This window comes from Pan troglodytes, chromosome 22 (genome assembly GCF_028858775.2).
Source record: "Pan troglodytes isolate AG18354 chromosome 22, NHGRI_mPanTro3-v2.0_pri, whole genome shotgun sequence".
In the NCBI taxonomy this organism is placed as follows: Eukaryota; Metazoa; Chordata; class Mammalia; order Primates; family Hominidae; genus Pan; species Pan troglodytes.
The window spans coordinates 2842383-2986561 of record NC_072420.2 but is presented as its reverse complement, the minus strand read 5'-3'; the positions used below and the strand labels follow the sequence as shown (position 1 = coordinate 2986561).

The 144179-nt window shown below is 38.9% G+C and overlaps 1 protein-coding gene and 1 long non-coding RNA gene across 9 annotated transcripts; one reads left to right on the top strand and one right to left on the bottom strand.

Annotated features, from left to right (window-relative positions):
* The first annotated feature begins 36712 nt into the window (after positions 1-36712).
* On the top strand, positions 36713-39430 carry LOC134809222 (uncharacterized). The gene is made up of 2 exons (XR_010154398.1): positions 36713-36848; positions 37665-39430. It is a non-coding gene; the product is annotated as an uncharacterized LOC134809222 (long non-coding RNA).
* A 907-nt stretch (positions 39431-40337) lies between these two features.
* On the bottom strand, positions 40338-93040 carry LOC104004643 (protein FRG1B-like). 8 transcript variants are annotated; one of them, XR_010154397.1, is made up of 8 exons: positions 92508-93040; positions 91556-91655; positions 90300-90361; positions 79518-79643; positions 78681-78738; positions 74406-74507; positions 71002-71093; positions 68617-70016 (listed from the first exon to the last, which is right to left on the bottom strand). XR_010154397.1 is itself a non-coding variant. In XM_063803429.1 (7 exons), the coding sequence occupies exons 3-6, from the start codon at positions 79581-79583 to the stop codon at positions 69950-69952; spliced, it is 327 nt and encodes a 108-aa protein (XP_063659499.1). In that variant the 5' UTR covers positions 79584-79643; positions 90300-90361; positions 92508-92646; the 3' UTR covers positions 40338-41614; positions 69906-69949. The 8 variants fall into 8 exon arrangements, 7 of the variants coding, with proteins under 7 accessions (XP_063659499.1, XP_063659496.1, XP_063659495.1 ...); XM_063803429.1 differs by lacking the exons at positions 78681-78738; positions 91556-91655 and adding an exon at positions 40338-41614 and having other exon boundaries at positions 69906-70016; positions 92508-92646; XM_063803426.1 differs by lacking the exons at positions 78681-78738; positions 91556-91655 and adding an exon at positions 52457-67945 and having other exon boundaries at positions 69906-70016; positions 92508-92646.
* Between the last annotated feature and the right edge of the window lie 51139 nt (positions 93041-144179).

Genomic DNA, 144179 nt, shown 5'->3' with positions numbered 1-144179 from the left:
CAGACAATAAAGGGTCTTTGAATGGTAGATGAATGTGTTTGGACTTTTCACTCAGGGCTGTTGAAGTTTTTGAAGGGCAGTGGTCTTAGAGTTTTGCTGTACATTCATCTCAAAGGGTTAAACTTTTCTTTTGATTCAGCAGTTTTGAAACTCTCTTTTTGTAGAATCTGCAGGTGGACATTTGGAGTGCATTGTGGCCTATGGTAGAAAAGGATATATCTACACAAAAAATCTAGACAGAAGCAATCTGAGAAACTTCTTTGTGATGTGTGCATTCATCTCACAGAGTTAACACTTTGTTTTGATTGAACAGTTTTGAAACTCTCTTTTTGTGGAACCTGCAAGTGTACATTTGGAGCATTTTGAGGTCTATGGTGGAAAAGGAAATATAATCACATATAAACTAGATAGAAGCAATCTGAGAAACTTCTTTGTGAGGTGTGCATGCATCTCACAGAGTTGAACCTTTCTTTTGATGGACCACTTTTGAAATACACTTTTTGTAGAGTCTGTAAGTGGACATTTCTAGCGCCTTCAGGCCTTTGGTGGAAAATGAAATATCTTCATTTAAAAACTAGACAGAAGAATTCTGGGAAACTTCTTTGTGATGTGTACCTTCATCTCATAGAGTTGAATCCTTCTTTTGATTCAGCAGTTTGGAAAAACTCTTTTTGTAGAATCTGCAAGTGGACATTTGGTGTGCTGTGCGGCCTATCGTAGAAAAGGAAATATCTCCACATAAAATATAGACAGAAGCAATCTGAGAAACTACTTTGTGATGTGTGCATTCATCTCACAGAGTTAAACCTTTCTTTTGATTGAGCAGTTTTGAAACTCTCTTTTTGTAGAATCTGCAAGTGGACATTTGGAGCGCTTTGAGGCCTATGGTGGAAGAGGAAATATCTTGACATAAAAACTAGACAGAAGAATTCTGAGAAACTTCTTTGTGATGTGTGCGTTCATCTCACAGGTTTGAAACTTTCTTTCAATTGAGCAGTTTGGAAACCTTCTTTTTGTAGAATCTGCAAGTGGACATTTGGAGTGCTTTGCGGCCTACTGTAGAAAAGGAAATATCCTCACAGAAAATCTAGACACAAGCAATCTGAGAAACTTCTTTGTGATGTGTGCATTCATCTCACAGAGTTAAAACTTTCTTTTGATTGAGCAGACTTGAAACTCTCTTTTTGTAGAATCTGTGGGAGGTCATTTGGAGCGCTTTGAGGCCTATGGTGGAAAAGGAAATATATTTACGTAAAAACTAGACAGAAGAATTTTGAGAGACTTCTTTGAGATGTGTGCATTCATCACACAGAGTGGAACCTTTCTTTCGATTGACCAGTTTGGAAACACTCTTTTTATAGAATCTGAAAGTGGACATTTGGAGGGATTTGTGGCCTATGGTAGAAAAGGAAATATCTTCATAGAAAATATAGACACAAGCAATCTGAGAAACTTATTTGTGATGTGTGCATTCATCTCACAGAGTTAACCCTTTCTTCTGATTGAGCAGTTTTGAAACTCTCTTTTTGTAGAATCTGCAAGTGGACATTTGGAGCACTTGTGGTATATGGTGGAAAAGGAAATATAATCACATAAAAACTAGATAGAAGCATTCTGAGAAACTCCTTTGTGATGTGAGCATTCATTTCCCAGAGTTGAACTGTTCTTCGGAAAGACCAGTTTTGAAATATGCTTTTTGTAGAATCTGCAAGTGGACATTTCTAGAGCCTTGAGGCCTGTGGTGGAAAAGGAAATATATTCACATAAAATCTAGACAGAAACCATCTGAGAAACTTCTTTGTGATGTATGCATTCATCTCATCGACATAAAAATCGCTTTTGATAGAGCAGTTTTGAAACTCTCTTTTTGTAGAATCTGCAAGTGGACATTTGGAGCACTTTGAGGCCTATGGTGGAAAAGGAAATATCTTCACATAAATACTAGACAGAAGAATTCTGAGAAACTTCTTTGTGATGTGTGCGTTCATGTCACAGTGTTGAAACTTTCTTTTGATTGAGCAGTTTGGTAATACTCTTTCTGCAAAATCTGCAAGGTGAAACTTGCAGAGCTTTGTGGCCTATGTTAGAAAAGGAAATATTTTCACCTAAAATCTAGACAGAAGCCATCTGAGAAACTTCTTTACGATGTGTGCATTCATCTCACAGAGTTAAACCTTTCTTTTGATTGAGCAGTTTGGAAACTCTCTTTTTGTAGAATCTGCAAGTGGATATTTGTAGCACTTTGAGGCTGATGGTGGAAAAGGAAATATTTTCATATAAAAACCAGACAGAAGAATTCTGAGAAACTACTTTGGGATGTTTCCGATCATCTCACAGAGTTGAACATCTCCTTTGATTGAGCAGTTTTGGAAACACTTTTTTTGTAGAATCTGCGAGTGGACATTTGGAGCGCTTTGTGGCTTGTGTAAGAAAAGGAAATATCTTCATGTAATATCTAGACAGAAGGAATCTAAGAAATTTCTTTCTGATGTGGGCATTCATCTCCGAGTTGAATCTCTCTTTTGATGGGCCAGTATTGACGTACACTTTTTGTAGAATCTGAAAGTGGACATATCGAGCGCCTTGAGGCCTATGGTGGAAAATAATATATCTTCACATAAAATCTAAAAGAAGCAATCTGAGAAACTTCTTTGTGATGTGTGCATTCATCTCACAGAGTTAAACCTTTCTTTTCATTGAGCAGTTCTGAAACTCTCTTTTTGAAAAATCTGCAAGTGGACATTTGTAGCGCTTTGCAGCCTTTGGTAGAAAAGGAAATATCTTCTCATAAACTCTAGACAGAAGCAATCTGAGAAACTTCTTTGTGGTGTGTGCATTCATCTCACAGAGTTAAAACTTTCTTATGATAGGGCAGTTTTGAAACTCTCTTTTTGTGGAATCAGCAAGTGGAGATTTGGAGCGCTTTGAGGCATAGGGTGGAAAAGGATATATCTTCACTTGAAAACTAGGCAGAAGAATTCTGAGAAACTTCTTTGTGATGTGTGCGTTCATCTCATAAAGTTGAACCTTTCTTATGATTGAGCAGTTTGGAAACACGCTTTTTGTGGAATCTGCAAGTGGACATTTGGAGCGCTTTGTGGCCTATGGTAGAAAAGGAAATATCTTCACATAAAATCTAGACAGTACCAATCTGATAAACTTCTTTGTGATGTGTGTATTCATCTCACAGACTTAACACTTTCTTTTCATTGAGTAGTGTTGAAACTCTCTTTTTGTAAAATCTGCAAGTGGACAATTGGAGCCCTTTGCGGCCTGTGGTAGAAAAGGGAACATATTCATATAAAACCTAGACTGAAGCAATCTGAGAAACTTCTTTGTGATGTGTGCTTTCATCTCACAGAGATAAAATTTTCTTTTGATTGAGTAGTTTTGAAACTCTCTTTTTGTAGAATCAGCAAGTGGATATTTGGAGCGCTTTGAGGCCTATGGTGGAAAAGGAAATATCTTCACATGAAAACTAGACAGAAGAATTCTGAGAAACCTCTTTTTGATGAGTGCACTCATCTCACAGAGTTGAACCTTTCTTTTGATTGAGCAGTTTTGAAACTCTCTTTTTGTAGAATCTGCAAGTGGACATTTGGAGTGCTTTGATACCTATGGTGGAAAAGAACATATCTTCACGTAAAAACTAGATAGAAGCATTCTGAGAAACTTCTTTATGATGTGTGCATTCATATCCCAGAGTTGAACCTTTCTTTTGAAGGACCAGTTTCAAAATACGCTTTTTGTGCAACCTGCAAGTGGACATTTTGAGAGCTTTGTGGCCTATAGTAGAAAAGGAAATGTCTTCACAAAAAATCTAGACAGAAGCAATCTGAGAAACTTCTTTGTGATGTGTGCATTCATCTCACTGATTTAAAACTTTCTTTTGATTGAGCAGTTTTCAAACTCTCTTTTTGTAGAATCTGCAAGTGGATATTTGGAGCACTTTGAGGCCTTTGGTGGAAAAGGAAATATCTTCACATAAATACTAGAAAGAAGAATTCTGAGAAACTTCTTTGTGACGTGTGCTTTCACATCACAGAGTTGAACCTTTCTTTTGATTGAGCAGTTTGGAAACACTCTTTTCTAGAATCTGCAAGTGAACATTTGGAGCACTTTGCAGCCCATGGTAGAAAAGGAAAAGTCTTCACATAAAATCTAGACAGAAGCAATCTGAGAAACTTCTTTGTGATGCTTGCATTCATCTCACAGAATTAAAACTTTCTTTGGATGGAGCAGTTTTGAAACTCTCTTTTTGTAGAATCTGCAAGTGGACATTTGGAGCGCATTGAGGCCTATGGTGGAAAAGGTAATATCTTCACGTAAAAACTAGACAGAAGAATTCTGAGAAACTGCTTTGTGATGTGTGCGTTCATCTCACAGAGTTGAACTTTTCTTTTGATTGAGCAGTTTAGAAACACTCTTTTGGTAGAATCTGCAAATTTACATTTTGGGAGCCTTGGGGTGTATGGTGGAAAATGAAATATCTTCACATAAAAACTAGACAGAAGAATTCTGAGAAACTTCTTTCCGATGCGTGCATTCATCTCACAGAGTTGAACTTTTCTTTTGATGAGCAGTTTGGAAACCTTCTTTTGTAGAATCTGCAACAATGTATTTGGAGCAGTTTGTGGCCAATGGTAGAAAAGGAAGAATCTTCACATAAAATCTAGACAGAAGCAATCTGAGGAACTTCTTTGTGATGTGTGCATTCATCTCACAGAGTTAAACCTTTCTTTTGATTGAGCTGTTTTGAAACTGTCTTTTTATAGAATCTGCAGGTGGACGTTTGGATCCCTTTTAGGCCTTTAGTGGAAAACAAAATATCTTCACATAAAAACTAGACAGAAGTATTCTGGGAAACTTCTTTGTGATGTGTGCATTTATCTCACAGAGTTGAACCTTTCTTTTGATTGAGCAGTTTTGAATCTCTCTTTTTGTAGAATCAGTAGATGGATATTTAGAGGACTTGGAGGCCAATGGTGTAAAAGGAAATATCTTCACATAAAAACTACACAGAAGCATTCTGAGGAACTTCTTTGTGATGTGTGCATTCAACTCACAGAGTTGAACCTATCTGTTGATAGAGCAGTTTTTAAACTCTCTTTTTGTAGAATCTACAAGTGGTAATTTAGAGCCCCTTGTGGCTGATGGTGGAAAAGGAAATATCTTCATATAAAAACTACACAGAAGCTTTCTGATAAACTTCTTTCTGATGTGTGCATTCATCTCACAGAGTTGAACATCCCATTTTATTGAGCAGTTTGGAAACACTCTTTTTGTAAAATGTGCAAGTGGATATTTGGAGCGCTTTGTGGCCTAATGTGGAGAAGGAAATATCTTCACAAAAAAACTACACAGAAGCATTCCGAGAAACTTCTTTGTGATGTGTGCATTCATCTCACAGAGTTGAACCTATCTTTTGGTAGAGCAGCTTTGAAAATCTCTTTTTGTAGAATCTGCAATGGATATTAGAGCCCTTTGCAGCCTAAGGTGGAAAAGTAACTATCTTCACATGAAAACTACATAGAAGCATTCTGATAAACTTCTTTGTGATGTGTGCATTCATCTTAAAAAGTTGAACCTTTCTTTTCATTGAGCAGTTTTGAAACACTCTTTTCGTAGAATCTGCAAGTGGATATTTGCAGGGCATTATGGCCAATGGTGGTAAAGGAAATATCTTCACATAAAAACTACATAGAAGTATTCTGATAAACTTCCTTTTGATGAGTGTATTCAATTCACAGAGTTAAACCTATCTTTTGTTAGAGGAGTTTTGAAACTATCTTTTTTTTTTTTGTAAACCTCAAATGGATATTTGGAGCCCTTTGCTGCCTATGGTGGAAAAGGAAATATCTTCTCATAAAAACTACACAGAAGCATTCTGAGAAGCTTCTTTGTCATATGCGCACTCATCTCAGAGAGTTGAACATTTCATTTGATTGAGGAGTTTTGAAACACTCTTTTTGTAGAATCTGCAAGTGGATAATTGCAGGGCTTTGAGGCCTACTGTAGAAAAGGAAATATCTTCCCATAAAAATTAACAGAAGTATTCTCAGAAACTTCTTTTTGATGTGTGAATTCACTTCACAGAGTTGAAGCTTATTTTGATTGAGCAGTTTCAAAACACTCTTTTTGTAGAATCTGCAAGAGGATATTTCAAGTGCTTTGAGGCCTATGGTGGAAAAGGTAATATCTTCACATAAAAACTACACAGAAGCATTCTGAGTAACTTTTTGTATTGTGTGCATTCATCTCACAGAGTTGAACCTATCTTTTGTTAGAGCAGCTTTCAAACTATCTTTTTGTGGAATCTGCAAGTGGATATTTGGAGCCCTTTGCAGCCTATGGTGGAAAATTCAATATCTTCACACAAAAACCACAAAGATGCATTCTGAGAAACTTTGTTGTGATGTGTGCATTCATCTCACAGAGATGAACCCTTCTTTTTATTGAGTAGTTTTGAAACACTCTTTTCATAGAATCTGCAAGTGAATACTTGGAGCGCTTTGAAGTCCATGGAGGAAAAGGAAATATCTTAACATAAAAACTACAGAGAAGCATTCTGAGCAACTTCTTTGTGATATGTGCATTCAAATCACAGAGTTCAACATGTCTTTTGATAGAGCAGTTTTGAAACTCTCTTTTTGTAAAATGTGCAAGTGGATATTTGGAGCCCTTTGCATCCTATGGTGGAAAAGGAAGTAACTTCACATAAAAACTACACAGTAGCATTCTGAGAAACTTCTTTGTGATGTGTGCATTCATATCATAGAGTTGAGCCATTCATTTGATTGAGTAGTTTGGAAACACTCTTTTTTAGTATTTATAAGGTGATAATTGGAGAGCTTTGGGGCCTAAGGTGGAAAAGGAAATATCTTCATATAAAAACTACACAGAAGCATTCTGAGAAACTCCTTTGTGATGTGTGCATTCATCTCACGAAGTTGAACCTTTCTTTTCATTGAGCATTTTTGAAACACACATTTTGTAGTATCAGCAAGTAGATATTTGGAGCGCTTTGTGGCCTGTGGTGGAAAAGGAAATATCCTCACATAAAAACTACACAGAAGCATTCTGAGAAACTTCTGTCTGAAGTTTGCATTCAACTCATGGAGTTGAACCTACCTTTTGATAGAGCAGTTTTGAAACTCTTTTTGTAGAATCTGCAAGTGGTTATTTTGAACCCATTGTGGCTGAGGGTGGAAAAGGAAATACTTTCCCATAAAAACTACATAGAAGCATTCTGAGAAACTTCTTTGTGATGTGTGCAATCATCTCAGAGAGTTGAACATTTTATTTGATTGAGCAGTTTTGAAACACTCTTTTTGTAGAATCCGCAAGTGGATATTTGCAGTGCTTTGAGGTCTACTGTGGAAAACGAAATGTCTTCCCGTAAAAACTACAGAGAAGTATTCTCAGAAACTTTTTGTGATGTGCCCATTCATCTCACAGAGTTGAACATTACTTTTGTTTGAGCAGTTTGGAAACACTCTTTTATTAGAATCTGCAAGTGGATATTTTGAGCCCTTGGAAGCCTATTGTGGAAAAGGAAATATCTTCACATAAATACTACACAGAAGCATTCTGAGAAACTTCTTTGTGATGTGTGCATTCATCTCACAGAGTTGAACCGTTCATTTGATTGAACAGTTTGGAAACACTCTTTTTGTAGAAACTGCAAGTGGATATTAGGAGCCCTTTGAGGCCAATGGTGGAAATGGAAATATCTTCACATAAAAACTACACAGGAGCATTCTGAGAAACTTCTTTGTGATGTGTGCATTCATCTCACAGAGCTGAACCTTTCTTTTGAGTGAGTAGTTTTGAAACACGCTTTTTGTAGAATCTGCAAGTGAATATTTGGAGCACTTTGAGGCCTATGGTGGAAATGGAAATATCTAAACATGAAAACTACACAGAAGCATTCTGAGAATCTTCTTTGTGATGTGTGCATTCACCTCACAGAGTTGAACTTTTCTTTTGATTGAGTAGTTTTGAAACACACTTTTTGTAGAATCTGCAAGTAGATATTTGGAGCGCTTCGAGGTCTAGTGAGGAAAAGGAAATATCTTCACATGAAAAGCAAACAGAAGCATTTTGAATGACTTCATTGTGATGTGTGCATTTATGTCACAGAGTTCAACATATCTTTTGATAGAGCAGTTTAGAAACTTTCTTTTTGTAGAATCTGCAATTCGATATTTGGAACCCTTTGAGGCCTACTGTGGAAAAGAGAATATCTTCACATAAAAACTACACAGAAGCATTCTGAGAAACTTCTTTGTGATGTGTGCATTTAACTCACAGAGTTGAACCTATCTTTTGAGAGAGCAGTATCGAAACTCTCTTTTTGTAGAATCTGCCCATGGATATTTCGAGTCGTTTGTGGTCTATGGTGGAAAAGGAAATATCTTCACATAAAAACTGTACAGAAGCATTCTGAGAAACTTCTTTGTAAAGTGTGCATTCATCTCACAGAGTTTAAACTTTCTTTTGATTGAGGAGTTTTCAAAGACTCTTTTCATAGAATCTGCAAGTGGATAGTTGGAGCGCTTAGAGGCTTATGTGGAAAAGGAAATATCTTCATATAAAAACTACACAGAAGCATTCTGAGAAACTTCTTTGTGATGTGTGCATTCATCAAACAGAGCTGAACCTTTATTTCGATTGGGCAGTTTTGAAACTCTCTTCTTGTAGAATCTGCATGTGGTTATTTGGAGCCCATTGTGGCCGATGGCGGAAAAGGAAATATCTTCACATAAAAACTACACAGAAGGATTCTGGGAAACTTCTCTGTGATTTGTGCATTCACCTCACAGAGTTGAACCTTTATTTTGATTGAGCAGTTTTGATATACTCTTTTTGTAGAATCTAAAATTGGATATTTGGAGCTACTTGTGGCCAATGGTGGAAAAGGGAATATCTTCACATGAAAATTACACAGAAGCAAACTGAGAAACTTCTTTGTGATGTGTGCTTTCATCTCATAATGTTGAACCTTTCTTTTGATTGAGCAGTTTGGAAACACTTTTTTTGTAGAATCTGCAAGTGGATATTTGGAGTGATTTGAGGCCTATGGTGGAAAAGGAAATAACTTCACATAAAAACTACACTGAAAAATTCAGTGAAACGTCTTTGTGATGTGTGCATACATCATACAGAGTTGAACCTCTCTTTAAATATAACAGTTTTGAAACTCTCTTTTTGTGGAATCTGCAAGTGGGTATTGGGAGACTTTGTGACCTATGGTGGAAAAGGAAATATCTTCACATAAAAACTACACAGAAGCATTCTGAGAAACTTCTTTGTGATGTGTGCATTCATCTCACGGAGTTGACTTTCATTTGATAGAGCTGTTTTGAAACACTCTTTTTGTACAATCTGCAAGTGAATATTTGGAGCACTTTGAGGCCTACGGTGGAAAACGAAATATCTTCACATAAAAACTACACAGAAGCATTCTGAGAAACTTTATTGTGATGTGTGCATTCATCTCACAGGGTTGAATCTATCTTTTGGTTGAGCAGTTTTGAAACTCTGTTTTTGTAGTATCTGCAAGTGGATATTTGGAGCCCTTTGCAGCCTACTGTGGAAAAGGAAGTATCTTCTCTTAAAAACTACACAGAAGGATTCCGACAAACTTCTTTGTGATGTGTGAATTCATCCCACAGAGTTGAAACTTTCTTTTGATTGAGCAGTATTGAAACACTCTTTTCGTAGAATCTGCATGTGGATATTTGCAGCCCTTTGAGGCCTATGGTGGAAAAGGAAATTCCTTCACATAAAAAATACACAGAAGCATTCTGAGAAACTTCTTTGCGATTTGTGCTTTCAACTCACAGAGTTGAACCTGACTTTTGATAGAGCAGTTTTTAAACTCAGTTTTTGTAGAATCTGTAAGTGGATATTTGGAGCCCTTTGCCGCCTATTGTGGAAAAGGAAACATCTTCACATAAAAACTACACAGAAGCATTCTGAGAAACTTCTTTTTGATGTGTGCATTCAACTCACAGAGTTGAACCTATCTTTTTATATAGCAGTTTTGAAACTCTCTTTTTGTAGAATATGCAAGTGAATACTTGGAACGCTTTGAGGCCTATGGTGTAAAAGGAAATATCTTCACATAAAAACTACACAGAAGCATTACGAGAAATTTCTTTGTGATGTGTACATTCTTCTCACAGATTTGAACCTCTCTATTGATTGAGCAGTTTGAAAACATTCTTTTTGTAGAATCTCCTAGTGGATATATTGAGTGGCTTGAGGCCTATTGTGGAAAAGGAAATATCTTCACATTAAATCTACAAAGAAGCATTCTGAGAAACTTCTTTTTTGATGTGTACATTCAACTCACAGAGTTGAACCTATCTTTTTATAGAGCAGTATTGAAACTCTCTTTTTGTAGAATCAGCAAGGGGATATTTGTGGCCATTTGCAACCTATGGAGGAAAAGGAAATATCTTCACATAAAAACTACACAGAGTGTTCTGAGAAACTTCTTTGTTGTGTTTGCATTCATCTCACAGAGTTGAAACTTTCTTTTTTTGAGCAGTTTTGAAACAACCTTTTTGGAGAATCTGCATGTGTTTTTTGGAACCCTTTGTTGCCGATGGTGGAAAAGGAAATATCTTCTCGTAAAAACTACACAGAAGCATTCTGAGAAACTTCTTTGTGATGTGTGCATTCAACTCACAGAGGTGAACCTATCTTTTGATTGAGAAGTTTTGAATCTCTATTTTTGTAGAATCTGCATGTGGATATTTGGAGCCCTATGTGGCCTATGGTGGAAAAGGAAATATCTTCAAATAAAAACTACACAGAAGCATTCTGAGAAACTGCTTTGTGATGTGTGCATTCATCCCACAGGGTTGAACATATCTTATGATTGAGCAGTTTTGAAACTCTCTTTTTGTAGAATGTGCATGTGGATATTTGGAGTGCTTTGAGGCCTACTGTGGAAAAGCATATATCTTAATATAAAAACTACACAGAAGCATTTTGAGAAACTTCTTTGTGATGTGGGCATTCATCTCACAGGGTTGAACCTTTCATTTGATTGTGCAGTTTTGAAACACTCTTTCTGTAAATTCTGCAAGTGGATATTTGGAGCTTCTGAGGCTTATTGTGGAAAAGCAGATATCTTCACATAAAAAATACACATAAGAATTCTCAGAAACTTTTTTTGTGATGCGTGCATTCATCTCACAGAGTTGAAAATTTCTTTCCATTGAGCAGTTTTGAAACACTCTTTTTGTAGAGTCTGCAAGTGGATATTTGGAGTGCTTTGAGGCCAAGTGTGGAAAAGCAAATATCTGCACATAAAAACTACACAAAAGCATTCTGAGAAACTACTTTGTAATGTGTGCGTTCACCTCACAGACTTGAAACTTTCTTCTGATTGTGCAGTTTTGAAACACTCTTTTTATAGAATCTGCAAGTGGATATTTGGAGCGATTGTGGAAAAGGAAATAAATGCCCATAAAAAATACACAGAAGCATTCCTAGAAATTTCTTTGTGATGTGTGCCTTCAACTCACAGAGATGAACTTATCTTTTGATTGAGCAGTTTTTAAACTCTCTTTTTGTAGGATCTGCAAGTGGATATTTGGAGAGCTTTGAGGCCAATTGTGGAAAAGAAAATATCTTCACATAAAAACGGCACAGAAACATTCTGGGAAACTTCTTTGTGATGTGGGCATTCAACTCACAGAGTTGAATCTATCTTTTGATTGGACAGATTTGAATCTCTCTTTTTGTAGAATCTGCACGTGGATATTTGGAACCCTTTGCAGCCTTTGGTGGAAAAGGAGATATCTTGAAGTAAAAACTACACAGAAGCATTCTGAGAAACTTCTTTGTGATGTGTTCATTCATCTCACAGAGTTAAGCCTATCTTATGATTGAGCAGTTTTGAAACACTCTTTTTGTAGAATCTTCAAGTGGATATTTGGAGCGACTTGAGGCCTATTGTGGAAAAGGAAATATCTTCACATAAAAACTACACAGAATCATTTTGTGAAACTTCTCTGTGATGTGTACATTCATCTCATAGGATTGAAACCATCTTTTGATTGAGCAGTTTAGAAACTCACTTTTTTCAGAATCTGCAAGTGGATATTTGGAGAGTTTTGAGGCCTATTGTGGAAAAGGAAATAAATGCACATAAAAACTACACAGAAGCATTCTGAGAAACTTCTTTGTGATGTGTGCATTCCACTCAGATAGTTGAACCTATCTTTTGATTGAACTGTTTCTGAATGTCTCTTTTTGTAGAATCTGCAAGTGGATGTTTGGAGGCCTTTGTGACCTATGGTGGAAAAGAAAATATCTCCAAATAAAAACTACACAGAAGCATTCTGGGAAACTTCTTTGTGATGTGTGTATTCATCTCACAGGGTTGAACCAATCTTATGATTGAACAGTTTTGAAACAATCTTTTTGTAGAATCTGCAGGTGCATATTTGGAGTGCTTTGAGGCCTACCATGGAAAAGCAAATATCTTCACATAAAAACTACACAGAAGCATTTTGAGAAACTTCTTTGTGATGTGTGCATTCACATCACAGAGTTGAACCTTTCTTTTGATTGAGCAGTTTTGAAACACTCTTTCTGTAGGATCTGCAAGTGGATATTTGGAGCTTTTGAGGCCAAATATTGAAAAGGAAATATCTTCACATAAAAACTACACAGAAGCATTCTCAGAAACTTCTTTGTCATGCGTGCATTCATCTCACAGAGTTGAATCTTTCTTTTGATTGAGCAGTTTTGAAATGCTCTTTTTGTAGAATCTGCAAGTGGATATTTGGAGCGCTTTGAGGCCTACTGTGGAAAACCAAATATCTTCACATTAAAACTACACAGAACCATTCTGAGAAACTACTCTGTGAGGTGTGCATTCATTTTACAGAGTCTAACCTATCTTTTGATTAAGCAGATTTGAATCTGTTTTTGCAGAATCTGCATGAGGATATTTGGAGGGATTTGAAGCCCTCTGTGGAAAAGAGTATATCTTCACATAAAAACTACACAGAAGCAGTCTAAGAAACTTCTCTGTGAGGTGTGCATTCAACTCATGGAGTCGAACCTATGTTTTGATTGAGCAGTTTTGAATCTCTCTTTTTTCAGAATCTGCAAGTGGATATTTGGAGCGCTTTGGGCCTACTGTGGAAAATCAAATCTCTTCACATAAAAAATACACAGAAACATTCTGAGAAACTTCTTTGTGAGGTGTGCATTCAACTCACAGAGTCCAACCTATATTTTGATTGAGCAGTTTTGAATCTCTGTTTTTGCAAAATCTACAGTTGGGTATTTGGAGAGCTTGGACGCCTGTTGTGGAAAAGGGTATATCTTCACATAAAAATTACACAAAAGCATTCTGAGAAACATCTTTGTGATGCGTGCATTCAAATCACAGAATTGAACCTATCTTTTGATTGAGCAGTTTTCCATATCTCCTTTTGTAGTATCTGTATGTGTATATTTGGAGCCCTTTGCACCCTGTGGTGGAAAAGGAAATATCTTCAAATAAAAACTACAGAGAAGCATTCAGAGAAACTTCTTTGCGATGAGTCCATTCATCACACAGAGTTGAAACTTTCTTTTGATTGAGCAGTTTTGAAAAACTCTTTTTGTAGAAACTGGAAGTGGAAACTTGGAGGGCTTTGAGGCCTATTGTGGAAAACGAAATTTCTTCAAATAAAAACTAGACAGAAGCATTCTGAGAAACTGCTTTGTGATGTGTGCATTCATCTCACAGGGTTGAACATATCTTATGATTGAGCAGTTTTGAAACTCTTTTTGTAGAATGTGCATGTGAATATTTGGAGTGCTTTGAGGCCTACTGTGGAAAAGCATATATCTTAATATAAAAACTACACAGAAGCATTTTAAGAAACTTCTTTGCGATGTAGGCATTCATCTCACAAGGTTGAACCTTTCGTTTGATTGAGCAGTTTTGAAACACTCTTTCTGTAATTTCTGCAAGTGGATATTTGGAGCTTCTGAGGCTTATTGTGGAAAAGGAGGTATCTTCACATTAAAACTACACATAAGAATTCTCAGAAACTTTTTTGTGATGCGTGCATTCATCTCACAGAGTTGAAAATATCTTTCCATTGAGCAGTTTTGAAACACTCTTTTTGTAGAATCTGCAAGTGGATATTTGGAGTGCTTTGAGGCCAAGTGTGGAAAAGCAAATATCTGCACATAAAAACTACACAAAAGCATTCTGAGAAACTACTTTGTGATGTGTGCGTTCACCTCACGAACTTGAACCTTTCTTCTGATTGTGCAGTTTTGAAACACTCTTTTTATAGAATCTGCAAGTGGATATCTGGAGTGATTTTAGGCCTATTGTTGAAAAGGAAATAAATGCACATAAAAACGGCACAGAAGCATTCTGAGAAACTTCTTTGTGATGTGTGCATTCCACTCAGATAGTTGAACCTATCTTTTGATTGAGCTGTTTTTGAATGTCTCTTTTTGTAGAATCTGCAAGTGGATGTTTGGAGCCCTTTGCGGCCTATGGTCGAAAAGGAAATATCTTCTAATAAAAACTACACAGAAGCATTCTGAGAAACTTCTATGTGATGTGTGCATTCATCTCACAGGGTTGAAACTATCTTATGATTGAGAAGTTTTGAAACACTCTTTTTGTAGAATCTGCAAGTGGATATTTGGAGTGCTTTGGGGCCTATGGTTGAAAAGGAAATATCTTCATATAAAACCCACACAGAAGCATCTGAGAAACTTCTTTGTTATGTGTGCATTCAACTCACAGAGTTGAATCTGTCTTTTGATTGAGCAGTTTTGAATATCTCTTTTTGCAAAATCTGCAGCTGTATATTTGGAGCGCTTTGAGGGCTACTGTGGAAAAGCAAATATCTTCACATAAAAACAACACAGAAGCATTCTTAGAAACTTCTTTGTGAGGTATGCATTCAACTCACAGAGTCGAACCTATGTTTTGATTGAGCATTTTCAATCTCTCTTTTTGCAGAATCTGCAACTGGATATTTGGGTACTTTTGAGGCCTATTGTGGAAAAGAAAATATCTTCACATATAATCTACACAGAAGCATTCTGAGAGACTTATTTGTGATGTGTGCATTCAACTCAGAGTGTTGAACCTATCTTTTCATTGAGCAGTTTTGAATCTCTCTTTTCGTAGAATCTGCAAATGGATATATGGAACCCTTAGCAGCGAAGGGTGGAAAAGGACATATCTTCAAATAAAAACTACACAGAACATTCTGAGAAACTTCTTTCTGATGTGTGCATTCATCTCACAGGGTTGAACCCATCTTACAATTGAGCAGTTTTGAAACACTCTTTTTTAGAATCTGCAAGTGGATATTTGGAGCACTTTTAGGCCTATTGTGGAAAAGGAAATATCTTTACAGAAAAAAACTACATAGAACCATTCTGAGAAACTACTTTGTGATGTGTGCCGTCAACTCACTGAGTCGAACCTATCTTTTGATTGAGCAGTTTTTAAACTCTCTTTTTGTAGAATCTGCAAGTGGATATTTGGAGCCCTTTGTGCTCTATGGTGTAAAAGGAAATATCTTCAAATAAAAACTACACAGAAGCATTCAGAGAAACTTCTTTGTGATGAGTGCATTTATCAGAGAGAGTTGAAAACTTCCTTTGATTGAGCAGTTTTGAAACACCCTTTATGCAGAATCTGCAATTTGATATTGGGAGAGTTTTGGGGCCCATTGTGGAAAAGGAAATATCTTCACATGAAAACTACACAAAAGCATTCTGGGAAACTTCTTTGTTATGTGTGCATTCAACTCACAAATTTAAACTTATCTTTTGATTGAGCAGTTACGTATCTCTCTTTTGGAGAATCTGCAAGTGGATATTTGGAGTGCTTTGAAGCCTACTGTGGAAAAGCAAATATCTTCAAATAAAAACTACAGAGAAGCATTCTGAGAAACTTCTTTGTGAGGTATGCATTCAAATCGCAGAGTAGAAGCTATTTTTTGATTGAGCAGTTTTGAATCTCTCTTTTGGCAGACTCTACAAGTGGATATTCATAGAGCTTTGAGACAAATTGTGGAAAAGGAAATATCTTCACATAAAAACTATACAAAAGCGTTCTGGGAGACTTCTTTGTGATGTGTGCATTCAACTCACAGAGTTGAACCGATATTCTGATTGAGCAGTTTTGAATCTCTCTTTTTGTATAATCTGCAAGTGAATATTTGGAGCCCTTTGCAGTCTATGGTGGAAAAGGAAATATCTTCAAATAAAAACTACAGTGAAGCATTCTGAGAAACTTCTTTGTGATGTGTGCATTCATCTTGCTGGGTTATACCTATCTTATGATTGAGCAGTTTTGAAACACTCTTTTTGTAGAATCTGCAAGTCGATATTTGGAGCGCCTTGAGGCCTATTGTGGAAAAGGAAATATCTTCACATAAAAACTAGACAGAAGCATTCTGAGAAACTTCTTTGTGATGTGTGCATTCATCTCACAGAGTTGAAACTTTCTTTTGATTGAGCAGTTTTGAAACACTCTGTTGGTAGAATCTTCATGTGGATATTTGGAGCGATTTGAGGCCTACTGTGGAAAAGGAAGTATCTTCACTTAAAAACTACACAGAAGCATTCTGAGAAACTCCTTCATGATTTGTGCATTCAAATCACAGAATGTAACCTATCTAATGATTGAGCAGTTTTGAATCTCTCTTTTTGCAGAATATGTAACTGGATATTTTGAGAGCTTTGTGGCCAATTGAGGAAAAGGAAATATCTTCACATAAAAACTACACAGAAGCATTCTGAGAGACTTCTTTGTGATGTGTGCTTTAAACTCATAGTGTTGAACCTATCTTTTCATTGAGCAGTATTGAATCTCTCTTTTTGTAGAATCTGCAAGTGGATATATGGAGCCCTTTGTCGCCTATGGTGGAAAAGGAAATATCTTCAAATAAAAAGTACACAGAAGCATTCTGAGAAACTTCTTTGTGATGTGTGCATTCATCTCACAGGGTTGAACCTATATTATGATTGAGCAGTTTTGAAACACTCTTTTTGTAGAATCTGCAAGTGGATATTTGGAGAGCTTTGAGGCCTGTTGTGGAAAAGGGAATATCTTCACATAAGTATTACACAGAAGCATTCTGTGAAATTTCTTGTTATGTGTGCATTCAACTCACAGAGTTGAACCTGTCTTTTGATTCAGCAGTTTTGACTCTCTCTTTCTGTAGAATCTGCAAGTGGATATTTGGATCCTTTTGCACCCTATGGTGGAAAAGGAAATATCTTCAAAAAAAAAAAAAAAAAACTACACAGAACCATTCTGGGGAAATTCTTTGTGATGAGTGCATTCATCACAAAGAGTTGAAACTTTCTATTGACTGAGTAGTTTTGAAACACTACTGTGTAGAATCTGGAAGTGTATATTTCAAGGGCTTTGCGGTCAATTTTGGAAAAGGAAATATCTTCAGATAAAACTACACAGAAGTATTCCGGTAAACTTCGTTGTTATACGTGCATTCAACTCACAGATTTGAACCTATCTTTTGATAGAGCGGTTTTGAAACTCTCTTTTTGTAGCATTGGAGAGCTTTGTGGCCTGTGGTAGAAAATGAAATATGCTCACATAAAATCTAGAAAGATGCAATCTGAGAAACCTCTGAGTGATGTGTGCATTCATCTCACAGAGTTAACCTTTCTTTTGATTCAGCAGTTTTGAAACTCTCTTTTTGTAGAATCTGCAAGTGGACATTTAGAGTGCTTTGGGGCCTATGGTAGAAAAGGAAACATCTTCACATAAATTGTAGACAGAAGCAATCTGAGAAACTAGTTTGTGAAGTGTGCATTCCTCTCACAGAGTTAAAACTTTCTTTTGAGTGAGCCGTTTTGAAACTGTCTTTTTGTAGAATCTGCAAGTGGATATTTGGAACGTTTTAAGGCCTATGGTGGAAAAGGAAATATCTTCACATAAAAAGAAGACAGAAGCAATCTGAGAAACTTCTTTGTGATGTGTGCATTCGTCTCACAGAAATAAACTTTTCTTTTGATTGAGGAGTTTTGAAACTCTGTTTTTGTAGAATCCGCAAGTGGATATTTGGAGCGCTTTGAGGCGTATGGTGGAAAAGGAAATATCTTAACATAAAAACTAGACAGAAGAATTCTGAGAAACAACTTTGTGATGTGTGCATTCATTTCACATAGTTGAACCTTTCTTTCAATTGAGCAGTTTGGAAACACTCTTTTTGTAGAATCTGCCGGTGGACATTTGGAGAGTTTTGCGGACTATGGTAGAAAAGGAAATATCTTCACATAAAATCTAGACAGAAGCAATCTGAGAAACTTCTTTGAGATATGTGTATTCATCTCATGGAGTTAAACTTTTCTTTTGATATAGCAGTTTTGAAACTCTCTTTTGTAGCATCTACAAGTGGACATTTGGACCACTTTGAGTCCTATGTTGGAAAAGGAAATATCTTCACATAATGTCTAGACAGAAGCAATCTGAGAAACTCCTTTGTGATGTGTGCATTCATCTCACAGAGCTGAAGTTTTCTTTTGATGGAGCAGATTGGAATCTCTCTTTTTGTAGAATTTGCAAGTGGACATTTGGAGCACTTTGAGGCTTGCTGTGGAAAAGGAAATATCCTCACATAAAATGTAGACAGAAGAATTCTGAGAAACTTCTTTGTGATGCGGACCTTCTCACAGAGTTGAACATTACTTTTGATTGAGCAATTTGGAGACACTCTTTTTGTAGAATCTGCAAATGGACATTTGGAGCGCTTTGGGGCCTATGGTAGAAAAGGAAACATCTTCACATAAATTATAGACAGAAGCAATCTGAGAAACTACTTTGTGATGTGTGCATTCATCTTACAGAGTTAAAATTTTCTTTTGAGTGAGCAGTTTTGAAACTGTCTTTTTGTAGAATCTGCAAGAGGATATTTGGAGTGGTTTGAGGCCTGCAGTGGAAAAGGAAATATCTTCACATAAAAACTAGACAGAAGAATTCTGAGAAACTTCTTTGTGATGTGTGCGTTCATCACAGAGAGTTGATCCTTTCTTTAATTTGAGCAGTTTTAAAACTCTCTCTTTGTGATATGAAGATATTTCCTTTTCTATCATAGGCCGCAAAGCATTCCAAATGTCCACCTGCAGATTTTACAACAAGAGTGTTTCCAAACTGCTCAATCAAAAGAAAGCTTCAACTCTGTGAGATGAATGTACACATCGCAAATAAGTTTCTCAGATTGTTTCTTTCTCGATTTTATGTGAAGATATTTCCTTTTCTACCATAGGCCACAAAGCGCTCCAAATATCCACTTGCAGATTCTACAAAAAGAGTTTTTCCAAACTGCTCAATCAATATAAAGGTTCAACTCTGGGAGATGAATGTACACATCACAAAAAAGTTTGTCAGAATTCTTCTGTCTAGTTTTTATGTGAAGATATTTCCTTTTCCAACATAGCCCTCAAAGCCCTCCAAATGTCCATTTGCAGATTCTACAAAAAGAGAGTTTCGAAACTACTCAATGACAACAAAGGTTTAACACTGTGAGATAAATGCACACGTCACAAAGAAGTTTCTCAGATTGCTTCTGTCTAGATTTTATGTGAAGATATTTCCTTTCCTACCATAGGCTGCTAAGTGCTCCAAATCTCCACTTGCAGATTCTACAAAAAGAGTGTTTCCTAACTGCTCAATCAAAAGAAATGTTCAACTCTGTGAGATGAGTGGACACATCACAAAGAAGTTTCTCAGATTGCTTCTTTCTAGATTTTAAGTGACGATATTTCCTTTTCTACCTTAGGCAGCAAAACGCTGCAAATGTCCACTTGTAGACACTGAAAAAATAGTGCTTCCAAACTGCTAAATCAAAAGAAAGTTTCAACTTTGTGAGATGCATGCAAACATCACAAAGAAGTTTCCCAAAATTCTTCTGTCTAGTTTTTATGTGAAGATATTTCCTTTTCCACTATACATCTCAAGGAGTTGCAAATGTCCACTTGCAGATTCTACAAAAACAGAGTTTTGAAACTGCTCTATCAAAAGAAACGTTTAACTCTGTGAGATGAATGCACACATCACAAAGAAGTTTCCCAGATTTCTTCTGTCTAGATTTTATATGAAGATATTTCCTTTTCTACCATAAACCGCGAAGCACTCCAAATGTCCAGTTGCAGATTTTACAAAAAGAGTGTTTCCAAACTGTTCAATCAAAAGAAACGTTGAACTCTGTGGGATGAATGCACACATCACAGAGAAGTTTCTAAGAATTCTTCTGTCTAGTTTTTATGAGAAGATATTTCTTTTTCCACCATTGGCCTGAAAGTGCTCCAAATGTCCAATTGCAGATTCTATAAAAACAGAGTTTCAAAACTGTTCCCTCAAAAGAAAGGTTTAACTCTGTGAGATGAATGCACATATCACAAAGAAATTTCTCAGATTACTTATGTCTAGATTTTATGTGAAGATATTTCCTTTTCTACATTAGGGGGCAAAGAAATCCAAATGCCACTTGCAGAATCTACAAAAACAATCTTTCCAATCTGGTTAATCAAAAGAAAGTTTCAACTTTGAGAGATGAATGCATTCATAACAAAGAAGTTTCTCAGAATTCTTCTGTCAAGTTTTTATGTGAAGATATTTCCATTTCCACCATAGGCCTCAAAGTGTTCCAGATGGCCATTTGCAGATACTACAAAAAGAGAGTTTCAGAACTGCTCAATCAAAAGAAAGTTTTAACTGCGTGAGGTGAATGCACACATAACAAAGAAGTTTCTCAGTTTGCTTCTATCTAGATTTTATCTGAAGATATCTCCTTTTCTACCAAAAACCACAAAGCGCTCCAAATGTCCACTTGCAGATTCTACAAAAAGAGAGTTTCAAAACTGCTCAATCAAAATTAAGGTTTAACTCTGTGAGATGAATGCACACATCACAAAGCTGTTTCTACGATTGCTTCTGTCTAGATTTTCTGTGAAGATATTTCCTTTTCTACCTTAGGCCACAAAGTACTCCAAATGTCCACTTGCAGATTCTACAAAAAGAGGGTTTCCAAACTGCTCAATAAAAAGAAAGATTCAGCTCTGTGTGATGAACGCACACATCACAAAGAAATTTCTCAGAATTCTTCTCTCTAGTTTTTATGTGAAGATATTTACTTTCCCACTATAGGCCTCAAAACGCTCAAAATATACACTTGCAGATTCTACAAAAAGAGAGTTTCCAAACTCCTCAATCAAAAGAAAGATTTAACTCTGTGAGGTGAATGCACATTTCACAAATAAGTTTCTCAGATTACTTCTGTCTAGATTTTATGTGAAGATATTTCCTTTTCTACTATAGGCCCCAAAGCGCTCTGAATATCCACTTGCAGGTTCTACAAAAAGAGTGTTTCCAAACTGCTCAATGAAAAGAAAGATTCAACTCTGTGAGATGAACACACCTATCACAAAGAAGTTTCTCAGAATTCTTCTGTCTAGTTTTTACATGAAGATATTTCCTTTTCCACCACAGGCATTTAAGCACTCCAAATGTCCACGTGAAGATACTACAAAAAGAGAGTTTCAAAACACCTCAATCAAAAGAAAGGTTTAACTCTGTGAGATGAATTCAGACCTCACAAAGAAGTTTCTCAGATTGCTTCTGTCTAGATTTTATGTGAAGTTATTTCCTTTTCTAACATAGGCCGCAAAGTGCTCCAAATGTCCACTTGAAGATAATGCTACAAAAAGAGGGTTTCAAAACTCTTCAATCAAAGGAAAGGTTTAACACTGTGAGATGAATGGACACATCACAAAGAAGTTTCTCAGATTGCTTCTGTCTAGATTTTATGGGAAGATATTTCCTTTTATACCATAGGCCACAAAGTGCTCCAAATGTTCACTTGCAGATGCTACAAAAAGAGTATTTCCAAACTACTCAATCAAAAGAAATTTTCAACTTTGTGAGAAGAATGGACACGTCACAAAGAGGTTCCTCAGAATTCTTCCGTGTAGTTTTCTTGGAAGCTATTTCCTTTTCCACCATAAGACACAAAGCGTTCAAAATGTCAATTTGCAGACTCTACAAAAAGAGAGTTTCAAAAGTGCTCAATCAAAGAAATGTTTAATTCTGTGAGATGAATGCACACATCACAAAGAAGTTCCTCAGATTGCTTCTTTCTAGATTTTAAGTGAAGTTATTTCCTTTTGTACCATCGGCAGCAAATCGCTGCAAATGTCCACTTGTAGACACTGAAAAAATAGTGCTTTCAAACTGCTAAATCAAAAGAAAGTTTCAACTTTGTGAGATGAATGCACACATCACAGAGAAGTTTCCCAGAATTCTTCTGTCTAGTTTTTATGTGAAGATATTTCCTTTTCCACTATACGCCTCAAGGAGTTGCAAATGTCCACTTGCAGATTCTACAAAAACAGAGTTTTGAAACTGCTCTATCAAAAGAAACGTTTAACTCGGTGAGGTGAATGCACACATCACAAAGAAGTTTCCCAGATTTCTTCTGTCTAAATTGTATATGAAGATATTTCCTTTTCTACCATAAACTGTGAAGCACTCCAAATGTCCAGTTGCAGATTTTACAAAAAGAATGTTTCCATACTGCTCAATCAATAGAAAGGTTCCACTCTGTGAGATGAATGCACACATCACAAAGAAGTTTCTAAGAATTCTTCTGTCTAGTTTTTATGTGAAGCTATTTCATTTTCCACCATAGGCCTCAAAGCACTCCAAATGCCCACTAGGAGATTCTACAAAAAGAGAGTTTCAAAACTTCTCATTCAAAAGAAAGTTTTAACTCTGTGAGATGAATGCACACATCACAAAGAAGTTTCTCAGATTGCTTCTGTCTAGATTTTATGTGAAGATATTTCCTTTTCAACAATAGGCCGCAAAGCGCTCCAAATGTCCATTTGCAGATATGACAAAAAGAGTGTTTCCAAACTGCTCCATAAAAAGAAATGTTCAACTCTGTGAGATGAATGCACACATCACAAAGAAGTTTCTCAGAATACTTCTACCTAGTTTTTATGTGAAGATATTTCCCTTTCCACTATAGGCATCAAAGTGCTCCAAATGTCCACTAGCAGATTCTACAAAAGGAGACTTTTGAAACTCCTCAATCAAAAGTTTTAACTCTTTGAGATGAATGTGCACATCACAAAAAAGTTTCTCAGATTATTTCTGTCTGGATTTTATGTGAAGATATTTCCTTTTCTGCCATAGGAAAAAAAGCCCTCCAAATGTCCACTTGCAGATTCTGCAAAAAGAGTGTTTCCACACTGCTCAATAGAAAGAAAGGTTCAACTCTGTGAGATGAACGCACACATCACAAAGAAGTTTCTCAGAATTATTCTTTCTAGTTTTTATGTGAAGATATTTCCTTTTCCACCATAGGCCTCAGAGCACTCCAAATGTCAACTTGCAGATTCTACAAAAAGAGAGTTTCAAAACTGCTCAATCAAAAGAAAGTTTTAACTCTGTGAGATGAATGCACACATCACAAAGAAGTTTCTCAGTTTGCTTCTGTCTTGATTTTATTTGAAGATATTTCTTTTTCTATCATAGGCCGCAAAGCGCTCCAAATGTCCACTTGCAGATTCTACAAAAAGAGTGTTTACAAACTGCTCAATAAAAAGAAATTTTCAACTCTGTGAGATGAATGGACACATCACAAACCAGTTTCTCAGAATTCTTCTGTCCAGTTTTAATGTGAAGATAATTCCTTTCCCACTATAGGCCTAAAAACCCTCAAAATGTCCACTGGCAGATTCTACAAAAAGAGAGTTTCAAAACTCCTCAATCAAAAGAAAGTTTTAACTCTGTGGGATGAATGCACACGTCACAAAGAAGTTCCTCAGATTGCTTCTCTCTAGATTTTATTTGAAGATATTTCCTTTTGTAACTTTGGCTGCAAAGCGCTCCAAATGTCCACTTGCAGATTCTGCAAAAGATTGTTGCCAAAATGCTCAATCAAAAGAAAGTTTCAACTCGGTGAGATGAACTCAGCCATCACAAACAAGTTTCTCATAATTCTTCTGTCTAGTTTTTATGTGAAGATATTTCCTTTCCCACCATAGGCCTCAAAGCACTCCAAATGTTCACTTGCAGATTCTACAAAAAGAGATTTCATAGACTGTGTAATCAAAAGAATGGTTTAACTCTGTGAGGTGAATGCACACATCACAAAGTAGTTTCTGAGATTGCTTCTGTCTAAATTTTATTTGAAGATATTTCCTTTTCTAACATAGGCCGCACAGCCCTCCAGTGTTCTACTTGCAGATTCTACAATAAGAGTATTTCCAAACTGCTCAATAAAAAGAAATGTTCAACTCTGTGAGATGAACTAACGAATCACAAAGAAAGGTGAAAACTAAGGACAATATTTTAAACAACAAAAAATATCAAGTATGCATTGTGATGGAGAGGGAAAGTCCTGGGTCCCAAGAGTATAACAGGCACTGAGCCTAGCATGGGGTCCAGGCGTCTCTGGCATCGTGCCTTCCTAGGTCGTGGTTGTCCCTCCTTGTTGCTCCTGCTGTCTTCTTCAGTTACATCTGCTTCTCTGCATTTCCTCATTTTACAGTGTGTGGGATGCAGTCATCTCTGAACAGGAATAGGCAACTGTGCACCTGTTACACCGTGCTTGATGCTCTGCATTGATGTACACTGGGCCCAGGTTTCCCTGGTGGACTGCTTGGGCCGTTCTTGTCATCTGGCTCTGAAGTCTTTGTTCGCAGAGGTGCACTTGCCAGGTGGGGAATCCAGAGTTCTGGGGTCCCCTGATGAGGCCACTCTCACCCTGCTTATCTTCCCTGACATACCTAACAGATGAAGTTCAGGTGCGCGATGCACCTCAGGCCACAGTGTGGACTGTTGTAACCAAGCGAGTTATAGAGGAACGCCACCCTTTGAGACAAATTAAGGAGTCCTTTATTAGCCAGCGACCGTGAGGCAGCTAACACTCAAAATTCTCTTGGCCCCGAGGAAGGGGCTGTTTTTTATTTTTTATTCCGTGGTCTAAACAGGGGAGGGGGGAGTTTATTGAAACAATTTTTACAGAGGCAGAGCTGGCAAATAGTTAAAAAATTAATTGGTTACAAAAGCAGTTACAAAACAAATAAACAGTTCCAGGTGCAGGGCTTAAACTATCACAAAGAGAGAAATGCAGGGGTTTTGTGTGATATTCACTGAGTGTGTCCCCAGGAGCTGCTTGTGTGGCTTGCCTAAATATCTTATCAGTAAGTGCATTCCTGGACGTGCTTTGAGTCAATTTACACTAGTTATGGCCTTAAGGGAGGGAGGTAAAGGGGGCTGCACTTGAAGAAACTGAAATAGAGTCTGTCCGGCTCTCTCTCCGCTAGGAGAGAGTCACTCAGGTTAAAACAGGTAGGGTATCACAGGACCATGTACAATTCTTCAAACTCCAGCTTCAACTCTCTTTCTTATTGCTCTCTTAAGACAGTATATTTAGATCGGAGTAAATGAAAGTAAAGTTATTAGGGGATAAGATTAAAATCGATCCCATTTGTAAAAAGGGAAATAGATTATTTGTGAACTGTAATACTTTTTTTTTAGTGAAGAATCACCTTAAAACTTGGAACCTGGATACAAGATAATTCCTTCATTCTGCAAACGTTTAGTAGCAAACTATATGCCAGGACTGTGCTAGGTACTAGGGATACTCTGTGTATCCCTAGTATATAGTATATATACTAGGTTGAATATATAGTATAAGATGCCTTGGAGTGTCAGATAGTTTCATATAAATGGCTCATGCAGTATATAGACAGTGTGGTAAAAAGAGACTACTGAGATACACAAAGGACAGACAATAAAGCGTCCTTGAATGGTAGATAAACGTGTTTGGACTTTTCACTCAGGGCTGTTGAAGTTTTTGAAGCTCAGTTGTCTCAGAGTTTCGGTGTTTTCAAGCCCTGCTAAGCACTTTTTTCTAGCTGACGATTGGCCACCATTACTGATCATCTATTGGCTCTGTCTGATTCAGCAATCCCACCACTGAGTATTTATGCAAAGGAAAAGAAATCAATTTATCAGAAAGATAACTGTACTCGTGTATTTGTTGCAACACTATTCCCAGTAGCACAGACATAAAATCAAACTGAATGTCCATCAACAAATGATTGGAGAAAGAAAATGTAGAAAATATACACAATGAAATACTATTCAGGCATAAAAAACAGTAGAATCATAACTTTTGAAGACACATGGATGGAACTGGAGGCCATTGTTGTAAGTGAAGCAAGCCAGACACAGAGTAAACATCGTATTTTATCACTCATAAGCGGGTGCTAAAAGATGTGAGGGTATTGATGTAGAGAGTGGAATGATAATGGAGACTCTGCAGGGTGAGGGGATGGAAGGGGTGAATAGTGAGAAATTACTTAATGGGTACAATGTGCATTATTCTGGTGATGGATACCTAAAAGCCCTGACTTCACCACTATGCCATCCATGCTTACAGCAAAATTGCACTTGGAACCCATAAATTTATACAAAAAAAGTCTTAGATCTCTCTCTCTTCTCTCATAAGCCTCAGAGCTCAATGATCCCCTTGGATCTCCTCAGCCTGCTGAGCTGTGATTTTCCTACCAAAGGTGATTTTTGGCAGAGACAAGGGAGTGTTTCAGGAAGATGTTCTCAGGTGCACGCTTCTAAAGAAACATTGGAGACTCTTCTACTGGCCTTTAGTCACTGCTTTAAGCAAGGAATAAAACATCTGTTGCTAAAGTTTGTAAAACTGTGTTTCCCACCCACCCTTCAGACCTGACAGAAGAGTTTTTAGGATTTTAAGGGAACAGCTTTTTCCTGACCCAAAAGGGCACAGTAGTGCAAAGGCCAATGTCACGTACGTACCTTTTCCCCATCTGTAAAATAACTTTCAGATACGATTCCCACACCTGGAATCAGTACAATGTTTTGACTGAGGTATTAGAAAAGCTTATGGGTTCATTATCATTTGAACATATGAGTAATGTAAAATTTAGGCAGAATTTTATTTGAAAGGATTATTTATGCAATTTCTGATTAAATGATTTATATTGCAGTTATTTCAAACAATAAAAATCAGGTCATTGTGTTTTAAGCTAGAAATATTTACAGTAACACATGGTCTTGATTATCTCACATGATGAATTGAAGATTAAAGCAAAATAATTTATCTTAGGGAATTCTGTGACAGTTTCTCTTTCTCTTTGCTTTAATAATGACTTCAAACTCTTGTACATGTATAGAGAACTCCTGACTAAAGATATTTTTTTGTCTATTGTGCTATGTTTCTGTAACTTTTTAAGATCTAGAGGAACATACAATTAGTCTCAGTTGGCCAACTAAATGTTATGGAGTCAGCTTCTGTGTTATGTGGTGAGCATTGAAGGAACGGTGGAGACAAGGCTGCTACCCTCGCTGAGTCTGCTGAGAAAACCTGATGGAGTGTGGCAGGGAACATTCTGGGAGCATCCCAGGATGCCAAAAGCGCACACGGATGGAACACCTGCCTTAGAACAGGGCAGGGTCAGACAAGGAGAGGTGTCAGGAAAAACAAGGAAAGTTTAAAATGCCGGAATAGAAACACACTTGAGAAATCCATGGGGAATGAAAAGAGAATGGCTGAGCAGCAGCAGATTGTCAAAAAGGAAATCAAGAAGGAGCAGCCAAAGAGGTTGATGGAGAACCAGGAGAAAGAAGATGACACTGAAGCCAAGGGAAGGAAAGTGTTTCAACATTTCTGGGAAAAAATGACATGCTCTGTCTTAACCTTGCTGTTTTATGAGTCATATATCCACATTCCAGGTTCTGAGAAGTCCAGAACTAAGATGTTTCTTTTAATTTGCTTAACCCAACATTTGCCAGAATAATCTGGGCTCAGTGTGAGTGTGTGTGCATGTGTATGCCTGTGTGTTCTACTAATGTCTCACTGAGGCTAGTGCTGTACACAACATAATTTTTAAAACACTGGTTTTATCCATCTTTTTGTTCAGCTGCAGCAACATTTACAAAGGTCAACTTTGATCATGTGTCTTCATTACTAAAGGAAACAAAACAAACTAATGAATAAAGCCCACCTGGCAGTGGGCTGTACAACGGAGCCCACCTGGCTTGGCCTGGATGCCCTGTGCTGACCTGGCCGTGCTGTCTTCTGCCTGCTGCTTTGCCTCCCCTTTCCTCCTGGAGAAGGTAGAGATGCTCTGAGCTTTGGCCCGTCTGAAACATGTGTCCTTCCCCTCATGTGGCCCATGTTTTCCTGAGTCCACTTTAATCTCGTTTAAGGGTATAGAACTTTCCTTAAAGCTTTTGGTCAGGTCTCACTCTCTACGCTGTCTTCCTGCCCCTTCTACAATGTACATACTTTACTGATACATTAATTATGCTATACCAGCCCAGGTTTTTATTTCTATATCATTTTATATCATCGTCATTTTTCTTAGAGCTTAGTTCATTTATTTATTCAGTCTTTCCACAATATAATTGTACGTCATATAATTTCATATTTATTTTCATTGGTGTTTATATATCTTTTCTGTAAAAATGGAGGCTTTCTAAATAGATCTTCATTAATGTTGAAAGAACAAGGTTTCATGTCTTGGTCTCAGCCAAAAGGAGTTCCCCACATTACCAGGAGTGAAATAAACACTTGCATTGTTGCATTAGATATTCTTACAGAGAAAGAGAACCATGAGTAATGGAAAATTGCTAACTTTGCCTCAGGGAGACCAGGCTGATTCACTGAGAAAGTCTGAATTGGTTTAGAAAGCATAGTTCTGAGTTTTCTAGAAGGACAAAAGTTAGAGTAGGGCATAAGAAGTAATGCCCATATCAAAAAATTAGAAATATCTCAAATTAACCACCTAACATCACAACTGAAAGAATTAGAGAAGCAAGAACTCAACCACGAAGCTTATAGAAGACAAGAAATAACTAAAATCAGAGCTGAATTGAAGGAAATTGAGACATGAAAAACTGTTCAAAAGATCACTTAATCAAGGTTTTTGGAAAAAATTAATAAGATAGATAGGGCACTAGCTAGATTAATAAAGAAGAAAAGAGAGAAGATTCAAATAAATAAAATTAGAAATGATGAAGGGAATGTTACCACTGACCCCAGAGAAATAAAAATAACAACCAGAAACTACTATGAGCACCTCTATACACACAAATTAGAAACATTAGAAGAGATTAATAAATTCCTGGACACATATACTCTCTCAAGACAGAACCAGGAAGAAATTCAGTCTCTGAGCAGACAAATTATGAGCTCCAAAAATTGAATCCATAATAAATAGCCTATCAACACCCCCCCAAAAAAACCCAGGACCTGATAGATTAATAAATTTTAACAGATGTACAAAGAAGAGCCAGTACCAGTCCTACTGAAACTATTTCAAGAAATAGAGGAGGAGGGACTCCTCCCCAACTTGTTCTACGAAGCCAGAATCATCCTGATACCAAAGCCTGGAAGTGACACAACAAAAGAAGAAAACTTCAGGCCAGTATCCTTGATGAACATCCATTCAATAATCCACAACAAAATACTTGCAAACTGAATCTAGCAACACATCAAAAGGCTAATTCACCATAATGAAGTAAGCTTCTTCCCTGGAATGGAAGGTTGGTCCATCATGGGCAAATCAATAAAATGTGATTCATAACATAAATTAAACTAAAGGTAAGAACCACGTGATTGTCTCAATAGATGTAGAAAAGGCTTTCAGTAAAATTCAACAAAGCTTCATGTTAAAAATTCTCAATAAATGAGGTATCAAAGGAACATACCTCAAAATAATAAAGGCCACCTATGACAAACTCACAGCCAACATTATACTAAATGGGCAAAATCTGCTAGCATCCTCCTTGAAACACGCACAAGACAAGGATGCCCTCTCTCACCACTCCTATTCAACATAGTATTAGAAGTCCTTTCTGGAGCAATCTGACAAGAGAAAGAAACGAAGGGTATTTAAATAGAAAGAGAAGTCCAACTACGTCTGTTTGCAGACAACATAATTATCTATCTAAACCCTATAGTTGCGACCCAAAAGCTCCTTAAGCTGATAAACAACTTCCACAAAGTTTCAGGACACAAAATCAATGTACGAAATTTGCTAGCATTCCTATACACCAAGAAAAGCCAAACTAAGAGCCAAATCAGAGAGGCAATTTTATTCACAATTTCCACAAAAAGAATAAAGTACATACGAATACAGCTAACCAGGGAGGTGAAAAATCTCTACAATGAAAATTACATAACACTGCTCAAAGAAGTCAGAGAAGACACAGATAAATGAAAAATCATTCCATGTTAATGGAGAGAAATAATTAATATCATTTAAATGGTTGTTCTGCCCAAGGCTATTCCTATTAAACTACCAATGACATGCTTCATGGAAGTAGAAAAAAGCTATTCAAAAATTCATATAGAACCAAGAAAGAACCTAAGTAGCCAAGGCAATCCTAAGCAAAAAGAACAAAGCTTGAAGCATCACATTACCCGACTTCAAACTATACTACAGCAGTATAGTAACCAAAACAGCATGGTACTAGTACAAAAACAGACACATACACCAGTGGAACAGAATAGAGAGGTTAGAAGTAAGACCACATACCTACAACTATCTAATCTTTGACAAAGCTGGCAAAAACAAGCAATGGGGAAAAGATTCCCTATTCAACAAATGGTGCTGGGATAATTGGCTAGCGATATGCAGAAGATTGAAGTTGGACTTCTTCCTTATACCATAAGCAAAAATCACTCAAGATGGATTAAATACTTAAATGTAAAACACAAAACTATAAAAGCCCTGGAAGACAGCATAGACAATACCATCCTGGACATAGAAAGAGGCAAAGATTTCATGATAAGACATCAAAAACAACAAATACAACTATTGACAAGTGGGATCTAATTAAACTTAAAAGCTTCTGCTCAGCAAAAGAAATTATCAAGAGAGTGAACAGACAACATATAGAATGAGGAAAAATATTTACAAACTATGTATCTGACAAAGATCTAATATTCAGTATAAGGAACTTAAATTTACAAGAGAAAAACAAAAAACCCTATTAAAAAGTGGCCAAAGCCCTGACTTCTGAATGGCACTTCTGGACCCAGCCAGGGACTGAGGGATCTCACTGCCCTAAAGAAAAGAACACAGGCCTGTCTGGCTTTGCCAACTGCTAATTGTAGAGACCAAAGGCCTTGAGTGAACATAGGCAGTCGTCAGAAAGTGCATGCAGCAGGACTTCAGCAAGACCCGTGCTGTGCTAGCTTCAGGTCTGATCCAGGGCATCATAGTGGTGGTGGCCAGGGGTGCTTGTGTCTTTCTTCTCCCAGCTTTAGGTGGCTTAGAACAGAGAGAAAGACTCTGTATCTTTGAGAGAAAATAAGGGTAGGGAAAAAGAGTCTCTGGCTAGTAATCCAGAAAATTCTCTTGGATCTTGTTGAAGGCTGTCAGGGAGGTACTTCTCTGAGTCTGGAAGAATTACAGCATTATTGGGTATAAGGTGCCCCATAAAGCAGATATGGCTTAGATCACAACACCCAACTCTTTTCAAATATGTGAAAAGCCTTCCCATGAAAGACAGCTACAAATAAGCCCAGACAATGAAGACTACAATAAATACTCACCTTTTCTCTCTTTAAATTTTATTTTTTAAACCTCTCATATGGTGCTGCATGCCCAAGATTTTAATGTCCAGACACTGAAGAACATCTACTAGCATCAACACCATCCAGGAAAACATGACCTCACCAAGTGAACTAAATAAGGCACTGGGGACAAATCCTGGAGAAAAAGAGATATGTGATGTTTCAGACAGAGAATTCAAAATAGCTGTATTTAAAAAAAAAAAAAACTGAAAGAAATTTAAGATAGCAAAGTAAAGAAATTCCAAATTTTATCAGCTAAACTCAACAAAGAGATTGAAATAGTTACAGCAAATAAAGCAGAAATTCTGAGCTGAAAAATGCAATTGGCATGCTGAAGAATGCATTAGAGCCATGTAATAGCAGAATGGATCAAGCAGAAGAAATAGTGAGCTTGAAGACAGGCTCTTTGAAAATACATAGAAGAGAAAAAAGAAAAAGAATAAAAACAACAAATCATGCGGACAGGATCTAGAAAATAGCCTCACAAAGACAGATCTAAGAGTTATTTGTTTTAAAGAAGATGTAGAGAAAGAGGCAGGGGAGGATCTAGAAAATAACCTCACAAAGACAGTTCTAAGAGTTATTGGTTTTCAAGAAGATGTAGAGAAAGAGGCAGGGGTAGAAAAATTTATTCAAAGGGATAATAACACAGAACTTTCCAAACCTAGAGAAAGATATCCATATCCACCTACAAAAATGTTATAGAACATTAAGAAGATTTAACACAAAAAAGACTACTTCAAAGCATTCAATAGATCTTCCAAAAGTCAAAGATACAGAAAAGTTCTAAACGAAGAAAGAGAAAAGGAACAAATAACATACTGGGGAGCTCCAACACGTCTGGCAGCAGACTTTACAGTGGAAACTATACTGGCCAGGAGAGAGAAGCAATAAATATTTAAAGTATTAAAGGAAAAAAACTTTTACCTTAGAACAGAATATACAGTGAAAATTTTCTTCAAATAAAAAGAAATACTGACTTTTTCAGACAAACAAAAGCTGAAGTATTTTATGAATACCATACCTGTCCTAAAGTAATGCTAAAGGGAGTACTTCAGTCAGGAAGAAAAGGACATTAACGAGCAATGAATGATCACCTAAAGGTAAAAAAAAAATCCTCACTGCTAATAGGATACAAATCAAAACAGAATATTATAACACTATAGCTGTGTGGTGTGCAAACTACTCTTACTCAAAGTAGGAATACTAAAGAATATCCAATCAAAAGTAATAACTACAACATTTCAAGACATAGCACAATAAAATATAAATAGAAGCAACAAAAAGTTACAAAGTTAAGGGATGAGCACGACCCGTCCTGAGCCGGCAGATGTGGTGGAAGCCCCGGAGCTCGGGAGCTCGCGGAAGGACTGGAGCGTGGGCTGAAAGGAGGCCGCCCCGAGAGCCGGAAGCCTGGGCAGGGGACGGAGGCCTCCGGCGCCCCCCAGCAACAGCAGGGCGGCACCACATTTGTCCTGCGCCAGGTCTGGCCGCCGGTGACGGCGGGACGCTCTGGGAGGCCGGCGGTGCTCGGGTGTAGAGGGAGACAGCTGCCTGGGGGCACCGGCGAGCGCCTCTGGGGGTCCCGGATCCGAGACCCGCGGTCCTGGGATGGCGGTGACGCCTGGAGTCGTGCGTGTGTTGCTGGGCCGGGCTCTTGGGGCAGCCAGGCGCCCCTGCTGGCGTCTAGGCTACACCACCCTGAATGCGCCCGCTCGCCTCTGATTTGTTGAAGCTAAGCAGGGTCGCTCCTGGTTAGTACTTGGATGGGATTCCGTCTGGTAATAGCCGGTACGGTAGGCTTTTGGCTTCCCGCTCTCTCCCTCTTTCCCCCTTTTGTTTCCGTGCTTCCCAACCGCCCCCCCGACTCTGCTTCCCCTTGACCGCCCCCGCTCCCCAGCCGAAGCCCAGGACCTCCTCCTGAAGATCCACCACTGCAGCACCGCCAGGCAGCAGCATCCCACCTCTTCTGACTCGCGGCAACCCCACCAGGAGCCCGACTCCAACCCGGGCAGGATGGGACTGACCCCGAGGGCGCAGGCGTGGGTCCCCTGAGGTCCCGGGTGTCTTCACACTCCCCGGACTCCCAGGCAATTCTATTCATTCATCCAGCGACGCTGCAACCGTCCAAGCCGGGGAAAGGGGCGGGCAGGGGCAGTGGGTCCCACAGACCCCAGCCAAGACCTCCGCTCCTGAACCCGTGGGCTGCTTTCCCCAGGGGAAGGACATTGTCTTCGCCAGCCACGAGGAAATCCGTCCCTGTGCACCCGGTTTCCCAATGCCACTGACTTCCTGTGAACTCCAGTTCCTGAGGAGAGGAGAGAGACCCAGGCCTCGCCCCATGGACAAGCTTGGCACCACGGCTCCCTCCAGACAAACGAGCACACTCTACAAATCTCGGGGCCCACCGCAACAAGGAGACAGAAAGAAGCAAACAAAGGAAGGACCTTATGAAAGGCACCCACAAAGCAACCAACCAATTCAAGAAAATAAAACACGTCTTAGGACTCCGTTGGTTTTCCCGGGTGGGGGGCCCTGACACCCTGTTCTAGCCCGGCCCAAGCACCCTCCACCCCACCCCGGCCTGCCGAAAGGTGCCCTGTCTACCTGAGCAGAGCCTCCCTCTCCAAGGCTCTGTTGCTGTCACTCTACCACTCCCTCACCCTCTCCCTTTCTCTACTTCCCACTCCACCTTGCGCTCTACTGTGGCGCTCTCTCTTCCCCCTTCTCTCTCTCTCCTCCCCCCTTCTCTGTCTCTCTCTCTCTATCGCTGTCTCTCTCTCTCCTGGTTCTGTTTCTCCATCGCTCTCTCCCTTGCTCTCCTTCTGTAGCAGGAGGAGCTGCAAACAAAACCTCTCAGACACCGAGTTGTAGAAGGAGGGGCTTTATTCAGCTAGGAGCATCGACAGACTCACGTCTCCAAAAACCTAGCTCTCTGAATGAGCAATTCCTGTCCCTCTTAATGGCTTACAACTCTAAGGGGGTCCGCGTGAGAGGGTCGTGATGGATTGTGGAAGCAGAGGGTACGTGACTGGGGGCTGCATGCACCGGTAATTAGATCAGAAAAAAACGGGACAGGGATTTTCACAGTGCTTTTCTATACAATGTCTGTAATCTATAGATAACATAACCGAGTAGGTCAGGGGTCGAAGTGGAGGCAGAAATTGGGCATAAGACAATATGAGGGGTGGTCTCCCTTCAAGCTATCTGTGTCTGTGTCTTTGTGTGCCCATGTGTGTGTGCCCGGGTGTGGTGTGTCTGTGTCCGTGTGTGTGTGTCTGCCCGCGTGCACCCGTGTGTATCCGTGTGTGTGTCAGGGTGGGTTTGCTCGTGGTAGTGGTGGGGTGTGTCTGGGTGTCCGTCAGCCCCTCTTTCCCAGGGTGAGGCTGCCGGGGCTCTAGTGCTGGCGTGGGGCAAAGCAGAGCCTTCCTGCCCCGTTGGCCACGGCGGGTCCTTGTCGGAACAAGCGACGATTGTGTAGGCGTTGTAAGAAAAATGGCCCGCGGGGCTGGGCCGTCTGTTCGCCCCGGTCAGCCCTGGCGGCTGTGGGTGTGTGGGGCAAGAGGGGGCCTTGAAGGAGGGGCAGCAAGGAATCCAAAATAATTTTTCTGCGGCAAGGCGGAGGACCGGAGGGGACCCCAGGACAGTGGGCCCTGGGCCCTGACGCCTCGGAGCACACCCCTTCCTGAGCGGGCCCCAGGTGTTGGAAGCTCTGGAGCTCGAGAGCCGGGGGAAGGCCTGGAGTGTCAGCGAGAGGGTGGCCACCTGGAGAGTCCAGAGCCCTGGCAGAGGAGGGAGGCTTCTGGTGCCTAGGCGGTCTCGCACGTGGTCTGGCTGCCGGCGACAGCGGGACGCTCTGGGAGGTCAGCGGAAAGCGCAGCGCGGTGACTGGTGGTGCTTGGGCGTAGAGAGGGAGAGCCGCCCGGCCAGGGGCAAGTGGCTCTGAGGTGCCTGATCCCAGCCTTGTGGCCCCGGGTTGCTGGTGACGCCTGGAATCAAGCGGGCGTAGTTGGACTGGACTCTTGGGCCAGCCAGGCGCCACTGCCATTGTCTATGGCCACACCACACGGAAAACGAGAGAGACCCAAGCCGCGACCCGTGGGCACGCTCAGCGCCACTGCTCCTGCCAAAGTGAGGGGCGCGCTCTACAACTTTCAGGGCCCACAGCACCAAGAGGACAGGGAGGAGCCAACAAAGGAATGAGGCTACGAAACGTACCCCCAAAGCAACCAACCAATCCAAGTAAAAACACGTCTCAGGGCTCTGTTGGTTTTCCCGCGTGGGTGGCCCTGCCCCCCTGTTCCAGCCCGTCCCAGACGCCCTCCACCCTACCCTGGCCAAAGGGGCCCCTGTCTACCAGATAGAGCCTCCCTCTCCAAAGCTCTGTTGCTCTCCCTCTCTAGCTTCCTCACCCTTTCCCTTTCTCTACTTCCCTCTCCACCTTGCTCTCTCTCAATCTCCCCGGTTCCTCTGTGTCTCTCTCTCGATCGCTGTTTCTCTCTCCTTCCGTTTCTATCTCTCCATCCCTCTGTCCCTTGCTCTCCTTCAAGCTGTCTGTGTCTTTCTGTGTCTGTGTGTGTGCTTGTGTTCCCGCGCGTGCGCCCATGTGTGTCTGTGTATTTGGGAGTGGGTTTGCTAATGATTGTGGTGGGTGAGTCTGGATGTCCATCAGTACCTTAGTCCTGGGATCAGGCTGCCAACTCTATTGCCAGCGCGTGGGTGTCACAGTTGCTGTGATATTCTCATACATGCAGGTGTGTGGATCTCGTTCATTTTCACGTAGACAACGAGAGCGAAACCACAGAGAAAAGAAACATCCCGTGCATCACGGCCTGACGATGGATTCCTGTTTCCTGCAAAATGGGGAGTCTCCAATATAGCCTGTTTGAAAACCGGAAAGGAGAGCACTGACACAATGGTGGTCTTCCACGCATTCCTGGAAGTTTCCGGGACCCCACAGAGCACGGGAAACAAACAGTCAACATGGTCACGCTTTCAGAGGGCAGAAACTTGAGCAACAGGAACCTTTGCAGAGGGCAAAGAAACGTGGAATCCAGAATCACGCTTCAGTTGGCCTAAGTGTGACTCCTGTGTGGATGGGACTATCCGCCTCGCGCTCTGTTGCAGGGCTCAACGTGGGGATATGTCATCTGTGAACCATGTGGATGAAAAACAGACAACCAGGTGAGTCTCGGCTCATTGCTCTCTGGGGAATTCGCTCATTCGGAAACGGAATTGGTCTGAATTGCTCTGGGATGAAGTAACCCAGGCTGGCGATCCAGACGGCTGCTGAGCGCCCCACCGGCCAACGGGGCTGTGGGCCCAGCACTTAGCCCGCACTGGGCACCCTACATTTTCCCGGAGTGCTGGGTCCTGTTGGTTCTGGAGGCAGAAGACCGTTTTTCTCTCTGCCTTCCGTTCTCTGTTTCTTGCTCCTTTTGTCCCTCGGTCCATCCTTCCCTCTGTTCTTCCTTCCCTCCCCCGGTTTTTTTCTCCCTTTCTCCCTCCCTCCCTCTTTCTCTCCCTTTCAGGGTCCCTCCTTCCACCCATTCTTTGCTAGCTCCATCCTTCCATCTCACTTTGTCTCCGTTCCTTTCCTCATCTCTGCCTGCCTTCCGTCTTGCCTGGAAAGGGCAGCACCTCGGTTTGCACGCGGTCTCGGGTCTACATTTAGTTGCAAGGCGCTTCATGGTGCTGGCAAGGAGGCTGGCGGGACAACGGTTGGCAAGTGATGGAGAGCGAAGAGACAGAGGAGTCGAGCCGCAGAAAGGACTGGCCTGGCTTCTGCCCCGGCCCAGTGTTTCTCGGACTGAGGTCTCCGCCAACCCGATTGAAGAACGCGGGGGAAAAAGGAATGAGAGCTCCGCCTGGGCTAGTTAGAAAACCTAGGCTGCTGCCTGGAAACCCGCGCATGCGCAGTAGACAGCCCGCTTCCGGGTACCTGGACCGGCCCTGGGATCCCCAGGATGCTCAGGAATTCTTTCTTGTCATTCTTGACAGCCCTCCTCTGTGTGGAGTCTCTCGCTGGACCTGGAACTCAGGGATCCTAGGCAGGTCAGCTGGAAGGGAAGACACGTCTCTCCATACCAAGCCTGAGGTTCACCGCGAAAGAGAGGCCGCCGCTCTGCCCCCACCCCGCCCCAACCCCGCCCAAACCTGCTCCTCCAGCAGAGCCCAGTGTTCATCCTGGCTGAGGAGTGGTTCCAGCAAAGCGGGCTCTTCCACGTCCTTCAGCTCCCCCAGTGGCGCCGGATCTAGGAAATGTTGTGCCTTTTGCTGAAACTCTGGGGTTGACAGGAGCTCATCTAACAGGCTGGAGGTGAGTGCAGACGAGCTCCTCGGCTCCTGGAGCGGTTGGGAGGCGCCTGGATGGCTGGCATCTGTGCTTGCCGCGGAGGCCTCGGGTCGCGATCTCCGGAGGTGGAGGTGCCCCGTCTTCGGGTTCCCACGTCACCCTGGCGACCTGGGGCTCCAGCCCCACCACGGATTCTGGTGGGACGTGGGTGGCACAAGCACACCTTGCCCCTGTGACTCAGCTTGAGGGGGCCCAAAATGAGCACGCGCCCAGGAGGCCCTCGCGCAGCGGTTTCTGGTCTTCCTGTCATTTGTTGGGGTGCGGAGGCCACCAGGGAGTCTGAGGATGGGACAGCCCCAGTTCCGGAGGAACCAGGGCAGGGAACACAAAGCCCCACATGCTCGGGCAGGTTGGGAGAGTCCTTCTGCCTGCGCAGCCTGGCTGGGCTGGAGCAGGGGGATGGCCCTTGCTGCCTGGCTCACGAAATCCCCCTGTGGGAGAGCCCCAGGCGCGCAGGGCATGTGCGGTGTCGGAAGCGCCGTTCCCCATGCCCTGTTGTGGGTGAACTCGATAGAGGAGGGAGGAGGGTGACACCCACCGGTGGTGCCAATTAGTAACCACAGTGGCCTCAAAGAACTCAAATGAAAGGAAGACTTTCACGTCTTTCACTTGAAGTCCAGAGCTAGAAATGATTAAGCTTAATGAAGATGTAGAATTTTCATAGCTAGAGAGAAGTCAATGCTTGGCTTCAAAACTTCAAAGGATGGGCTGACTCTCTTTGAGGACCACTGCAGCTGGTGACTTTTAAGTTACAGCCCAGTGCTCATTGACCACTCTGAAAATCTCAGGGCCCTTAAGAATTATGCAAAATCTATTCTTTCTGTGCTCTAGAAATGGAACATCACTGTCTGGGTGACAGCACATCTGTTAATGGCATGGTTTACTGAATATTTTAATCCCAATATTGAGACCTACTGCTCAGAAAAAAAAGTGATTCCTTTAAAAAGATTGTTGCTTGGCCAGGCATAGTGGCTCACACCTGTAATCCCTGCACTTTGGGAGGCCGAGGATCACCTGAGGTCAGGAGTTCAAGACCAGCCTGGCCAAAATGATGAAACCCCATCTCTAATAAAAATACAAAAAAATTAGCCGGGCATGGTGGTAATACCTGTAATTTCAGCTACTCAGGAGGCTGAGGCAGAAGAATGGCTTGAACTCTGGAGGCGGAGGTGGCAGTGAGCCGAGACCACACCACTGCACTCCAGCCTGGGGAACAAGAGCGAAACTATGTCAAAAAAATAATAATAATAAAATAAAATAAAAGGAAAGAAAAGGAAAAAGGAAAAAAAAGATTGCTGCTTATTGACAATTCACCTAGCTACCCAGAAGCTTAGATGGAGAGGTACTTGGAAATTAATGTTATTTTCATGGCTGCTAATACAATATTTACCTTCAGCCTGTGGATCAAGGAGTGGTTTTGACTTTCAAGTGTTTTTATTAATTAATAATTGCATTTTGTAAAGGTATAGCTATCATAGATAGTGATTTCTTTGATGAATCTGGATAAGCTGAATTGAAAACCTTTTGGAAAGGATTCACCATTAATCCTTTCATGATATTTGAACCTCCTCCCGTGAATCACAAATGTCCTTAATAGCAATCCTTAAATGCAATTAAGGACATTTGTGATTGATGGGAGGAGGTTGAAATATTAACATTAACAGGAGTTTGGAAGAAGTTGATTCCAGCCCTCATGGATGACTTTGAGGGCTCAGGATGTCAGTGGAGAAGTCCCTGCAGATGTGGTAGAAATCGCAAGACAACTAGAATTAGAATTAGGGCCTTAAGGTGAGATGAAATTGCTGTAAACTCATGATGAAACTTGAACAAATAGGGAGTTGCTTCTTATGGACGAGCAAAGAAAATATTTTCTTGAGATGGAATCTAATCCAGGTGGAGATGCTACAAACATTGTTGAAATGACAACTAAGGATTTAGAATATTCCATAAACCTAGTTGATAAAGCAGCAGCAGGGTTTGAGAGGGTTTACTCCAATTTTGAAAAAAGTTCTACTGTTAATAAAATGCTGTCAAACAGCATCACATGCTACAGGGAAATCTTTTGTGAAAGGAACAAACTTCATTGTTTGAAGAAATTGACACAGGCACCCAACCTTCGGCAGCCCCCACACTGATTAGCCAGCAGTCATCAATATAGAGGCAAGACCCTCACCAGCAAAAAGATTATGACTTGGTGAGGCTCAGATATTCATTCGCATTTTTTAGCACTGATGTATTTTAACTTAAGGTATGTACACAGTTTTTCAGACATGCTATTAATTGCTAATTAATAATTAAATACTCATTAGACTACAATATAGTTTAAGCATAACTTTAATAAGCACTGGGAAACAAAATGTTTATGCAACTAACTTGATTGTAACAGTTGCCTTATTGCAGTGGTCTGGAACCAAACCCACAATATTTCTGAGGTGTGCTTGTAAGTTTTTGGTTGTAACATTTGCCTTATTGCAGTGGTCTGGAACCAAACCCACACTAACTCTCAGGTGTGCTTGTAGATTTTTGGTTGTAACATTTGCCTTCTTGAAGTTGTCTGGAACCAAACCCACAATATCTCTGAGTATGCTTGTAGGTTTTTGGTTGTAACATTTGCCTTATTGAAGTTGTCTGGAACCAAACCCACAATATCTCTGAGTATGCTTGTTGGTTTTTGGTTGTTCTTTGTTTTGAGATGGGGTTTCGCTCTGTCGCCCAGGCCAGAGTGCAGTGGCATGATGATAGCTCACTGCAGCCTCAAACTGCTGGGTCAAGTTATTTTTCTACCACAGCCTCCTGAGTGGCTGGGACTACAGGCATGCAGCACTATGCCTGGCTATTTTTTTTTAATACTTTTGTTGTAGAGACGGGATCTCACTATGTTGCCCAGCTGGTCTTGAACTCTGGGGCTGAAGCAATCCAGCCACTTCAGACTCCAAAAGTGCAGCCATTACAGGCTTGAGCCACTGCACCCAGCTTGTCTGAAGTTCTTAAAACAAAAACGGCCAGGTGTGGTGTCTGACGCCTGTAATCCCAGCACTTTGGGAGGCCAAGGCAGGTGGATCACAAGGTCAGGAGTTCGAGACCAGCCTGGCCAAGATGGTGAACCCAGTCTCTACTAAAAATACAAAAATTAGCCGGGCGCAGTGGCGGTCACCTGTTGTCCCTGCTACTTGGGAGGCTGAGGCAGGAGAATCTCTTGAACCCGGGAGGTGGAGGTTGCAGTAAGCCGAGATCGTGCCACTGCACTCCTGCCTTGCGACAGAGCAAGATTCCATCAAAAAAAAAAAGAACAAACGTAATTTAAAAGATTAAAAGTTAAGATAGATTTTTACAAATGTATATATCTACCATTACAGTATCATACAGAATGGTTTTACTGCCGTGAAGTTTCTCTGTTCTCTGTGTATCCATCTCTTCCTTCCCCTTGGTCCATGGCAACCACTGATCTTTCTACTGTTCCCATAGTTTCAACGTTTCCAGAACGTCATATAATTGGAATCGAACAGTACGTAGACTTTTCGGATTGGCTTCTTCTTTTAGCAATATGCATTTAAGTTTCCTCCATGTATTTTTTTGTGGCTTGATAGATCATCTCCTGTTAGGGGTGAATAATATCATATTGCCATTATACTTTTGTCATGACTCAGAAAGTACAATGTGAAGAGTAAATAAGTATGAATGTGCACTGTAAGCTTTGAGTGATAATGAAGGGTCAAGGTAGGTTCCTGGTTGTCACAGGTGTGCTCCTGTGAGGCAGGAAGCTGTAGTGGGGAGGCTGTGTGTGGGGAAAGGGACATATGAGAAGTCTTTACTCTCTGCTCCGTTTAGCTGTGAACCTGCACTTCTCTAAAAAATAAAATTAGTTAAAATTAAGAGCAAAAAATTAGAAAAATTAAAACATTACAATGTGTCATATAGTTTTCACATCACAAGACAGAAAAAGACATAATAAAAGAAACTGTAGAAAACAACAAGGATAGGAATAAAAAACATCAGTGATAGAAGGCAGAAGACAGAAACGTGGAGCCAAACACATTATTTTATTTTAATCATTAGTTATACTCATTTATACTAATTTATATTGATTTAACATATTAATTTTGACAAAATGGCATTAAAGGAGGTTTGAGAAATTTGCATGTCACATTCTGGATGAGAGGACTCAATAATATTAACTCTTTAGTTTGCTGTAAATCATTTAAAAATATGCTCAAATTCCAATAAAAATTCCAAGAAAAATATTTTCGAACAAGAAAATGTGATTTTTAAATCCACATATTGAACACACACGAGAGCCAATTTTATAAAATTTACTATAACATATTTAAGATTGTTATTACTATTCAAAATTAAACAAATTTGAAATGGCACAAAAATAAACACATTAATGAAAGAGAAACAAAAACACAGAAATTGAGTGTAATTTTATCTAGTAACGGTAATATTTTAAACCCACAAAACAGAGCAATTTTTCCATTTATGATGTTAAAATATTGGGTAATGATTTGAGAATATAAAATGATAGAATTGAGTCCTGGTCCCACACCTTACATAAAAGTTAATTCCAGTATTAAATGTAAAAAAAAAAAAAAAGAGAGAGAGAGAGAGAGAGAGAAAAGAAAAGAAAATTAGATGTACCTGTGTTTTATGACCTTGAGAATGAATGAATGTCTTCTAAAATCAAAATTGCAAACAGAAACTATATAAAAAGGAATAAACCTAACGTACCTAAAACGTACATTCTTACACATTTCCACACCAAGTAAATAGGACAAAACAAACTGGGGACATTTTTACAACAATTATGTTAGATGAAACTTAAAATCCTTATGACATATACAATGTATAAAACAGTATTATTACCACTATTATTACTACCATTATGATTACCTGGTCTTCCCACGCACCAGTCCTCTTCCGGTGCCCTATGGTGAAACAGAGCCCTCCGTCTCTGGCCACAGTGAGGGATCCATCAGGAACCCTGCCTAAGCCCTCAGAGGGTGTGAGCCAAACCAGGACATCACATTCCCTCCTGCAATGACGCAGATATCCACTCACGACAGAGATTTGGTACCTCTCTGGAAAAGCTGTGTAACAATTATTGCAGAAACTTGTTTCTTATGTTCCCAGACACATGGAGAAAGCTGGTCTGGAAGACTGATGTCCACATGCTAAGAGAAGCAGTCACTCATAACACACACTGCACACACCACACCATGTGCACACACACCCCACACACAGACACCACACAAACAGCACACACACCATGTGCACACGTGAAGGGGTGGTCTGCCCCTCCACACTTGTGGGCGTTTCTCATCGGGTGGAACAAGAGACTTGAGAAAAGAGACACAGAGACGAAGTATAGAGAAAGAAAAGTGGGCCCAGGGGAATGGCGCTCAGCATACGGAGGACCCACGCTGGCACCAGTCTCTCAGTTCCCTTAGTATTTATTGATCATTATCAGGCGTTTCTCAGAGAGGGGGATGTGGCAGGACAATAGGGTAATAGTGGAGAGAAGGTCAGCAGGAAAACATATGAACAAATGTCTCTGCATCATAAACAAGGTAAAGAAAAAAGTGCTGTGCTTTTGATGTTCATATACATAAACATCTCAATGCCTTAAAGAGCAGTATTGTTGCCAGCATGTCCCACCTCCAGCCCTAAGGCAGTTTTCCCCTATCTCAGTAGATGGAATATACAACTGGGCTTTACACTGAGATATTCCATTGCCCAGGGACAAGCAGGAGACAGATGCCTTCCTCTTATCTCAACTGCAAAGAGGCCTTCCTTTTTACTAATCCTCCCCAGCACAGAACCTTTATAGGTGTCAGGCTGGGGGATGGTCAGGTCTTTCCCTTCCCATGAGACCATATTTCAGACTATCACATGGGGAGAAACCTTGGACAATACCTGGCTTTCCTAGGCAGAGTTCCCTGTGGCCTTCCGCAGTGTTTTGTGTCCCTGGGTACTTGAGAGTAGGGAGTGGTGATGACTCTTAACAAGAATGCTGCCTTCAAGCATTTGTTTAACAAAGCACATCCTGCACAGCCGTTAATCCATTTAACCTTGACTTGACACAGCACATGTCTCAGGGAGCACAGGGTTGGGGGTACGGTTACAGATTAACAGCCTCTCAAGGCAGAAGAATTTTTCTTAGTACAGAACAAAATGGAGTCTCTTATGTCTACTTCTTTCTACATAGACACAGTAACAGTCTGATCTTTTTCTTTTCCCCCCACACATGCATACACACCCCACAGACACCGCACACACTGCACACACACCCCAGACACGACACCCACTGCACACACCACACCATATGCACACACACAACCCAGACACCATACACACTGCACATACCTCATGAGCACATGCACACACATCACACAGACACCACACACTGCACACACACCATGTGCACAAACACCACACACACTGCACACACACCATGTGCACGTATACACACCCCACACTGCACACACACACGTGCACACGCACACACCCCAGAGACTACACACCGCACACACCACTCCATGTGCACACACACCCCACACACAGACACCACACACTGCACACAGCCCACCACACTGCACATGCCACACCGTGTACATGCACACACCACACACACACCACACACAGTGTACACAAGCACACATGCCCCACACATACACCACACAGACACCACACACACTGCACACAGCACAACATGCATACACGCACACACACCCCCACACACCACACATACTGCACACATACCACGTACACACACACCCAACACAGACATCACACACTGCACACACACCATGTATACATGCACACAAACCCCCAAACATCACACACACCACACACCATGTGCACGTGCACACACCCCACCACAGACACATACACTGCACACAGACCAGGTGCACACACGCACACCCCTGATACGCCACACACACACCATGTGCACACACACACCCCAGACACCACACACACTGCACACACACCATGTGCACATGCACACACATCCCCACACCACAATGCACAATGTGCACACACGCATACCCCCCACACACCGCACACACTACACCACACACAAGAATCTACTACACACACAACATACACATACAGCACCACACACACCCCATACTCCCCACACACATCAAACACACGCCCCACACATACTCCCCACACACTGCACACGTATATATAGCACCACACAGAGCACACACATCACATACACACCACACATACTGTGCACACACACACCACACATTCTACACTCATCACACATCAAACACTACACACAGTACACACACATCCAGCACCATACACACACACATCACATAAACCACAAACTGCACACACATATATCATACGCACACCACACCACACGTAGTACACACCCACCACACACACATACACCACAAACACAGCACATATACACACCATGCACCACCCACAAACTACACACAGTATACACACATAACACCCACAATACACACTACACACACATATACATACCCCATGAACCTACTACACACAAAGACCACAAACACACACCATACATACACATCACACACATACACCTGCGCACACCTCACAGCATACATACAATCCTCACTTTTAGAAATTAATTTGGCTTTTAAGGAGCCTGGATAGTAAAGTATTTTATTGGCATTTGAATGAACCAAAAAAATGCATATAAATACACAAGCGTAACTATAAGGGCAAAAGTAGTACTTTCGAAATCACAACATTAGATTAAACCATGTAAATTTTTTATTGTTTTTAAAAAATCGAGTCTTTCTCATCTTACGATAAATTATTTACCAGAGTAAATAAGCTTCTTACTGAGGTCAAAAGACTTTCTGGAAAAACTTCTCCTTGATGAAATTGCACTTAAAACATCACTTCCATCATGAAGTATTTAAGATGGTCTTGGTCCTTTTCCTGTTATGTGGAATCGTCAATTCAAATTTTAAAAGTGACGTTGAGATGTTTTTCATCTATTATTTTAAAAACGTTGAAGGCGTTTTTAATTCTGCCTTCAACAGAGATCGACATACCTCTGATTATGATGTAAAACTGAACACGTTACTCTGACAGGCTTTCTTTTCTGCAGCGCAGCTACCATCATTATTAATAAGGATTGAAGGCTTTTACTCCATGCACAATCTGTATTCCCTGCTTTATAAAGAATAGAAATCTAATTCTCACTATGAAGGCAGATAAAAGTAATCCCTTCAACCTATAGATGAATCATTTACCAAAGCACTCAGACTTTAAATAGCATTTATCAAATGTGTCTATATTTCTATGCAGATTCATAGAAAGAACATGTAGTTTAAATCATTGCACATTTTATGCTTTTAATGAGTTGTGATGGTCATTAGTATTTTTATCACATTTCCCCAAAGGTAGGCTAATTACTGTTTTTATTTTCAGCTAGAAATATAAAATGAATTTTCTATTTTTGAAGACTTTGAAACATAATCCTTGGAATATAATATCTGTGTATAATATCTGTGGAAAGCATGAAAGCAACATTCAAACAGTATGCATTTTTTCCAGATTGAAAATTTACTCTACAATAACATTCATCCTTTTTTCCTGATGGGCACATAAAAGTCAACATTTCTGACATTGCTGGATGTTATTTACATTAAACTTGCCTCAGATTCAGGTGTTGCAGAAACTGGACAAGAGGCCACAAGGTACACAATACACACACACACACACACACACACACACACACAACTTGTATTATTATACTTACCTAAGTGTCTAAAGAGGTGGATAAATATATTAGATTGCTCCAGAACAAGGATTTTTATGGGGCCTATTGGAAAGTATGACTGCAGTTTGAGTGAGATGCCTGTAAGAGATTCAATTTTGCCACTAATGGAGTACCCAATTTTAAAAATACTGACAGAAGGGTCATGAGATAGAAATTTTCACCTAGATCTATTGGAAATATGCTACTAGATTCTGTAGTAAAAAGACTGGTGTGGTAATTGTAAAACACATCTGATATCTAAACCTTTGTTTGTTTTTTACCTGAAATCCTTATAGGGGTGATTGTGTATGTCAATTTGAATCTTCCCATCAACAAGATAAATAAATACATAAATAAACAGCCACCTGCCTGTATAAATTAGTTCACCTTTTCTATATTTTGAGGGCAGTGCTTCTCCTCCTTTGACAGCCACAAGTTTCACCCGGGGATCCCTTAAAATGCAAAACCATAGCCCACACTTTGACAAGCTTGGATAAGAGGCCAGAGCTTTGAAATGAGTGTGTAGCTGACTGTGCTAAGATTCTGCTGCTCATTTGGGCACTGGCTCACCATATAAACAAAGCCTAGGACCTCTATTCCTTGCTGGAAAAGAAATACACATACATAGGATGTGACTGTGCATATGGAATATCTGTTGTGTTCTGGACATTGTGCTAGACAACAGAGATAAGAAGTCAAATAATCCTTTGTCTCTATCTGAAAAGAGCTTCCTACACACTGGCTTCTGAGGTCTTTGAAACTAGATTCACTTTCAGATTTGACTATTATATTTATGATTTGATATTTTCATTGAACCCCATGATATGATAAAGTTTTCTAGAACCTGCTAGAATAATTGACTTTCCTCTCAGCATTATGAAGCCACTGGGGCACATAAGTAGTTCATTTATGTTTCTATTTAACCAGACAGGAACAACTTGAGCTACTTTTCTAGCCACTTTTGTTTAGAGCTGTTTTTGTTTGTTATTTTTGTTTGTTTTTGAGACAGGTCTCACTCTGTCACCTAGGCTGAAATGCAGTGGCATGATCGGAGCTCACTGCAGCCTCTACCTTCTGGGCTCAAGCAATCCTCTCACCTCAGCCTCCTGAAAAGCTGGGACCACAGGCTCATACCACCATACCCTCCTAATTAAAAATTTTTTTTTGTAGAGACGGTTTTTCCATGTTTCTTAGACTTGTCTCCAACTCTTGAACTTAAGCAATCTGCCTGCCTCAGCCTCCTAAAGTGTAGAGCTGTGTTTTCAGTCTTTTTTTGAGCTGTTTTACAATCCAGCTTTGAATTGATAACTTTGGATTCATTCTGACATTTACAGATTTTACATCCTACTTCACAAGATGCTCATAGCCTTAATCCATTACAGCCGCTGCCTCACATCCATCTCTGCTCATAGCCTTGATCTATTACAGTAGCCACCTCGTCCATCTCTGCTCATAGCCTAAACTTATAGAAGCCAGAGGGAAGAAATGGAAGCCAACGTGAGATCAGAACACACATTTTATAAGAGTATAAGAAATTTAAATATAGCAAAGTATATCATGAAGTTTGTAAAAGATGTGCATGGCTAAAATTTATTCTTAATCAATATATTCTATAAATTGGGAGAAAATATTAAACACATGAAAAATAAGGAACTTGGGCTGGGTGCGGTGGCTCATGCCTGTAATCCCAGCACTTTGGGAGGCCGAGGCTTGCGGATCACATGGTCAGGAGATCAAGACCATCCTGGATAACATGGTGAAACCCCGTCTCTACTAAAAATACAAAAAAATTAGCCAGGGGTGGTGGTGGGTGCCTGTAGTCCCAGCTACTCGGAAGGCTGAGGCGGAAGAATGGCATGAACCTGGGAGGCAGAGCTTGCAGGGAACCGAGATCACGCCATTGCACTCCAGCCTGGGGACAGAGCGAGACTCCGTCGCAAAAAAATAAGAAAGAAAAGTAAGGAACTTTCATCATTAATATATAACTAATATGACAAGAATGTGGTTTATGTTTTTATCTTTGCAAGATTTAGGAACATTTAGTGGAAGGAGGAAGAATTTATAATCATGGGGAGCGTGTATGATACTGGAGGGAGGCTTCTGACAAGGGGGAAATGGCATCACGAGGTATGCTGTGGTCATAGCTATGTGGGAGCGCAGCTAGCTGTGATCTCCCCCATCAAACCCACTGGGCAGTGTTCAGTTACCAACATTGAGATAGAGCTCACCCACCCAGGACAGAAGAGAAAATATACACTGCAGTCAGAAGCCACTGTGTAGGAAGCTCCTTTCAGAAAGAGGCAAGGGATATTTGATTTTTTATCTCTAGTGTCTAGTACAATGTCGAGAACACAACAGACATTCCATATGCACAGTCATATCCTATGTATCTGTATTTCTTTTCCAGCAGGGACTGGAGGTCCTAAGCTTCATTAATATGGTGAGCCAGTGCCCACATGAAGAGTAGGATCTTAGCAATGTCACCTGGACATCCATTTAAATGCTCTTGTCTTAGCTAGTCAAAGTGTGGTCCATGAGTTTGCATTTTAATAAGAAGATGCCAGGGTGAATCTTGTGCATGTTACAGGGAAACACTGTCCTACATCGTATCTGACAGGCTCTCATAGTCGCCATCATCACGGGAATCTTGCACACGTTACAGGGAAGCACTGTCCTACATCATATGTGACAGGCTGTCATATTCACCATCATCACGGGAATCTTGTGCATGTTACAGGGAAACACTGTCCTACATCATATGTGACAGGCTCAAATAGTCACCATCATCACGGGAATCTTCTGCATGTTACAGGGAAGCACTGTCCTACATCATATGTGACAGGCTGTCATATTCACCATCATCACGGGAATCTTGTGCATGTTACAGGGAAACACTGTCCTACATCATATGTGACAGGCTCAAATAGTCACCATCATCACGGGAATCTTCTGCATGTTACAGGGAAACACTGTCCTACATCATATGTGACAGGCTCAAATAGTCACCATCATCACGGGAATCTTCTGCATGTTACAGGGAAGCACTGTTCTGCATAGTATCTGACAGGCTGTCATTGTCACCATCATCACGGGAATCTTGGGCAAGTTACAGGGAAGCACTGTCCTACATCATATGTGACAGGCTCAAATAGTCACCATCATCACAAGAATCTTGTGCATGTTACAGGGAAGCACTGTTCTACATAGTATCTGACAGGCTCTCATAGTCACCATCATCATGGGAATCTTGCCCACGTTACAGGGAAGCACTGTCCTACATCATATGTGACAGGTTCTCATAGTCACCGTCATCACGGGAATCCTCTGCATGTTACGGGGAAGCACTGTCCTACATCATATGTGACAGGCTCTCATAGTCACCGTCATCACGGGAATCCTCTGCATGTTACGGGGAAGCACTGTCCTACATCATAGGTGACAGGCTGTCATAGTCATCATCATCACGGGAATCCTGTGCATATTAAAGGGAAGCACTGTCCTACATAGTATCTGACAGGCTGTCATAGTCACCATCATCACGGGAATCTTGTGCATGTTACAGGGAAGCACTGTCCTACATCATATGTGACAGGCTCTCATAGTCACCATCACCAGGGGAAGCTGCATTTAGAGCATTTAACTATATGGGCTCTGAAATCAGATAATTTAAGTTTAAACTTATTTCTACTTCTTACTAAGCAGAGAACTCTGGGGTGAAAACTTTACAAGACCCAGTTTTATCATGTCCAAATTAGAGGCATGGTGAAATTATAGCATTTTGCATAGAATACTGTTTTAAGTATAAAATGAAATAGTAGATAGTAAGCTTCTGCCATACACTGACTGCACAATAAATATTAGTTAATAGTAACTCATTTAATCCTAAGGTCTATAAATTTGTGCACAATAATTTTTTGTGACTACCCAAATTTTCATAATTAGTCTAGATTTAAAATCAAGGAATGTTCTTATGTGTAGTTGGCAATCAATATGACATGCCAAAATTATATGTAAGTATTTTATTGATGGTGGGGATATAATAAATTTACCATCAAAAGAGAGACGATACTCTATATTTGCAGACTCCAGAAAGCTGTCTCTCACATAAGAATTTGCAATTTCTGGGGGAAAAGAAAAAGTTGATTGTGCAAATAAACATTACCATGGAGGCTTCTCTATGGCAACATCAAAAATGAAAGCTGATTCTCATCTTCCTAACAATCTGCAAAGACGAGAGAAACACAACCTACTGAGCATCAAGTTAAAGAAGGAGAGAATTTGAGTGGCACAGGAGGAAATCATGTCACCGCTAGGGAAATCAATATGACCAGTGCTCCTCTGCCCTCCTCCGAGGCTAAGGATGGGTTAAATATCAGTGGCTGACCTCAGGTAATGGAATGAGCAAAAAAGCTATAAAAATGCATGCATTACATAATTAAGAGGGTGGGAAGGGATTTTTTTAAAAAGGCAATTCCTACTTGGGTTCCTTCCTGTTCACCCCATTGGCCTAGAATTCTGGGAATGGCTGCAGACAAAACAAACACTGAGCAGATGAAATTCCCAGTAATTTACTCGTCAAACATACTCAGCCAGGGGGATGACACTGCATTTATGCAGGTCTACCCAGGGTTGCACTCTGGAACAGAGGGTGTGGGAGGCAGGCTTGATAGAAATCAGAGGGTGGAGTAACCCCTGGTCCCTTCAGGGATGTGCTTGACTAATTCAGAGTTTTGCAGTCTGGTGGGGCCATGAAAGCCATTAGGCTGAGAACATGGTGGGGTGCTGCATGAAATTTTAGGTGTCACAATACAATTGACCCCTGATGCTTTAACATCAGACATTTATTTTCATGATGACTAATATTTTGAGAGGCTGAGAGAAAGCTGCTGAGACATTGTAATAAGTGCTTAGGGATATGAGAAATTAGGAAGGCCACAGTTATGAGTAATGTAATGTGGAAACCGATGCAAATCTACTGCCCCCATTTATTTAGCAGGAGGCAGGAAAAGTGATCTGGGGTCTCTGGCAGCACAAGCCTGTTCATAAATATTTGGGTGACATCATGCATTCCCCATGCATTGGTTTAGAGATCTGGGGTCTCTGGCAGCACAAGCGTGTTCATAAATATTTGGGTGACGTCATGCATCCCCCATGCATTGGTTTTCATGTCTCCAGTGAGTTGTTGGGCAAGTCTGATATTACTGATCCACACGCAGCAGGCAGCTTCCTGTACGGAGCTACCTCCACCCCTTGGACAGTCCAGGACTGAATGGTTGTCAAAAATGTGAACTCCTTGATGTCCAGTAAAGGCAACTGAGGGAACTGTGTAGCATTGGTGTAAAAAGTGCAATTTCCTAAGAAGCATGAACTTAAGAGTAATCAAAGCCTGTGGCAACAGTGGAACCCAGCAGGGCGTCCACTCGCTGCTTCGTAACTTAAATAGGGATTCTTTGAGGAGCTCAGTCTATCTCTCAACTAAAGCAGCTGCCTGCAGCCTATAGGGGCAGTAGAAGCCCTACTGGACACTTTCACAAGCCTAGCACTGTGTTTTCTGATGAAATGTTGCCTTGGTCACCATCAGTAGTGTCTGGAACTCTCTGCAGGGGATAAGGAGTGTCCCTGTGAGATCCGTACTGTGTCCTTGGTTAAAAAAAAAAAGGCATCTGTTACCTTGACTGTATTCTGAGTATCCATGAGGCAAGAAGTTTCTTTAATTCAATGGGGAGGGAAGGTGGAGAATTCTTGGCAATTGCCAAAAATTTGTAAAAATGTACAAATGGGGCTAATTGTTGGCCCAGCATCAGTGCTGAGATGACCACCTCAAGTTTGGCCAGTCGTGCTGAGGCTTTGGTGTCATCCTTTATCAGGGACATCCTAGCTAAGCGAGGGAAGGCAGCAGCATCCCACTGAGCTCCATCACGTCAGATGATGGCATCCATTCAGGAGGTGGACGAACTTCACTGCTGGTCACTCAGTCGATCCCAAGGGGCCTCGGAGACGGGTGACTTCCAGCAACACAGACTAAGGATGAAGGAGGCCAGTGTTTCCTGCAGATGAGAATGGCAGGGGGTCCAGGTTTGACTCCATCCTGATGCAAGGAGGTCTCTGCAGCTGTGCCAAGGCTGTGGGGTGCTGCTTCCCAAGGCCTGATGGCCAGATGGACATGAAGCCTCGTGGACATGGATGCAGAGCCCTCTGTTTCCAGAGGGTCCAGCATGTGGTCAGCAATCGCTGCCCTGATGCTGTACAGAACAGGGTCAAAAGGGGCAGGTTTGTTTTTTACATCAGAAGCCCATGGACTACTTATGGCCACCATATGCAACCCAGATACTTCAGGAGGCATAGGAAGAGGTTGCTAAATCATCCACAGTGTGTTCTCTGAGGGAATTCATAGGAACACCTGCTAATTTAAATTCGGACAGATTCCAGACTTGGAGGAGGCTTCATTCAAGGTGGGTCAGTTTGCCAATGACAGCATCCGTGAGATTAAGTAAGATTTGTAAATAAGAAATATATTGTCACCTGAACCCCAAGTAAAGAATTAAAGGGCTGGGCACAGTGGCTCACACCTGTAATCCCAGAACTTTGGGAGGCAGAGGCAAGAGGATCGCTTCACCCCAGGAGTTTCAGACCAGCCTGGGTAACATAGCGAGACCTTTTCTCTACAAAAATATAAACAAAATTAGCTGAGTGTCATGGCACACACCTGAAGTCCTAGCTACTTGGAAGGCTGAGATGGGAGAACTGCTTGAGCTCAGGAGGTCGAGGCTGCAGTGAGTTGAAACCATGCCACTTCATGCCAGCCTGGGTGACAGAGCAAGACTGTACCTCCAAAAAACAAAACACAAATTAAAGAATATTAGGCTTGTATTAACATTGTGGATGCTGAGAGGATGAATAATTATTTTTTGAAAGTCTCAGGAATAGGGCAGCCCCATATTTACCAAGGAAATTTCAGGAATTGAAGCAAAGTGGCAGGGCCTTGCACTACTGTGTTGGGAAAGGTCCATTCCCTTTGTGTAAGCCTCCTTGTGTCTGTGTGTCCTTAGTGTGTAAAATGAATTTTCTCTGAGAATGATGTCATCAGTACAATGTCACACCTGTGCTCCTGTAGAAAGGTGGTTGCAGTGAGATCTTGTCTGTGAAGATTGCATGTAATGACAAGGCTGCCGAGGCACTCCGTGGGTCGCCTGGTCCCTTCAGAGACGAAGGAAGGCTATGACTGAGACTCTGTTAAAATAGGCACCAGAAGAACATGGTAGCCAAATCTGTAACAACAAAATATTTATCAGTTGCATGAATATATATAGGTTTATTATAAGGGATTGGCTCATGTGGTTATGGAGGCTAAGAAGTCCCAGGACCTGCAGTCAGCAAGCTGGAGAACCAGGACTGCCAATGTTGGAGTTCCAGTCCAAGCCTAAAGTCCTGAGAACCAGGAAAGCTGATGGCATAAGTTACAGTCCACGTCTGACTTCAAAGTCGAGAGAAGATCTACGTCTCAGCTCTGAAATCATCAAAGAGAGTGAATTCTCTCTTCCTCTACCCTTGTGTTTTATTTGGGTTTTAATGGATTGGATGAGGCCCACTCACACTGGGGAGGGCAATTACTTTACTAAGTCTACATATTCAAATGTTCGTCTCATCAAGGAACACCCTCACAGACACATCCAGGGAGTTTAACCAAATATCTAGGCAACCCAACTTGGCAAATAAAATTAACCATCATAAGGTGAAAGAGGTATACGATCTGAAGAGAAACCAGGGATGCAGGATGGTTAAACATCTGCAAGTCAATAAATGTGATACACCATATAAACAGAATTAAAAACAAAAATCACATGATCCTCTCAATACATGCAGAAAAAGGATTTGACAAAATCCATCATCCCTTTATGCCTAAAACCCTCAGCAAAATTGACATAGAAAAAGCATTTGACAAAATCCAGAATCCCTTTATGATTAAAACCCTTAGCAAAATCAACATCGAAGGGACATATCTTAAGGTAATAAAAGCCATATATGACAAACACACAGCCAACATTATATGGAATGGGGAAAAGTTGAAAGCATTCCCCCTGAAACTGGAACAAGACAATGATGTCAACTTTCACCAGTTCTATTCAACATAGTACTAGAAGTCCTCGCCAGAGCAATCAGATAAGAGAAATAAAGGGCATCCAAATCGGTAAAGAGAAAGTCGAACTGTCACTCTTTGCTGATGACATGATCGTATACCTAGAAAACCCTAAAGACTCATCCCAAAAGCTACTAGAACTGGTAAATGAATTCAGCAAAGTTTCAGGATAAAAAATTAATGTACACAAGTCAGTGGCTCTGCTATACAGTAATAGTGAACAAGCTGAGAATTAAATAAAAAACTCACCCCCTTTTACAATAGTTGCAATAAAAACCTTAGGAATATTATAATTCCTATAATTATAATAGTATATTCCTATAATTGTCAATTGCATGCAATCTTTGCAGACAAAATCTTAATTATATCCGGAATACTTAACCAAAGAGACAAAAGACCTCTACAAGGAAAACTACAAAACACTGCTGATAGAAATCATAGATACAAAGAAATGGAAACATATCCCATGCTCACGGATGGGTAAAATCAATATTGTGAAAATACCATACTGCCAAAAGCAATCTACAAACTCAATGTAATCCCCATTAAAGTACCAACATCAGTCTTCACAGAACTACAAAAATTCACACGGAACTAAAAAAGACATAGAAGGGAAATACCTTAAGGTAGTAAAAGCCTAGAACCAAAAAAGAGTCTGTATAGCCAAAGCAAGACTAAGCAAAAATAACAAATCTAGAAGCCGACTTCAAACTATACTAGAAGGCCATAGTCACCAAAACAGCATGGTACTGGCATAAAAATAGCCATAAAGATCAATGGAACATCATAGAGAACACAGAAATAAAGCCAAATACTTACAGTCATCTAATCTTCAACAAAACAAACAAAAACATAAAGCAGAGAAAGAATACCCTATTCAACAAATGGTGCTGAGATAAATGGCAAGCCACACATAGAAGAATGAAAGTGAATGCTCATTTCTCACCCTATTCGAAAATCAACTCAAGATGGATCAAGGACTTAAATCTAATACCTGAAACCATAAAAATTCTAGAAGACGACATTGGAAAAAACCTTCTAGACACTGGCTTAGGCAAAGACTTCATGACCAATAACCCAAAAAGCAAATGCAACTAAAACAAAGATAAATAGATGAGACTTAATTAAACTAAAAGGCTTCTGCGCAGTAAGAGAAATAGCAGAGTAAACAGATAACCTACAGAGTGGGAGAAAATCTTCGCAATCTGTACTTCTGATTAAAGGACTAACACCCAGAATCTGCAAGGAACTCAAACAAACCAGGAAGAAAAATATCCCATCAAAAAGTGGGCTATGGACATGAAAAAACAATTCTCAAAAGAAGATAAGCAACTGGCCAACAAACATGAAAAAATGCTCAGCATAACTAATTATCAGGGAAATGCAAATCAAAACCACAATACAATATGATACCCCTTCACTCCTGTAAGAATGGTCATAATCAAAAAATCAAAAACTAATAGATGTTGGCATGGGTGTGTTAAGAAGGGAACACTTTTACACTTTTTGGAGGGAATGTGAACTAGTACAACAGCTATGGAAAACAGTGAGGAGATTTCCAAAGAAGTAAAAGCAGATCTATCATTTGATCCAGTAATTCCACTCCTGGGTATCTACTCAGAGGAAAATAAGTCATTATATGAAAAAGATACTTTCACACGCATGTTTATAGCAGCACAATATGCAGTTAGAAGAATTTGAAACCAGCCTAAATGCCCATCAATCAGTAAGTGGATAAAGAAAATGTGGTATAAATATTTACCACATGGAATACTACTCAGCCATAAGATGGAATGAAATAATGCATTCACAGCAACCTGGATGAAACTGGACACCATTATTCTAAGTGAAGCAACTTAGGAATGGAAAACCAAACATTGTATGTTCTCATTCATAAGTGAGAGCTAAACTATGAGGATGCAAAGGCATAAGAATGATACAATAGTCTTTGGGGACTCAGGGAAAGCTTGGGAGTGGTGGGGTGGGTGCAGTGAGGGATAAAACACTACACAACGGGTACAGTGTACACTGCTTGGGTGATGGGTACACCACAAATCTCAGAAATCGCCACTAAACAACTTGGTCCTGTAACCAAAAACCACCTGTTTCCCCAAAACCTATTGAAATAAAAAGAAAACCATCATATTCCCCAAAAACCTATTGAAATAAAAAAAAAATTAACCACAATATTAGGCATTGGGTACGAGGGCCTGAATGGATGGGAGCACTGCAGTCACATTACAGTAATCCACTGTGAAACACCATTTATTATTTGCAGGTTTAAGAACAGGCCAGATTCTACTGCTAAACGTTGAAGCAATGAGGATTATCACCCCTTCACTAATTAATTAGGTCTTATATAATAAGTTTTATTTATTTGAAGTCATGTTGTAATTTATGTTGGATCATATTTGATAATTTATCAAGATGGGGAGGCTAGGCACGATGGCTCACACCTGTAATCCCAGCACTTTGGGAGGCCGAGGCAGGGGAGGATTTCTTGAGGCCAGAAGTTAGAGACCAGCCTAGGCAACATAGCAAGACTCCACTTCTATAATTTTTTTAATTGGCTGTGCTGGTACATGCCTGTAATCCCAGCTACTTGGAAGGCTAAACTGGGAGGACTGCTTGAGCCCAGGAGTCCAAGGCAGCAGTGAGCTATGATTGTGCCACCGCACTTCATTCAGCCTGGGTAATGGAGCAAGACCCCATCTCTAAAAAAAATGAAAAATTAAAAATAAATCAAATTTAAAAAAAACAGGAGAGGGAGTTCTGTAAGGTTACATTTGGTGAAGTCAATGTGTAAGTTCAAATGATTTAATATCAATTTGTTACTCATAGGGTCAGAGCATCCAGGTCACCTATGGACAAAGGCTTCTATGACTACGGTAAATTTAGTCAAGGTAACAAATGTGAGGCATAACTATGTGTCCTGTATTCTATATGCAGTTACTCTGCTAGGATTAGGGGATGCAATGTTTAAATTTAGTGAAATCTCAGGTATAACAAAGTTTGAGCTCCAGTATTGGTTAAGTTTGTGAAGGTATGCCAATTGGTAGACTTCAGCAGATGTTAAAATTGATTCGAATACATGCTGGAGAGTTACAAATACCAATCAGCACCCTTTTACCTTTGGACTGTATAGGTTATTTTAGAAAATAGTACATTTCCAATTAGGTCAGATGATAGAATTCCGTTTTAATTTAAATTTTGTTTTTGTGCATATCCAAGTTCCTTCCCTTCCTTCCTTCCCTGCTTCCTTCCTTCCATCTTTCCTTCCTTCATTCCTTCCCTCCTTCCTTCCCTATTTCCTTTTCTTCCTTCCCTCCTTACTTCCCTCTCTCCTTCCTTCTTTCCTTCCTTCCTGCCCTCCTTCTCTCTTTCCTTCCTTCATTCCTTCCTTCCCTCTTTCCTTCCTTCCTTTCTTCCATCCCTCCCTCCCTCCCTACTTCCTTCCTTCCCTCTCTCCTTCCTTCCCTCCTTCCTTTCTTCCCTCTCTCTCATTTTTTTGCCACTGGATATTGGGAAGGTTGTTCTCTTTCCCACTCATATTTATAATTTCTTTTTTGAAACAGCCCCAAATCGGTATCTTCAGAGTTAAGGTCCTCCTTGTGAGCAGATTGTGTGGTTTAAGAACCCTAGACTTAAGTCAGGTTTGGATTTCTCCCTTCTCTCTGCCTCAGGAGTACCACAGGTGTCTTTTCCTATAACCCTGGGAATTAGATCTTTTTTGTGGCAGAATCATAAGTCACAGAGCGATGCAGCACAACCAGCCCACAATTCAGGGGTCAGTGGATTGAAATCATCTTCTGCTACGGCTCCATCTGGTTCTTCCAGGACTTCCCTCCCCCCCTTTTTTTTCCTTTTGGGGTGTTGAAACTTTAGTGGTATATACATTGCCTCATAATCAGTAAAAACTCCCCTTATCCCACATCATGGATTAAAGAGAACATTGCCAGGAGCCCTTCACTCTTCTAGAAGGACTTTATTTGATAGGTCCTTTTTCCATGGTTTAGAATAAAAGAGGTAATAACTAGAAATATTTCCCTCATAATAGGCTCTACAGCAAATTCTACTTTAAAGGCTGTTGTTCATGTCTTTAACTGTGGCTGCCCTTAATGTTTTTGTCATCCACAGACAATTGTCTCATTTTGGTCCTCTTTAAATGATGGTTTTATAATCAGCTATAAAATTTAACAGATGCCCTTAAATGCAGGATTCTGATTAATAACGCTGGAGATTGTGACATTAGAATAGAGGGAAAACTTTCAAATAGAAGAGTGAATGATGTTTGGGCTACTTTGGACTATATTTTTATAAATATGTTATTAATATGTGTTCCAAAATTATTGGAAACTTCTATAGAAATGTAATCCCCAGTGTCGGAGATGGGGCCTGCTGGGAGGTGGCTGGTCCATGGGAGCAGTTTCCAGTGGTTCCAAGTGTTGGAGACGGGGCCTGCTGGAAGGTGGCTGGTCCACAGGAGCAGCCTCCAGTGGTTCCCACTGTCGGAGATGGGGCCTGCTGCGAGGTGGCTGGTCCATGGGAGCAGTTTCTAATGGTTAAGCATAATCCCCCTAGCGCTGCTCTTGTGATAGAGTTCTCATGAGATCTTGTTGTTTAAAGTGTGTAGGACCTTCCCCCTCTCTCTCTTCCTCCTGCTCCTGCTTTCCCTTCCACCATGATTGTTAAGTGTCCTGAGGCCTCCCCAGAAGCTGAGCAGATGTCAGCATCATGCTTGCTGTACAGGCTGTGGAACTGTGAGCCAATTTTCAGTACTCTTGTTTTCTTTTTATTTTTAAAAATTTTAAGTTCCAGGATAAATGTGCAGGACATGCAGGTTTGTTACGTAGGTAAACGTGCACTGTGATGATTTGCTGTACCTATCAACCCACAGCCTAGGTGCCTAGGTATTAAGCCCCACATGCGTTAGCTCTTCCTGATGCTCTTCCTCCCCGTCCCCAATGACAGGCCCCAGTGTGTGTTGTTCCCCTCCCTGTGTCCAGGTGTTCTCATTATTCAGCTCCCACTTATGAGTGAGAACATGTGGTGTTTGGTCTTCTGTTCCTGTATTAGTTTGCTGAAGATGATGGTTTCCAGATTCATTCATGTCCCTGCAAAAGACATGATCTCATTCCTTTTTATGGCTGCATAGTACTCCATGGCGTGTATGTACCACATTTTCTTTATCCAGTCTATCACTGATGGGCATTGGGATTGATTCCATGTTTTTGCTAATGGGAATAGTGCTGCTATAAACATACGCTTGCATGCATCTTTATACTAGAATGATTTATAGTCCTTTGGATATATACCCAGTAATGGGATTTCTGGGTCAAATGGGATTTCTGGTTCTAGATCCTTGCAGAATTGCCAAACTGTCTTCCACAATGATTGAACTAATTAACATTCCTACCAACAGTGTAAAAGTGTTTATTTCTCCACAGCCTTTCCAGCATCTGTTGTTTCTTTTTCTTTTTCTTTTTTTTTTTTATTATACTTTAAGGTTTAGGGTACATGTGCACAATGTGCAGGTTAGTTACATATGTATACATGTGCCATGCTGGTGTCCTGCACCCATTAACTCGTCATCTAGCATTAGGTTTATATCGCCTAATGCAATCCCTCCCCACTCCCCCCACCCTAAAACAGTCCCCAGTGTGTGATGTTCCCCTTCCTGTGTCCATGTGTTCTCATTGTTCAATTCCCACCTATGAGTGAGAACATGTGGTGTTTGGTTTTTTGTCCTTGCGATAGTTTGCTGAGAATGATGCTTTCCACTTTCATCCATGTCCCTACAAAGGACATGAACTCTTCATTTTTTTCTCCTGCATAGAATTCCATGGTGCATATGTGCCACATTTTCTTAATCCAGTCTATCATTGTTGGACATTTGGGTTGGTTCCAAGTCTTTGCTATTGTGAATAGTGCCGCAATAAACATACGTGTGCGTGTGTCTTTATAGCAGCATGATTTATAGTCCTTTGGGTATATACCCAGTAATGGGATGGCTGGGTCAAATGGTATTTCTAGCTCTAAATCCCTGACGAATTGCCACACTGACTTCCACAATGGTTGAACACGTTTACAGTCCCACCAACAGTGTAAAAGTTTTCCTATTTCTCCACATCCTCTCCAGCACCTGTTGTTTCCTGACTTTTTAATGATCGCCATTTTAACCCGTGTGAGACGATATCTCATTGTGGTTTTGATTTGCATTTCTCTGATGGCCAGTGATGATGAGCATTTTTTCATGTGTTTTTTGGCTGCATAAATGTCTTCTTTTGAGAAGTGTCTGTTCATATCCTTTGCCCACCTTTTGATGGGGTTGTCTGTTTTTTTCTTGTAAATTTATTTGAGTTCATTGTAGATTCTGGATATTAGCCCTTTGTCAGATGAGTAGGTTGTGAAAATTTTCTCCCATTCTGCAGGTTGCCTGTTCACTCTGATGGTAGTTTCTTTTGCTGTGCAGAAGCCCTTTAGTTTAATTAGATCCCATTTGTCAATTTTGGCTTTTGTTGCCATTGCTTTTGGTGTTTTAGACATGAAGTCCTTGCCCATGCCTATGTCCTGAATGGTATTGCCTAGGTTTTCTTCTAGGGTTTTTATGGTTTTAGGTCTAACATGTAAGTCTTTAATCCATCTTGAATTAATTTTTGTATAAGGTGTAAGGAAGGGATCCAGTTTCAGCTTTCTACATATGGCTAGCCAGTTTTCCTAGCACCATTTATTAAATAGGGAATCCTTTCCACATTTCTTGTTTTTGTCAGGTTTGTCAAAGACCAGATGGTTGTAGATATGTAGCATTTTTTCTGAGGGCTCTGTTCTGTTCCATTAATCTATATCTCTGTTTGGGTACCAGTACCATGCTGCTTCGGTTACTGTAGCCTTGTAGTATAGTTTGAAGTCAGGTAGCATGATGCCTCCTGCTTTGTTCTTTGGGCTTAGGATTGACTCGGCAATGCGGCCCCTTTTTTGGTTCCATATGAACTTTAAAGTAGTTTTTTCCATTTCTGTGAAGAAAGTCATTGGTATCTTGATGGGGATGGCATTGAATCTATAAATTACCTTGGGCAGTATGGCCATTTTCACGATATTGATTCTGCCTACCCATGAACATGGAATGTTCTTCCGTTTGTTTGTATCCTCTTTTATTTCATTGAGCAATGGTTTGTAGTTCTCCTTGAAGAGGTCCTTCGCATCCCTTGTAAGTTGGATTCCTAGGTTTTTTATTCTTTGAAGCAATTTTGAATGGGAGTTCACTCATGATTTGGCTGTCTGTTTGTCTGTTATTGGTGTATAAGAATGCTTGTGATTTTTGTACATTGATTTTGTATCCTGAGACTTTGCTGAAGTTGCTCATCAGCTTAAGGAGATTTTAGGCTGAGACAATGTGGTTTTCTAGATATACAATCATGTCGTCTGCAAACAGGGACAATTTGACTTCCTCTTTTCCTAATTGAATATCATTTATTTCCTTCTCCTGACTGATTGCCCTGGCCAGGACTTCCAACACTATGTTGAATAGGAGTTGTGAGAGAGGGCATCCCAGTCTTGTGTCAGTTTTCAAAGGGAATGCTTCCAGTTTTTGTCCATTCGGTATGATATTGGCTGTGGGTTTGTCATAGATAGCTCTTATTATTATGAGATATGTCTCATCAATACCTAATTTATTGAGAGTTTTTAGCATGAAGTTTTGTTGAATTTTGCCAAAGGCCTTTTCTGCATCTATTGAGATAATCATGTGGTTTTTGTCTTTGGCTCTGTTTATATGCTGGATTACATTTATTGATTTGCATATGTTGAACCAGCCTTGCATCTCAGGGATGAAGCCCACTTGATCATGGTGGATAAGCTTTTTGATGTGCTGCTGGATTTGGTTTGCCAGTATTTTATTGAGGATTTTTGCGTCAATGTTCATCAAGGATATTGGTCTAAAATTCTCTGTTTTGGTTGTATCTCTGCCAGGCTTTGGTATCAAGATGATGCTGGCCTCATAAAATGAGTTAGGGAGGATTCCCTCTTTTTCTATTGATTGGAATAGTTTCAGAAGGAATGGTACCATTTCCTCCTTGTACCTCTGGTAGAATTCAGCTGTGAATCTATCTGGTCCTGGACTTTTTTTGGATGGTAAGCTATTGATTATTGCCACAATTTCAGAGCCTGTTATTTGTCTGTTCAGAGATTCAACTTCTTTCTGGTTTAGTCTTGGGAAGATGTATGCGTCAAGGAATTTATCAATTTCTTCTAGATTTTCCAGTTTATTTGTGTAGAGGTATTTTTAGTATTCTCGGACGGTAGTTTGTATTTCTGTGGGATCGGTGATGATATCCCCTTTATCATTTTTTATTGCACCTATTTGATTCTTCTCTCTTTTCTTCTTTATTAGTCTTGCTAGTGATCTATCGATTTTGTTGATCTTTTCAAAAAACCAGCTCCTGGATTACTTAATTTTTTGAAGGGTTTTTTATGTCTCTATTTCCTTCAGTTCTTCCCTGATTTTAGTTATTTCTTGCCTTCTGCTAGCTTTTGAATGTGTTTGCTCTTGCTTTTCTAGTTCTTTTAATTGTGATGTTAAGGTGTCAGTTTTGGATCTTTCTTGCTTTCTCTTGTGGGCATTCAGTGCTATAAATTTCCCTCTACACACTGCTTTGAATGTGTCCCAGTGATTCTGTTATGTTGTGTATTTATTTGTTTAAGGCAGAGTCTTGCTCTGTCGCCCAGGCTGGAGTACAGTGGCTCAATCTCAGTTCACTGTAACCTCCACCTCCCAGGTTCAAGCGATTCTCTTGCCTCAGCCTCCTGATTGGCTGGGATTACAGGTGCCTGCCACCACACCCAGCTAATTTTTGTATTTTTAGTAGAGATGAGGTTTCACCATGTTGGCCAGGCTTGTCTCAAACTCCTGGCCTCAAGTGATCCACCCGCTTCAGCCTCCCAAATTGCTGGGATTACAGGTGTGAGCCACCGTGCCTGGCCTGTTTCTTGTATTTGATGATGAATATCTGTTATTGACAGTCACCCTGCCTGTTTCTTGTATTTTATGATGAAAATCTGTTATTTACAGTAAGAGCATGGGGGCTTAGATTAACAACAGGGTGTGAGAAAAGCAGCAGTGAAATTTTGGTTCTCAAAACAATTGATGTCTTATTCCTTTTTTTGAACATGGGTATTGCTAAAAAAGGCCAGCCATTTTGAAACTTGATTTTATTGTCATGTTCTCATTTTGAAATTCATCTTATTGTTTGTCCGAATTGGCAGCCGTATGTGGGAAATTTCAGTTTTGCATATTTTCAGATTATTTTCATTTTTACATCAGAGATTTTGAACAGATGCTATACAAAATTATTCATTTATTTATTCAACAAAATTTAGTGCTGGTTATGTTGCAAGCACTTAGTGAACTTCATGCTGTACACGCCTCAGATACTTTTGTGAATGTAATGGCAACATCAAAAACTTTGCCCTTATGCACCTTATAAACCTTTAATTTCAAGGCATGTTGATAAGTGAGCCTCTGCTATAACATTCTTTCATTGTCATTTAATTAACCATTATTTGGGTATACCTTATATTAAAACTGATTATTAAAAACTGGAAAATATTTAACACATCTTTATCTTGCCTTTTTCCTTAACATATGTAGATCAAGGGAGTCACAGAGAATCAATTTTAGGGATAGTTATAAAAATCTTAACTTTGCAACTATAACTTTGTCCTCAATGTAATAACTGGAAAAAATAATTTACGTTTCAAAGGCTTTAATCTTTGTATTTTTTTGAAAAGGAGCCTTTACCGAGATTCTTTAAAAATTCTTGCTCTGTCCTACAGTAGAGACTGATGGACTCATGGATATGGTCCTCTAATGGATCTGTACCACCTCAGTTCTCTGATTGTCGCCCTCCTGTGGTGAAAATTAAAGCTTATTTTCATTTCATGTCTAGGATGTAGTATGTTCTTGTTGGGAAAAAATGATGTTTCTTGAGAAGTAAGTGCCTTCAGTATCACTGTGTGTCAGTTAATAAATATGACTAATATCTACTTTTACCAATGGCTGCAATTTGATCCTTAAACAGCCATCTTTAAATTATACTTTTTCTTTGGTTAAAGAAAAGTAATTATAATAGACATTAATTATTTTTACATAATTTTCTTATGTGGACACCCATTCTTAGAACTAAAACTTTCAGATGTTTATATTACAAGTACAATTATTATTTATTATTATTAATGTCAGTAGCCAAATGTAATCAACTCTCTTCCTTTTACTTCCTTTTTTGAATCAAAATGTTACACTTACACAAGCAAGAGCAACAGCTCTATATCTGGATCACTGCAGTGCCTAGAAGATACAACAGCACAATTTAGAAATCCAAATTTCCAGGAAGTCTCTGCACATACCTCTAGTACAAAAGATGCTTCAGAGACTAGAGGGTCAGAGGGCAAAGAGAGGAAATATTCAACTCCCAGTTCAGGTAAAAAGGGAAGAAAGCCTGGTGTTGAAAGAAATCCAAGAATGACTGTGTCTGCAACTCGCTCCTTTCTGTAAAGTATTCATGGTGTTTTACTTAAAATATTTGCTCTTATGATGGTCAATAATATTAATAGTTATGCTTTGTAAAAGAATTTATTCTTTACTTATAATTAATGGATCATTCTAAGTTATTATATGTTTAGTTGATATAGTAAGATGATGTGAAAGATTTGTTGCCTGTTAAATGTTTCTGGGATCTTTGCTTTATTTTTATATTATGATCTGTGCTTCCAAAGTTGAGCTGTAATTTTATTGTTTATACAAATGTAGAATAAACCTTAAGTTTGGGGAGAAAAATGAAAGCTAGAGTTTTCCTTTCAGCTATAGAACAGTCATTTATTTCTATAAATGTTCTTTATGTAGCTTTCCTAGTTCCACATTTAAAAAGATAAATACGGGGATCTACACAGTTTTCAGTAAATAATAGTTCTTGATTAATAATGCATTATTATAAATCTTGAAGTTTAAAGTAGAATTTTGCTCAGCTCATATCTTTTATGGTCAGGCTGCTATAATTATGTAATACCCAGTTAAATTTCAATTTCAGATAAACAAGGAATAATATTTTAGTATACACATGTCCCAAATACTGCATGGGATATACTTACACTGAAAAAAGTATTTGTTTATCTGAAATTTCAAATTAACTGGGCATGCTATATTTTCTGTGGCAACCTGCTTTATAGTGAACAGAGTAAGTCAGCTGAATTTTAGAATACTTAACCCTAACCTGGTGTTCTAGGTCTTTCCTTTTTGTAATTATTATTATTATTTGGAGTCAGGGTCATGCTCCATCACTCAGGCTGGAGTGCAGTGGCACAATCACAGTGCCCTGCAGCCTTGAGCTTCTGGGCTCAAGTGATTCTGGCACCTCTGCCTTTGCCTCCCAAGTTGCTAGTACCACAGGTACATGGGCCCAGCTATTTATTTATTTATTTATTTTTCTCATAGAGACAGGTTCTCAGGCTGGTCTGGAACTCCTGGGCTCCAGCAATCCTCCCACCTCTGCCTTCACTTCCCAAATAGCTGAGACCACAGGCACACGCCACCACCATACCCAGCTTATTTTTTTATCAGGTTGGTGCAAGAGTAATTGCGGGTTTTGCCATTGAAAGTAATGGCAAAACCCGCAATTACTTTTTGCACCATCCTAATAATTTTTTGTGGAGACAGGGTCTTGTCCTGTTGTCTAGGCTGGTTTCCAACTCCTGGGCTCGAGTGACCCTCCTGCCTTGGCCTCTAAAAGTTCTGGGATTACAGATGGGAGCCACTGCACCAAGTTACTTTGTATAATTTTTAACATAAACATAAATATTTTGAGAAATAGAAATGTTAAAACCATTGGAAGAAAATATATTGTAAAGTATACAATAGAAAGAAACAATCAAGCAAAATACAACAAATACAACATAAAATTATTAAAATTTTCAGAGGAACAAAACAGAATCTAGTTTTACAATATTCAGAATTCAATCCCATTATATCAAACATATAAAGAAACATATTCAAAGAAAAAGGCAATCAATAGAGACTGACCTCGAGATGACCCAGATGTTGGAATTAGTGTGGATTTTTAAAGTAGTTATTGTAATTCTTACTAAAATCAAAACCCTAAAAACCCATAAAATAAATGGATAGGAAATCACAGCAGAGAAGAAGAAACTACAATAATAACAAAGGCTCAAGTGGAAATTCTAGAAGTGAGAAAGTTTTCAAAATTAAAAAATAACAATCAGTTGTGTTCAGGAGCAGCTTGGAGGTGGTAAAGAGTCAATGAACCTTAAAATACAATTGAAATGATTCAATCTGAAAAATGTGAGCAGTCATAGGTTGGGGTGAGGGAGCTTTCCTTTGGTTAGTGCTTTTAGGTAGTCTTGGTTTTGATATGATTACTAGACTGATCCGTCAGGGGCATGCTAAGCCAGAGTTTATCTTGGTTTCAGTAGTGCTTTAACCAAAACTCATGATATTCTTGTGTACAAGATGGAAGAAGAGTGGACCAGATGACAATATTTAGATGCAGTCATTCTTAACCTCCGTTGCTCTCCCAGTGGTCTAGCTAGGGTTTGTATAAAGTGGAATGGGAGGAATAGGGAAGGAGCCCCCACCTACCCTCTCCCCTTGTCCACTTGTCCTCCTCCACTAGTGGATAAAGTCCACGGGAACAGGCAAGTTATTTTAAATCTGTATCTTCTGTTGTCAAGATCTGTAATCAGTTCTGCTCGCTGGACTGGGGAGAGGAACCAAGGGAACATGAGGGTGAACGGGTTGACATGGAGTCCAGGAACACACTGTGCCTACATGCAGAATGTTTGTGCCAGGAAAGCCAGTCAGCAGGCAGATGGTCTCAGATACCAAGCTAGGGTTGGGAAGCAGGATTCAGTCTCCTGAAGGCGTGTTCCTCATTCTGTGGTTTGTATCACTTGAACCAACCTCAGTCCTGAGGCAGAATTTCCCGTGGCATCTGATACACAGCCTGGATTTGGAGCACTCACTGGGATTAGATGCCACGGGAATATTGTGTTTAGGAACTCTGAAAGAGACAGGCTTCAACAAAGCAGACCTAAGCAACACGTAGCGTCTGAACTTCTTTATCAGCTTCCATTCCAGCCCAAGAGGACAAAAGCATCACATACATATCCACTGTGGCAAACCTTTCCTCAGTAGGGAGTTTTCCCAGTACTACTCTCCCCTCTGTTCTGAGACTACTTGCTCCTTTGTAATGTTTCTACTTTCTGTCCCACTCCCTAATAGATGATTTGTCCTTTCTGCCCGGTCCCCTAGTTCTGATATTTGGATTGTCTGTGATCTGGATACTACTTAGGAGGTAGAATCAAAGCCTTGTTGATTGGATTGGGAGTTTCTAACTTCCTTTTAAAGGCACTGATTAAGCATCTATTGTATAAAGTAAGTAAGATTATGATCCAGTAAGAAAGATTCCACAAGTAGCGCAGGAAGAATTGGTTTCTACTACACTTCATGCTTCAGGACAGGAAATCCAGAAAAAAATTATGTGGTATGTTAAGTGTGTACTGTAAGTTTCATTTCCATGTGAAAAACTGTAGTTAGCTAAAAAGTACATCCATGAAGAATCCTGATTAAACTTGTTTAATCCTGGTTAAACTAGGTACTAGCTAAATAATAATTTCACAACAACTCAAGAACTCTGTAAAAGCATTTCCTCTGAATATTTTATTCAGAAAAAAATACAAAAAGATAAGGCAGAAACAAAAATCCCAGTCATTTGCAGTATCTGTCGGCTTTCAATTTGGTTATCTTTTTTAAACAAAGAAAAATAGTAAAATTAATCTATGTAAAACATGCCACATATATTCAACTGCTACTAAATATAAAAAGCTTTAAAACTGTGTGTTCAATTTTGGTTACTGTATTACCACAACACTTATATTAAAATATGTATACTTTCAAATTTGGTTTCTATAAAAAATGGATTCTAATCTTATAAAAGTTATTTCCTAATATTCAATAAATGTCACCTAAGGGCTTTTTCAATCCAAATAACAATTTTAATTATTCTAGAATTTAAAGATGCTTTAAATTTCCATTTAATAGGGTGAGAATGCTGTATTATTACGAGTGATAAAAGTTACAGGACATAGAGGTTATTCCGTTTTAGAGTCCACATCCTGATTATATTTTATATCCTCTTCTTGATTTCTAACAACTAGATACATACTCATTTGCTCAGCTGGAAAAAACTCTTAACATTATTTACTGACTTTAGGTATGAACTCTACCAGCTAGTTAATAGAAAATATGTAATTAAACATTGCCTTTATCAAGTAATGTAAAAAAAATGTAAGAGTAACTTTGCAACATAGGACTTGAATGAGCGGCTGGTGATTATCAAAATCTGGCACTTAATTGATTTATACTTGTACACTCACAGCTAAATGTCTCTACCTGTTTTTCTATGTTGTAAATCTAGGACACTACTTATCTACATAGGAAGAGTAATAAATATTAATAATGTGCTATGATAAACATCCTGCACTCTTCCAAATCTTACAATAAAACTGCTTCAATTTCACTTGTTCAGCTTTTATACTTAGTTTTTTAGTTGATCTATGCTTATTTTAAGGAACCTGAACTACTCTAACAGAATCCACATAATTTTTATATTAGTCAAACTGCTTCTTTCTAACTCTGGTTCTAATAGTTATAAAAAGATGATGATAAATTTATGAAGTAGATACAGTCAAACTTGAATTTCTTAAAATATATACTTAGAATCGGTTATAATTTTTAGATATTCTTTCTTGACAGTCTTTTCCCAAACTCATGATGTCCTCTCTAGGTAATATTGCCACACTCATAAATTAGAAATAAAGACAAAAATGTGAAAACTACAGTAATTTAAGAGAATATAGGTTTTCTACATGCCATTTCTATGGGCTACTGAAAATAGTGAAAATAAGTAAATAAATAGCTACCTGTCCAGAAGCGTCTCATGAAAAATCCATCTTTCTGAGCCTTTTTAAAGAATTTTACTCTCTTCTTTACTTATTTTAAGTTTGTGGTCTTGGAAGCTCTGAAATTTCTTTCTGCAAAGAAAATGTCTTCATTGAAAAATACCTCAAACTGATTATACATATTTACTATTAAATTTGTAAATACTGTTAATTTCTTTTTCACTTATTAAAAAGATCTAATTGTAGGCCAGGCACAGTGGCTCATGCCAGCAATCCCAGCACTTTGGGAGGCCAAGGCAGGCGGATCACTCGAGGTCAGGAGTTCAAGAACAGCCTGGCCAACATGGTGAAACCCCATCTCTACTAAAAATACAAAAATTAGCCGAGTGCAGTGGTGCGTGCCTATAGTCCCAGCTACTCGGGAGTCTGAGGCAGGAGAATCACATGAACCTGGGAGGAGGAGGATGCGATGAGCCGAGATCATGGCACTGCACTCCAGTCTGGGGGACAGAGTGAGACTCTGTCTCGGGGGAGAAAAAAAAAAAAAAGTCTAATTGTATTTTTTTAAATAAGCTGGAGATTTTGAACAAAAAAGATGACCTTCATAACCTCTCAAGAGGAGGGCCACTCATTGACTGGGTAGCAGAAGGCCCCACTTCTATTAAGTCATGCTGGCTGGAGTCCCCTGTGTCCTGGCCATAGCACAGCCTTTGACTGGCATCAGGCCCATTCTATGAATGAATAGAGAGATTGACTAACCAGAGTGACTACCTTTGGGAGCTGGTAGGATGATTAGGAAAACTGAACCCTCAAGAAGAGAAAAGCATTTAGCTCAGTGCTCTGTCCTAGAGGCTACATTGTGTTGCCTCTTCTTGTCCATCAGTTTTCATTTTTTCAGACAGGGTCTTACTCTGTCACCCAGGCTGGAATGCAGTGGTGATCCGAGCTCACCGCAGCCTTGAACTCCTGGGCTCAATCCTCCTGTCTCAGCCTTCCGTGTAGCTGGGCCTACAGGCATGCATCACCATCCCCAGCTAATTAGGTAATTTATTTTGAAAGCACTTTGAGAAGCACTTCACTGTCAAATCTGTAGGTCTAAAAGGAAAATCATACATACACATAATTGATTTCACATTGTTTTACATTTCCTTTGTCTTCTTCTGGAATGTCATCTTTTTTCTTGGTTTCTCTTTCAGCACAGGATCTAATCTAGATATTGGAAAAGAGAATCCAATGGGTTATATGTTTATCTTCCACCTTCCCCACTTTACGCATCACATAAGAACATTCGAGATGATTTCTTATGCAGAAGAAAAAATTAACTGAGCAACAATATTCAGAAAAAGACAGGTTCTGGCTATGTGTTTTTACTTCATATATATAATCTATATGAGTAAGTGCTATCACATGCTTTCTCCACAGCCCTTGTGTCAGAAACACTACAGACAAAATTATTTCAGAAACACTTTACACATCAGATCCTGCTAGGCAATAAAGAAATCATTAATTTAATTTTGTCCGCCAAGTGAATACACTGGGATCAAATTATCCCTAGTAGACAAGTGTTCATTTGATCAGATTAAAAGCTTAATAGCTATTTTACATTGCACAGACTATTACCAAAGTATTAAATCTTTTAACATTACACAACTTGTTTTTAATTAATTGGAACCCACCTCTTTTACTAGCTTCTTATATCCTCCTAAGTTTGGATAGATGTTTACTATCACATGTCATAAGTTAATTAATCTGCATTCAACAATTAGGATCGCCCACAGAACAGGCAATTGGCAATGGTAAGGACTCAAGTCTCCTAAGGGATCTCTGTGGCCAGAGTCCAGTTCCAGGGCTGCTTAGAAAGTGATGACAAATAACGTGTTTGTGCCAATGACATCTTTGTGACAGTTTTGATTGGAGGGGTCCCAGACCTGAAAACATTCCCTGCTAGGGCCTGTGGCACAATGCTACCTTTAGTAAGAGGGGTCTGTGTTCTGGTAGACAAGGCAAGCTCATAAAGGTGAAGGGCTGACAGAGATTAGGACAGCCTGCAATTAAATGGTACAAAAAGAGTCCTAAATAATCACTGTTCAGAGCTTCCAAGTACTTGACTAACCAAAAAGACCCAGAAAACTTTGTATTTCATCTGAAAATTGCTTTAAATCATGAAAAATGCAATCTTTGTATAAGTATCTTTGTATCTTTGTATAAGTGCAAAGCACTGCACATATATTTGCAATTGTTGCCTTCAGTAACACTTTTGTGATGATATCCAGATGAAAAATAATTTAAACATGATACAATAAAATATAAATAAATAAAATTAAATGTAAGTCACAAACCCATCTGCATTTCCCCAATGACCTGTTTCCTGAGAAGCAATGTGCTATGAAATACTGAGAGTGGCCTCTGGAGTCAGCTGGGCCTGGGTACACATCCTGTCTTACCACACCTTGAAATCACTGTGATTTCCATGAACTGACTGACAAAAACCACGAGGATGTAAGGAGGGTCAGAGGCTGTCTTCCTGTCTGTAAGGCTGAGTTCACATCCACCTCACAGGAGCATTATGGAAATTCAAGACTACAACGCATGTGCCGGATGCATGCAATGAAAAAATATAACATTTCACTTCTCTAACTGTAAGAAAATACCTACATTTTAGATTGAAATTGTTTGAGCTTTAGATTTGAAATTATCTGAAATCAAGACTATTCTAAAAAGAAAATCAAACATATGACCGGAAATCTAACATGAAGCACATACAGAGAATTGATAGATGCTTTTAAATTACATTGGTAGTAGAGAAAAATGTAACATAAATTTTTATGCTCTAATTATAAGAATGAAGGGCATTTTAGAAAAGGCATTTGCCCCCTCTCTTAGAGCCTTCCACTCTGGCCCCCACAATGCCTTACAGAGCAAATCTGGGTCAGACTGGATGCAACCTGTGATTCCCAACAGAGGCAAACAAAGTAAGGTTCTGGATGCTCAGTACTGGGATGGAATGCCAAGACACAGAAAAGCCATGTGTCGAGAAGGGGGGAGTTATTCTTTAGACACATCCTGGTATATGTTTATCATTAAAGATCAGTGCCTTTGCTCAGTACTGCGATGGAATGCCAAGACACAGAAAAACCATGTGTCAAGAAGGGGGGAGTTATTCCTTAGACACATCCTGGTATATGTATATCATTAAAGATCAGTGGCTTTTGTGAGTCTAAAAAATTAATCCTTAAATGTTTTCATCAAGTTCCAGTTAACTACCTGATTTATCTAGGTTATATTAACAGTATTATTTGGAATTTCACCTTGATATGAAGATGTCTGTGTAACTTTTACAATGATGTAAAACAAAGAGTAGGATTAGGGAGGGCACAGGCCACTGGTGCAATGGATAACACATCTGACTATGGATGAGGGAATTTAGCCTGGAATAAGGAACTTTTATTTCCAGCTTAGTGATGCACATGAATTTTAAAAATAAAATAAAAACCATGATTTATGTGATTCATGTTTCTCCTAATGCAAAGAAGACAGGTACTATTAATAAAAATATTTTTAAAATGTAAGGCCTAAGGCCTCAGAAGTTCTGCTATGATTTTTTATGTTTCATAGAGTGATTATCATCACAGAAGCTCAAGCATTACATAAATACAAACATGTATACCCCGACCTGGTAATTCTGCTTCTGGAAATTTATCTTCAGGTCCACCCGCACATCTACAAATTGATGCATATTCAATGTTATGTACTGCAGCACTGTTTATAAGAGCAAAAGACTGGAAACAGCCTAAATTTCCATCTACAAAAGACTAAATAAATTAAGGTACATCCCTAAAATGGAATTTTGTGTGGCTGTTAAAAAAGAGAGAGAGAGAAAGAGAGGAAAAGCAAGACAAAGAGAAAACTTTCTACATTCAAACTAATAGTAGAAAACTCTCCAAGATACAATTTTAAGGAAAAAAAAATCAAAGTCGAGAAGACTATAGAGGAGGTTGTCTTTAGTGTAAAACAGTTGAAAATTATAAATATATTCATATGTTTATAAAGAAACTTTAGGAGGCTATAAAAAAAAAAACAAAGGGAACGAGGAACAGGAGCTGGGACACAGGTGAGTAAGATGCATGGCAGGCATGTATCTTAATCTTTATATGCTTTTATTTAAAAATGTTGGACCACGTGTACATGTTATCTATTTAAAAAATCAGATTTTAAAATACAAGCAAGAAAACAAGAAAATGAAAGCCTAAAAGGAACATGTGGAACTACCAGAAAAATATACTAATCCATGGAGATAATGGCAAGGTAGTTCCTAGATGCACTGATTTCTCTAACATATTGTATAAACAAGCCATCAACTATGGGATTTATAATTTAAAATGAGTCTATTTGAAACACCACATTATAAAAAGCTATTAACTAAATCTTTAAAGTGACAGTAAATGATGACTTTACATTTTAAAGAGATACAGTCACATCGCATGTGTGAATGCAGTCATCTGTATAAAATGTCATCATTACCTTGATCATTTCTTCTTCTGCTGTTTTACTTTTTGCTTCTATGTCCCCTGCTTCATTGCATCTAATAAAGCAGCTATTTGAGGCCAACAAAGCCATTTTCCCCTAAGTGAAACAAAATAACAAAATAGCCATGAGGATACTTCTTGTGGAAGAAACATTAAGTGTTTAGACTGAATTAATTTTTCCTCCCTGATTTAAAAATCACAGAAAAGAACTTAGAGAAAAACCTGAAAAATATAATACAAGAACATATAGAAAAGGAAACCAAAATCACCTTTCATTTTACTATTCAAAGATTACCACAATAAACATTTGTAATGTATCTTCCTAGTAGGACTAAATTCTAATTAGATGAGGTAGGATTGCTTCCTTTCTAAAAGATCTACTGAAGATGAAACTGATTTAGTTCTGTTTGGAAAATTAACTTTAAAAACAGAAACATAATTATGAATGCATACTTTATTCAAATATTAACATTTTAAATAAAATTTATTTTCTTCACAATTAGAAAACATGAAAAGGTACATACAATACCTTTGGTGTTTTGAATTTAAGAATCAATGTCTGAGGGACTTTTGTGTGTGAAAATAAATATTCATATACATTTTTAGTTGTTTAATGTTTGATGTATTACACTGCTTTCTATTAAACAAAACTTTAAAAACTGATTTTCTTGTGTATCTAAATCTGGGTTACAAATTTGGTTAGCTTAACTCCCGTAACAAATATAATGTTTATTTATAACTTGTATTTGGTTGATTCTTTTGGAAAACTTGGAATACCATAACATTTAGACAAAATATTTATAAATACAATGATTACAAAATATGTTAACCTTATATCACATCCAGTTAAAAATGTGCTGAAAACATGGATTTAATTTCTTAGTCAAGTCCCAAGGGCTGGGTGGTCTCTCATCTGGATGGCTCCTGGTGAGCCCTGGAACATGGCGGTGTGGTCCAAGGTGATTTAAACCTGTGCCACAGATTATTCAGCTGAGTCCTTTTTGAAATAGAGTTTTAAGACCCTCTTTCATTTAAATTTAAATTTTTGAAACTTAGTGTCCTTCCTAAAAATAAAATGAAATGAACTTTCCTAAAGTGTTGTATTATTAGTACTATCTAAGTCATTATCCTGGCCTTATGAAATATTGGCATTTTCTACTGGTGTAACTTTTATTAGAAACATCTCATCACAACTAGTAGGATCATCTCAAAGGGGTTGCAACACATTAACAGGTAATGAAATCAATGTAGTGTTTCCTAAACGGTATTGGGTGGGCTGGGGGGAAAAGGAATACACACAGACACACAGAGGAAGGGGTAAAAGAGAATAAGAAATATCAAGGTGCATAACACATGGATAAGTAAGTATTGTTAAGTACAACTCTTGCTTCAGTTATGCATATGTGTGTGCTGGGCTGCAATGTAAAAATGCATTTCTCAATGGATTGGGTCAAAATAGTTTTCAAGTCACTGACTTAAGATATTATCCTAGGGGATGAAGAAATTAGTCTAAGTGATTACCTCTTTCTGGTGGGATGTTTGTTTAATCTGTCAACTTAGAAAACACTGCTGAGTTCCTATTTTCAGTTCATTATTGTATACTACCAAAGCTGCTACTCAAAGGCTGAGCTTATCTTCTATTTGCTTGTTCTGTGTGGTACCCACTGGTCCTTACTGTTTTTGATATAGTTATCTACTTTTTAAAGACAGTTTAGCACTCACATATTTTTTGTTCAATCTTTACTTCTCACACAGAAAAAGGAAATCATGTATTCTGTATCAACAAAGATTTAACAAAACATCCATATACTACAACTGTCTACTTACTAAAATTAAGAATTAGTATATTATCTTTCTTTCTTACATTAAAACTATCTTTTCATACACTAATTTAAGCTTATGAACTGAAAGTCTTTTAGAGATAATTTACTTCAATGAACTATTATTATTTATATTTTATACACAAATTGTCACAACTTGTTCTTAGCTAGCTCCACTGTTCTCTTACAGTCTGTAATGTTTCTGAAAGCATCCATGATTTCTGCTACAAGGAACATACTTAGGAACTATTCTGTTTTGCTACTCTGTGACCTAAAATTGACTGGTTCTTCAGTGGAAATGAGATCCATATCTAGGCACTAATGGTACACAGAAATAATTGTGGGCAAAAGTACTAAAGCTATTTTTGTTGTACTATATTTTGAGATCTCTTTAAGGCTCTATGTTCTTACTGATTTATTCCTATTTAATGTATTATACTATTGCATCCTACTTTTTCTTTTTAAATATATTATGATTGACTGTTACAGACTTTCTGTTAAACTGACAGGAAGTTTTTATAAACAATAACAGCACTTATATTTTTAAAGACTGGTTCCTATTGTTCTCTTGGTTCAACTGCATCTGAATGCCCAACAAGAAGCTCATCTGAATTTATACCAAGATATTTTCCATAGCCAGATTTCAGGGCGATTCTATACATTAATAAGATAGATAAAATTTAAAAACTGACAGAAAATTAATTATAGGACATCAAAACAGGACATGTGTATGTGTGTGGGTGTGTACATATCTAAAATTTCAGACTGGACATATTCCAAGTGTTCAGAAGATGCATGTGGCTGAGTGGTGACTCACGTCTGTAATCTCTGTGCTTTGGGAAGGCAATGGGAGAATTGCTTGAGGCAAGAAGTTCAAGATCAGCCTGGACATCATAGTGAGACCCCATCTCTACAAAAAATTTTAAAAGTTAGCTGGGCATGGTGGTGTGCACATGTAATACCAGCTACTTGGGAGGCTGATGCAGGAGGAGTGCTTGAGCCCAGAAATTTGAGGTTATAGTGAACTATGTTCACACCACTGCCCTCCAGCCTGGGTGACAGAGTGAGACTCTGTGCCTTCAAAAAAAAAAAAAAAAAAAAAAGCTACATGTGACTAGTTGTTGCCATATTGGACAGTGCAGTTTTAAATTTAGTTTCATATTTTGCTTTTTTAATATAAACATTGTACCTTATATATTACATAACAAATATTTTCAAAATTCATCATTCTTCAATTATACCTCTTTAGTTATGAACTTCAATAATTACTAAAACTTTATGTCATTAAACTGTTTTCCAGAAAATGCTGCTTCCATTTACATTCTTACCTCAAATTAACAGAGCACGTTTTGTATCATGGATTTTTTTTTAAACATTATGACTCTAAAAAAATACTTGAAAACGTGATATGGAAAAAACAGTATCCTATTAATTTGCATTTTAGTAGTTAACTAGAATAACAATTGTTTTTCTTTTCCTTTCCTTTTTAGTTTTTAGATTATCTGGTAATTTGCCTTGTCCACTTTTCTATTCAGATCTGATTGTTCGCAATTTTTCTACTGGGGTCTTCAGTGCTATGAATTTTATACAAGATACATATGAAGAGTAAGAACTCACTGCCTATTAAGATTGTTGTAAATATTTTCCTCATTTGTCAGTTAATTTTCTTTATATTCCTTTTTTGTTTATAATTGTAAAGCAGTTTAAAACTATTGAATTTTTTCTTCCTCTGCTTTTATTCTTTGTCTTTCACCCTACTTATCAGACTTCCAAAGAAAGTACAGAAATAATCATCTTAATGTGATTTTTTAAAATTATGATTTCTTTTACCTTACCAAGAATCTCCTTGGATGCCAGAATTGACTTTTACTCCTTTATACGTTAATGATTATATAACAGAAATCATTATCATGTCGATGTAACCAATTACTAAAATATGTAAATTCACTTTCAGTATCTTTTACCCAAAGAATCATTCTATACTTCTGCACAAGGTGAGAATAAAAAAGGCTACTTTATAAAATGACTGTAAAAATAGTGAGTAAAAATATTCTTTTGGTCGTTATGATGCTGTAACATTCTCTGCTGGTTTCAACAATATTCCTTTTTTTAGTCTTCCTGTTTGTCTTTAGACTTCCAAACAGTGAGTTTAAATATCATAGCAACAGTGAACCAGGTTTTGCACTATTTGATTTATTTTTTAATCTATCTTACTTGGTGTGTGAAATTATTAATCTTCATTTTTTAACTTACATATCTTTTTTCCAGCCTAGCATTATATATTGATAGGAAATCCACTAAAAGTAGATCACAAAATCTACTTTTCAAAAAGCTATTTCATTTTTTATATCAAAATTACTGTGGGCTTAACACAGATACTAAAATTTTTAATGAATACAATTAAATTTTTAAAATAACTGGTTACTAATTATATTACAACATAAGCTCACCTGGAATCAGATAATTTGACAGCCATAAACTGCTCTGGAGGACTAGGGCCCTCATCAACTATTGGAGAAAAAACATTTGAAAATAAATTTGACATTTGCTATAAATATAAAGACATTATTTTGCTTTAAAAAATGTGGCTATTTTCTTCCGCAATTAAATGTAAGAATATTCAGATATACTGATGTCACTGTAATACTGTATCTTTGGAATCAAGATCTATTTTACCTTCTTGTAACTACAGTGCTAATTTTATACACTGAGTAAGACAGGGTGATATAATGCTTATTTAATAACCTTTGAGATAGCTTATCTTTATGTTTTAAAATACAGTCATAAATAAGCACTTACTTAAAAAAGCTAAACGTTTTCATTTATTCAATGGATGGCCTTGCTGACCAAATGATACTGCTTTTTACCTACTAATTACTTCATATCTCATTAGTGCTTCCTCTGATGGGCTAAAGAAAATGAGGAAACTTCAAATTGTTAAATGCACCCAGGTTAGTTTTGGTAATAGGTCTGAATAAAAAAGAAATTCAAATATGTTTGACTCAAGTAGGTTTTCTTTTTTCTTTCCACTTACTATTTTAATTATTCATATTGTTTTGATTTCCAAAGATACTCTTATGGAACTATATGGAATGTTTTCAAATGCTTATATTAGAAAGAGGGACTTCCCAATGGCTGGTAAATATTAAGGAATTAAAAAATGGAAGAGTCAAATGCAATGGTTCCATTTCTTTGGAAAATGTTTGAGACTAGTTAGAGTTTGGCCTGAGTGAATGAATGTCCTAAAATCTACACTTGTGGCAGGATCTTCCCTTCCAGACACAAACCTTCTTTGTGTGGAGCTCCCAGGGTAAAAAGACCATTGTCGAGTGCATGTATATAGGTTCCCTCATCCATTTCAATGGCTATGGTTCCTGAAATTCCACCAAAGTTTGTTACTGTCCACCAGATTCCTAAAAAATAAAATTGATATTTCAACTTTACATTTTAGTTTTGACACAGAGTTCTTTGTTATTATAACTTAGTTTTAAAAACTTTTTATTTTGCAGTCATAAGAAATACTACAAAGATCTCACATATCCTTCACTCACTTTGTCTCAATGATGACATCCTGCATAAGTATCATACATTGTTAGAATCAGGAAACTGACATTGATATAATCCATGAAGCTTATTCAGATTTCACCAGTTTTACATGTACTTGTTTGCATGTATGTGCACAGATTCATGTGACTACCAGCACAGTCAGGATTAGGTTTTTAAAATACACAATAGCAACATACAGCCAGGCATGGGGGTGCATGCCTGTAATCCCAGCTACTTGGGGAGCTGTGAAAGAGGATCACTTGAGCCCAGGAGTTCAAGGTTATAGCGAGCTATGATCACGCCACTGCACTCTAGCCTGAGTGACAGAACAAGGTCCTGTCTCAAAAAAAGACCAAAACAAAACAAAAGGCAACATGTGAGGGTACAAAGTGATATATGGAGAACGGTCTCTCTAATGATAGACCGCAGCCATCTATTCATGCCTGCTTTCCCGAGGCAATGCCTATCATAATGCTTCTTAAAAATGCCTCTACAGGAAGACTTTCTAGCATAGTAATCTTTTTTTTTTTTTTTTTTGAGATGGAGTCTTGCTCTGTCACCCAGACTGGAGTGCAGTGACGCGGTCTTGGCTCACTGCGACCTCCACCTCCTGGGTTCAAAGAATTCTCTGCCTCATCTTCCCAAGTAGCTGCAGTTACAAGAGCCTGCCACCATGCCCGAATATATTTTTTTTTGTATTTTTAGTAGAGACGGGGTTTCACCACATTGGCCAGGCTGGTCTTGAACTCCTGACCTCGTGATCCACCCGCCTCTGCCTCCCAAAGTGCTGGGATTACAGGTGTGAGCCACTGCACCCGGCCAGTAATCCTAACAACGATTTTAGATTGAAAGCAAAATGAGCAGAATCTATGTCTATGTATACTAATTTCCAATTTGCCAATAGAAATGTTAGACTCTAGCAACAATTATTTTAGCAGTTGTTATAAAAGTTTACATCTTAATGTTAAAAAATATCCTCAAACCTTCTCCTAAATTGTACTTTAACTAGAGTAGAAATGAGTCAATCATTAACTGGATATGACATATTAAGGAATTCTTGTTAATTTTACAAGGTCTGATAATGACATAGTATAATGTATAAAAGTAAACAACAAAACAGGTGATGAGAGAAAGACATACCACATTAAGAAATGTACATTTATGAACTTACGGGTAAAATGATGTAATATCTGTGATTTTACTTAAAATTTTCTTGGAAAAAACGTGTGTGGGGGGTGCATGTAAACGAAACGAGATTGGCAAAATATTGATAATTAATGCTGGGGCCTGGGCACATGGGGGACTCATTATATTTTTCTATGTATGGATTAGTTTGGATATTCCCATAATAAAAAGGTTTTAAAGATTCAGTTAATTCCACTGCACAAAATTTTCTATTCAACTAAACATTTCATGCTTTTCATAATCAATTTTAAAATACATAAAATTTCAGCTAAAATGAAGTTGGACCCTTATCTAACATCAAATACAAAAAGTAACTTAAAATAGACCACAGACCTAAATGTAAGAGATAAAGTTACAAAACTTTTAGAAGAAATTGGAAAAGCTTCACGACAATGAATTTGGCAATGATTTCTTATATAGAACATCAAAGGCACAGGCAACAAAAGAAAACACAGACAAACTGGACTTCATCAGAATTAAAAACTTTTGTGCATCAAGAACCACTGTCAACAGAGTAAAAGGCAACCCAGAGAGTGGAGAAAATATTTGTAAACTACATACAATATAAGGAATTAATATCCAGACTACATAGAGAACTCCAAAAAGACAAATACCACAATTCAAAACTGGGCAAAGGATATACATGGACATTGCTCCAAAGATGATATACAAATGGCCAATAAGCACTCAAAAAGATGCTCAACATCACTAGTCACTAGGGAAATATAAATCAAAACCATAATGCAATACCACATCACACCCATTAGAATGCTATTATCATAACAAACAAAAAACAGAAACCAAGAAAACCAGAAAAACAAATGTTGGGCAGGTGGTGGAGAAATAGAAACCCTGTGCAATGCTGGTGGGAAGGTAAAATGGTGCATGTATTTAAATGTCACTGAAGTGTACACATAAAAACAGAAAAACTGGCACATTCTCCTTGAAGAGGTCCTTCTTCAAGGAGAACTACAAACCACTGTTCAAGGAAATAAAAGAGGATATAAACAAATGGAAGAACATTCCATGCTCATGGGTAGGAAGAATCAATATCGTGAAAATGGCCATACTGCCCAAGGTAATTTACAGATTCAATGCCATCACCATCAAGCTGCCAATGACTTTCTTCACAAAATTGGAAAAAACTACTTTAAAGTTCATATGGAACCAAAAAAGATCCCGCATTGCCAAGTCAATCCTGAGCCAAAAGAACAAAGCTGGAGGCATCACACTACCTGACTTCAAACTATACTACAAGTCTACAGTAATGAAAACAGCATGGTACTGGTACCAAAACAGAGATATAGATCAATGGAACAGAACAGAGCCTTCAGAAATAACGCCACGTATCTACAACTATCTGATCTTTGACAAACCTGAGAAAAACAAGCAATAGGGAAAGGATTCCCTATTTAATAAATGGTGCTGGGAAAACTGGGTAGCCATATGTAGAAAGCTGAAAATGGATCCCTTCCTTATACCTTATACAAAAATCAATTCAAGATGGATTAAAGACTTAAACGTTAGACCTAAAACCATAAAAACCCTAGAAGAAAACCTAGGCATTACCATTCAGGACATAGGCATGGGCAAAGACTTCATGTCTAAAACACCAAAACCAATGGCAACAAAAAGCCAAAATTGACAAATGGGATCTAATTAAACTAAAGAGATTCTGCAAAGCAAAAGAAACTATCATCAGAGTGAACAGGCAACCTACAAAATGGGAGAAAATTTTTGCAACCTACTCATCTGACAAAGGGCTAATATCCAGAATCTACAGTGAACTCAAACAAATTTACAAGAAAAAAACAAACAACCCCATCAAAAAGTGGGCAAAGGACATGAACAGACACTTCTCAAAAGAAGACATTTATGCAGCCAAAAAACACATGGAAAAATGCTCACCATCACTGGCCATCAGATAAATGCAAATCAAAACCACAATGAGATACCATGTCACACCAGTTAGAATGGCGATCATTAAAAAGTCAGGAAACAGCAGGTGCTGGAGAGCATGTGGAGAAATAGGAACACTTTTACACTGTTGGTGGGACTGTAAACTAGTTCAACCATTGTGGAAGTCAGTGTGGCGATTCCTCAGGGATCTAGAACTAGAAATACCATTTGACCCAGCCATCCCATTACTGCGTATATACCCAAAGGACCATAAATCATGCTGCTATAAAGACACATGCACACGTATGTTTATTGTGGCATTATTCACAATAGCAAAGACTTGGAACCAATCCAAATGTCCAACAATGATAGACTGGATTAAGAAAATGTAGCACATATACACCATGGAATACTATGCAGCCATAAAAAATGATGAGTTCATGTCCTTTGTAGGGACATGGATGAAATTGGAAATCATCATTCTTAGTAAACTATCACAAGAACAAAAAACCAAACACCGCATATTCTCACTCATAGGTGGGAACTGAACAATGAGAACACATGGACACAGGAAGGGGAACATCACACTCTGGGGACGGTTGTGGGGTGGGTGGAGTGGGGATGGATAGCATTGGGAGATATACCTAATGCTAGATGACGAGTTACTGGGTGCAGCGCACCAGCATGGCACATGTATACATATGTAAGTAACCTGCACATTGTGCACTTGTACCCTAAAACTTAAAGTATAATTATAATAAAGAAAAAAAAAAGAAAAACTGGCAAATTCTATATTCTGTATATTTTACCTCCACACACACACAAAAAAAAATGGAGAAAAAGAAAATTAATCAAAATTAAAATTTCAGCTAAAGATGATTAGAAAGCAATAAAACTAATGACAATTTAGATGATTGAGTTATAGCTACAATTGTTTTCAGTAAAAGAAATAATGCTTTATTCAGAATCATTATGAACAGTGTGATGATTAGCAAGCCTTTCTTATAAATGTAACAGTTAATAATTTTAAATTAGTTTTATTTTGTATGTTCTATGCCACGTTCACCAAGTACACTTAATATTAAATGAAATCATTTAAATATAATATCTCATTAATGTTTTGCAAATGAAGAAGAAATTTCTGGCAGACAAGCTCCTCAAAATTTTCACACTGTCCAAGTAGGGAAATGATACAATAACATTACTTATAATATTGTCAACTGAAAAAGAAATTACTATGAGCAGATGCCAGTATTTTTTCTCAATGGGATTTCAAAGAATAAGAAAGCTAAACACAGTATCATCAAGAATTAAATGTGAGCATTCTGCCTACTTTCTGCAAGTGGCCTACATTCAACCTTTGAAGGTATGCTTATATGTTTAGCGACTAAAGTAACATAACATAATATTTAACGGTGCCACTCCGGGATTTTAGCTGTGAAAAAGCAGTGGATCCTAAGAACAGTGGGCACTGAAGTTGCATGTCTCTACGTCAGGTGACAGCTCAAGCTGTGTATATGCTGCAGACGCCCAAGCTGAATTTAAGAGAATCCACTCAAAAACATTACTTGCTATTTAGACACATGCTTAAAGTTATTTCCTTTTAAACCTTAGGCAGATGGTGAAATATTTCCGCTGTGTTGTCTCACAATGCATAACAAAGCTTTTCACATATTTTCACATAGTTGAGAATGTTCCCATATGTCTGGCATGCCTGTAATCCAGCACTTTGAGAGGTGGAAGCAGGAGAATCATTTAAGCCCAAGAGTTCAAAATCAGCCTAGGCAACAAAAGGAGACCCCCATCTCTACAAAAAAATTAAGAAATTAGCTGGGTATGGTGGTACAAGGCTGTGGTCCCAGCTACTCGGGAGTCCAAGGTGAGAGGACTGCTTGAGCCTACGAGGTGGAAGGTGCACTGAGCCATGATCATGTCACTGCACTCCAGCCTGAGCAACAAAGCAACAGCCTGTCTCAAAAAAAAAAAAACAAAAAACAAAAACAAAAAAACTGGCCCGATGCACCAGTGTCATGGCTGATAAGATACTACCAGGGCACCCTCATTCTAGCATCAAGGCTGTGTGACAGCTCACCTCACATTCTGACTAACCCAGTGCTTCTGTGCTAAGGACCCCCTTAAATCTCTGCCTTCATTATGTGCTTGGCACAAAGGAATGATATATCTTAGATTTGGAAAGGGAATTTTCTTCCCCAATCTTACTGTAGTCTAAGTACTCTTCACAGACCTTCTATTAACCCATAGCTGACTTAGCTTTAGTTCCTGGGTAAATCAAATCTGTGTTTTGCAAACTACGATGTTGTAAGTTCAATTGCTTCTGAATCTAGCAGAGCTCAGTGAAAATCCTTGCTTACAGACAGGCTCATTTTTATTAATGTCACACATGGTACTCTCCATGTGTAAGACAGAGTTTCTTTCATCCTATTTACCAATCCCTTCAGATCCTTGTGAGGACCCAACAGAGGGGCTTTAAAAATTTAAAAGGTTTTTTTCTTTCCCTTCACAAATAGGCACTTGCTTACTTTTACGGCAAGTTTAGAAAATCCACAATGCAAAAGAAGGTGGAAGGACAAAGAGAAAAAGATGCAGAAGGACTTCCTCTTCCAGCCAAGATGGACTTGCCCTCCCACCATGACCAACGAGAAAACTGAAACTGGATAGAATATTTGAGAAAACTGTTTTCGGGGACTGGAACACAGGCAGAATAGGACTGTGATATTTGAGAACAGGAAAACACAGGAGGCAAATCTCACACACACTTCTGTTTTCTGCCCAATGGCAGTTTCTTGACCACGCAGAGAGGTAGAGACCTCCAAAAATGAGGCAATGTCACTGTCACTAAGCTGAGAGTCTTGCAGTGCTAACATGTTTGGAGTTTATAGAATAAGGTACTGGAGAAGAGGGAACTACATACAGGTGAGGCCTCGGAAGAGTATGCAAAAGTTCTCTGCAGGTCTGGGGCCAAGGGCTGGGGGGAGTGCATATAGTAGGCAGGCTCCACAAGGCCTCTGCAGAGTGGCTGGCACTTCTGAGGGCTGACTCGAGATGCCAGAGATCACACAAATTTGGGACACAGCAGAGTGGACAGAACTCACCAAGTATACTTAGAACATGTGGCTGAGGCCCATGAGGATGAGCCTTTCCTAGAGTAAGAGTCACTGTCTAAGTCTACAGGCAAAAACCTAATAAATAACCACAAACTAACAAAGGCCCGGCTTGACAGGAGAAAAAGGGTGGTCAAATAATTTAACTAGGCATCAAGACATTTAACAGAAATAAAGGTTAAAATGTTATGAAAATGAAAGACTGAATTTATAAGGAAGACTTCACAATCCTAAATGCGTACACATGACAGCTTCAAAATACTTTAAGCAAAAACTGCTCAAGTAGACAGATCTAGAATTACAGCTGGAGATTCTAACATAACTCTCATTACATTGTAGGATGAATAAAAAATCAGTAAGGACACAGATGTGCATAGTCACAAGCTCCACCAGTTGATCTAACTGACATCTAAAAAACACTGAACCGCCGGGCGCCATGGCTCACGCCCGTAATCCCAGCACTTTGGAAGGCCGAGGTGGGTGGGTCGCCTGAGGTCAGGAGTTTGAGACCAGCTTGGCCAACGTGGTGAAACCCCGTCTCTATTAAAAATATTTTAAAAATTAGCCAGGCATGGTGGCAGGTGCCTGTAATTCCAGCTCCTCCGGAGGCTGAGGCAGGAGAATCACTTGAACCTGGGAGGCAGAGGCTGCAGTGAGCCGAGATTGTGCCACTGCACTCCAGCCTGCTGGGCAACAGAGCGAGAATTCATCTCCAAAAAAAAAAAAAAAAAAAAACCCTGAACCAACATCTGCAGAATACACATTCTTTTCAAGTGTACGTAGAAATTCACTAAGAAAGTATGTTCTCCAACTATACTATAAATGAATTAGAAATCAGCAACCATAACATACCTATAATATCTCTACGTAGTAGAAATTAAAAACAATCCACTTTTAAATAACTCAAGTGTCCATGAAAAGAAAAATCACAAGGAAAACTAGATAATATTTTGAATGGAATGAAAATGAAAACAAAATGTGTTGACTATAACTAAAACTAAAGTGGAATGAAGAGATCTAACTCTCTTCTTCAGAAGCAATAAAACAAGAGCAAAGTAAACTGAAAATAAGTTAAAGGGAGGGAAAAAAAAAGACTGAAAATACATGAAATAAAAAATGAAAAAAAGATAAAATAAGTAATACTGAAACAGGCTTGTCAAATCCTGAGGACTGCATGTGGCCCAGGCCAGCTTTGAATGCAGCCCAACACAAATTCATAAACTTTCTTGAAACATTATGAGATTTTTTTTTTTTTTTTTGGCTCATCAGCTTATCGTTAATGTATTCTATGTGTGGCCCAAGACAATTCTTCTCCTTCGATTGTGGTCCAGGGAAGCTAAAAGATTGAATACCCCTGTAGTAAAAGATCATTAATGATCTAAAATAAATGATCTTATAAAGAATTTATAAACCTCCAGCTAGACTGACTGATCCAGGAAAAAATAGAAAAAACACAAATTGCCAATATGAAGAGACTGCAATACAGATTAGATTCTACAGACATTAAAAGGATATTAAAGGAATATTCTGAACAATTTTATGCCAATAAATCCAACAACTTGGATGAAATGAAATTTTCCTAAAAGACACAAGTTACCAAAACTGACAACAGAAAAATCTGAACATATCTCTTAAAATATCTTAATTCTCCCACAAAAAATTAAAACCAAACCAAACAAAACCCTCTAGGTTCAGATGACTTCACTGGTAAATCCTATCAAACATGTAAAGAAGAAATCATACCGATCTTACACAGCTATTTCCAAAAACAGGGAAGGAGACAGCACTTCCCATCTAATTTTATGACACCCAGTATCGCCTTGACACCAAAATCAAATAAAGCCATTACAAGAAAAGGATACAAAAGTTCAATATCTCCCATCAACACCAATATAGAAATCTTAAAAAAAAAAAAAAAAAAACCTAGAAATCAAATCTAGCAATATCCCAAAAGGCAACGCACCACAACCAAGTGGGGTTTATCTCAGGGATGTAAAGTTAGTTTAAAAGTTGAAAATGAAACCAATGTAATTCATTGGCAAAATGAAGAAAGTTGTATAATCATCTCAGCAGACACAGAAAGAGGCATTTGACAGCATTAAACATTGTTATGATAAAAAACTCCCAAGAAACAAAGTTTAAAAGGAATGTCCTCATTTTGATAAAGGTTTTCTCTGTAGATCCTAGAGACACCATACCATATGGTGGACTACTGAAAGCTTTCTGCCTAAGCTTGGAAACAATGCAATTATGCCCATTCTCATGACTTATGTTCAACACTATGGAAGTCCTGGGCAGTATAATAAACCAATAAAAAGCAAGACAAGACATAAGGATCAGAAAGAAAGTAAAATGATAGTCACAGGAAACATAATTGCAAATTTCTTAGTATTCTATATAAACAAACCACTAGAAGTAATAAGTGAAACAGACTTATGAGACTACAAAGTCACTATACAAAAATCAATTGTATATCTACATACTGAGAGCAGACAACTGGAAAATCAAATTCAAAAGTTCTACTGACAGTAGTGTAAAATTATAAAATACTTAAGAATAAATTTTAAACAGGCATGCAAGACTGCTACATTGAAAATTATGAAATATTGAGGCCCAATATTAAGATGTTGATTCTCCCCCAAATGATCTAGACTCAATACAATTCTCCGAGAAAATCCAACAGGCCTCACTATAGAAATTAATAAACTAATAGTAAGTACAAAGTTGGAGGACACACACTACCTGATCTCAAGACTTCATGAAATTATAGCAATCAAGAGAAATATACCAAAAGAAAAACAGACAATCGATAGAACAGGGTCCAGAAATAGACCAATATATAGAAAGATAATTGATTTTTTATGAAGATATGAAACTGGATTAATGGAAAAAGGAAACACCAGTGGTGCTGGCACAAATGGCTATCAAGATGTTAAAAAAAAAAAAGTATATTTTGAAAACAAACTCACACCATGCCATAAATTAATTTGAGACTAAAGACAGATGTAATGTAAAAACTAAAACTATGATGCCTCTAAAAGACAACGTAGAATATTTTCCTGACTTTGGGGTAAGCAAAGATCTCTTAGATCAAAGAGATAAGGTAGTAACCATAAAAGAAAAAAATAAACTAAGCTTTATAAAAATTAACAGCTTCTGACCATCCTGGCTAACATGGTGAAACCCTGTGACTACTAAAAACACAAAAAATTAGCTGGGCGTGGTGGCAGGTGCCTGTAGTCCCAGCTACTTGGGAGGCTGAGGAAGGAGAATGGCATGAACCTGGGAGGTGGAGCTTGCAGTGAACCGAGATTGCGCCACTGCCCTCCAGCCTGGGCGACAGAGTGAGACTCCATCTCAAAAAAAAAAAAAAAAAAAAAAAAAAAAAAGTTGTCCATCCAAAAACCACCATTTAGAAACTGAAAAGGAAAAACTCAGACTGGGAGAAAAGACTGACAACACCATCAACTTTTGGCAAGGGTGTAACTGGAGAACTAATTCATTCTTGGTGGGAGGGTAAAATGGCACAACCACTTTAGAAAATTTTTGGCAGTTTCTTATATAGTTAAACATTCACTTATCCTTTGACACAGCAATTCCACATCTACATATCTACCCTAGATATATACCCTAATTTTAGAATTGTTGATTTGCCATTTCAAAAGCAATGATTCTTCCAGAACGTTAGTTTTATACCATTCCATATTTTATATATTTTTAAGCTACCATAATTTATCAAGATTCAAAATGCAACTTGCCAAGTTTTAAAACAGAAAAAAAAAGTATGGAAACAGCTAAACGGAAAACAGGCTGGTTAAGTGTGTTTGGGTCAGTTTATTTCTAGTATCATTTACAGGCTACCCTGATATTGTATTTAAAATTTTCATTCATTTCAGAGTTCACAAAATAATGATTTTTCCTGTGAAGATACTTCGTTTAAGAGACAACTGACTTCTACAACTAAAATGTATACATGTTCAAAGAAAATAAATTGTAAAATATATTTGGTTGAATAACATTTACATTAAGCCTTTAAAATTATGTATCAGAATCTCTGGCTATTAAGCAGTCTAATGGTGCCTACTAAGTCAGAGAGTTGTAATTCTTCTCTCCTGTGCTCTGTTCTGATAATGAAGTAAAGGCATCAGTAGCATCTACTGTGCTAAAGAATAAATGGAATTTACAAATGTATGTAATATTTAAGCACTTTAAGACAAATATGAATACATCATAAATTTCTAACTAGGAAAATATTTTCAATGAGATCTCAAGAAATGTTAACTTTTTTTCAGAATAAAGCACTGAAAACTGACTCACCAACATATCAAACTGGGTTTCTTCATCTTCTTCTCTTCTTATCTTTCCTCTTTTTCTTCTTACTACAGGACATAATTTATATAGATGAGTTTAGGTATATCGATTTGTGTGATAAATAAATATCATAAGATTGAAACTTGGAAGTCTTTTAAGCTGTTGCATTTATAAATTATTGATTTAGGAAGACTTACATTGCTATGCCCTCTTAAATACAGTACTGAGAAGTTGCTTCAGGCTTTGTACATATCATGTTAAAGTTCAAAGCAGATTGTAGAGCCACACTGTCAGATTTTAAATCCTGGTTCTGTCATTTCTTAGCTCTGTGATTTTTGGAAAAGGTACTGAATCTCTCTGTGAGTCAGTTTCCCCACTTAAAAAATTAGGATAATAACTTAACTCTTAAGGCTATTGTGAGGATTAAGAGGTAATATGTATCTTCACACATTGCTGGTGGAAATGTAAAATGGTGCAGCATCTACAGGAAACAGTTTGGGGTTCCTCAAAAAGTTAAAGAGTTACCATATGACCCAGCAATTTTACTCCTAAGTATGTATACCCAAGGGAAATGAAAACATACACCCACAAAAATACTTACATAAGAATATTCACACTAGCATTAGTCACAATAGTCAAAAAGCGGAAACAACCTAAATGTTCATCAACTGATGAATGGATGAACAAAATGCTACATCCATACAATGGAATACTATGCAGTCATAAAAAGGAACAAGTGCTACAACAATGATGGACCTCAAGAATGTTATAAATGAAAGAAGCCAGATACAAAAGGCCACATGTTGCATGATTTCTTAGGAAATATTCAGAATAGGCAATTTCACATAGATAGCAGAGTAGTGGTTGCCAAGGACTAGGAGAGGGGGAGGATGGGATGTGACTGCTTTAATGGGTAGGAAGAGATTCTTCTGAGATGATGAAAATGCTGAGCAACTAGACAGTAGTGAACCTCTTGAATATATACTAAAAACCACTGACTGTAAAAAAGGGTGAATTTTATAATTATGAATTACATCGCAATAAAAAAAAAACCCAAGAGCGATTTGAAAAAAGTTAATGTGCAAAGTGCCTACAACAATTTCTTGGTGCATTGAAAGTGCTATATAAGCATTAATTATGATTATTACGATAATCTTAAGACACTCTTGTCTGCATTTTCATCATAAAGTTTTCAGACGATAACTCACCACTCCTCACAGGAAATTCACAGGGTAAAAATCTCACATTCATTCAGGATATACCTGCCGTTTATTCTGGCATCTTCATGAGGCCAGACTCCTCGAGAGGGTTCTCAAGGGCAGTGGCTTCAGCTCACTCCTTGATACTTTCTTTCCATCTTGCCTAACAATATCAAAAGCTTTGTTTATCACGGAGACCAGGAGGAAATGCTCAATATTTGTATGTACAGTTAACCTCAGGCAAATCTGCCAGTTATAAAAGAAGCGGGGATATGAATGCACAGGTATTTTTCTCCTAAAGAGCTAATAAATTACCACTACGACCTCCTCCTCACATTTGGCTCAATTTATTTACTGCATATATGTTCTCTCATTTAATCCTCAGAGTCTTCTAAAGGTATAAAAAATGGCCTGAAAGTATAAATGTGTAAACGGAGGTTCAAAGATATTTGATCTCTTAATGAGTAAATGGAAGTCCAGACATATTAACCGATTTGCCACAAATTACAAAATTAGTAAATGACAGAGTGCAGGTTCCAGCCCATATCCCTATCAAAGCCCATATACACCTCAACCACTGTGTGATTCATCCTGGTTTCACTCTACACATTAGCTTAGAAAAAATTAATCAATAATTTTTCCAGGAAGAGACAATGGAGAAAAGAATAATCCCTAATAAAGGAAGTTATTATCATGAACTACGAGATCACACTAACGCAGACCCACCAGGCAGAGGCCTGGAGAGATGCCTCAGAGGACCGAAACTCGTGGGTACGGGGCCACGGGTCACCCGCCCGTCTATCCTGTTTCCAGGGTCATCCGCGCGGGAGGCTGCCCCTCTCTGCACAGGCGCCAGGAACCGCGGTCCGGCCTCCGTCCAGCCCGGACAGGGGCCAGGGCGAAGCCTGGGAGGCCACAAAGCCGGCTCTCCGCGCCACGGCTTCCACCGGATTCGAGGGGGTGGAGTGCGTCCGAAAAGAACTGAGGAGGCTCCCGCCGGAGCTGCAGGACCCACCTCTTCGCCTTGGTTCCCTTAAGCACAAGCTTGGTAGACTTCACATAGGAGTACTCGGCCATGGTTCCGGGAGACTTCTGCGCGGAGAGGCTGAAGCCGGCTCAGGACGAATATGTGACCCAGAGCAGCACCACGGCGGGGAGGAACAGAAGTGGAGGCGAAGTAAACACTCCCTGACAGCGTACGTCTGTCCAGAACCCGCCTTCGTCTTCACCCAAACGCTGAACGGCTGAGATTTCCACTTCCGGGTTTCTGCCGGGGAGCTACGGCGGCCGCAGAGGGCCGAAAGGTGTCCGTACGCAGCTGCTCCCTGGCGCCCTCTCGAGGAGCCCCTGAGGATTCGTGCCTCCCAGAGGTGGGGAAAGCCCGCCCGAGGCGCCGGTGCTGACGGTGGCGGGACTGCGGGGCTCGCTGTGGAACCGCCTCCCGCTAGAGCTGCGGGCTGGCGACGGTCCCCGCGGGGGCAGGAAGCGGCTCAGCCTTCCCTCGCCGGCCTGCGGCGGCGCGTCTGGAAGCGCTGGCCACTCGTGCATGGGTCACTCGGGGCTGTGCCTCGCGCGACCGTGTGTGCAGGAAACAAGCAGGAAATACCCTAAAATAGAATGAAGCGCCATGTTGAGGGCCGCGGACGTCGCAAGTGCTGTGGGAATGTGGGCTGAGGTGGAGAGTTACAGGCGCGTGTTACAGGCTCAGGGGTCAGGAAGAAGCCTAATCGTGGAGGGGGCATCTGAGGAGGGTCTTGAACGCTGGGCAGGCTTTTTCCCGATAGAGATGGAGGAAGCTAGCCGTGTCTGATGGAGGAAACTAGCCCTGTCAGATGGAGGAAACAGGGCAGAGGCGTGGAGGGAGCCGTGCAGCGCTGGTGTGAGGAGCCGCGAGCAGGCCAGGCCTGTAAAGCAGAGTGATGGGAGCCAGGATAGAGAAGGCAAGTCGGGGTCCTGTGGTCGCTGAAGAATTTGAATGAAATCAGTAAACAGGTGAGAGGGATCCATAGCAAGAGTATGGGATGAAAGGAGGAGTAGTCCACGGTGATTCCTCTGCAGCGGTGGGTATTATTAATCGCGTATGTGACACCAAAACGGTGGGTATTATTGATAGCGTATGTGACACCAAAACCACCCCACTCAAGCTGTGGCTCTTTCCTTAAAGTACAAAACAGAGACCAGTTGGGTTCCAAGCATCCACGAAGATCTTATTAAATTCATGATCCCTAGTGGCACCACGGAGTCAGGATTGGCTCATCTCAAACCTGACTCAGAAACAAAACCATCTCAATGTGCAGAGATGAGCTTCCTTACCCGCTATCATAACATATTTTCTGGTGTTTTCACAGTGCTGCCCTTCCTAATCCCCATTCCACGGCAATCCACATGCCATGATGCCCAGAGGCATTAACAAAGGAGACACACAGGGGCTCCTCACGTTGGCTTTCCATGGTTTTGATGAAAATCTCAGTGTCTTCATCTCATACAATGTGGTTAGTAATAGTACCATTTAGGTTTGAGGAATTAAATGGTATAAATTATATAGGGTGCTTATTATAATCTACATGGAAAATGCCTAGGATATGTTAGCTATGCTTATCACCAGCATTGTTATATGATGGTAATAATCAGATAGTCAGGAATGCCGACACCAAAAAAATGGATACATGCTCTGAGGGAATGAATGTGGAGAGATCAGAAGGTCAAGAACAAAGCCGTACAACATGTCTGCAGTAAAGGGATAGAGAAAAGAAAGGTTATAAAAGAAGGAATGAAACAGAGTTAGAGTAAAATTATAAAATCAAAGCTAAGGAGAATTTCCAGAAAGGGTAATATCATTTAATATCATAGGAGTTTAGGAGCACAAGATGGAAAAAAGGCCTCTGGGTAACTGACATTGAGGCAGTCTTTAGGGAAGCTCCATTTCTGATAGAGAAGTAGACACAAAGGCAGCTTGAAGCAGGGACTAGGTGAAAAAGCTGTTGGCTTGTCGCATGAGGAAATAAATAAGGGATGGCATATGCCATATTTCTGTATTTCTTTCTTTCTTGCCCAGCCTCTATATATGCATAGAGTTTGGCAAAAACTTACAAAAAATAAAAATGAAACCAATTTCGTTTGTAGACTCAAATACAATGCTTTGTGTTAGAATCAAGATAAATTCATGCCTCTCCCTTCTATTGTCGCCGTCAGTTTTGAATTAAACATCAGCTTTTCTTCTTCATTAAAATCATTTTCAACTCCTTCCAGGTGTTGGTGGTTTGGGGGAGTTACATAAGCAGTCAGGTCTTGATGAGTAGAGGAGGAGGGAACAAACACTTTCAGCAAAGGCAGAATTCTGAAATTCTGCCCATATTTTTCTCCAGTAACTTTCCTATGTTTGTGAGGTTATTCAGTCATAAAGATCCTAGTGAAATTTTTTTCAAGCTTGACTAATCGTAATCACTGTGGACATTTGTTTAAAATGTGTATTCCCAGGCCTCTCATCTGCTGATTCTGATTCAGGAGATCACAGATGGGACTCAGAATACATGTGTTTGACAGGTATCACAAGTGGTTCTTATAGTCAGGCAAATTTGGGAATCTAACCAGGAATTTATGTTTTTATGACTGGCAGCTAGAAAAGATTCCTAGAGTCTTTGCTTTTTGAAATTAAAATATTTCTTTTTTAAAAGGAAAATTGTATGACTAGATACAACATTTATACATGTGGCACATGTACTATACTGTGTGCTTTTGTCATATTTACAGTTAAAGATGTGTAAGAACACTCTGAAAAAAATTATATATTAAATGCAAAGAGGGGTAAGTCAGGGTGGGTGAGAAATGGGAATGGTGTGCTTATTGTTGCTAAAAGGTAGAAAAGCCAGAATGATAGCCATCTAAGGTTGCAAATAGCACATTGTAAGTTGAGGGAGCTTCACAATCATGTCTGAAATCTTCTTTGATATACTGAGTTGTAAACAGTGGCTTTGGACAAGATTTGAGGGAGAAACCAACTATGCTTTAAAGTGTTCATTTAAAAGGCTTTAATTAAAAGAAAGTCTTTGTATTTACTTGAGCTGATTTAACTTCAGGACTTTAACAAATTACTAGCCCTTAACCTCTTAAAAATTGCCTTTCGTTTCAAATGAAAGTTTAAGATGGCCTTTATGTTGGATTGGTATACTTGTGCGAAGACTTAACAGCAAGGTACTGTACATTTCTAAATGTTTACTTCTTAATTTTGATGGAAGAAATATACTACTCAATTGATTGTTTTTAAAGCAAAGTAAAACAACTTATTTTGACAAGTGACACTGTATTTTCCCAGTTTTCAGGTGGCAGAGATTAGGCTTAACATCACTAATCATGAGAGAAGTGCAAATCAAAACCAAAACGAGATACTATCCTATACCAGTCAGAATAGCTACTATTAAAAAATCGAAAAACAACAGATCTTGGGAGGCTCTGGAGAAAAGGGAACATTTACACATAATTGGTGCGAATGTAAATTAGTTCAGCCACTGTTGAAAGCAGTTTGGAAATTTCTCAAAGAATTTAAAATAGAATTACCTTTCAAGCCAACAATTCCATTACTGGTATATGACCCAAAGAAAGTCAGTTATTCTACCAAAAAGACATATGCACTTGCATGTTCATCGCGGCACTATTCACAATAGCAAAGACATGGAGTTAGCCTAGGTGCCCATCAACAGTGGATTTGATCAATAAAATGTGGTACATCCACACAGTATTATTAGGCCATTCTTGCATTGCTATGAAGAAATACCTGAGACTAGGTAACTTATAAGGAAAAGAGATTTAATTGGCTCATAGCTCTGCAGGCTGTAAAGGAAGCATGGTGACGGCATCTGATTGCACCTGTGGAGTCTCCAGGGAGCTTTTCCTCATGATGGAAGGTGAAGAGGTAGTAGGCTCATCACATGGCCAGAGCAGGAGCAAGAGAGAATGGGAGTGGGGGTAAGTACCACACACCCTTACACAACCAGATCTTGAAAGAATTCGCTATCACAAGGACGGTATCAGATCATGAGAGATCCACCCCCATGACCCAAACACCTCCTACCAGGCCCCACCTCCAACCCTGAGGATTACATTTCACCATGAGATTTATAGGGGCCACCTTCCAAACCATTTCACACACCATGGAATACTATGCAGCCATAAAAATAACAAAATCATGTCCTTTGAAGCAACATGGATGCAGCTGAAGGCCATTATCCTAAGTAAATTAATGCAGGAATACAAAACGAAATACCACATGATCTCACTTATAAGTGGGAGCTAAACACTGGGTACTTATGGACATAAAGATGGAAAGAATAAACACTGGGACTACTAGAGGGGAGAAGGAGGAAAGCAAGGTTTGACAAACTAACTATTGGGTACTATGCTCATGTATTAATCTGTTCTCACACTGCTATATAGAACTACCCGAGACTGGGTAATTTATAAAGAAAAGAGGTTTAACTGACTCACAGTTCCACAGGCTGCACAGGAAGCATGGCTGGGAGCCTTCAGGAAACTTATAATCGTGGCAGAAGGTGAAGGGGGAAGCAAGGCACGTTCTACCATGGCGGCAGGAGAGCAAGTGAGCCAGGGGGTATGTGCCATATGTTTAAACCATCAGATCTCATGAGAACTCACTTACCATCTAAGAACAGCAAGGGGGAAGTCTGCTCTCATGAGCTAATCACCTCCCACCAGGTCATTCCCCCTACATTGGGAATTATAATTCAACATGAGATTTGGGTGGGGACACAGAGTCAAACCATACCAAATCAGCATCTGGATGATGGGATCATTCATACCCCAAAACTCAGCATTATGAGATATACCCATGTAACAAACTGGCACATGTACCCCTGAATGTAAAATACAAGTTAAAATTATTTTCAAAATAAATTAATTAATGAATGAATAAATATGATTAAATGAAATTAAAATTTTGAATTAAAAAAATTTGAGAGTGATTTCAGCTTGACAGTTATGTAAGTTATGTAAATGGAAACAGTGAGTTCTGTAGGGTTCGGATCAATTGCACTATCTGTACTAAGTTGATGTCCAGTTGTTTGGATGAAAAGAAAAGAGGAGAAACATATAGATCTAACAGGAAAAAAAAATGGACAAGTTTTTATGATAGCAAAAAGAAGAATGGAGGAAATAGGACTGAGGTTATGGTGATTGATAGATATTAATAGATGACTAAGTCAAAAGCCACTGGTTGCAGAAAATATTGATTAATTTTGTTTTAATCCAGTCAGACAACAAAATCTTATAACCTGCCTCTAGAGAAAACCCTTTTAGCCCTGTAATTATCTTTATTCCAAGCATCATTCCATTCATTAAGTAGTGTATAGGGTGATTAATAAGTGAATTATTCACAGAGTTAGGACAGAATTTTTGAGTATTTCAGGATATTAATACTATAGTCAATGAAATAAAATAAAATTTGACTAGAGGTGTGATCACCATGAATGCCATGTTGGTATCTTGTTAGATTTGGCAATCTAAAATTGACAAATGTATTAATAAAATAACAGTTCCTTGATGATTAATTTACATTTAGTAAACATGCTCTTTCTTCTTCCTTCCCTTTCTTATTCGTTCATTCATTCCTACAGAGCAGTGACTTTCATTCTAAGATTCCCAGAATCCTAAGAATTCTTGAATGTCATCATAGGGAGCCAGGTGTGAGGATTTCCAAAAGTTTTATTTAATACTTGAAAAATCTCGAAAAGTTATATATTTACACCAGAAAAAGCTATACAGGTTTTAAGTTATATATATATATAGTTGAATACTTTTTATTTCTATCCAGAACTAAGTCATTAGAGTTAATAATGTTGATTATTTCATACTGACCTAGTGGGTAGCCTTTATATATCATTGATTACTTATTAGTAAAATAAGAAACCCCCCAAAATTACAAAATAAATATATTTTGTGGGGTTTTCTTAAGGCTTTTGAAACATAAAATCAGAGGAGAGGATTAAAAGTAATCCTTGATTATTAAAAAGGCAGGGGACTACTAACTTAGAAAATTGTATGAAAACAGCAAGATATATACATGGCCCTCAGACCAGCTGCCTGTTTTAATAAAGTTTTATTGGAGCACATCTATGGATCTATGGTGCTTTCCTGCTACAATGGTAGAGTTGAATGGTTGCTATAGAGACCGTATGGTTTGCAAAGCCTAAAATATTTATCATCTGGTCCTTTATAGCAAAAGTGAACCCAGTTTTAGAACATTCACTTTACAAATTAAGATACAGTGGATGCTGCCTTAACTGACTTCCACTTAACTGATTTGCAATTAGCACTTTCTGCTACCCCTGTACAACTTATTGACTGATGTCCACTGTAAACTGAAAGCCTTTGAGCTACTTTTAATGCCTGTAAATTTCTCCTTCCATCACAGAAATTGTATAGTTTCTAAGAGGAAGCTGTGTTGATTCCTAAATATGTTTACACCATTTGTTCTTGTTCTTGTAGGTATGTGATTTAATTAAATATTATGTTGAGACGCTGAGACGGGCGGATCACTAGGTCAGGAGATCGAGACCATCCTGGCTAATTCGGTGAAACCCCGTCTCCACTGAAAATACAAAAAAATTAGCTGTGCGTGGTGGCAGGTGCCTGTACACCCAGCTACTGGGGAGGCTGAGGCGGGAGAATGGCATGAATCCGGGAGGCGGAGCTTGCAGTGCGAAGAGATCGCACCACTGCACTCCAGCCTGGGTGACACAGTGAGACTCTGTCTCTAAATAAATAAATAAATAAATATTATGTAAACTGAGAAAATGAGTATAACAAGAGTAGCATTTTTGTTTCTTTGAGAAATAAACTAAATGTGTTGGAAAAATGAGAAACTCAAACAGTTGCTGTCAGCTTAACTGTTGGCAAGACAACTAGAAACAAATGGGAAAAATTGTGTAATCTAGGATTTCAGATTGCTTTACCCCAGTTGTCTTCACAGAAAGTGAACAAGAAATCCATGACAACATATCATTGGCATAGTTTCCACAAGAAACTCCACTCTGAATCCGTGCAAGGCTTTGACCTTGTCATCAAAATTCTGGCAAATTTATTTACACATGTCTTTTAAATTAAAGTTAAGTTTTAAGGTCTTACATCTAATACTTCTTATGATTCCTCCATCTAACTTAAATTTGTGATTAATCTGTTTATTACTGGTCCCAATCTGATTGAATAAGGGGGTTTCTACAGTTTTTGCTAACCAAAAGTTTAATTTGACGAAGATGGAATTATAAATACAATAATTCAAGTTTAAAGAATTAGAATGGTAAAGGTTAATACAATTTAGTATGCCTAAAAATCACTTAAAAAGCTTACTAACAATGTAAATTATTGTGCCTTCGGCCTGAGATTTTGATTCAATAGGTCTAGCATGGGACATAGGAATCTGGATTTTTAGGAATGATAAAGGAAAATTGCTTAAAATAGGGTAAATTATGACTTACAAATATAAAATGAACACTTGTCTAAGATTTTTAACTCATTTATTTAATGAGGGAGCCAGTAAGATGTTATGCTAAGTTTTATGGAAAATTAAGAGCCACACACATATCTAGGCACTAAGGAACACTGAAATAAATTTGCTTGATAGGTTCAAAACTGACTTCTTGATGGAAGGTGGAAAAAGGAAAATTAATTATACTTCCACCAAAATCAATCATTTGCCTGTCTATAGACAAGAATATTTGCATTACTATCAGTAATCTACAACTAACAGAATTGCAAATAACAAAGAAAACAAAAGGCACAGAGACCCCATAGAAACAGATAACCCAGGTTATTCTAGACAAGGATGAGATTTCCATTAAAGACACTCAGTGGTAATTTCGTTGGTCCATCTTAAAATCTTTCCATTTTCTCCTGAAACAAATTGCTCAAGCAATTCAAATACAATGAATCTGGTCAGTGGGTCACACCTGGAGAAATCATTTTCTAACCTGTAATCAAGACTGTTGAATTACTCCCTTCACTGGAAAGAATAAAATATTACCACATAAATTCGTATTATGATAATGGCCCACTATGAATGCTTTGGTGTTCTTAATTTTCTTAAGATTTATTAATATTTCTGAAGTAATTACTAAATGCCAAGCAATATATTTTCTAATTTAATCTTTCATTGACTTTTACTTTCACTTCAATTGAGCTACTCACTTTCATGGCTATAAACTTAACTTTTCAATAACTTAAAAATTGATTTCTAATGTTATAAACTTTAATGTTCCACTCTGTGACATGCTCTTTCAGACTCTCTCTTCCTTACTGCCAACTCACCTTCTCTTCTATCTCTTCCAGTGCCCCAGTATCTTGATTCTTCCATTTTATTTTTTCTTTTCTTTTATTAAGTGGATACATGATAATTTCACATGTTGATGGGGTACAATGTGGTATTTTGATACATGACACATTGTTAAAACCTCTCCTCCCTATCTTTCCCAGTCTGGTAACCACTCTTCTACTCTCTAGTAGATGAGTGTTTTTAGATTTCACATATGAATGAGATCATGTGATATTTGTCTTACCATGGTTAGCTTATTTCACTTACCACAATGTCATCTATGCTCATTCATGTTGTCACAAGTGACACGATTTTACCCTTCATTATGGCCAAATGTGCATATGATATAGTTTGGATATTTGTCCTGACCCATATCTCTTGTTATATTGTAATCCCCACTGTTAGAGATTGGGCCTGGTAGGGGGTGTTTGGGTCATGGAGGTGGATCCCTGATGGCTTGGTGATACCACATGATAGTGAACGAGTTCCCAAGCTTCCTGACTAGTCAAGCAGATGTTGGCATTATGCTCCCTGTACAGCCCATGGAACCAGGAGCCAATTATGTCTCTTTTCTTATAAATTATCCAATCTCAGGTATTTCTTTATAGCAATGCAAGAATGACCAAATACAGCATATATGCCACATTTTCTTTCTCCATTCATTCATTGATGGACACTTAGGTTGATTCTAGGCTATTGTGACTAGTGCTGTAATTAACAAGAGAGTCCAGAAATCTCTTTGACATACTGATTTAATATTCTTTGAATATATACCCAGTAGTGGGATTGTTGGATTTTGTGATAAGTCTATTTTTAACGTTTTTGGAAGTTATATTGTTTTCCATAACAAGTGCTCTAATTTACATTTCCACCAACAGTGTATGAAAATTCCCCTTTCTTCACATCCTTGCCAGCATTTGTTATTTTTGACTCTTTCATAAAAAGCATTCTAAGCAGGGTGAGATGATATCTCACTGTGGATTTGACTTGCATTTCTCTGATTATTAGTGATGGTGAGCATTTTTTCATATACCTGTTGGTGTTTTTTTTTTTTTTTTGTCTTATTTGGAGAAATGTCTATTCAGCTGTCTTGACTATTTTCTAATCCAATTATTTGTATTTTTGCTATTGAGTTGTTTGAGTTTTCTATAAATTTGGGATATTAACCCCTTATGAAGTGAAGAGTTTGCAGATATTTTCTCCCATTTTGTAGGTTGTGTTTTCACTCTCATGATTGTTTCCTATGCAGTGCAGAAGTTTTTATTTGGTGTAATCCCATTTGTTTATTTTTGCTTTTGTTGTGCATGTCTTTTGATGTCTTTTCTAAAAAGTCCTTGCCCAGACCAATGACATATAACATTTCACCTAAGTTTTCTTCTACTAGTTTCATAGTTTGGGGTCTTACATTTAAATATTTAATTTATTTTGAGTTGATTTTTGTATATGATGAGAGATAGGGGTCTACTTTCATTCTTTTGTATGTGGATATGCACTTTCCCAGCACCATTTGTTGAAAAGACTGTCTTTTCCCAGTTGAATGTTTGCACCTTTGTCAAAAATAAGTTGCATGTAAATATGTGGTTTTATGTCTGGGCTCTCTATTTTTGTTCCACTGGTCTACGTGCCTGTTTTTATGCCAATACCATGCTGTTTTAGTTAAGATAGCTTTGTAATATATTTTGAAATTAGATAGTGTAATACCTCTAGCATTGCTCTTTTTGGCTTAAGATTTATTTGGCTATTTGGGGTGTTTTGTAGTTTCACATGAATTTTAAGATTTTTTTAACATCTGTGAAGAATGAAATTGGAAATTTGATAGAGATTATATTGGATTTATAGATTGATTTTCATAGCATGGTCATTTCAACAATATTAATTCTTCTAGTCCATGAACATGGGATATCTTTCTATTTATTTTAATTTTTTAATTGTTTTTATCAATGTTTAATAATTTTCATCTTTCCGTAGCTTAATTTACTTGTAGGTATTTTGTTTTTTTAATAGCTATTTTAAATGGGATTACTTTATTGATTCCTTTTTCAGATAGTCTGCTATTGGTGTATAGAAATGTTACTGATTTTTTATGTTGCTTTTGTATCCTGAAACCTTATTGTATTCATTTACTATTTCTGATTCTCAGTGGCGTATTTAGGGTTTTTTACATATATGATCATGTCATCTGCAAAGAGGGACAATTTGACTTTTTTTTTTCCAATTTGGATGCTTTTTATTTCTTTCTCTTGCCTAATTGTTCTGACTAGGACTTCCAGTACTATGTTGAAAAAAGTGATTAAAGTGAACATCCTTGTCTTGTTCCAGATCCTAGAGGCAAAGCTTTCAAGTTTTCACCATTCAGTATAATGTTGCCTGTGGGTTATCACATATGGTCTTTATTTTATTATGTTCTTTTATAACCAATTTGTTGAAAGATTTGATCATAAAAGGATATTTAATTTTGTCAAATGCTTTTTCTGCATCTATTGGAACGATTATATGTTTTTAATCCTTCATTGTTTAATGTGATGTATCACATTTTATTGATTTACATGTATTAGACTATCCTTACCTCCCCGGGTAAATACCATTTGATTATGGTGGATAATCTTTTTAATATGCTTTTGAAATATCATTGCTAGAACTGCTGGGTTTGAATGTTTGCATCTATGTTTATCAATGATATTGGCCTGGAGTTTTCTTTTATTTGCTGTTCTTGTCTCATTTTGGAATCAGGAAATGCTGTCTTCATAGAATGAGTTTGGAAGAGTTCCCTCCTTTTCATTTTTTGAAATAGTTTGTAAATAATTTGTATAAGTTTTTTAAATGTTTTGTAGAATTTGTCAGCGAAAACCACCAAGTCGTGAACTTTTCTTTCTTCCTCTATTTTTTTAGAGACAGAGTCTCACTCTATCACTGAGGCTGGCATACAGTGGTGCAGTCATAGCTGACTGCAGCCTCAAACTCCTGGTCTTAAGTGATCCTCCTGCCTCAGCCTCCTGAGTACAAATACACACCACTATACCTGGATAATTTTTATTTTTATTTTTAGAGATGGAGTCTCGTTGTGTTGCCCAGGCTAATCTTGAACTCCTGGCCTCTAGTGATTCTCCTGCCTTGGGCTCCTAAACTGTGAGATTACAGGTGTGAGCTACTGTGTGAAGTCTTTTGGATTTTCCTTGACTGAGAGCCTAAATTGCTCCTTCAATCTCATTATTTGTCATTGGTGTGTTCACATTTTCTATTTCTTCTTTCTTCAATTTTGATAGGTTATATGTGTCCAGAGCATACATATTCCTTCTAAGTTTTTCAATTTATTGGCGTATAATTGTTTGTAGTACTTACTCATGATTCCTTATATTTCTCTAGAGTCTATCATAGTATATCCTTTTTCATCTCTGATTTTATGTGAATTTTCTCCTTTTTTCTTAGTCTGACAAAACATTTGTCAATTTTACGTTTTCAAAAAAGATTCCTTCATTTAAATAGTCGTTTGTATTTTTTGTCTTCATTTTGTATATTTGTGCTCTGATCTTTATATTCTTTTTCTAATTTGGGTCTTAGTTTGTTCTTGATTTTATAGTTCCTTGAAATACATTGTTAGATGGTTTATTCATTATCTTTCTTCTTTATTGATGTAGAAATGTATTGCTATAAGCTTCCCTCTAAGGACTGTTTTGCTGTATTTCATAAGTTTTCATATGTTCTGATTTCATTTTTATTTGTCTTCAGACATTTCTAAAATTAAATTTTTTTCATTGACCCATTGGTTGTTTAAGGATATGTTGTTTAATTTGTATGTATTTGCAAAATTTCTGAAGTTCCTCCTGTTGTTTATTTCTAGCTTTATTCCATATGGTTAAAAAAACATGTGATATGATTTGATTTTTTGATTAGCTAAGACTTGTTTTCTGGTCTAACATATCTATCATGGACAATATTCCATGTGCAGGTGAAAAGACAGTGAATTATGCAATTGTTGGATGAAATGTTATGTAAATAACTGTTAAATTCTTTTGATTTAGAGTGCAGTTTAAATGTTTCTTTGTTGAGATTCTCAATGATCTGTTCATTGCGGAAAACCGGATGTCGAAGTTTCTTACTATTATTGTACAGTTTTTTGTCTCTCCTTTTAGATCTATTAATGTTTGCTTTATATATTTAGGTTCTCCAATGTTGAGTGCATTATATATTTACAATTATTGCATTCTCTTGTTGTACTGACCCCTTTATTATTACATAATGACCTTGTTTGTCTGTGTTTACAGTTGTTTTACTTGAAGTCTATTTTATTTGATATAAATATAACTACTTCTGCATTATTTGGTTTCCATTATCATAAAATATATTTTTTCATCTGATCGCTTTCAATTTATGTGTGTATTTACAGGTGATGGGAGTCTCTTGTAGAAAGAATATAGTTAGGTCTTGTTTTTAATCAATTTACCCATTCTCTGTCTTCTTACTGGATAGTTTAATCTATTTCCATTCAAGGTAATTATTCATAGATAAGGACTTATACTGCCATATACTGTTTTCTTGTTGTCTTTTAGAATTTTTGTACCTTTTTGTCCCTTTGTTGTTTTCCTTTGTAGTTAAGTGATTTTCTCTGTGTTTTTGTTTCTTGTTATTTTATTTTTAGTGTATCTAATAAAAATGTTTGCCTTTTAGTTACTATGAGGCATGTGAAGAATATTTTATAGTTTCAATAGGTAATTTTGAATGGATAACAACTTAATTTTGGTAATAAGAAATGGGGAAAAGCAAACACTCTGCTCTTTAACTCAATCACTCCCCCACATTTTGCATTTTTGATGTCTTAATTTACATCTTTTATATCACTTATCCCTTAACAAATTATTGTAGTTGTTATTGTTTTTGTTTTGTATTTTAACCTTCTTACTAAAAACATGTAAGTGGTTTACATTCAATTATTACTATATTAGAGCATGCTGAATTTGCCTGAATATTTATTTTTACCTGCGGATTTATACCTTCCAATTTTTTGTATTACATATTAGTGACCTTTTCTTTCAGTTTGAAGACTGTTCTTTAACATTTCTTTTAAGGCAGGTATGGTTACAATGAATTCCTTCATCTTTTGTTTGTCTTAGAATGTTTTAACCTCTCCTTCATTTCTAAATGAGAGCCGTGCTGGATACTGTATTCATGGTTGACAGTTTTTTTCTTCAGCACTTTATTCTATTATCCTACTCTCTCCTGGCCCATATTGTTTCTGCTGTGAAGTCTGCTGCCAGGCACATTGGAATTCTCTCATGTGTTATACGCTTCCTTTTTCTTAATGCTTTCAGGACCTACTCTTTGTTTTTGACGTTTAAAAGTTTAATTATAACGTGTCTTGTGGTTGTCTTATTCAGATTAATTCTGATTAGTGACCTTTGGCCATCCTAAACATCTTAATCCTTCTCCAAGTTTAAAAAGTTGTCTGTTATTCCTCTGAATAAGCTTCTAACTCTTTTTCATTCTTAGTTACATTTTAACACTGTAGATTTGTTTTTCTGATGGTGTCCCATGGATCTCATAAGTTTTCTTTGTTTCTCCTCATTTTTTTCTCTTTTCTGCTCTGACAGTATATTTTCAAAGACCCCGTCTTTGAGCTCACTGCTTTTTTTTTCTGCTTGATCAGTTCTGCTCTTGATGCCCTCTAGTGCATTTTTTCAGTTTGTTTACTGAACTTTCCACCTCCAGGATTTCCATTTGATTTTTCCCATTATTTTAAATTCTTTGTTGAATTTCTCATAAATTTCCATATTGTTTCTCCGTACTTTGTTGAAGTGCACAGATTTTTTTTTTAAAAAAAACAGCTATTTGAATATTTTTGTCTGCCACATCATTCATTTTCATGTCTTTAGGTTCAGTTGCTGACACCTTGTTTTCTCCATTTGGTGAGGCAGTTTTTCCTAGGCTATTCTTATTTTTTGTAGATGTACATCTCTGTCAGCACATTGATGAATTAAATATTTATTTCAGTCTTCTCAGTCTGGGTTTGTTTTTGACTGTTTCTCAGTGGGCTTCTTTAGAAATTCTGCGTGGATTTCCATTATATTCCATTTTAGCATTAGGAGGTGCCCAAAGCAAAGGTTAGACATAAGTCTTGCAATGGGGCTTCACCACTGATGCAATGTAACTGGATGGGCCCATGGGTGATCCACAGAAAGGCTGCTGTCTGGGTGGGAGAACAAGTCAGGCCATCAAATCTGGACAGTCTGTGTATCATGTTTCCCACAGCGTGGTGCCCATAAACAACCTGTCTGGTATAATATTTCCTCTGGTAGGAATGGCTAGCCACTGCTAAGTTTCATATAGTAAGTATTGCTAACCCAATCCCTTCTCTATGTCCCTAGCATGCCTCTGGTGGTTCAGCTCTGTTGACACTCATGGTGCTGCTTGTGGGCTGATGCAGGAGTGAGTCTACTGTGAAGGCACTCAGTATGGTGGAAAAAATATTCAACTTCTGCTCACTTTATTCAGTGTAAGAGCTGTGAGTTCAGGAGGACTTTCTGCATATAATACCATTATGGCCTGGGGGAGGAGTATCACAGTCACAGAGTACTGTTTCCCTTACTGTCCAAGCATGGTTTTACTCCTCTTTGCAGTCCAAAGGGGCTTCACAGACTCACTCATGTATTCGGGGTTCATTAGCTCTTGTAAAGGTAATTTCATATGTGGATAGTTGTTCATATAGATGTGTCCATAGGGGTATGATTACTGGAGAGATCTACTCCACTACCTTGCTCTGCCCAAATCCTTCCCCTTTCCAACAAGAGTTTGCCACCTTCTAGTTTTCTTTTTTCTTAACCAAACTAAGTTTAGCCTTTTAATCCTTCACCCTCCTCCACTTCAAATGCCATTGCTTCTTTGTATGCTTATTGTATTTTCCATGCTATATGACTTTCAGCTGGTTATTTACAGTATGTAAGTTTTAATATCCTGTAAAATGGGGACAATAATGGCATCCATTTGATAGGGATGTTAAAGATACTAAATGACACTGTCCATGTTAAATAATTTTTTGAGATATATTGAGATGTTTCTGTACTTCCTTGTTCTGGCCCTCTTGTTGAACCAGAGGGAGCTATTGCCATGAAAAGCAATAAAACTGTCATAGTAGAAGTTAAAAGTGAGTAGGAACTCATTTAAAAATCATCATTCTCCTTTTCAATGCAAAAATAAGAACTAGAAAATTTTAATAAGGCAATAGTCCGAAGAAATAACTTATGGAAGATAATATGGGTTTTTTAATCTTAAAGGGTTCTTTTATATATTCAAGCTTCTAGATTGGCTGCCTTGAATCCTACTAAAATTTCAATGTAAGTTTTAGAGAGGGAGGAAAGAGTCAAAGAAAAAACTGCACTGGAAAAAGTTAAATAAGTAAGGAAGATATTATTCAAGCTATTGCAATACTGGAGAGAGTCCAGAACTCGTCTGAACTCAGCTCCCCTGATACAAAGGGCCGTGGAGTTTTTGAAAGTGAAGGTAAGGGGGCGATCATAGGCCACCTGTCTTTGCTAACTGTCTTTTTTCAAAGGAAAAATAAACTTTCTTTTATCTTTATGATATAAGGTAATTTTTACAACTTGGAGCAAGATTAGGCTCTTACTCTCTCATGGAGCCTGGGAAATAAGGTATTATCTTTCTGGAGGATTATGTTTGAAAGAGATGGCTCCCAGATCCTTGAAAAAGGAAATTTTCTGCTTACAAGTTACACATGCCACTTCTACCTGCATTTCACTGGCCAAACAGGTCACGTGTCTAAATCTGACCCTTCCTTCAATAGGACAGAAATGTATAATCTTCTAGGAGATAGGGCCACTACAGCAGGAAGACCAGATAATGGGAGAATGGTAATATAATCTGCCACAATGACCACAGTGAAAACATTAGTAATCCTCAGGGTTAAACCAAGTCTTCTTGGACACTTAGGTTGATTCTAGGCTATTGTCAATAGTGGAATAATAAAAAAATAGAGAATAGACCATTTATTTTTTTGCAGAGAAGCTAGACAATTCACAGTAACTTATGGCCTAGACAATTTTATTTCTTGATCAACACAACTCTTTATAGATGCCTATGGTCCAAAAATGCGGATTCCTAATCATCCCCAAAAAGAAGGGATCCTCTGCAAGTCAACCTGGGAGGGAGTTTAGGATTGTTCTGAGGCAGTGAAAGCCATTGAGATTCACATGTAAGAGGGTAGAGAAAGGGAATCCACATGTTTTGATCCCTCCATGTGATGGATATAACTTGGTCTTCATTACATTGCACCACCTTTGGTGTCAGAGGGAACTAGATTTGAATCCCAGTTCCTTCACTCATTATGATTTGATGGTGAATGTGTTTTAACTCGTCTGAGCCTCCGTTTGCTCATCTATAAAAGATGGGATTGTTATGAGACTTGCAAATAAGGTAAGTGTGTAAAAATCTGGGAATAATTCTGTAATTTAAAAGATGGGGTTGTGATGAGGCTTCAATAAGGTAAGTGTGTAAAAATCTGGACACAATGTTACTAATTTTGTAGGTTTTCAATATATAGAGAAGGAGGATTATTTTTCTCTCATTTAATTTTTAGAACAAGTTTATAAAATTGGTATTATTCATATTTTTGAGATAATCAAAGGATCAGTAAGTTTAAATAAATCACCATAGTAACAAAGCAGTTTACAATATATTGACTGGATAATTGCTAGTGAAAAGTAGCAATGATGATCACATTGAAAATCTTGTGTTAGGTGGTGGTTTTCTCTTGCATAAGCCTCTTCATTTGTTGAAACCATAGATTCTAAGTTTGCTCTATCAAAGTGATCATTAGAAAAATATAATGTACTTAGTGTATAAATTTTAGAAAATTTCATTTTTGATCCTGTTAATTTGATTGAATATGTGCATTTTGAATTATGAATATGAATATGAATATGTACGACATATGAAATATGACTTGACATCACAGAGTAACCTTAGATCGTGGCAACGTTTTTTTCTGAAAGCACATGCAGAAATGTATCTTCTTTCTAGTTTCCAAAAAACTCAGAGGCCATGGGGGAAGAGGGGACTTTGGCTGTCAGATAGTGCATGAGGTACATTAGGATACAGTAATTTCATCATAATTCATATTCATAATTCACAGTGAGGAAACCTGAAAGTTGCTACCACTTACCAATAAATGAAAGGTGGGGCGGGGTCGCTGGGGGCACGGCTTTGTGAGCCAGTGCCTGGACTCCCACGTCACAAATGGAAGGCAGCGTGTGGAAGGAACTCAAGGCCCGATTGGTTCTTCCTAAGCAGGACACATCAGGTTGTCAGGGCAACTGGCCTTCAGTTGGTGGCCTTCAGTGGGTGCCTTAAGTTGGTGGCATTTGGTTGCCTTTCCTGGGGAGAGGGGGCAGGTGCTCAGCTCTGCAGACGTGGGGGCAAGCGAAGGCCCAAGCTGCCTTGAGAAGAGCAGAGGTGCCCCATGGGGACCATGATGAACAGTCGCATGTGCACCAAAGCCAGCCCCCGGCAGGGCCAGCGCAGGGGTTCTGCGGGGCCGTCCTCTGGCTTTGATATCTATGAGTGGGCGGCCAGCACAGGCGCAGGCACCAGCAGAAAGGAGCAGAGACGCCCAGAACATGCTGTCCCCCAATGCCAGCCCCAAGCGAGGCCAGCTTAGGGTGCGGTGGGCAGAGCCATCCTGCAGCTCTGAGATCCACGAGGTGTTGGTGGGAGTAGGGCCAGGCTCCACTGCGTTGGAGCTCACACAATTTGAGCCCAATTTGATTCTGGAGCCATGACCTGCAGCACATTGGCGACCAGAAGATGCCCAAAGGTAGGGAGGCGACAGATACCGCTTGGCCTCAGGAGCTCCTCTGGCCGTTGCTGAACCAAGGTTTCCCCAGAGACATCCACAGCCTGGCGCTCCTCCCTTCTTCACCTAGTTCCTTTCCTAGGCCCAGGCCCCAAGCCTGAGGACTGGCTCTGCCTGGGGTCTCCATCCCTTCGTCTTTCCCTGTTGCATCCAGTCAGTTTCTTTTCCCCTCACTACCCATATGCCCATTTCTGGGCCCTCTTCTTCCTAGAGGCTGGCCAAAAACTAAGTTTTCAAAGTACAAAATGGATGCTACAGATTTCGTTTCTGTAGAGGAAATGTCTGACAGCTCTTGTATTTAAACTTAAGTAGCTACACTGGGACTCACAGTTTCACAACTTGAGTTCTAGACCAGAGCTCTCTACCCTAGAGCAACAGCAAGGGGTTAGAGGAACTCTTCTTGATTCTAATAATAAAAAAATGATTTTTTTGTAGGGACAAGTTCTCATTGTGTTGCCCAAGCTGGTCTCAAACCCCTGGCGTCAAGTGATTCACCCACCTTGGCCTCCCACACTGCTGGGATGACAGGAAGAGCCACCACACATGGTCATTGGAGGTGCTCTTGCTTTGTGTGTTTCGGCTGGTCTTCAGGCGCAGCTGTCTGTAAGATGCTCCTGCAGTATAGTTCTATGTCTTTCTGCACAGATTCAGTGGATCCTGTGATTTTTTTACATGGAATAGCCCCTTTATTTTTTGCAGAGAAGCTAGACAATTCACAGTAACCTATGGCCTAGTAAATTTTATTTCTTGATCAACACAACTCTTTATAGATGCTTGTGGTCCAAAAATGCAGATTCCTAATCATCCCCACGAATAAGGGGGCTATTGCAAGGCAATCTGGGAGGGAGTTTAGGATTGCTCTGAGGCAGTGAAAGCTATTGAAATTCCCACATGAGGGGGCAGAAAAGGGAATCCACATGTTTTGATCCCTCCATGTTCTGGGTGTAACTTGGTCCTCGTTAAATTGAACCATTTTTGGCATCAGAGAGAACCGGATTTGAATCCCAGTTCCATCCCTCATTGTGATTTGATGGTGAATGTGTTTTTAACTCGTCTGAGGCTCAGTTTGCTGATCTATAAAAGATGTGATTGTTACGAGGCTTCCATAACGTACATGTGTAAAAATCATGGCAAAATGCTTGTAATTTAAAAGACAGGGTTGTCAGGAGACTTCTATCAGGTAAGTGTGTAAAAACCTAGACACAATGCCTATAATTTTGTAAGTGTTCAATATATGGAGAAGGAGGATTATTTTTCTTTCACTTAATTTTTAGAGCAACTTTATAAAATTGGTGATACTCATATATTTGAGATAATCAAACCAAGGATCAGAAAGACTAAATAAATCAGCATAGTCACAAAGCAGTTCACAATACATTTACTGGATAATTTCTAGTTAAAAGTAGCAATGATGATCACATTGAAAATCTTGTATTATCTGTTGGTTTTCTCTTACATAAGCTTCTTGGAATTTAGTAAGATAAGTTGCAGCTCAAAAAGCAGATCCGTAGAATATTTTGTTCCAGAGATTGTAGTGGGGGCCCAAGTATTGCATGAGTTTTGTTGGGAACAAAGTGTAGGCTGAGAATCTAAGCAAATTTCAGGTGGTGGTTTTCAGTTGGTGGGCAGTGGCAGAAGGAGGAGGAGCTCCATCTGTGCTCTCTCTTCCCCAAGTCACAGCCCTCAGGCTTGTTGCATCCAGGCTCTTCTTAGTTAAACCAGACAGGTTGACAGGTTTATTTAGCATTTAGCAGACAAGTCAGCTCAGGGTAGGCGGGTGAGGTGGGGTGTGGGCTGCTAGTACAGTGCCGCCCTTTGACCCAGGGCTGCCCGTGCCCATGGGGCTATTCCATGTATTATATATTATATATATACATAATATTTTTATATTTATGTATATAAGCCTGTTGGTTTGTTAAAACCATGGATTCTAAGATGCTCTATCAACGTGATCATTAGAAAAATGTGATGTACTTAGTGTGTAAATTTTAGAACATTTCTTCTGTTAGTCTTGTTAATACTCAATTCTTTTCTAAAACACCTAGCCCAAATCTCCATAGGTTTTAATCGAATTACATTATAATTTGGATTTTCTGGTCTGCCTATCTTCCAAATAATAAAGTTCTTAAAATTAATTTTCTATTGCTGCCATAACAAATTACCACAATTTTGTGGCTTAAATCAAAGACTTACGACCCTATAGTTCTGTAGGGCAAACCTCTGACCGTGGTCTTACTGGGCTTAAGTAAAGGTGTTGTCAGGGCTGTATTGCTTTCTGGAGGCTCTAGAGAGAATCCATTTCCTTTTCCAACTTTTAGATGCTGTCCCTATTCCTTGGATCATGGGACAATCCCTCCATCTTCAAAGCCAGTAATGTGGGATGTCTGTGACCATTGTTCTGTAGTCATATCACCTTCTGACTGTAGCTAGGAAAGATTCTCTGATTTTATAGACACATGCAATTAGATTGGCCCCCAAGATAATCAAGGATAATCCCCCTAACTCAAGGGTTAATCACATCTCCAAAGTCCCTTTTGCCCCACGTAAAGTAATATGGTCACAGATTCCAGGGACTAGAGGTCATTATTTTGACTGTCACAAAGGCAAAGTCTTGGACTTACGCATATCTAGATTTTCTTTGCTTAATTTCAGAGCCTAGAACACATTAGATTCTAAATAAATGTGAATGAGTGATAAATATTATATTTACAGATTGCTGCCACATTACAATTCTGTCCTCCCACTGGTGGTGGAATCCTATGTACTTTTTACCATCTCCATTTTGCATTCAGACTGAACATGGTTATGTTATTCCTTTCACCTGGGTGATTTGAAACCATCTCTCTATTTCTATTTGTCGAGATTTTATCTATCAAGCCCTTCTCAAATGCCACTTCAAAAAACTTTTCCTAATCTCCAATTGTCTTAGTCAATTTATGCTCTTATAACAAAATAACACAGACTAAACAATTTATGAAAACCAGACGTTTATCTGTCACAGTTCTGGAGACTAGGAAGTCCAAGATCAAGGCGTTGGCAGGTCTGATGTCTGGTAAGGGCTGTTCTCTCCGTTCAAGATGGTGTCTTGATGCTGCATCTTCCAGAGACAAGGAACACTTTTTCCTCACATGGTGGAAGGCGGGAGAGCAAGAGGGATGAAATCCCTCCATGGAGCTCTTTCATGAGGGCTCCTAAACCCATTCCTGAGGTAGTAGTCCTTATGGCCTCATCACTTCCTGTAGGCTCCACCTCAACACTATCACATTGTCAACGCTGAATCTCGGAGGAGGCACAGTGAAACCACAGCACCAATCAGGTATGATCTTTCTCTCCTCAAAATCCCCCTCATATGTTTAGACCTCCCATGCACTTTTATACGTTTTGTCTTATGGTTTCTTCCTGTACAAATAAGGTGCTGTAAATGGATAGCTATAGTTTTGGGTTTCATTTCAACAAAACACCCTTCCTAGTTTTTTGAACCCCAAGCGAAATATGAGGACAGGCCCCACCTTCCATTACAAAAGCTGAAAGGGAGTGCATGATCCTTTTTCCAGTTTCTTGGCCACTCACGTGTGGGCACATATCTAGGCCCAGCCAACTGATGGCTCTTTATTAGAACTTGGAACCCGATGAAATGATGCAAAAGACCTGAAAGAATCAGAGATGATTCTGAGAAATTGAGCAGAGATGCAGGTCCAGGAATGTGGCAGCAAGTGCCTAGCTTCAGCAGAGCCCAGCTACATGGTGACAAGTGTCAAATGACAACATCCTAGTGGTGGCATCCCAAGATCTGCTTCCGTCGAATGAACTTGGCTGTGCTGAGTTTCCCTCAGTTCTTACCTTGCTTCTCCAGCATCTTCAATGATTTTGTGAACTATTCAATATCCTTTCATTGAATTCCTGTTTTGCTTAAGTTGTCTAGAATTTGTTATTTTCAGTGAAAAATATAAACCAATTATCCCCTCACATTAAAACACACTCCACTTACGCATCTCCTCTGATCTCACTGGAGAAAACTTTGGACGTTATTTGTAATTTGACTCAGAATCATAGGATTAATTTGGTACTAGTAACAATGGAGATAAGTAACTAACTTTTTGTGAAACTTCTTCCTGGGGTGAAACAAAATCTATTGTGGAAACTCTTTCCAATTACCTCTGGAAATTTATTAAGTGACCTAGTATATAATGATAATTTACCATGATATTTGATAAAATCGTTTTGTGTGTTCAGAATAATTTCTTTTTTCTTTACCTTTGAAAATAATGCGTTGATAGTTAATTTTCCCTAAATTGTCTGTTTTTATTTCCATAAAAGGTATTTATTGAACGTCTCCTTACTTTTAATATAACTAGGCATTGTGTGATCAAAGTAAAATAAATATATTCTTGTTTCTGGAATTACTAAAGCTTTGAAAATGGACTTATCGACCTCAAACCAATGGGACATATTCCTATGTGGCCTGCTCCTCTGTTAGGGTTCCCAGGGTAAGTGGTGATTCCTTTTCTGTCTTTTTAAAGATTTTAGAAATGCAGTTTCTGCTGTGGCCCACTAGGCGGAGTACTTCAGAGCAGGGTTTGTGGGAGTACAAAGCTAACTTATGCTGCTTTTGCTTGATGTTTCTGCAGCTTCCTTGACTACTGTGGATGATAAGTAATCATTTTCTTCCTCTTCTTTATTTTTCCCCCTCCCTCTTTGGAGTGAACGTGAAACATTTAGGAATTTTGTTGATCAACATATACCGTGTTCATGAAAATCCGGCTAAGATAATATAGTAGGACTCCTTTGATTATAAATAATACAATTCAAACTCAAACTGGTCTAAGCCAAAAAAAATATTAATTTGTGGACTCGTATAATGGAAAAATCCAGGGTATAGCTTCAGAATGGCTGAACGTAGGGACTCAGGGCTTGGCTGTTCTCCTCTTCCTTGCTTTTTTCTTCCCCTTAGTTCCACAGCCCCAGAATAAAGCAAAAACAGAAACACTTCTAATAGTTTCAATAAGAGACTAGAGATTGACTTTGGGTGTGAGGCTTGGATTTCATGTCCATCTCTAGTTTCATCTGTGCCAGGATTAGAAGTATATTCATTGGCCAGGCCTGTGTCACGAGCTCATACAGGGTTTCCACTGTCCACACAATGCCTTTGCAAGTATTAGAAAATGGCTCCCCTTTCTCCAGTTAGATGCAGCCCTGTATCGGGTCATGTGGCTTGGAGAAGAGCATGTAGGCTGGATTTCAGCCCCCCTTTCTCCCTTAGCTGGGTTTCTTCCTTGAGTGAACAACATACCTGTTAGTAGCTGTCCTGTGCTTATTCCTGAAACTGGGGGTGAAAGCTCCCACGCCAAAACTGAAGGACAGAAGGTGGCTTCATCTAGGGTATCAGATAATGGCTAATAACAAAGGGAGGGGACAGTGGGTGCTGTGTGGGCAAAAGGAGCAAAAAATAATCCTAACCTGTCTAGACTTCATCTCAGAAGCCATATGCAACCTTCTTCAATGGAAATATTTAACACTTCAGGAGTGCCAAGAAGGCTATAAGGAGCATATCTCTTAAGAACATAAGTTAGGACATTCTAGAATGTATGCTTTATGGATTTACCTTGTAAATATATAACATTGACTAATACACACAGAAAATATATTGTAGAGTAACATAGATGACAGGAGTTGAAATACATGACATTCTACCGCAGTCTATCATTATTTTCTAACTTATCAAAATACTCAGAGGATCTCTTTTTTCGTATTGATAAATTTCTAACCAGAGCCCTATTTACCCATGTCTTGAAAAACAGAGTATTTGCATATATGTCTGAAGAGGGAAGAGAAAGAAAATGATTCCCAAAAAGCTGATAACATTAATACAGCTTTCTATAGAAGATGTAAATTTGCAACCACAAATTCAAAACTTATAGGAGATGCACAAAATGTGAAGAAAAATAAATGAAACCAAACCACTACAAGAAATAACCAAACTAAGAAGACAGCAAGAGAGGAATAAAAAAGAACTGCAAAACATATGAAAAACAATTAACAAAATGCAAGTTACTCCTTACCTATCAACAATGATTTTAAATGTGAAAGGATTAAACTATCTAATTAAAAGACATACAGTGGCACTATGCATAAAAGATACTCATCAGTACATATTTATAAGGGAGTCACTTTAGATATAAAGATACATAGAGGCTCAAAGTGAAGGGATGGGAAAAGATACTGTACGTTAATGGTAACCAAAAAAGAGCAAGGGTATCTATACTTAGATCAGAAAAAATAGACTTGAAATCAAAAACTGTCATTAGAGACTAAGAAGGTCATTATATAATGAAAAAAGTTCACTTCAATGGGAAGATTGTAAATATATATCCACTCAACATTAGAACACCTAAATATATAAAGTTAATATCAGCAAAGCTAAGGGGAGAAATCAGTAACACTAAAATAGTAGTAGCCAACTTCGGTACCCCAAATTCAATAATGGATAGAATATCTAGGCAGGAATAAAAAAAGAGGAAACAGCTGACTTGAACAACACAGTAGATTAAACACTGACATATACAGAACTTTCCATCCAACAGCAGCAGAATATACATTCTTCTCAAGTGCACACAGAATATTCTCTGAGATAGATCAAATCTTAGGTCACAAGTCATCCTACAAATTTAAGAAATTTAATATAATGCCAAGTATCTTCTCAGATCACAATGGAATAAAATTAGAAGTCAATAACAAAGAAAACAGAAACATTTACAAAAATGCAGAAACTAAACAACACACTCTTGAACCACCACTGGGTAAAAGAAGAAATCAAAAGGGAATTTTAAAAATATTTGAGACAAACAAATGAACATACAACTCAACAAAACTAAAGGATGCAGCAAAAGAAGTGCTAAGGGGGAAATGTTACAGTGATAAATACCTACATTAAAAAATAAGAAAGATCTCACTCGAACAACCTAACTTTACAAATAAACAATTAGAAAAAGAAAAACTAACTAAACCCAAAGTTAGCATAATGAAGTAAATAATAAAGATTAGAATATAAATAAAATAACTATAAAATAAAAAACAATAGAAAAATCAACAAAGCTAGAGTTGAATTTTTAGAAATAGAAACAAAAATAACAAACCCTTAGCTACACTAAGAAAAAAAGAGAAACTCAAGTAAATATAATCAGAAATGAAAATGAAGACATTATAACAAATGCACAGGAATACAAATGATTATAAAGGACAATTAAGCAATTATATGCCAATAAATTGGATAACCTAGAAGAAATGGATAAATTCTTAGAAAGATGCAATCTACCAAGGTGGAACAAAAAAGAAATAGAGCAGACCAAAAGCAAGCAAAGAGATTTAACCAGTAATCAAAAATTTCCCAACAAAGAAAAGCCCAGGTGCAGATGCTTTCATGGGCAACTTCTACCAAATATTCAAAGAAGAACTAACACCAAAATTTCTAAAACTTTTCAGAAAAAATAGAAGAGAGAATGCTTTCAAACTCATTTCATGAGGCCGATGTTACCATGACTTAAAAGCTAGACGAAGACAACACGAGAAAAAATAATTACAGACCAGTATCCTTATTGAATATAGATGCAAATATTCTCAATAAAATACAAACTAGCAAACTGAATTCAAAAGCATATTGAAAAGGTCATACACCATGACCAATTGGAATTTATCTATGGGATACAAGGATGTTTCAACGTGTAAAAATTAATAATGTGGTATACCACATTAACAGAACGAAAGACAAAAATAACATTCCAATAGATGCAGAAAACACATTTGACAAAATTCAATATACTTTCATGATAAAACTCTCAGCAAAATAAGTATACAAAAAACTTACTTCAACACTATAAAGGCTGTATATGAAAAACCTATATCTAATATTATAATCAATGGGGAAAAACTGAAAGCTTTTTATTTAATATCTGGAACAAGACAAGGATGTCTATTCTCATCACTCCTATTCAACGTAGTACTGGAAGTCCTAGCCACAGCAATCAGGCAAGAGAAATAAAAGGCATCAAAATTGAAAGGAAAGATGTAGTTACCTCTGTTAACAGAAGACATGATTATTATACATTGAAAACTCTAAAGACTCCACAGAAAATGGTTAGAAATAATACAGTCAGTCTTTCATATCTGCTGGGGATTTGTTTCAGGAGCCCCTCAGATAACAAAATCTGTGATGATCAATTCCCTCACATAAAATCGTGTACAGTTGGCCCTATGTATCCATGGGTCAACATCTGTGGATTCAAACCACCACAGATGGAAAATATGTACAAGTTAGGTTCATGGTTGATTGAGTTCATGGTTGCAGAACCCATTGATATGAAGGACTGACTGTATAATAAATTTACTAAAGTTGTAGGATACACAATTGACATACAAAAATCACTGCTATTTCTAAACACTAACAATGAATTGTCTGAAAGGGAAATTTAAAAAACAGTATCAAATAAACTACTTTGGAACTAACTAACCAAAGTGAAAGACTTAAACACTACAAACTATAAAAGATTGATGACAGAAATTTAAACCAAAGTAAATTGAAAGACAACCCATGGATTGAAAGAGTTAGTACTGTATTATTAAAGTGTCCATATTACTCAAAGCAATCTACACATTTAATGTAATCCATATCAAAATCCCAATGGTATCTCTCACAGAAATAGAAAAAAAATCCCAAAATTCATATAGAATCAGAAAAATCTCTGAGTGGCTGAAGCTATTTTGAGCAAGAACAAAGCTACAGGTATCACAGTTCCTGACTTCAAATTAAATTACAGAGCTGTAGAAAGAAAAACACTGTGGTATTGGCATAAAAACAAACACATAAACCAGTGAAACCAAATAGAGAACCTAGGCATAACCCACACATTTGCAGCAGTTGATCACCCTGGAAGGTGACAAGGAGACACTATAGGCAGAGGATATGCTCTTTACCAAATGGTGTTAGGAAAGCTGGATGTCTACATGTAAAAGAATGAAATCTGATCCCTAGCTCACGCCTTATGTAAAAATTAACTCAAAATGGATTAAACGTTGAAATGTAATCACTGAAACAAAACTCCTGGAAGAAGACAGGAGAAAACATTCTTGACATTGGTCTTGGCAATAATTTGTTTAGATATGATGCCAAAAGCACAGGCAACAAACGCAAAATAGATAAATGAAATACATCGAACTAAAATGCTTCTGCACAGCAAAGAAAACAACTAATGAAATGATAAGGCGACCTATGAAGTGGGGAAAATGTTTGTAAACCATATCTCTTATAAGGAGTTCAAAAAATAAGAAGGACACATACACATCAATTCCAAAATCATAAATAACCTAATTTTATTTTAAGGCAAAGAACTTATATAAATACATCTCAAAAGAAGAAACTCAAATGGCTAACAGGTGTAAGAAAATGTACTCAACATCTCTAAACTTCAGAGTAATGCAAATCAAAACCACAATGAGCTATCATGTCACACCTGTTAGAATGGCTATTATCAAAAAGAGAAAAGATAAGTGTTGGTAAGAATGTGGAGAAAAGGAAACCATTATACACTATTGATGGGAATGCAAATTAGTAAAACACAGAAAACAGTATAGAGGTTCCTCCAAAAAAAATTGAAAATAGCACTGGCCTCGTGTGATGGCTCACACCTGTAATCCCAGGATTTGTGGAAGCCAAGGCAGGAGGCCAGGAGCTCCAGACCAGCCTGGGTAACATAGCAAGACCCCATCTCAGAAATAAAATTAAAATTAGCCAGACATGATGTTGTACACCTGTAGTCCCAGCTACTCAGGAGGCTGAGGTAGGAGGATCGCTTGAGCCCAGGAGTTCAAGGCTGCAGTGAGCTATGATCTTGCCACTGGACTTTACCCCGGATAGCAGAGTGAGACCCGGTTTCAAAAATGAAAAAAAGAACTACCATATAATCCAACAATTTCACTTCTGGATATATGTCCAGTGAAATTGACATAAGAGTCTTAGAGAGGTGTCTGTCATCCTCTGTTCATTGCAGCATGACACACAATGACCAAAATAGGAAAATAACCTAAATGTCCTTTGGCAGAGGAACAGATGAATGGGTAAAGAAAATGTGACGTGTATACATAAAATGAAATATTATACAACCTTAAAAAAGAAGGAAATCCTTCTATTTGTGAAAATATTGATGGAGCTGGAAGATATTGCGCCAAGCAAAAATGCAAGACACAGAGACAAATACTTCATGGCCTCACTTACATGTGGAATCTACAACAGTCAAATTCATGAAAACAGAGAATAGGACAGTGGTTGCCAGGGGCTCAGGGAGGGGAAATGGGGTGATGTTAATTAAATTGTGCAATGTTCAAGTTATTATAATTTCTGGAGATATAATGTACAACGTGGAACAACACTGTATCATATTCTTGTGTTCTGCTAAAGTACTAGATCATAAATTAATTACTGTCAACACACACACAATGGTAAATATGTAGAGATAATATGCTAATTTGCTTGATTGTGATGATCGTTTCAAAAAGTATATAAATATCAAAACATTAAGTTACCTTAAATTTACACAATTTGTATATGTCACGTTATCATGATAAAGCTGTTAAGAAAGATTTAGTAAATCATGTCTAAAACCCTGGGAACTTTCTCATGACAGGGAGGGCTGGAGTAGGAAAATGGTATTTTGCAACAAGGATAGGGTGAGGGACATGGGGAAATGATTGATCAAGTATTTAAGAAATGACCTGGGTGGAAGCTACAACAAAGGGTATGAGATTTAGCGCATCAGTCCTCAAATTTTTGGTTTCAGGAACACTTTACATTTTTAAAAGTTATTGAGGACCCCAAAGAGCTTTTATTTATTTGGATTATGTCTATCTATATTTATCATAGTAAACATTAAAACTGAGAAATTAAAAAAATATATACTTATATGTTTACATAAATCACATTTTTATTTAAAATTATCATTTTTAAGCAGTAAAGTTTGTGAGAACAGTGACATTGTTTTATATTTTTAGGTATGTCTTTAGTGTCTGGTTTAATAGAAGAAAACTTGTTCTCCTTTCTACTTCTACATTTAATTTCTTTTGACATCACTTGTCAGGTAGCCTCTGGGAAACTCCAATTATACCTGTGAGAGAATGAAAGTGGAAAAGGTAAACAAAGCCTGTGTATTTTTATGAAAAGACTTTTGACCTTGCAGAGCCCCTGGAAGGGACTCAGGGACTTCTCAGGGTTCTCTGGCTCATGTGTTCACAGAGTAGAGGGTAAGTCCGCAAGAGAAAGCAGTGATTGGGTGTGGGAGGTCTTGCTGAGAGGTGGTAGAGAAGAGGTTGGATGTGGAGAAAGTATGGTCCTTGTTTTCATTTCTTTTCCCTTTCCTTTGGCCTCTTGATGCTGGGATTTCCTCTTTAGATGATCGTATCATAAATTAGAAATAGCAATGAACATTCTTGATACTGCCTAATGAAAGTTTTTGTTTTGTCTTTCTGAGTCTTGATACATTTCAAGAAGTCTTCTATCTCATTTATTGTTCCCACCCAAATTTGGAATTTAGGAAGAGTCGATATAGCTATATTTAGATGATTTATCTCTCTGAAGATATTTTGGGATCATTTATAAATCTCTATAAACAATGCTCTGATGTCCCTTTATTTTGTTTAGAGACTGGATCTTGCCATATTGTCTGGAGTGGAGTGGCTAGGTCGTAGCTCACAATACACAATACAATCAAACTCCTGGGCTCAATGTTATCCTTCCACTCAGCCTCCACAGTAGCTAGGTCTGCAGGTGTGTGCCAGCACACCTAGCTTTTGATTACTATTATTATTTTTGTAGAAATGAGGGCTTCATTATGCTGCCCAGGCTGGTCTTCCAACTCCTGGCCTCAAGCAATCCTCCTGCCTTCCACCATCTGAGGAGCTGAGATTACATGTGTAAGCCACCATGCTGGTCCTGATGTCATTTAAATACAAACATGATACTATATTCCTTGTAGAAAGTGCCACATAAATATAATTTTTTTGAAATAGGGTCTTGCTGTGTCACCCAGGCTGGAATGCAGTGGTATGATCACAGTCACTGCAGCCTTGACCTCCTGGGCTTAAGCGATCCTCCCACCTCAGCCTTCCAAGTAGCTGGGACCTGAGGTATAAGCCACCAAGCCCAGCAAATTTTTCAATTTTTGGTAAAGATTGGCGTGTCACTGTGTTGCCCAGGCTGGTCTTGAACTCTTGGGCTCAAGTTACCCTCCGCCCAAGTCTCCCAAAGTGCTGGGATTACAGGCCTGAACCACTGCACCAGGTCCTAAAAATTCATTCACTTTCTTTGTTTGTCCACAAGGTGCTGCTGTTTCCTTTCTAATAACATGGGACAGCTCACTCAAGAACATCAAGAACATGACATTCTCTAAAAAAATCACAGTAGTTCCTTTTCCATAACTGTTAAGTTTTCAAGGTGTTATCAGGTTTATTTCATAGAAAGAATGTGTAAAATTTTTCATGTAGAAACATAATCTTTTAGCAATGAGTTAGTTAAAAAATTTGATATTGTCAGAATGAAGATTTCCTTTTCCCTATAATTTTATTTATTATAATTATATTTTTAATGATATCAATTGCTTTATAAAAACTCATTACATTATATACCCAATGTCTGTGAAATCGTCTGCTTTGAAGCACAGTGAAATAATCAATCAACATACTGGGTCTAACACAGTTCCTTCCATTTTAAGAAAGCTATTTACACTCCAATTTGCAAGTTGGACTTTACAAAAATTAAAGCATTTATAAAATATACTAACTATGATTGTTTTAAAAAGTAATGGTTTCTATGGTAAGGAAATAAATTGAAGCTCTGTGTTGGAAAATGCAGAAAACAAATCAGCATTCTTTATAAATAGATTTTGCTGCTGGTTTAGAAATTACCTCATGTGCTTTATAGATGATGGAAAATGAAATCAGCTGCAGTTAGCAGTGTGCATACATCGTATTTGCTGTGTCACTTTCAGAAAGGTTATGGAATATTGGCAGCTCAGGGTTCTCAAAATGATAAGTTTTAAGAAGAGGCTAAATGAAAAAGAATTTTAAAAGCAAACCTAGTTGTTTAATATAAACATGGACGAGTTATGGGGAAATCCTGGACTGGGAGGTAGCAGATCTCTGTTCTGACTTTTACTAAGTCATTGGCTGCTACAGCAGGCCAAGCAGACATAACTGCCAAGGCTGCCTGGGAGTTGGGTTGATTTGCAATTGGCACAAGGAGAGAGGACAATTGCCAGAGTAATGGCCAAATATTCAGGGTTTCATGTTCAGTGAAGCAGGACGTGCATTTGTATCCCAAGGGCAAAACTGACGCTAGAATCTGGGCCTCCTGGCTGAATCTGAGTCCACAGTTTGAAGAGTAGGATGAAGTAGTCACAGAAATTCAAGCCAGCCAGAACCCATGAGGTGTGCTCTGCAGATATTGGCTGGCGAGCTGCATTAAGATGTTTCATTCCATTGAGCAAACATTCCTTGATTGGTTAGGTTAGCATCCCACAAGAGCAGAGACAAATTCTTCAGAATTTGTCCATGAAGCTATAGTCCCAGAGCTTATATTTCAAGGGAGGAAACAGCATCTCAGGATGGTAGGTGATTACAGCTAAACCGTATTCTGAAAATAAAAGGAAACCTATGTCTTTGTCTGCTCGGGCTACTGCTACAAACAACTGTAGACTGAGTGGCTTAAACAGCATATATTTGTTTCTCACAGTTGTGGGAATTCAAAGATTAAAATCTGGGCCAGCAGAGCCAGTGTCTGGTGAAGGCCCTCTTACTGGTTTGCCGGTGTTCTTGTTGTATCTTCACATGGCTGAGAGAAGAGGGCTCTAGTCTCCTACTCTTCTTATTAGGATGCTAACCCCATTGTGGGAACTCCATCCTCATCAAAACCAAATTACTTCCCAAAGGTCCTCCTTCTAATGCCATTCTATTGTTAGAGTTTCAACTTGTGCATTTGTTGAAGGAAACATGCAGTGCACAGCATCTAATCTAATCAAATCAGTTGTCCCTTGAATAAAATTCTAGCTCCTATAACAAGACTTAAAATTATGACTTGGTTGTTGCCAAAACTGTCTATCTGGATTTGCTAGAAATCAAACATACTTGAATATTTCCTCTAAATATTTTCTCATTCCTACCCTATTGTGTATATTTACAGAATTCTTAAATAATTACATATATAAGGCTTCTATTAGCTCTGAAGAGAGCTTCTATTAACTTTGACTATTGCAAGCAGCTTTATAGCACTGTAGGTAAAAGCATGTGCTTTGAAATCATACAATAAATTTATTAAATGCTAAGGACTTTGTATTCACTGTTTAATTTTATCATCTTAATAACCTTCATTATTACCTCCATTAAACCCTATTTGTTGGCTACTTATATTATTCTGATTTTGCAAATCTAAATTTGAGAGGCTTTCCCAATGTCACATAAGTTAATAAGCGGCATAGCTGGGGTTTGAATTAAAGTCTACCGGATTCCGAGATCTATTTACCATTGTTCTACAATATGTAATTTTTAGGTCCCTGAGAATGCTAACAACCTTTCTTTTGAAATCTGCCTTCTTTCTGGATAGCAGCTTTATTAATATATGATTAGGGCACGATATTTCAGGCAACAAATTCTTTGAAATCTTTCATTTCCATAGTGAGATAAGGATCAGTTCTGTGGCATTGTCAGCCAGAAAACATCATTTAGAGACTATCTTGTACAATAAGTAGAAGACACAGCTGGTGGCCTGCGAAGGACAGAAAGCTCACAGCTTCTGTCCATACCCCTTTCACTTCCTCCTCAAGGAGATGGACCTCTGTGGTTGGTCAAGCTTAAGGATCTTTTATGGGCCACAGCTAATGGTGAAATCTTCCTAACTCTAGGTGAAGATTAATGGGCAAGTTGGAGAGTTAAAGTAGCTTGTGGCTGCTCCTTTTAGAATAAAGTCTGATCATTGCTCTCTTATTTGTGGAACCCCTCTGTTCCCCCAAATGCTTGGTAAGACATGCCTGAAGACCAATCCTGTGTCAGTAGACTTCATATCTACTCTCTTCTACCAATCACACAACTACAGACAAATAAGAAAAATAAAACAAAGCTCAGACACACTCCCCTGGCACAGAGGCCACTCTCCAGCTGGCTGCTTTTCTCTACCCTGGCGCCTCCTGGGCATTTGGCTCTTTCTTAGATCAAAGAGAGACATGGATTTGGGATTAAAGAGAGTAGGTGAAAGGGGTCTCTGGCATGTTTTGGCATTAGACCAAGTAAATAACAGAGTTCTGGCTTAAGCTCAGCTCCGCAGAGCTTTCTCTGTTTTTGGGGAAAATCTCCAATAGTAATGAAGTGATATTTTACTGTGCTTCGTTTTCTGTACATATATCTCTTTCTTAGGTATGTTGTGAGGAGATTCGTTCCCTGGATAAATACCATCTTAATCACCTTCATTACCAACTTTATTTTATTTGCAGAGTTAAAATTTAAATAGACATTCAGGAAACAAGTCTGGTGAGAGAATTATGTTATGAGGTTAATCTTTCAGCATCTGCCTTAGGGACATTGATTATTTTCTCCCTTGTTTTTCACCAACCTCCAGGCTTGCAAAAGAATTGTGATGTGGTCTGAGGCAAACTTACTGATTGGCTAGTGGTAAGTTAAACCATAACCTGTAGGACCGCTGGGAACCACTACTTGTCATCGGCCAGAAATCCACTGTTTGGAGGTGTGTGCTGGGAAGGCTATTCATACTTATTGATACATGTTTTGTTCTTGGCACTATGTTAAGTACTGGACACATACAACAATTTGGAATATCGTTACATTCAACCCTCACAATAGTCTGATGTATATGTTATTAGTCCCGTATTAGAGACGAGTAAACAAGATTAGAGGAAGGGAAGCACACAGCTGGAACCACATAGGCGGCACTGGGATTGGAAGCAGTTCCATCTCACCCTGGACCACCATTTCCATGCTGTGTCTCCACTAGAGGATCCTTTCTTTGGTTCTTCTAAGTCATTAGTCATCAATAATTATCTCCAAACTGTAGGTTTCACAGGAGGAGATGCCACTTGAAGCTTCATGGCTTAAAATGGAGATGGAATGTGGAACATGGTGGGAAGAACCGGGAGGGGTTTATTGATAAATTTCAAGTACTTTGTGGGGCTCTGAAAGACTGTCTACAAATTCTTTGTCCTACTACCTCTTTCATATTAGTTCAAATGTCATATGGGTATATCTTTTGGGTTAAATTAAGGAAAATCTCCATGAAAAGTAAAAAACAAACAAAAAAACCCCAAAAGAATAGAAAGAGATACTATGAAAAATCCACTCAGATTTCTCAGAGTTTTATTAACTCAAAGAAGCCTTGGTCCAGTTGGAAGAAGACTGAATTGATTTTGACAACCTCTAGCAAACACTTTAGTGTTCAATGCACTCTAGACCATGAGTATAAAGAAGTCCACTTAATAGGTTCACCAAATTAGTTAGTTTGTGTAGTTCAAAGGGAAACAGACACACAGGACTGTGAGGTTTTGACAGGGGTGAAAGACAAGTCCGGGTCCAGTGAGCCCAGGCAGGCCATGAAGGGGCAGGGCAGGAGAAGGACGGTGCTGGGAGGCTAGGGAACTGGCCACTTCTGTGCTGGCTGAAGATCACAAAAATCAACACAGCTTTCTCCAAATGCTGCCCGCGCCTGATGGAATTAAACAGAGCTCTGAGAAAGACAGCACCGGGACCGAGGATGCGTCCTGAGCTGCCTGCAGTCATCAATATCCTGGCCAGTGGCTATGCACTCAGGGGCAATTTGGCTAGCTTTCTTGATCCACACCAGAAAACTCGCTTTTCAATTGGTTTGGAAAGCTCCAAAAAGGACATGCTTCATGCTGTTGGTATTGCTGTCAAAAAGAAAAGATTCTGCTTTTCATCAGCTGTTGATTTTTGCTCTCTGTATTTCTCTAGCATGTGTTGCTGGTGGCCCTGGTTATGCTAACAAGTAGATAGTGTGGCTGCAGCAGCAGAACAGAAAAGACTCTCCTGGATTCTCAGTTCCAGGCTGGCCTGGGAACAGGCTTAGGGATGTTTCAATGCTTGAATGCAGGTGAGCTGGAGATCTGTGGCAATTCTTTTGACATGAGGCTGGACATTCTTTATAGCTTCCCCAGACACTGGAATTGGCAGAGCTTGAAAAAGAATCACTGGCAGGAGGTTCATTTTCTTTATTGCTACCTCCCCAGCCATAAAACTAAAAGCTTTTTACCTAAATCACGTTAGCCATCTCGTGGGAGTAGGAGATCATTTCCTTCAGAGTCTTTCTCGATTGGAGTCTAGTCCTAGGATGGTTTGAACGGTCCGTTTGAATTTGAAGAGCTTTCTAATTGATGCTTCTCATCCCCTCTCCAACCAGTCTTATTTGGTGTCGTCTGCCTTTCCCCTTCCTCCCTACCAAACCTTAGAGTTCTGTAAACTTCATCATGCTAATTTCATCACTTCAAACGAAATTTCCCTTGTTTGAGTTTCCTCCAACTGTGTGACTTAGGGCTGTTGAACTCTTTCAAATACATAGGAAAACGGAAACCTCTTTTGCTGTCTAGTGATTTTATAATAAAACATTTTCAGACGCTAATCACATGCTTTGAGCTTGGTTAATGAATGAAATTCTAAGGATATTCTTATTTGAAAGGTTTAAAAATATAATAACTGTCATTATATCTAATTCTGTCTACATTTCTGGTGTGAAATGAGAAGTCAGGAGCCCTGCCATCTAGACAGTACATGGTTCTACCAGCTATTTCTGTGTTACTTCAAGCAGATCACTTCTTTTCTGCCTTTTCTTTCTTTTTATGTAAAATATGGATAACTATCTGTCTCACTGAATTCACAGAGTGACTGTATTATGTACAATAAAATTTATTGAAAAGCGTAAAGCTCTATAATTAGGTAGAATGTTACCTGTAATTTATAAGCTTTTTAAATCCTGGGGCAGTGGAGGAAGTATTCCTCTTCCTGTAAAAGGACATCCCTCTAATGTTCTCCCTTCTTTTCCTGACTTTTCAGGGATTCTGTTCATTGTTTTTCCATTTGTCATCTGCATCTTCAATCTCTCTCCTTCTTGATGCATTCTGTCAGCATTTAAATATAAATTTTTCATTTAAAATATCTTCTATTTTGGAGGAACCTTAACTTTGACTCTGTGTGTCTTTCTAGCTATCAAGTCATCTCCTCCTTTCTTGGCAAATTTTTCTCAAGTATTTTCCACACTTACTATCTCCTTTTGCTCATTTTCCTTTCACTCTTTATTCAGGTCAGTTTGGCTTTCACTTTCATCAAGCCTATGAAACTGCTTGTGCTAAGGTCACCATATAAGAGTGCTAGGGGCTTCCATCACAAGCTGCCACAGATTGAGTGGTTTATCTTCTCAAGCTCTGAAGACTGGAAATCCAGGAAGGAATGTCAGCAGGTTTGCCTTCTTCTGAGAACTGCTGCCTTGCAGATGCCTCCCTTCTTGCTATGTCCTCAGGCTGTGTTGCCTGTGTCTCAATCTCTTTTTAGATGGACACCTGCCATATTGGTTTAGGGTCCACCCATATGGCTTCATTTGACCTCACTTACCTCTTTGAATGCCTTCTCTAAATCAGTCCCTCTGAGGCAGTGGGGATCAGCCCTTCAACATAGGAATCTGGGGGGACACAATTCAGCACCCCCAGAATTGGTGATTCCTAAACATCATGAACACTATTCCTCTTTCTTTCTTTCTTTCTTTCTTTCTTTCTTTCTTTCTTTCTTTCTTTCTTTCTCTTTCTTTCTTTCCTTCTTCTCTTTCTCTCTTTCTCTCTCTCTTTCTTTCCTCTTTATTTCTCTCTTCCTTCCTTCCCTCCCTTTCCTAACCTTCCCTTGCTCTCCCTTCCTTCTTTCCTTCCCTTTCCTTTCCTTTCCCTTCCCTTCCTTTCCTCACTCTCCTCTCCTTCTTCCTTTTCCTCACCCTTCCTTCCTTCTCTCTCTTTCTCCTTCCTTCTATTTATTTACTTTTGTTTATATAAAATTTATGGGATACATGTGCAATTTTGTTCCATGCATAGTGGTCAGTTCAAAGCTATTAGGGTATCCAGCACCAAAGTAACATATATTGTACATATTATGTAATATATAAGTCCAATGGGGTCTCAGGAACATTCGGTAGAGTAGACCCCTAACCTCTTCCTCTAGATTGAACTATTTTCTTATCAGCTTCTCCCTCTTTGCCCAAACTTTAAATGTTGAAGTTCCTAAATCCTGGGTCCTCTTCTGTTCTTATTCCATACTAAGCTTGTCCAACCCATGGCCTGTGGGCCACGTGTGGCCCAGGACAGCTTTGAATGCAGCCAAACACAAATTTGTATACATTCTTCAAGCATTATAAGATACTTTATGATTTTTTTTAGCTCATCATCTATTGTTAATGTTAGCATATTTTATGTGTGGCCCAAGACAATTCTTCTTATTTGAATGCAGCCAGGGAAGCCAAAAGATTGGACACCCCTGCCTACACAGACTCTAGACAAGGTTTTATTAATTCCTATGGCTTTAGATACCATTGATATGCATATGGCTCCTACAGACCTCTCCTCCCAAGCTCCAAAACATTATGTGCACCTGCCATCTTGAAATCTCCACTGGGATTTTCACAAGCATTCCTAAAATCAGAATTCAAAACTCTTGAGTTCTGCCCCCACATCTGTGCCACTTCCTCAATCATTTCCCTTTCGTTAGTTTATTTCTTCTTCAGCCTTACCATTCTTTATAAAAATCGTCTCCATTTACCCATTTGCTTCTTCCAGAAAGCATCATCATCCTTGATGCTTTCTTCTTCCTGCAACCCCCCTACCATCACAACTTGCAAACAAGTACTGTTATTTCACTTTCAAAATATGTGTTAAAATTATCTGCTTCTGTCATCCGCATCTTTCACCTGATCTGCAAACATATACTCCTCTTTCCAACTTTTTGCCTCTCCAATACCTTCTCCATGGCACACCCAGAGAGGTTCTTCAAAAATTTCAATTAGATCATGTCTCTCCTTCGTTTAAAAATCTTTAATGATTTTCTACCCACGAAATAATTCTGCTAGACTGCAAACTCTAAAGATATAAGGACTAGGTTTGCCTTATTTGTTTCTGTTTATGCAGAGCCTAGCCTTGCATTTAGTAGGAAGTTAACACATTGACCTAGATCTTGTGCACCTTCTCAGCCTCACCTCTCATGGAAGCACTCATAGACCTCAGTCCAGTTACTTTTTTCTCAGATCCCTGAGCTGGCGTGGTCCAGGGCTGCCTGGGCCGTGATGCATTCACTCCTGCTTTGTTGGCTGGTATCTGCTTATATTCTTGCTACTGTAACTGATGTCCAAGGCAGTCACATAGGCATCTCTGGGAGCTTGCTAGAGCTCAGGCACCACCCTAGATCCAGTGAATCAGAATCTGCCTGTTGACAAGGTGCCCAGGTGGTTCATATGCACATTCAAGTTTACGATGCTTTGCTCTAGATCCCAGCCTGAGTGTTAGTTCTTTAAAGAGACCTTTCCCAACTGGCCAAATCGTATTAGGTCATGTGATGGATTCACCCACAAGGTCTGTGATACAGAAGGGAAAAGGAGTTGAGGCCTATTGATCAGAAGCTACTCACTTTACAGTTTTACCTAAGGGTCATCTTTCAAAAGTTCTGGATTTTGTAGAGGATACAAAGTAGTGAATAGTTTGATTTGAGAAAATTGAAAATTGCCAGTTTTCTTTGCTTTAACCAATATGTTTGTTCTCCCTCTGAAAATCCCTTGTTACAAGTGCTTAGTTTTAGTTTGCCACATTATGACACGATGGGAGTAATTCACAGCAGTGATCCTCAGTTGGTTTGGGTTTTCAATACACAATTGATCCATGGTTGTGGCATGCATTGTAGAACGTCCAGCTAGAACACCTATTCTTTCAATTACTTTCATTACTTTCAATGGCAAAACCACAATTACTTTTGCACTAACCTGATAGCTTTGCTACAAGTCAGTTGTTCAGTTTTTTGTTGTTGTTGTTGTTTGTTTTTATTTTTGCAAACACTTTAGATACTGCATAGTGGATGGATTAGTTTGTGGTTCCTGGGATCTTCTGTGTATTCTGTTGAAGCTCAATAATCACATTACTGCGGACCTCCAAAATTTTACAAAAGACTGCATAGTGAGTATTCAGCCGATAAACTAAACCACAGCTTATTACTGTGAGATGAAAGAAAGCACACCAATGAAAAGTAAACACTGTTTAAACCTATCTCAATGAATTTCTAAAGTGTCATACATTTATTATATCCTCTGCTTGTAAGATATTTTTTTGTGTGTATTGCCAAGTATTTCAGGATTTTATGGGTATAATGTATTCTATTAATTTAACTGGAAAACTTGTAGTTATTCAACAAGCAAACTAAAAGTGTTGGCAGAGATGTAATTTTAAAGCACAATTCCACTCATTCCTTCAGTATTACAGCTGCTCCTTGTTTGTTTAATAATAGAACTGATGAGTAGTTAATTTGAGAGGAAAGCTGTTGCAGGTGTAGTGTTATTTAGATGTCGGAGGACACATGTGACATCTGCAGCTAGCTATATGGTAAAAGCAAAACAGAAGTTAAAATCAGCCCTGTGTCAAATCTGCATAGTTTTAGGCTTCAGAGTGTTTCTCTGTATGTTGAGGCAGGAAGTTTAGTAGAATTCCAAGGGAATAAGAGCGGAACCAACATTTGTAGATTTTGCCTTCTATGGGGGAACTCATTCAATCATCAGGAGAACTCTTCAATAGGTTTTATTTGCTCCAGTTTACCTAGATGAAAAATTGAGACTCAGAATCCATGCTTTTCTTTCCTGGTTACACATTAGAATCAACTAATGTGATATTAAACACACACACACACACACACACTGCACAACCATTAGGATGGCTGCTATCAAAAAAGAAAAAACAAAAAAATCAGGGGCCATGCATGCTGGTTCACACCTGTAATCCCAGCCCTTTGGGATCACCTGAGGTCGGGAGTTTGACAGCATCCTGGCCAACAGGGTGAAACCTCATCTGTACCAAAAAAATAAATAAATAAAAATAAACAAAACAAAAAACAACACACACACACAATTAGGCATGGTGGCACACATGTGTAATCTCAGCTAATTGAGAGGCTGAGGCACGAGAATCACTTGAACCTGGGAGGCGGAGGTTGCAGTGAGCCGAGATCACGCCACTGAGCTCCAGCCTGGAGATAGAAGGAGACTCGGCCTCAAAACAAAACAAAAACACCCAGAAAATAACAAGGGCTGACAAGGATGTGGAAAAATTGTAACTATTGTGCATTGAGGGTGGGTATGAAAAATAGTACATCGGCTGTGGAAAACATACGGTTCCTCAAGAATTTAGACATAGAATTACCGTATGATTCAGTAATCCCACTCACATCTATAAATCTCTATATCTGTATCTTTATCTACCTATATCTATCTTCAAAAGAATGGAAAGCAGTTACTCAAATAGATACTTGTGCACCTGTGTTTTCTCCCCACCCCACCCCCTTTTTTTTTTTTTTTTTTAATAAATAGGGTCTCATTCTGTTTCCCAGCCTGGAGTGCAAGGGCTGTTTGTAGGCATGATCCCCCTGCTGGGGAGCTGTCCACAGGCACGATCCCCTGCTGCGGGGCCATCCACAGGCACAACCTCCCTGCTGCGGGGCTGTCCACAGGCACGAACCCCTGCTGAGGGGCTGTCCACAGGCATGACCCCCTGTTGCGGGGCTGTCCACGGGCACGATCTCCCTGCTGCGGGGCTGTCCATGGACAGGATCTCCCTGCTGTAGGGCTGTCCACGGGCAGGATCTCCCTGCTGCGGGGCTGTCCATGGACAGGATCTCCCTGCTGTAGGGCTGTCCACGGGCAGGATCTCCCTGCTTCATGGCTGTCCACAGGCATGACCCCCTGCTGGTCAAACTGGGAGTTGTGCCCTGCTTTGTCTCCAACCCAGGCCGGTTCGCCCCTCCTTAGGCAACCTGGTAGTCCCTTATCCCAGGAGGTCAATGTACTAATGTCTAATTTCGTGCAGACATCTGATCAACACAGCACACTGCAGCCCAGGACTCCTGGGCTCAAGCAATCTTCCTGCCTCAGATGCCTGAGTAGCAGGAACTACAGGTGCATGCCACCACACTTGCCTGCTACACCTGTGTTCATTGCAGCATCACAGCAGCCTTAGTTACAGGAACCACAAGGTGGAAACAACCTAAAAAGTCTATTGAGGAATAGATGGATAAACAAAATGTGGTATAGAAATAAAATGGAATATTAGTGATCTTTAAAAAGGGAGGGAATTCTGATACTTGCTACCACATAGATAAAACTTAAAAACATTATGCTAAGTGAGACGTCAAACACAGACTACGTGATTCCATCTATATGAAGAACCTGGAACAGGTAAATTAATAGAGACACAAAGTAGAATAGAGTTTTTCAGGACTGGCAGGAGGTGGAAATGGGCGGGGTTAGTGTCTAATGGGCACAGAGTTCCTGCCTGGGATGATAGAATGTTTCAGAAATGGATAACGGTGATGATTGCACAGCATTGTGAATGTAGCTAATGACATTCAATTCTTTACCAGAAAACAAAAGCAAAAACAGAAACACATTGCTTAAGCTTCCCAGTCGGACAGGTGATGTGCTTGGTGTGAGCTGGGGCCTGAGACCAGGCTGCCCTCGCCAGAGCGGCTTCAAGACCCTTCTTGGTTGTACTTGGTTGTACCCTTCTTGGTTGTACTTGGTTGTACTGATTGCTCTGGAGAGCCCCATACATGAAAGCCAGCTCTGGTTCTATCTCTTCTCACTCCAGTCCTCCCTACCCCAACCATCCCCCAGCTGAACATTATGAGAAAAGCAAGATGACTATGAGTTTTCTGATTATTTATATGACCAAATAATCTCAGGGACTATTGCTAACTAACCTATGGGATTCCCACTACCTTCATGAGTTTCAGACGAGGTGAAGGGTCCCTAAAATCCTGCCACCTAGTCAGGAACTCAGTTGTCAATAATTTCTTTATTTGTGATACAAGCAGGGGTGGGGAAAGAGAAATGAACAGACTTGGAAGCTTCTCCGAGGCCCTAGAGAAGACCTCTGGGCTCCGAACACCAGATGCCAGGAGAAAGGAGGGTGGTTGATGACTCCCCACTCTTTCTCCATCCCCTGCTCCTCTGTTTCTCCCCTTCACCCACTGCAGCTTCCTCAGGTCCTGGGTCCCGCGCCATCATCTCTTCGAATGACCTCCTTTCTATCCCTGTTAATAAAGGAGCATCAGCTAAGTGAACATGGTGATTTGCATTCACTTACATTGATTCAGAAATTGTGTTTAATTCCACACAAGAAAAAGAATGTGGATCTTTTTCACTGGGGAAAAAAAAAGTCGCTATGTATCATCTTAATCATGTTTTCCTGGGATATAATCTATACATGACGCCTATTTAAGCCTTCATTGCATCTGTGCACGTGGTTTGCTTTCCTCTCATGTGAAATAGTGTTGGACCACACGAGTTTGGGCCACAGCCCAGGAAAACACAATCCTAAACGTTGTAATCCCAAATGTTGAAGTCCCGAAAGATCTAAATCTGTACAGTCTAAAATCCTGAAAATTACAATCCTAAAAAAACAAAATTCTGAACATACAATTCTGGAAAAAAATTATTAACACATTCTTTAAAAGGCATTTATTGGGCAGTGCATGGTGGCTCATGCCTTTAATCCCAGCACTTTTGGAGGCTGGGGCGGGTGAATCACAAATTCAAGAGATGGAGACCATCCTGGCTAACACGGTGAAACCCAATCTTTACTAAAAATACAAAAAATTATCCAGGCATCGTGACAGGTGCCTGTAGTCCCAGCTACTCGGGCGGCTGAGGCAGGAGAATCACCTGAACCCAGGAGGTGGAGGTTACAGTGAGCCGTGATCACACCACTGCACTCCAGCCTGGGCGACAGAGTGAGACTCTGTCTAAAAACAACAACAAAAAAGCATTTATTTATATTTTTAAGATGGAATTTATTTGAGAAACGTATAAAAACACAACAGAACGCTTCCTAGGCCACTTTACACAATCAATAGGCGATAATAACATACATATATTTGCAAGCATAAAACTCAGGTATGCTAACGATAGTCTCACGGGTATAATGGTAATGAGCAGATGAGTTGTATTTGTAAAGAAATGGGTCAAAAAGCAAAATGTATAAAAGCATGGTTGGTAACTGGGTGAACTCAGCTTTATAACTTAGGTCATCTGGAATATTGTGACAGACAACCTAAGTCTTTTGACCAGATTCATCAAAAGCTGTAATGGGTCACCATCTAATATGCAGTCAAAGAGCTGAGATCCTGAGGAATTTTCTCTTTCCCAAATGCAAATGTGCAAAAAGGATATATTCTCACTTATTGAGGAAACTTTAATGTTTTTATGTACATGTAAAATGCTTACACACAAAGTCAGTGTTGTGATAATGCACTCTTGTGGAGTTACATTTGCAAAAAAAAAAAAAAAAACCGCATAAAACAAATTAGAACTCTCTAAAAGTCTTTGCAAAATTTATACCTCCAGTATTGGAAATGATACTAAGATGAAATACACAGCATAGCAACTTGTAAAAAATAATGCTGACAATTTAAAATAGTGGAAAAAATGGAAAAAGAAAAAACTAAAAAGAAAATTGACATATAAAAAGTATATTACATGGATAGATTATGGGCAATTGCAGAGTTCATCATAGCTGGCTGACTTTCATGATCATTAACTATATTTTGAAGTCTTGCATCACGATGAATAGTTGCCTTTTTTGTTTTTAGGATTTGACTGTCCTCATAAAATACATTCACATTCATTTTCTACGTGGCACTGCTCTTTTTGAAATTCTTCTATAATTTGATACACACGGACATGAGAATTTCCTATTACATTTTCCAATCTTCTATGCCATTCTTGTCTATCGTTTTGAGTATGTGGAAATCCATTTTGCAGGCCCTCATATACAGGCCACTCATTTGGCAGAAACAATACTCTTGATTGAACAGCAACACCGTTGCCTGAATGACTTCTTATCCAACCTTGCACATCATTATTTTCCAACCAGTATGTAATATTTCTGGCTTCTTCAGGCAATTGTGATTTTAATTTATCAAAAGCTCCTGGAATTTTATCAGGTGGAAGGAATGCCAATACAGACAAATGACACATTTTTAAACTAAAATTTTCATCATTGCCATATGGCCTGGCCAATCCACTCACCTGAATTTTCTGGCAAATGAGCTGGGCTGAATGGAAGATATAAACTTTACTGGTATTTACTGGTATTTACTGCAATTCACTTTTAGAAACTTTGATCACACCTAATTAAAAACTTGTCATTATAATTTGGGGATCCAATTGAAATCTATTTTCTTCTGCAAAGCCCTCCAAATAAGCTTTTATAAAGTACTTCACTTTTTCCAGTTATTAAACCATAAACATGCCGATTAAATTACAGAATTTTGTAATCCAATGGGGGCATAAACTGTATAAAGTTGATTAAAAAAACCCACTGGGGACAGTTTTGAAAGTGCCATTTATCAGCCAAAGTGAAACATGCAGCAGTTTTGTTATGTTACACTTAGTGGTGAATAAATATGCTTATCTTTTTTGACAGTCAAATCCCTAATCAAGAATAGTTTCTGATTTAATATGTCTTGTAGCACTGGAGGAAGCTCTGTGCCAGGAAGTGTCTGGCTCAGAAGGCCACTGAATTTGTCCAACTATTTTTATTATCTGACAAAAGGCATTTTGTGAAGGCGAGCATGGTGCTACATGTAGAAATGCTTGGTACATGATTATATAATTTGGCAGACAAGATTTTGTGTATTTTTTACTTTCATTTTCACTTCTTCTGTGATATTCAAGACATTCAAAACAGTGACAGCAGATCTTCCCCACCTAGTCTGCTCAGACCCACACACTGATCTCTTCTGAGAAAACCATCACAGACATACCCAAAATAATGCTTTCCCAGCTTTCCAGGGATTCCTTAATCCGGTCAAGTTGACACCTGAAATTAAGTCTGCAAGTCCACCCCTTGTAGATTTGGCACCCATGTGGACCTCCTTAAACCATACATAACTTCCAAATAAAAAGAAAACAAAGCAACAGTTGTACCTAACATGATGCAAAGAACGTGGTACAACTCTCCTGTGATTGTGATTTTCTGGATTTTAGATGTTAAGAATTTAGACTTTAGGACTGGGCATGGTGGCTCATGCCTGTATTCCCAGCACTTTGGGAGGCCAAGTCAGGAGGATCACTTGAGCCCAGGAGTTTGAAATCAGCCAGGGCAATAAAGTGAGACCCCATGATATGGTTTGGCTGTGTCTCCAACCAAATCTCATCTTGAATTGTAGTTCTCATAATACTCACATATCATGATGGGGACCCAGTGGGAGGTAATTGAATCATGGAGGCAGTTACCCCATGCTGTTCTCATGATAGTGACTGAGTTCTCACAAGATCTGATGGTTTTATGAGGAGCTTTTCCCCCTTTGCTTGTGCTTCTCCTTCCTGCCACCTCGTGAAGAAGGTGACTTGCTTCCCCTTCGCATTCTACCATGCTTGTAAGTTTCCTGAGGCCTCCCCAGCTATGATGAACTGTGAGTCAATTAAACCTCTTTCCTTATAAATTACCCAAGCTTGGTTATGTCTTTATTAGCAGCATGAGAATGGACTGATACAGTAAATGGGTACTGAGGTATTGGAGCATTGCTTTAAGGATACCAGAAAATGTGGAAGTGAATTTGGAACTGGGTAACAGGCAGAGGTTGAACAGTTTGCAGGGTTCAGAAGAAGACAGAAAAATGTTAGGAAGTTTGGAACTTCCTAGAGACTTGCAGAATGGTTTTGAGGAAAATGCTGATAGTGACATGGACAACGAAGTCCAGGCTGAGGTGGCCTCATATGGCGATGAAGAACTTGTTGGGAACTGGAGTAAAGGTGACTCTTGCTATGCAAAGAGACTGATGGCATTTTGCCCCTGCCTGAGAAATCTGTGGAACTTTAAACTAGAGAGACATGGTTTAGGGTCTCTGGCAGAATAAATTCCTAAGTAGCAAAGTGTTCAAGAGGAAGCAAAGCATAAAAGTTTTAAAAATTTTGCAGCTTGATGATGAGATAGAAAAGGACAACCCATTTTCTGGACAGAAATTCAAGCCAGCTGCAGAAATTTGCATAAGTAACGAGGAGCTGAATATTAATCACCAAGACAATGGGAAAATGTCTTCAGGGCATGTCAGAGACCTTGACGGCTACTCAAACCATCATAGGCCAGGAGGCCTAGGAGGAAAAAAATGGTTTCATGGGCCCGGTGCAGGGACTTGCTGCTCTGTGCAGTCTCAGGGCTTGGTGCCCTGTGTCCCAATCATGGCTTAAGGACCAATGTACAGCTCAGGCCATGGCTTCAGAGGGTACAAGCCCCAAGCCTTGGCAGCTTACATGAGGTGTTGGGCCTGTGAGTACGCAGAAGTCAAGAATTGAGGTTTGGGAATCTACGCCTAAATTTCAGAGGATGCGTGGAAACGCCTGGGTGTTCAGGCACAAATTTGTGACGGGGATGGAGCCCTCATGGTGGACCTCTGCTAGGGCAGTGAGTGCAGAAGGGAAATGTGGGGTCAGAGCCCCCACACAATCCCCACTGGGGCACTGCCTACTGGAGCTGAGAGAAGAGGGCCACCATCCTCCAGACACTAGAATGGTAGATACACTGACAGCTTGCACCGTATTGCCTGGAAAAGCCACAGACACTCAGCACCAGCCTGTGAAAGCAGTCAGGAGGAGGGCTGTACCCTGCAAATCAACAGGGGTGGAGCTGTCCAAGGCCATGAGAGCCCATCTCTTGCTTCAGCGTGACCTGGATGTGAGACATGAAGTCAAAGGAAATCATTTCAGAGCTTCAAGATTTGACTGACCCATTGAATTTTGGACTTGCATGGGGCCTGCAGTCCCTTCATTTTGGCCAATTTCTCCCATTTGGAACAAGTGTATTTACCCAAGGCCTATATCCTCATTGTATCTATGAAGTAACTAACTTGATTTTGATTTTACAGGCTCATAGGCAGAAGGGCCTTGCCTTGTCTAAGATAAGACTTTGGACTTGGACATTTGGGTTAATGCTGGAATGAGCTAAGCCTTTGGCGGACTGTTAGAAAAGCATGATCATGTTTTAAAATGTAAGGACATGAGATTTGGAAGGGGCTGGGGGCTGAATCATATGGTTTGGCTGTGTCCCCACCCAAATCTCATCTTGAATTTTAGTTTCCATAATCACTACATGTTGTGGGAGGAACCCAGTTGGAGGTAATTGAATCAAGGGGGTGGTTACCCCCGTGCTGTTCTCATGACAGTCAGTGATACCTGAAAGTTTTATAAGGGGCTTTCCCCCTTTTGCTCAGCACCTCCTGCTGCCTTGTGAAGGTGTCTTGGTTCCTGTTTGCATTCACCATGATTGTAAGTTTTCTGAAGCCTTCCCAGCCATGCTGAACTGAGTCAATTAAACCTCTTTCTTTTATAAATTACCCAGGTTCGTGTATGTCTTTATTGGGAGCATGAGAATGAACCAATTCACTCTGTTTCTATTTTAAAAAAAGAATTTAGTCCTTAGGAATTTTGATCTTTCAGGATTTCAACATTCAGGGCTATGGTGTTTGTGACTGGGTCTTCTGGGATTATGATCCTCACCTGGACTAAACAGCCTCGCAGCTCTCTTCAAACTATGATCCTATTCTCCTACTGCCTCCTGAGTTCAGCCTCTTTCTTCAACTTGGCTAAGCCTGTCTTTCCTTTCCTATCTGTCTGCTTTCTTACCTCTGATTAATCCAAAGTAAAATTTGACCTTTTTTTCATTCCAACAACTCCATCTTCTATCACATATCTCCTTTCATGAAGTTGGCTCTTGATAATGTTTCTGTTGACAACAGTATAATATAGACAGGATTGCATATAGTTAAAGTACGTATTTTATTTATTTGGTGGCAGCATTCTGATAAGAAATTAAAGCTATTTCTTTTAAAATCATAATTTAATCACCAGGCAGAGCAAGTAAAGAGAAATAAGTTCCAGAATCTCACATCTGTCAAAAGTAAATGCTGATTTTTATTGAGGACTTCCTTATTTCTGCCACCAGTTGACTCTCATACAGCTTGTTCCCAATAGAATCTAGAGTGGAATTGGCAAATGGGGTGTCATACATGCAGTGCTCTACTGAATCTGATAATTAAGTACCCAGAAATTTTATGAAGTGTTTGTCAAACCATCAGTAGAAATATTTACACAATGGAAATCAGCAAATGCTACTAATCTGGGCTGCTCCCCACCCAAACAATAGGTTTACTAGCATACAACTTTTATTCATCTTGTAAAGGTTCAGAATTTCTATAAATATTCATAGACTCTCCTATACTCAGTGTCTCAAAATAACTCGAAGTTCTTACAGTAGCCAGTGAGGCTGAGTGTGAGCTGACCCACCCCAGTCCCTCTCTCTGACCTGTCTCCTGTTAGCCTTCTTACTCCCACTGTTCTCTACTTCATGCACATGGGCTAGACACCCTGCTGTTTGCCTGCCTTTTCTTCCTCCAGTGCTCTTCCCCAGATATCTGCATGGCTGGTGCCCTCACCTCCTTGGAATCTTTGTTCAAATGTTATCTTCTCAGTGAGACCTTCTATATAAGTTTTCTATGACTGCTGGAAGAAATTAGCACAGCTCTAGTAGCCTAAGAGAACACAAACTCTCTCTAGGGGAGAGAGAACACCTTCTTACCTTCTCCAGCTTTGAAAGGATGCCTGCATCCCTTGGCCCCTGGCCCCCTTCAAGGCAGCAACCACATCGTTCTGACCCTAGCTGTCAAGCTTCTTGCCTCAGACTCTCCTGCCTCTCACTTTTGCTTTTAAGTACTCTTGTGATGACACTGGGCCAACCTGGGTAATCCAGAATAATCTTCTCATCTCATGATCCATAACTTCATCACAACCACAAGTCATTTTTGCCATATAGGGATATGGACATGTAGAAAGGCCATTCTTCTGCCTATTACTCCCTCCTTGAGCATTCTAACAATCTTCACATCTACCCGCTCCCAGCATTCCTGAGCTCCCTTCCACACTTAATTTTTCTCTGTGCCACTTATTACCTTCTGGCATATTATATATTTTACATATTTATTTTATTAATGATCTGTCTTTTCTCACTGGAATGTAATTTGCATGAGGGTAAACATTTTTGTTTTATATCATTGCCATATTTTCATTATGTTGAACAGTGCCTTGCTCTTAGTAAGGATTCAAGAAATATATATGTTTTGGCTGAATAAATTAGGTTGAGAAGTTTGGGGGAAAATCCTGGCATGATACAGAAGACGGTTCCCAGTGATGGGAAAGGGCCATGTGGTGGGGCCTCTACAGGAAGCCGGGATGCTCCAGAGGTCCCCCAGGGCAGAGCTGCTTTGCTCACTTTGAACTCTGCCCAAGCTCTGATTTCTAATGTTTTTTTGCTCTGCCTTTTTTTAAATTAATTTGTTCATAGAGATGAGGTTTTACTATATTTCTCAGGCTCGTATCAAACCCATGAGCTCAAGCAATCTTCCCACCTCAGCCTCCCAAAGTGTTATTACTACAGGTGCAAGCCACAACACACGGCCTGCTTTTGCTCTTTCTTTGAAATATACTCAAAATGTTTATATTGGTTTCTAACTATAGATCACGAACTCCTGAAGCAAAGTAACCACTTTGTTCTTCATTATTTCTTTCACTCTTCTACTCTGCACGGTGCCAGATATTGGATATGTAGGTGCCAAAAATTTTCTTTTCTGATTTCTTACATTTTATTTCTTAAAAATCAGCCTAACCACGATGTAGAGAGGGATGATCTCCTTCCTTTGTTTTGAAAATTTGTGCATGCCCAGTGCTTACATTGTGCGGTTCAATGTTGCTTCAGCTTTTTTTTTTTTTTTCTATTTTTGCCAGACTTTTGAAACTCTTAAAATTTGTTTGTGGTCAGCACAGCAAAGAAAAATCTTTAGCTTTGAAAAAATCTTTAACATGAAAAATGCACTGACATTGTTTTTAATGTAACATAGGCTAGAATTTGCCTATGTTTGCACATGCTGAGAATTGTCCCACCCGGTTGATGTGTTCACCTCTTCATCTTGGATCCTGTTGTGGATTTATTTACAAACATCAATTGCCTTCGAGCCATCCTTTCTGCTGTATGTTTTGCAGCCTTCTATAGTAGATACACAACAGATAATGTGGAGAGAAAAGATATAAGAGGAGGAAGGTAATGAGAGACTTTGTCAAGGTTGTAACCTTCTTGGTTTCTTTGAATAATTTGTTGCCTTTCTACTAAGACAGCAAAACAGCATTTTGCTACTGACCACCTAAAACCACTTAATCTCAGGTGAATTCATCACTTGCCAAGCTGTTGGAATGCTATTTGTGTTTTGTTGCACAATTTTTTGGTTGTTTATTTGGTTGGCTTTTTGGAAGGCAAATTTGAAAAGATGACCTACACGGAAGTGCTGACCCACCCACATTCCCTTATTATCATTACAGACAAGAAGAAACTAGCAGAGCTAAGAATGGAGTGAAGAAAGGCAGTGTGATAAGCACCAGCAAAGAGTTGAGGGCTGTTGCTCTCTAAATTATTATTTGATTATTTTAAAAGTATGGAATTTTTCTAGTCACTGAAGGAAGGAGGGGAAAGTGCACTTATTTTTATATGGAGTTACTTAACTACCTCCTAAACACATACGTGGCAATTGTTTTTGCTGGTGCAAAGTATTTTAATTAGCAAGAATTCATATATTGAGATTATAATTAGAGAGCTCAATTTATATATTTGCTATCCTGCTCAAGCCTGACATGGCAAAAAAGAAAAAGAAAAAGAAAAAGAAAACCAAGTTCCCTCCAACATATATAGCTTCAAAATAGAAAATACTGGAAGGTTTGCTGTGATAACTATTTTGCACTTTTGTACAAAAAACCTAAAGAACAAATTACCTAAAGAACAATTTGCTAAACATGAGAAACTGCTCCCTTTGAGTATATACAGGTAAGATAGGAAGAGTGTTCAGACCAGTAAATTATAGTTTATATTGAAGATAATATTCAGTTGACTCATAACAAATAACCAGCATTCATGATAACATTTCAGCATTTCCAAGGTGCCAAGTGTACTGATTTCTAAAAATATATTTTAGAAGGAATTTAGAACTGGTGTTTTTAATGAAAACCAGCATCTCTGATGTTGCAACATGTATGTGAAATGGGTGTTACATCTATCCTGCCCCTTAACCCCACCGTTAACAAAGTGGCTGAAAATAACAGTAAGAAAAAATCAGTCTAAGGGAGAAAACCCCTA

Excerpts from the sequence above, each read along its gene's own strand:
- LOC104004643 (XM_063803429.1), bottom strand. The coding sequence starts at position 79,583 with ATGAGGGAACCTATATACATGCACTCGACAATGGTCTTTTTACCCTGG. Across the intron at positions 74,508-79,517 it reads GGGAGCTCCACACAAAGAAG|GGGAAAATGGCTTTGTTGGC; the intron begins GTTTGTGTCTGG and ends TGTTTCACTTAG. Across the intron at positions 70,017-71,001 it reads CAATGTGAAATCAATTATGT|AAAGAAATTTCAGAGCTTCC; the intron begins GTATGTATGATT and ends TTTTCTTTGCAG.